A 144179-nucleotide genomic window follows, 5' to 3' on the forward strand; every position below is an offset into this window, starting at 1 on the left:
AGTGGGTGAGCAGAGGATTCTGAAGAGGAGAGAGTCCACACAAAGGGGTTCAGGAGATCTGAGGAGGAGCAAGCATCCACCAGTAGTGCAGTGGCGAGCACAAGCAGCGCAGCACTCCCAGAAGATAGGCAGGCATCCACCAGTAGCGCTACAAATCCTGGTGCCGTGGCGAGTACAAGCATGGCCGCATTCCCAGATGATAGGCCAGGCACTAGTAGCAGGGTTTCCCATCCACAACGAGGTAGGGTGCATACTAGCTTCCCAGATGTACTTTTGTATCCCACGCAGCTGCCTGAACCTACAATTCCCCCTTCTACAGCACAGCCAGGCCCTCAGATACAAGCAGAAAATGATACCCCAATTAGTTTTTTTCATTTATTTTTTACTAATGATCTGCAATTACATTGTGGAGCAGTGTAACCTGTATGCCGGCCAATATATAGCCAGCAATCCCAATTCGTCATATGCCCTCCCATTTGTGTGGAAACCCCTCACCGTAGAGCAATTACAAAATTTTCTTGGGCTTACTTTGAACATGGGACTGACAAAAAAAAAAAAATGAAGTCCATGCCTACTGGTCTATCCAACCTATGCATCATATGCCAGTCTATTCATCTTCTATGCCCAGAACACGCTATGAGAAGATAATGAGGTTTTTGCGTTTTAATAATAATACCCAGTGCCCTCCTCAAAATTATCCTGATTATGATAAGCTACTCAAAATTCAGCCACTAATCAACTTTTGTTGCTTTTCCTTCAAGGAAATATTTACCGACAAAAATATTTGTGTGGATGAATCCCTAGTCCACTTTACTGGAAGGCTTGGCATCAAACAGTACATCCCCAGTACTCTATTAGTTGGATTCAAGACAACACAGGGGTCTCATGTATATGAGGGGCTCCACAATAGATTTACTGAGTGGAGAAAACAAAGTTCTTGGTTTTCTCCGAGTTTTGTAATTCCCGGAAAAGGATCTGTTAGTCCGGAGGCTTCGGAGAGATTGGGTGGGAAGACACCCCTACCCCTGTGCCCAGGGCTTACCTGACCAAGGCCCCAATCCTGATATTTCTGCCTGCTGCTGACTTACTGCCATCTTGCCTCTGCCTACCGCATGAACTGACCACACCTCTGTGTTTACCCTTTGCTCAGCAGAATGTATTTTTGGGGTGTAATTCTTGGTATGTACATGCTATGCGTTAGAAGCCTGAAGGTGCTACTTGGATGTTGGGCCTCTGGATGTGGCCAGGTTGTGGAGAAGTCTTACACATGTGGTAGTGCCATACTCAGGAGTAGCAGAATTATTTTGGGGTGTAATTTTGGGTATCTACGTGCTATGTGTTAAAAATATCTTATAAATGGACAACTTTGTGTAAAAAAAAAAAAAAAAAAAAAAAAAATTTCATTTTCTTTCCATATTTTCCGAAAACTTGGGGAAAAAAATGACATGTTCAAAAGACTCGTTATGCCTCATAGAATATAAATTGGGGTGTTTGCTTTCCAAAATGGAGTCATTTTGTGGGTAATTCCATTGTCATGGTGCTCCAGGGCCACAAAAATGTGATAGTCAGGAAATGAGATGTGTAATTTATGCCTCCAGAACGCCTGTAGGTACTACTTGGATGTTGGGCCTCTGTATGTGGCCAGGCTGTGGAAAAGTTTTACACATTTGGTATCCCCATACTCAGGAGGGGCAGCAGAATGTGTTTTGGGGTGAAGCTGCAAGTATGCATATGTGAGAGGAATAATCTGTTAATATAACAATTGTGTGAAAAAACAAGTTTTATTTACTTTCTTTTCCAAAGAATTGTGGGGAAAAAATTACAGGTTCAAAAAAACTCACCATGCATATTACTAAATACCTACTTTCCAAAAAGGGGTAATTTGGGGGGTATTTGCACTGTCCTGGCTTGTTAGTGTCTCACGAAATGAGTTAGGCCATCAGTACATCAGGTTTGATCAGGCGTGTTCAACTTTCAATGATTGGTACCATAGCTTGTAGACTCTATAACTTTCACACAGACCAAATTATACACACCGATTCTGATTATTTTTACCAAAGCAATGTAGCAGTATACATTTTGGCCCAAATTTATGAAGAAAAATTACTTATTTGCAAAATTTTATAACAGAAACAAAGAAAAATGCATTTTTTTTCAAATTTTTCGGTCTTTTTAAATTTATAGCGCAAAAAAAAAAAAAAAACAGTGTTAATTAAATACCACCAAAATAAAGCTCTATTTGTGTGAAAAAAAAGACAAAAATTTCATTTGGGTACAGTGTTGCATGACTGAGTAATTATTATTCAAAGTGTGAGAGCGCTGAAAGCTGAAAATTGGTCTTGGCAGGGAGGGGGTAAAAGTGCCCGGTATTGAGGTGGTTAAAGCTACAGCGAACCCTCCCTTGAAAGGCAACATACACTATATTGCCAACTATTGGAGATGCCTGCCTCATCACACACATGAACATTACTTGCATCCTAGTCTTAGTCCGTAGGGTTCAATATTGAGTTGGCCCCGCCCTTTGCAGCTATAACAGCTTCAACTATTTTGGGAAGGCCGTCCACAAGATTTAGGAGTGTGTCTCTGGTTCATGGACCTTGCTTTGTGCACTGGTGTGCAGTCATGTTGGAACAGGAAGGGGCTATCCCCAAACCCTTCCCACAAAGTTGAGAACATGAAATTGTCCAAAATGTCTTGGTATGCTGGCGCCTTAAGAGTTCCGTTCACTGAAACTAGGGGGCCAAGCCCAACCCCTGAAAAACAACCCCACACCATAACCCCCCCTCCACCAAACTTTACACTTGGCACAATGCAGTCAGGCAAGTACCATTTTCCTGGCAACCACCAAACCCAGACACGTCCATCGGATTGCCAGACAGTGAAGCGTGATTGGTCACTTCAGAGAACACATCTCCACTGCTCTAGAGTCCAGTGGCAGCGAGCTTTACACCACTGCATTTGACACTTTGCATTGCACTTGGTGATGTAAGGCTTGGATGCAGCTGCTCGGCCATGGAAACCCATTCCATGAAGCTCTCTACGCACTGTTGTTGTGCTAATCTGAAGGCCACATGAAGTTTGGAGGTCTTTAGCTATTGACTCTGCAGACAGTTGGCGACTTCTGCGCACTGTGCGCTTCAGCATGCGCTGACCCCGCTCTGTCATTTTACGTGGCCTACCACTTGGTGGCTGACTTGCTGTTGTTCCCAGTTGCTCCCACTAACAGTTGCCCGTAGAATATTTAGTAGCAAGGAAATGTCACGGATGGACTTATTGCACAGGTGACAACCTATCACGGGACCACGCTTGGAGTCACTGAGCTCCTGAGAGTGACCCATTCTTTCACAAGTGTTTGTAGAAGCAGTCTGCATGCCTAGGTGATGATTTTATACACCTGTGGTCATGGAGATGATTGGAACACCTGAATCCAATGATCTGGAGGGGTGTCCAAATACCTTTGGCAATATAGTGTATATTAAGGAAGCAGTCCTCCTGAAAACCCTTTCCTCTGGTATTCATGTTGTATCAATGGCTAGTAAGCTCTGTTGCAGACTCAGATATTAGGAGTTCTGACTTCCCTCTGACTTTAAAGATCTATATGCCCGTCAGCAAATCAGAAAATGTTGCAGACAGAGACAGCCAGGCAACTTGCAATCTCAAGAGAAAATATTGTTTTGTGTATCAGTGTTAATTTTGATGTCAAATTTCGTTTTAGTTTTTTTGACTAAAATGCCATTTTAGTTTTAGTCGTATTTTAGTCATTTGAATTGTTTTAGTTTTAGTCGAGTCCAGTACATTTTAGTCGACTAAAATCGAATGGGTTTAGTTAAATTGTGTGCATTATTTTAAGCATTTCTCTAGAATTTCCAAACACATTATATACTCTTGGAGTAAAAATCTAACATGTTATTATTTATGGTATTAAGGTTTGAACATGCAGTACAGACACAGATTTAGGCTGCAAGTGGGGATGGGGAAGTAAATGGGAGTGAGGGAGTGCACAGGATGGAGAACTGGACAGTGTGGGGGGCTGTTATTTTGCACGGTGCTAAGCACTGCTACCTTGTTGGGAGGGGATACACTCACCATGTCATATCCAGACCGACACAAATTCCATGGAGGAGTTCCTCTTCTGTGGATTGTTCTAGAACTCCCAGGCAGCAGGCAGACAGAGGGAGCCTGCATCTCTCAGCCAATACAGCTTGCCGATAAAATCAAGGGGTGGGGGCTTTAACAGACAGGTGGAGCTCCAAGGAAGTTGGATGTCAGGTGGGTAAATGTTCCTCTCTCCCCTGACGAAAATTATGATGAAAATATTTTCGTCAATGAAATTAACACTGCTGTGTGTCTAAGACCAATACTTTTTTTTAGCCTTGGATACAGTAGGGATGGCGTTAGAGCTGTCTCTCCCAACCAAGATTCCTCCAGAAGTTTCTTCAAGTATTGGCAAAATAATCCCTCGCCTGAAGGTGTTTGTATAGTTTTACCACCAATTTCACTTGGAGTTAATGTTAAAGCCTCCATAGAGGACTTGAACTTTGGCTGATTCCCACTGAATCTGATGAAATTTAAGCCATGGGTGGCCTTACAAGCACCAGCTGCCTTGAGGACAGTCAACAGCTGTAGACAAAAGTTGACAACTGTAGATCAAACAGTGACTGTATCCTATCAGATGTAGTCACTGTTTGGCAGTGCCATTACATTCAGGCACCACCTACTGGCAGTGGAGATTTCTCCATCAGTAGTTACAATTAATTAATTTTCTCTTGTTCATTCATGCATGGCCACCTTTGGAGGATTGTCCTCTACTGACCATCAGCAGAGGACACTTGTGTCAGTGATAATTAGGGCTTGTTCATACTAGCTCACACAGGAATAAATTATCTTTTTTCCTGTGTGGGCTGGTGTGTGTTAAAGAGGAACTTCAGTCTTCTGTAATGCTGGTCCTGCCCCCCGTCTTTGTTGCCGCCATCTTTGAAAATCTAGCATGTGCGCAGATGTGGCATTGGGCTCTGCCTGGCCTTGGCAGAGACGTACAGTACATTTGTGTATACACAAACACCCTGAGATCTGGGACCTCTATACCTATGGCATCTTCACATGTGCCCAGGGAAACCCCAGCACATGTGCAGGTGTGCTGCAGGTCTTTCTGCACACATGTGGAATCCAGTTGAGCCAGGGGCAGACTGACCATTTGGGAACTTGGGCACTGCCCGAGGGCCCGGGGTCAGTTGGGGGCCTCATGAGATGGCCCTGGTACCTTTCATAGGCTTTTTTGGGTGTGGTTTGAGTGTGGGTGCGGACACAGGGGCCCCATGATTCCCTATTGCCCATGAGTTGTCAGTCCGCCCGTGGGCTGAGCACATGTGCCATCAAAGGCACCAGGGAGCGCAAGGTCATTTTCACCTAGGTGATAAAGGAGGAAGTAATGCTTTAGTAACAAACACTTTAAGAAAAACTTTTTTTTACTCTAAAAAAGGGGAGGAGGAGCCAGGTACAAACTACTTGTGCTATTGGATGAAGGTCTGCTTTAACCACTTCAATACTGGCCTCTTTTATCCCCCTTCCTGCCTAGGCCAATTTTCAGCTTTCAGAGCTATCGCATTTTGAATGACAATTGACCGGTCATGCAACAGTGTACCCCAATGAAATTTCTATCATTTTTTTTCACACAAATAGAGCTTTCTTTTGGTGGTATTTAATCGCCACTGGGTTTTTTATTTTTTGCTAAATAAAAGAAAAAAGATCGAAATTGGTTTTTTTCTGTTTTAAAATTTTGCAAATAAATTGTTCATAAATTTAGGCCAAAATGTATTGCGCAACATTTCTTTGGTGAAACTAGCCCAAATTAGTGTTTGTTATTTAGTCTGTAGGAAAGTTATAGAGTCCACAAACTGTGGGATATATCTGAAAATCAATCAATCCTGATGTCAGGACAGTAAAAATACCCCACAAATGACCCCTTTTTGGAAAGTAGACAGTCTGAGGTATTTAGTAAGGCTTCATGTACACAAGCCTAACCTGACCATCGGCCACGGGAAAACACAAATCGCGGCAAAACGTGTCAACTGCGGTACTGTGGTTTTGCCGCGTTTTGCATTTTCCATCGGTCGACAGTCAAAACATTCCTATCCTAATGTGATTCTTCCACATTCAGGAGAGGGAGGTTTAACCTCACCTAAACGCAGCAGCTCCTAAACTCTGCTAAAAGCCTATGTGTACGTGGACACATAGACTTTTATGGAGTTGAGTTTAGGAGCTTTGACAAAAAAATGCCAAAAGCTCCTAAACTTGAGTTTAGGAGCTGCTCGTGTACATGAAGCCTAATAGGCATGGTGAATTTTTCGAAGTTGTAATTTTTTGTGATAATTTTTTTGAAAATTAAGATTTTTTTTCACAATTTTTTTTTACGTGCTGCCACCTGTGCAGTACAGCATCATCATATAACTGGTGTGGCTGTGATCAGGGACAGTGACTGGTGATAGTACGAAAAAAATCTTTTTTTTTCAAATTGTTTTTTATTTACAATATTTTTTTTTTTTACCCTTTCCAGAGCAATATAACGTTACCATAGTAACATTATACTGCTCTGAGGAAGTGATGTTTTTTTTTTTTTACACTTTATGCTTGCTTATAGCAGTGAATTTCACTGCTATAAGCAAACATTTCACTGAATGAAATCAATTTATTCAGTGTGTTACGATGAGCTGTGATTGGCCACAGCTAATCACATGGTGCTGATGGGCTGTGATTGGCCCTGCCTGTAGCATGTGATCACTGTGACCAATCGCAGTGAGCAACACAATTGTACACAATAAATTATTATTATTATACAGTATTTATAAAGCACCAATAGTTCGCTCAGCGCTGTACATTACAAAGGGGGACAGAACATGTGACAGAACAATACCAATACAATGCAAAACATGAGGGGATCGAGGGCCCTGCTCTTTCAAGCTTACAATCTAGGAGAATGGCATGAATTGAAGCCATTCATTGTTTACAATTGTCAAGTGATCTGCTATGATTGGTCACAGCAATTACATGGTGTCAGCAGCGGGCTGATACACTGATCAGTCATCAGCTGTGGACAGTTTGGTGACAGATCACACCCGCAGCGTGGCCGTACAGTTGTTCACAAGGCTCGTTCCTGGAAGTCCTCAAATGATGTCCACATGGAGTGACGAAAGTCCCACCTGGCCGGTAATTTGCTATAAAGCCAGGAAAGCAGTTTTTACAATGCAAGGTACTTCAAATTTAGTGAAGTGTCACAAATTGACTTTCTATTAATTTCTATGCAATGCAGCTCTGCTGCATAGAACTGCATGGTCAGGCAGGGCTCAGGTGCGGAAACATGTAGAAGTGCTGCAATTTTTTGTACCGCACTGCTCTACACCCAAGGGCTCTGTTTTGAGCAGGGCACATAGAGAACAATAGTTTTCTGTGTGCCCATGCAGAGCCTCTGGAGGGGATTTCCCCTCACTTTAGAGAGATTTACTCTCACATCCGGTTGTGTCTCTAGAACAAGACGCAAAGGGAATTCTACCCAACTGGACCTAACCAACGAAAAAAAAAAATTGTAAAAGCTGTTTCTCCTATCTCCCCTCTGTTTTAGTACTGCAGCTTCTGTCAGACACTTACTCCAGTATTGGATGTCTGTGTGCTCACTGCCTGCTTTGGTTCCATCCTCTCACCTTACATCATTTTTTTATCTTTCAAGCCTGCATTGTGCAAAATCTAAATACTAACGTGAACCACAAAACTGTACTAAGGTACGTCACTGGTCCCTTCCTGAAAAGGAAGGACCTCTCTGACCCCCCGGGGCGCAAGAGTCCTTACTGGGGGCAAGGCACTTTGGTCCACTTCCCTCTAATTGAGTTAGGAGAAAAGTGTCACCAGCACACCACATTAAGTACAGCTTATGGGGCATGCAGGTCCATCACCAGTTGACAGAGCCAGATGCATGACACAAATGATTTTTAAAGTTGTTAGGATGGCATTGTGACCACCACTGTAAGGATGTTATTCTTTCTATGGACCACCAATGTAAGGGGCAATTTAATCTTAGCAGGGTTTCCCTGGAACATGGCAATTACTGTAATGGCTCCTCTGGGGTAAAAAAGGTTGAGAAGGGCTGATCTGCATGGTGTACCGGTGACACTTTGCTTCGTATTGGACTTTTTGATGGCATCATGTGTCATTTTGCCACCATAGCACATACCATTACAAAAGGAATCACAGGTGTTTGCTGAACAAGGCAATGATGGTCTGAGCGGAGCTGTGACTGTCCACATCTACAGTGTGAAAAATAATTATTTGATCCCCTACAGATTTTGTAAGTTTGTCCACTCTTACAAAGAAATGAAGAGTCTATCATAGGTGTATTTTAAATGATAGAGACAGAATATCAACCAAAAATCTAGAAAGAACACAATACAAATGTTATAAATTGAGTTGAAGTTCAGTGAGTAAAAGAAGTATTTGATCTCCAAGCAAAACATGACATAGGTGTCCGTTTATGACACAGAGAAGAGCTGCGACTCAGAGGATCGCAGCTATTCTCTGTTCATTCACAATTTATGACACTCAGGAGATCAGCGGGGAACATGTTCAGCTCTTCACTGGAGATCTGTGTTCTTCCTCCAGATTCTCCAGCCCAGAGCTGGAGAATCGGAGGAACCGCAAACTAAGCAGCGATAATTTACCTCTGTTTAGTAAACTGATCTCTTACTGTAATCTCACGAGAGAAGTAAAAGCAGCCGTTTTCCAGCGTTTGTAGACCATTCTCCCTTCGTTCGGAGAACTGATCTACACCACTTCATAAAAGGCATTCACAGGAGAACTGTGTTCTCCGAGAATTCCGGAGTACTGTGTTCTCCGAGAATTCCGGAGAACTGAGCAGCGATCATTTACCGCTGGTTCATAAACGGACACCTTAGTACTTGGTGGAGAAACCCTTGTTGGCAAGCACAAAGGTAAGACGTTTCTTGTAGTTGGTTACCAGGTTCACACACATCTCAGGAGGGATTTTGGTCCACTCTTCTTTACAGATCTTCTTTAAATTCCTAAGGTTTCTTGGCTGTTGCTTGCAACTCGAAGTTTCAGCTCCCTCCATAAATTTTCTATAGGATTAAGGTCTGGAGACTGGCTAGGCCACTCCAGGACCTTAATGTGCATCTTCTTGAGCCAGTCCTTTGTTGCTTTGGCTGTATTTTTAGGTTATTGTCATGCAGGAAGACCCTTCCACAACCCATCTTCAGTGTTCTGGCTGAGGGAAGAAGGTTCTCATCCAAGATTTTACAATACATGGCCCAGTCCATTGGCTCCTCAATGCAGCAGTAGGCATGTACCTTTAGCAGAAAAACAGCCCCAAAGCATAATGTGTCCACCTCCATGCTTGACTGTAGGGATGGTGTTCTTAGGGGCATAGAGAGCATTTTACGCAAAGATCTCAATTATGGTCTCATCTGACCACAGTACTTTCTCCCAGTCCTCCTCTGAATTATTTAGATGTTCATTGGCAAACTTCAGACAGGCCTGTACATGTGCTTTCTTGAGGAGAGGAACCTTGCAGGATTTCAATCCATGGCAGCATATTGTGTTACCAATGGTTTGTTTGGTGACTGTGTCCCAACTGCCTTGAGATCATTCACAAGCTCCTCCCGTGTAGTTCTGGGCTGATCTCTCATTTTTCTAATGATTATCCTTACCCCATGAGGCAAAATCTTGCATGGAGCTCCAGACTGAGGGCAATTGATAGTTTTGTATTTCTTCCATTTTCGAACAATCGCTCCAACAGTTGTCTCCTTCTCACCAAGCTTCTTGCTGATGGCCTTGTAGCCTATTCCAACTTTGTGAAGGTCTACAATCCTGTCCCTGACATCTGTTGACAGCTCTTTGGTCTTGCACATGATGGTGAGGTTTGAATGGAAGAAATATTCTGTGGACAGGTGTATTCTGAAATATTCTGTGGACAGCACCTTTTTAAAGTGACCACATGAGCACATAGCCAGTATGTGGGATTATTGTTTGTTGTTGGTGGATCAAATATTTATTTTACTCACTGAACTGCAACTCAATTTATAACATTTGTATTGTGTGTTTTTTTTCTGGATTTTTGGTTGATCTTCTGTCTCTATCATTTAAAATACACCTATGATAAAACCTATAGACCCTTCATTTCTTTGTAAGTGGGCAAACTTACAAAATCTGCAGGGGATCAAATTAATATTTTGTGCCACTGTATCCAGAGAACCAGCGAACTCCTAAGAACAGTGCCTTGGCCCTGGATGTTGACCAACCACATCCAGAACTGATCATCTCTTCCAAACTGCAGGGGATTGCTGAATGTCCAAATACATGCAAACATTGTCCGATGCTCCTCTGTCTGCTATTGCTTTGTACTGCGGTTGCAGCTGTTCACACACATCTGTAATACCTCCTGCTCAGGAAATTCCTTTGGGCTGTAATCCCAGTTGTGAAAGTGGCCTAAGGCCCCTTTAGACCTGTATGTTCCGATACATTTACTCATGTTGCGTTAAAGGGTTAGTTCACCTTTACCAAAAAACTGCCTATGCAGTTAAGGGGCTTCTATATATAAAACAAACTGTGCAGCTTTGATTAAAGTTTGATTATGCTCTTGGTGTAGCCCATTTATGTACCTCCCATCCTGCCTTGTTGATAGGGCGTTGCTATGAGGCCCCCAGCTATTACTGTTCACCTTCACAGGAGTGAGCTCTGTAATGTAATCTAATTATACCTATTGTTAGATACAAAACAAAACTAAGACAAGAAGGAAGTAAGGGGAAAAGGAACCGCCACTAAACGCTGGTTTACACAAATGCGATGTCATGTGATTTAACAGTTCAAAATTGCATGACAAGTCACACTGACTTTGAAAAAGGTTCATGCATGAATTGTCTGCAATTTCATTGCAGCTCGGATTGACTTCTGTTAAATGAAGTTTCAAGCCAGAATGAAAGAGAGAATTCAAATCGCACTGATCTGCAGTTTTGAATTCGCACTGAAGTAGTGCGATTTCAAAGCCGCCCTAGTGTGATCCAGGGCTAAGGCAAGGTTCACACCTGTAAAAGAGCAAAAAAGGGCGCACTCTCCTCGTGCATTACCGTGGTGAAAAATAATTTATTGAGAATGACAAAAGTGTATACTCACAAACCAAGAGTCATAAATAAAAGCAAGGAACCAATGTGACAGTCCCAGCAAGTGGTCTAGCGACAGGGTGTGCCAACGCGTTTCAGGAGACAAGCTCCTTTCCTCAGAGCTTTCGGGAGAGCTCATCTCCTGAAACTCGTTAGCATACCACCACTTTCTGGGACTGTCACATTGGCTCCTTCCTTTTATTTATGACTCTTGGTTTGTGAGTATACACTTTTGTCATTCTCAATAAATTATTTTTTATCATGGCAATGCACAAGGAGAGTGCGCTATTTTTTGCTCTTTTCCAGTACCATCAAGATTTCCAGATCTTTAGAGGGCTGCACCTCAGCGACTGACCATTACCGTGTCCCAGGGATGTTTATGGACCTGAGTGCTGGTTTTGCTTTTTCTTCTAAAGTTCCCACCTGTGCAGGTGATTGATGTTACGGGACCTGTACTTGTTCCCACAGGTACAACCACCTGCACAGTGAAACGCAGGGGATGCGAGTGGGTGCCACACTGGAAATTGCACCCTCACTGGAAACTGCACCATACTTGCAGTTCCCGTGCGGGCTGCGATTGCAAAAATGGTGCAGGGACCTTTCCCCTGTGTTTCAGGAGGCACGGAAGCCCATTCAAATTAATGGGCTGCCATGTCCATTAAAAACACGGCTTTAAGAGCCGCACATATGTTACCCTTGGCTAAGAGTCCAAGGAGGGGTTGCTGTCTCGGAAAGGCATAGTGAGGCAGCCCCTTCAAAAAGATAGACAATGCCCATAAAATTAGACTTTACTTTTAACTGGCTATGTTATCCTTGAAGGTGTGATACTCCAATGACTTAGAAGACAATGCTAGAAAGGAATTTTCCAATGCTGTACAGGTACCTTCAACAAAGGCCTGCCATTTGTTACTGAAGCATTGAGATGACGAGTTGTGTCCAAGTCCAGCTTTTCTCTCTATATTAAGCCCGGTTCACATATATGCGGCCGTGCATGGGCACAAGAGCCCATCATTTGAATGGACTCCCGTGCTCCGTGACACGCAGGGAAGAAGTCCCTGCACTTTTTTGGAAAACGCAGCCCACACGTGAACCTCGGTTTCCAGTGCGGGTGGCGTACCATTAGAACTAATGGCATCCACCGCAGGTCCGCAGTCCTCTGTGCAAGTGGTCAGCGGCACTACCCGCACAGATGTGAACCTAGCCTAAGAGTGTCAGATACTTTTTAACCACTTGAGCTCCAGAAGGTTTTGCCCCCTTCATGACCAGGCCATTTTTTGCTATACAGCACAAAGCTACTTTAACTGGTATTTATGCGGTCATACAACACTGTACCCAAACAAAATTTATATAGTTTTTTTTCCACACAAATAGAACTTTCTTTTGGAGGTATTTGATCATCACTGGGTTTTTATTTTTTGAGATATAACTTAAAAAAGACCTAACATTTTGAAAAGAAAAACCCAATATTTTCTACTTTTTGATATAAAACATATAAAAAAAATTGAAAAAATCAAATTTCTTAATAAATTTTGGCCAAAATGGACTGACAACTCATGGGGCCCCCGGGCAATAAGGGATCATGGAGCCCCTGTGTCCTTGCCCAAACTCAAAAAAGCCTATGAAAAAGGTACCAGGGGTATCTCATGGGGCCTCCTACTGACCCCGGGCCCTCGGGCAGTGCCCAAGTTTCCAAACGGTCAGTCCGCCCCTGGTCCATATATATATGGACACTGGCACAGTTTTAGTCTTTTTTCAGGTATTTACCAAAACATATTCAAGCTATAGTTATACAATGGATATGGGCTGAAAGTGCACACTCTCAGGTTTAATTTGAGGGTATGTACATCCAAATTGGAGGAAGGGTTTAGGAATTACAGCTCTTAAGAGTAGCCATCCCCCCTTTTTCAAGGGACCAAAAGTAATGGATAATTGAATCAAGAGCTGTTTCGTGGCCAGGTGTGGGCTACTCCTTCATTATTTCTTCATCAATTAAGCAGGTGAAAGGTCTGGAGCTGATTCTAAGTGTGGTATTTGTATTTGGAATCTATTGCTGTGAACCTACATCATGCATTCAAAGGAGCAGTCCATGCAAGTGAAACAAGCCATTGTAAGGTTTCAAAAACAGAACAAATCCATCAGAGAGGGGGTCAGGGTTTGGGAGCATGCACGTGCCCAAAACCAAGGAATAGGCAGCAACGTACGGGTACACCACTTTGCCTACAGCAGCTGTCCATCCACAGCACATTGTAGGCAGCCATTAAGTGGTTAATACCATCAACCATGGGTGCTGTGGTAGAGAGACACATTTTCAAAGATTTCTCTTCTCGCTACCAAGAGACAGATGTAGAGGCTACGGTCATTGCATATTCTGCTGGGATCTGATGGTGGGATCACTCTTGGAGATGGGTGCGTGCTTGTCGCTTCCAAATATAAGAAGCGGGTCTCATCATTTTGTAGCGTGAAACCTATAGCTCCAAAACGCTCAGGAAGAAAAAAAAAATCAATTCATCTCTATGGTGGTGGCTCATACCTCCTCTCCAAAACACCTGAAGCGCAGAAAAGATCCGAAACTACTTTTGTAGCTTGATTTGGGCAGATTGGTGGATTTTGTGAACAATATGAGGGGCGTACAAGTCAAACTGGGACTTTTAATTTTCCAGGTATGAAAAGGGATGCTAGCATGGCGGTACTACACGTAGTAGTAAGTGGCAAGTGTGTCCTATTACTGATAGGCAGCGCACATGTCGTGGGCCAGTTCAGAGATTGTTAATCAAAATGGCAGACAACAGTGTTAGTGCGTGCATGGAACAGTGTGTGGTGATGAATTTCTTGTGAAGGAAGGCGTAAAACCCGCGGATATCTACAGAAGACGTTAAGCACCATACAGTGATGAGACACTCAGCCCCAGTATGACATTTGAATGATGTGAACGTTCAAAGATGGCCATATGTCCATCAGCGATGATCCAGCCATGGTGGTTCCCAGCCCACAGCAGTCATTCCTGTGAACATTCAGCGAGTGGAACACTTGAATCATGTGGTGATGAAGTTTCTTGTGAGCGAAGGCGTAAAACCAGTGGATATCTACAGATGTCAAGCACAGTACGGTGATGGGACACTCAGCCGCAGTAAGACATTTGAATGGTGTGAACGTTCAACGATGGCGTATGTCCATCAGTGACGATCCCGGCCATGGTGGTTCCCAGCCCACAGCAGTCATTTCTGTGAACATTCAGTGAGTGGAACGCCTGAACCACGTGGTGATGAAGTGTCTTCTCAATGAAGGCGTAAAACCCGTGGATATCTACAGATGTCAAGCAAGTATGGTGATGAGACACTCAGCTATAGTAAGATATTTGAATGGTGTGAACATTCAAAGACGGCTGTATGTCTATCAGTGGCGATCCCGGCCATGGTGGTTCCCAGCCCACAGCAGTCATTCCTGTGAACATTCAACGAGTGGAACACCTGAACCATGTGGTGATGAAGTTTCTTGTGAACGAAGGCGTAAAACACGCGGATTTCTACAGAAGACGTCAAGCACCGTACGGTGATGAGACACTCAACTATAGTAAGACATTTGAATGGTGTGAACTTTCAAAGATGACCGTATGTCCAACAGTGATGATCACGGCCATGGTAGTTCCCAGCCCACAGTAGTCATTCCTGTGAACATTCAGCGTGTGGAACGCCTGATCCTGGATAATCAACGCGTAACCTGTCGTGAAATTGCACGAGACGAATCCTTCTGTGGGAACGATGAACACGATGATGAAGAGTAGCCAGCTGTCCCAGGATGGTTCAAGCCTACTGACAAATCTCTCCATGTCGAAACTTTCCAGACATCAGTTAAACACTAGGATAAGTGTATGAATGTAGCAGGGGAGTATGTCTGAATGTAAATGCAGTTTCCACTCCTTGAAATGTGTTCTTTTATTATATAACCTCAAAGGTCCAGGTTTGACTTGAACGCCCCTCATAGAATTGCACTGGTGTGCAATACACACAGGATTTTAAGCTAGGTCCAAACAGCAACATCTGAAACACAAATGCTGTAACAAAACGTGTACAAAAATGCGCAAAAGTGCAACACTCAGGTGTGAATGCAGCTTTACAGCTAAGATGTTGCTTAGCAACATCCTGGGAGTTTTCCAGTCAGGCTTCATGAGGTACATAAATGGCCTACACCTATAACAAGGGCGTTAATCAGCTGTAGTCAGTGCCGCAGGGTTTGTTGTTATCTGCAGGCGCCCCTTATCTGTATAGGCAGGTTTTTTTTTTGCAAGGGCGAGCCTGTTGGAATGAACGCACAGATTGGACCGCACTTCGGACACGCACCATCACCTCACACTATTGCTGCGTGTTGTGGTGAATGGCAACACATGCGCCTCAGAGGTGCTGTTGAACATGAACAGCAATAAGCGGGCGCATGGGACATGCAACCTGCTGCCGCCGAAACATACTGACACCTGTAACTATGGTGATGTGAATGAGTCCCAAGAAGTGTGAACTCACCCCCATCCCTGAGCCCACACTGGTCCCCTATGGTGGACATTCATGTATTGGAAAGAGCTGGGACTTGTAGTTCTCCATTCATGACAAATGTGTGACCTAGTAATGAGGGACTGAGGGGGCACAGTTGAGGCTCCTCGATATTAGAGCCCCCCTCATGTATTATTTCCTATCAGAATGTTCTAGAACCCCCCCCTCATGTGTACACTGACAAGGTGCTCCACCGAAAAATCACTTTCGTCACACTCCAGTTCTCGGTGGAGTCCCCCCCATGGCCGGGCACAGCCCCCCCGGAAATACCGGGTGATAATTCGGACGATGTCGGGGTATTTTTCGCCCTTTCCCCGTGGTATCGCACGGTGGGCGGGGCCACGTTACAGACATTTTACCACAGATTCCATTTCCCCGCCCACAATTACCGCCAAAAAAAAAAAAAGAAAAAAAAAATCCGATCGTGGCAGAGCCGGGGAGTGCGGGGCTCATCCATCCCGCCTGTCCGGGACACGGCCCGGGAGAGCCAGCGGGGGGCCGGGGTGTTCGGGGCTCGTTTCGACGGGCAGAGGCGGCGGCTGCTACTGGCGGCCAGGGGCCCCTCCTCTGTCGGCCTGTGTCTGGGGAAAGATGGCGGCCGGGCTGGAGGAGGCCGGGGCCCACAGCTGAGGAGAGGCCGGAGGAGGTAAGGAGGCACCCCGCCCCCCCCCGGGCACCGCCACCCCGGAGGGGGCTAGAGAGGGGGAGGGGAGCAGGCCGCACACCCCCACCCCACCCCTACCTACCTCCCTTCCTACCCCTCCCCGGAGGGTACACTACACTCACCGGACTGACCCCTCCACCCTGTGTACTGATCCTGGGTGACACCATGCCCAGCCTGCACCTCCCTTGACTCCTCGTGTGTTGGTGTCACCCAACCTAGGACTCCTTCCTCTACAGATCCTCTCCTTCACAATGCTCATCTCTATCCAGCCTGGGGCTCCTCTCCACTGCTCATCTATCACTCTATCCAGCCTGGAGCTCCTCTCCACTGCTCATCTATCACTCTATCCAGCCTGGAGCTCCTCTCCACTGCTCATCTATCACTCTATCCAGCCTGGGGCTCCTCTCCACTGCTCATCTATCACTCTATCCAGCCTGGGGCTCCTCTCCACTGCTCATCTATCACTCTATCCAGCCTGGAGCTCCTCTCCTCCACACTGCTCATCTATCACTCTATCCAGCCTGGAGCTCCTCTCCTCCACAATGCTCATCTATCACTATATCCAGCCTGGGGCTCCTCTCCACTGCTCATCTATCACTATATCCAGCCTGGGGCTCCTCTCCACTGCTCATCTATCACTCTATCCAGCCTGGGGCTCCTCTCCACTGCTCATCTATCACTATATCCAGCCTGGGGCTCCTCTCCACTGCTCATCTATCACTCTATCCAGCCTGGGGCTCCTCTCCACTGCTCATCTATCACTCTATCCAGTCTGGGGCTCCTCTCCACTGCTCATCTATCACTCTATCCAGTCTGGGGCTCCTCTCCACTGCTCATCTATCACTCTATCCAGCCTGGGGCTCCTCTCCACTGCTCATCTATCACTCTATCCAGCCTGGGGCTCCTCTCCACTGCTCATCTATCACTCTATCCAGTCTGGGGCTCCTCTCCACTGCTCATCTATCACTCTATCCAGCCTGGAGCTCCTCTCCTCCACACTGCTCATCTATCACTATATCCAGCCTGGGGCTCCTCTCCACTGCTCATCTATCACTCTATCCAGCCTGAGGCTCCTCTCTCTTCCACACTGCTCATCTCCACCCAACCTGGGGCTCCTCTCCTTCACACTGCTCATCTATCACTCTATAAAGCCTGGAGCTCCTCTCCACTCCACTGCTCATGTATCACTCTATCCAGCCTGCGGCTCCTCTCCTCCACACTGCTCATCTCTACCCAACCTGGGGCTCCTCTCCTCCACACTGCTCATCTATCACTCTATCCAGCCTGGAGCTCCTCTCCTCCACACTGCTCATCTATCACTCTATCCAGCCTGGAGCTCCTCTCCTCCACACTGCTCATCTATCACTCTATCCAGCCTGGAGCTCCTCTCCTCCACACTGCTCATCTATCACTCTATCCAACCTTGAGCTCCTCTCCTCCACACTGCTCATCTATCACTCTATCCAGCCTGGAGCTCCTCTCCTCCACACTGCTCATCTATCACCCTATCCAGCCTGAAGCTCCTCTCCACTGCTCATCTATCACTCTATCCAGCATGGGGCTCCTCTCCTCCACACTGCTCATCTCTACCCAACCTGGGGCTCCTCTCCTCCACACTGCTCATCTATCACTCTATCCAACCTTGAGCTCCTCTCCTCCACACTGCTCATCTATCACTCTATCCAGCCTGGAGCTCCTCTCCTCCACACTGCTCATCTATCACTCTATCCAGCCTGGAGCTCCTCTCCTCCACACTGCTCATCTATCACTCTATCCAGCCTGGAGCTCCTCTCCTCCACACTGCTCATCTATCACTCTATCCAGCCTGGAGCTCCTCTCCTCCACACTGCTCATCTATCACTCTATCCAACCTTGAGCTCCTCTCCTCCACACTGCTCATCTATCACTCTATCCAGCCTGGAGCTCCTCTCCTCCACACTGCTCATCTATCACCCTATCCAGCCTGAAGCTCCTCTCCACTGCTCATCTATCACTCTATCCAGCATGGGGCTCCTCTCCTCCACACTGCTCATCTCTACCCAACCTGGGGCTCCTCTCCTCCACACTGCTCATCTATCACTCTATCCAACCTTGAGCTCCTCTCCTCCACACTGCTCATCTATCACTCTATCCAGCCTGGAGCTCCTCTCCTCCACACTGCTCATCTATCACCCTATCCAGCCTGAAGCTCCTCTCCACTGCTCATCTATCACTCTATCCAGCATGGGGCTCCTCTCCTCCACACTGTTCATCTCTACCTAACCTGGAGCTCCTCTCTTCCCCACTGCTCATCTATCACTATATCCAGCTTGGAGCTCCTCTCCTCCACAATGCTCATCTCTACCCAACCTGGGGCTCCTTTCCTCTCCTCCACACTGCTCATCTATCAATCTATCCAGCCTGGGTCTCCTCTGCTCCGCACTGCTCATCTATCACTCTATCCAGCCTGGGGCTCCTCTCCTCCGCACTGCTCATCTATCACTCTATCCAGCCTGGAGCTCCTCTTCTCTCCACTGCTCATCTATCACTCTATCCAGCCTGGGGCTCCTCTCCTCCACCCTGCTCATCTCTACCCAGCCTGGAGGTCCTCTCCTCCACACTGCTCATCTATCACTCTTTCGAGCCTGGGGCTCCTCTCCTCAACACTGCTCATCTATCACTCTGTCCAGCCTGGGGCTCCTCTCCTCCACACTGCTCATCTATATCCAGCCTGGGGCTCCTTCATATACACCGCACTGAGCTCCTCTTCTCTCCTCACCCTCCTCTATATCACATCTCATCTCTGACCATACACTGATTATCACTCTATCCAGCCTGGGGCTTCTCTCCCCCACACTGCTCATCTATCACTGTCCAGCCTGGGGCTTCTCTCCTCCACACTGCTCATCTATCACTCTGTCCAGCCTGGGGCTTCTCTCCTCCACACTGCTCATCTATCACTCTGTCCAGCCTGGGGCTTCTCTCCGCCACACTGCTCATCTATATACAGCTTGGAGCTCCTCTCTTCCACACTGCTCATCTATCACTCTGTCCAGCCCTTGGGCTCCTTTCCTACACACTGCTCACCTCTCCTCAGCCTGGAGATCCTTCCTGTACACCGCACTTAGCTACTCTCCTCTCCCCACCCTCCTCTGTCACCTCTCATCTCTGGCCATACACTGCTCATCTATCCAGCCTGGAGCTCTTCTCCTACACACTGCTCATCTATATACAGCTTGGAGCTCTTTCCTGTACACCACACTGAGATCCTCTCCCTCCTCTATCACCTCTTATCTCTGGCCATACACTGATCATCTATCACTCTATCCAGCCTGAAGCTCCTCTCCTACACACTGCTCATCTCTACCCAACCTTGGGCTCCTCTCCTCCATACTGCTCATCTATCACTCTGTCCAGCCTGGGGCTCCTCTCCTCCATACTGCTCATCAATACCCAGCCTGGGACTCCTTCCAGTACACCGCACGGAGCTCCTCTCCCTACCCTCCTCTATATTACCTCTCATCTCTGGCCATACACTGCTCATCTATCACTCTATCCAACCTGGAGCTCCTATCCTCCACACTGCTGATCTCTACCTAGCCTGAGGCTCCTTCCTGTACAGATGATGATCCTCTGCACTGTTCATCCTCTCTCCTGTACTCTGCCCATCTATTACTATATCCAGCCTGGAGCTCCTCACCTGTACACTGCTCATCTATCACTCTATGCAGCCTGGAGCTCCTCTCCTACATACTGCTTATCTCTACCCAGCCTGGAGCTCCTTCCTGTACAGATCATTTCCTCTACACTGCTCATCTATCACTATATCCAGCCTGGAGCTTCTCTCCTCCACACTGCTCATCTATCACTATATCCAGCCTGGAGCTTCTCTCCTCCACACTGCTCATCTATCACTATATCCAGCCTGGAGCTTCTCTCCTCCACACTGCTCATCTATTACTATATCCAGCTTGGAGCTCCTCTCCTGCTCACTGCTCATCTATCACTATATCCAGCTTGGAGCTCCTCTCCTGCACACTGCTCATCTATCACTATATCCAGCTTGGAGCTCCTCTCCTGCACACTGCTCATCTATCACTATATCCAGCTTGGAGCTCCTCTCCTGCACACTGCTCATCTATCACTATATCCAGCTTGGAGCTCCTCTCCTGCACACTGCTCATCTATCACTATATCCAGCTTGGAGCTCCTCTCCTGCACACTGCTCATCTCTACACAGCCTGGAGCTCCTTCCTGTACACTGCACTGAGCTTCTCTCCACTCCCTACCCTCTTCTATATCACCTCTCACCTCTGGTCATACACTGATCTCCTCTCTTCCACACTGCTCATCTATTACTATATCCAACCTGGAGCTCCTCTCTACACTGCTTTTCGATTGCTATATCCAGCTTGGAGATGCTCTCCTACACACTGCTCATCCCTACCCAGCCTGGGGCTCCTTCCTGTACACCACACTGAGCTCCTCTCCCCACCCTCTTCTATATCACCTCTCTATCTCCTCTCATCTCTGTCCATACACAGATCATCTCCTCTATACTACTCATTGCTACCCAGCCTGGGGCTCCTTCCTGTACAGATCATCTCCTCTCCTCCATACTGCTCATCTATTACTATATCCAGCCTGGAGCTCCGTCCTGTACACCGTACTGAACTCCTCTCCCCGCCTCATCTATATCACCTCTCATCTCTATCACCTCTCATCTCTATCCATACACTGCTCATCTCCTCTCCTATGCACTGCAAACCTCTCACCTCTACACTGCTCATCTCCTCTCCTATACGCTGCTCATCTATCACTATATCCAGCTTGGAGCTCCTCCCCTACACACTGCTCATCTCTACCCAGCCTAGAACTCCTTTCAGTACAGATACTCTCCTACACACTGCTCATCTATTACTACACCCTGTTCCAAATTATTATGCAAATCATATTTTTCTCATTTACCTAAATAATTGATGTAAATAACAGTCAGCATAATTCTCATGTTATCAACTATTAAGAGTACAATTCACATTTTATTGAACAAACCTCCTAATGATAACAGGATTTTTGTTAAACATAAAACACTTCCAATGCACTGTTCCAAATTATTCCGCACAGTAAGTTTCAAAACACTTTATAGGTTGTAAAGAACTGAAAATTGTCATTTGTTGTGTTTGCAGCATATTTACTGAAATCAAAAGCTATTTCAATCAAACTTTTAACAACATTTTAACTTTTTAAACATTTGAACAGGTCACGTTACATTGTAACATAGGACCCCTTATTTGATAGCAGATCACATGTCTTGCATCCATTCAACTTGTGAGTTTTTGGACAGTTTCTGCTTGAATTTGTTTGCAAGATGTCAGAATAGCCTCCCAGAGCTGCTGTTTGGATGTAAACTGCCTCCCACCCTCATAGATCTTTTGCTTGAGGATGCTCCAAAGGTTCTCAATAGGATTGAGGTCAGGGGAGGATGGAGGCCACACCATGACTTTCTCTCCTTTTATCCCCATAGCAGCCATTGATGCAGAGGTATTCTTTGCAGCATGAGATGGTGCATTGTCATGCATGAAGATGATTTTATTACGGAAAGCATAGTTCTTCCTTCTGTACCAGGGAAGAAAGTGGTCAGTCATAAACTCCACATACTTTGCAGAGGTCATCTTTACACCTTCGGGGCCCCTAAAGGGGCCAACCAGCTCTGTTCCCATGATTCCTGCCCAAAACATGACTCCACCACCGCCTTGCTGACTTTGCAGCCTTGTTGGAACAGGGTGGCCATCCACCAACCATCCACTACTCCATCCATCTGGATCATCCAGGGTTGCACGGCACTCATCAGTGAACAGGACTGTTTGAAAATTAGTCTTCATGTATTTTTCTGCCCAATGCAGCCGTTTCTCCTTGTGAGCATTGGTTAGTGGTGGCCGAATAGAAGGTTTATGCACAGTTGCAAGACTCTGGAGGACTCTACACCTTGATGTCCGTGGGACTCCAGAGGCACCAGCAGCTTCAAATATCTGTTTGCTGCTATGTAATGGGATTTTAGCAGCTGCTCTCTTGATCCGATGCATGGATCTGGCAGAAATCTTCCTCAATGTGCCTTTATCTGCACAAACCCGTCTGTGCTCTGAATCAGCCACAAATCTCTTAATAGTGCGATGATCACGCTTAAGTTTTCGTGAAATATCTAATGTTTTCACACCTCGTCCAAGGCATTGAACTATTTCACTCTTTTCGGCAGCAGAGAGATCCTTTTTCTTCCCCATATTGCTTGAAAATGGTGCTCTGCTTAATAATGTGGAACACCCTCCTTTAGTAGTTTTTCCTTAAATTGGGCTCACCGACCAATCTAATTATCACAGGTGTCCCAGATTGTTTTCAGTGATCAAAAGAGCCCTGACACACAATGCCATCCAAGAGTTACACTGAAAACCAAAATATTTCATCTTTGTGACACTTAAATAGAATTTGCATAATAATTTGGAACGCGGTGTATATCCAGCCTGGAGCTCTTCTCCTATCTACTGCTTATCGCTGCAACCTGGATCTCCTCCCATCTCTACCCGGCCTTGGGCTCCTTCCTATACTGATCATTTCGTCTCCTCTCCACTGCCTATCTATTACTATATCCAGCCTGGCGCTCTTCCCCTACACACTGGCTATCTCTACCCAGCCTGGGGATTTTTGTTGTACAGATCCTCTCCACTACCAACCTGTCTTCTCTGCACTGTGCATCTATTGCTATATCCAGCTTGGAGCTCCTCTCCTATACACTGCTCAACTCTACCCAGCCTGGAGCTCCTTCCTATACAGATCATCTTCTGCCCTCCCCACTGCTGATCTGCAACCTGCATCTCCTCTCATCTCTGCAAACTTTTCACCTCTACACTATTTTTCTCCTACACACTACTCATCTACTGCTATGTCCAGCCTAGAGCTCCTCTCCTATACACTGCTCATCTGTCTGTACCCAGCCTGTGTGTACCTACAACCAGCCTGTATCTCTTTCCTGTCCAGATCATCTCTTCTGTCCTCCCCATAACTCACCTTTGCAAACCTGTCACCTCTACACTGCTCATCTACTGCTTTATCCAGCCTGGAGCTCCTCTCCTTCACACTGCCCATCTGTGCAACCTGCATCTCCTCTGATCTGTACAGATATCTTTATCTATACACCACTCATCTATTACTATATCTAGCCTGGAGCTCCTTCCTGTACATACCAACACTGTGCTCCCTATATCTCTTCTCATCTGTGCAAACTTCTCTTCCCTCTGCCTACACCCAGCCTGGCACTCCTCTCCTCTCCTACACACTGCTCATCTGGGCAACCATTATTTCCCCTCATCTGTCCAGACTTGTGTCCTCTCCCCCTATACACTGCTCATCTATATCCAGCCTGGAGCTCCTTCCTGTATACACCAACAGTATGCTCCTCTCCTCCCCACCACTCTTCTGTCACCTCTCATCTGTTCAAACTTTTCTCCCCTCTACCTATACACTGATTTAGAATACTTTATTAATCCCAAAGGGAAATTACTATTCCTGATGTGTTAGTATACACCCAGGCTGGAGCTCCTACATACTACTCCTCTGTGCAACTAGCTAGCCTTGTGTTCCCTCCACCTACACACTGCACATCTGTTCTATCCGGCCTGGAGCTCCTCTCCTACACAATGCAGCCTGTCTGTATGTGTACACACCAAGTGTGCCTCCTCTACCTTCCCACTGCTGCTCTATATGTCCTCTCATCTGTCCCATCCCGTGTCCCCTCCACCTACACACTGCACGTCTGTTCCCTCCGGCCTGGAGCTCCTCTCCTACACAATGCAGCCTGTCTGTATGTGTACACACCAAGTGTGCCTCCTCTACCTTCCCACTGCTCCTCTATATGTCCTCTCTGTCCCATCCCGAGTCCCCTCCACCTACACACTGCACGTCTGTTCCCTCCGGCCTGGAGCTCCTCTCCTACACAATGCAGCCTGTCTGTATGTGTACACACCAAGTGTGCCTCCTCTACCTTCCAACTGCTCCTCTATATGTCCTCTCATCTGTCCCATCCCGTGTTCCCTCCGGCCTGGAGCTCCTCTCCTACACAATGCAGCCTGTCTGTATGTGTACACACCAAGTGTGCCTCCTCTACCTTCCCACTGCTCCTCTATATGTCCTCTCTGTCCCATCCCGAGTCCCCTCCACCTACACACTGCACGTCTGTTCCCTCCGGCCTGGAGCTCCTCTCCTACACAATGCAGCCTGTCTGTATGTGTACACACCAAGTGTGCCTCCTCTACCTTCCCACTGCTGCTCTATATGTCCTCTCATCTGTCCCATCCCGTGTCCCCTCCACCTACACACTGCACGTCTGTTCCCTCCGGCCTGGAGCTCCTCTCCTACACAATGCAGCTTGTCTGTATGTGTACACACCAAGTGTGCCTCCTCTACCTTCCCACTGCTCCTCTATATGTCCTCTCTGTCCCATCCCGAGTCCCCTCCACCTACAGACTGCACATCTGTTCTATCCGTTCTATCCGGCCTGGAGCTCCTCTCCTACACAATGCAGCCTGTCTGTATGTGTACACACCAAGTGTGCCTCCTCTACCTTCCCACTGCTCCTCTATATGTCCTCTCATCTATCCCATTCCATGTCCCCTCCACCTACATACTTCTCCACTGTTAGTATACTCCCAGCCTGGAACTCCTCCTTGTCTCCTTCCCACTACTCATCTGTGCAACCTCTATTTCTTCTCATCTGTCCAAACCTGTGTCCTCTCCCCCTATACACTGACCATCTATCCATATCACCTTCTTCCTACAGCTGACCTGTGTGGCCTGTATCACCTGTGATCTGTCCCTCCTGCCTACACACTGCTCATCTGTCTGTATCCTGTGTGGTTATATCCAGTCTGGAGCTGCTTCCTGTATTCATCTGTGATCAACAGTGTCTTCTCTCCTTCCTACTTCTGATCATTGCAACCCCTACCAGCTCTGGTCTCTTGTCCTCTCTACCTACACACTGCTCACTTGTCTGTATCCTGCCCACTTGTATGTTCATATCGAGTCCGGAGTTCCTTTCCCACGACACATCTGTTCAACCTTTATCACCTCTGGTCTGCCCAAACCTGAGTTCTCTTTTTATGCCCCGTTCACCTATATCTTGCCTAGAGCTCCCTCTCACTACTTCTGATCAGTGAGTCCTGTATCGCCTCTTACATTGTGCCTTCTCCCCACTTATCTGTGTGAACTTTTATTTTCTCTGATCTCTCCAAACCTGTGTTGCCTTTGCTTTTATACACTGTTTATATATATATCCTGCATAGAGCTCCTTTTTTGTATTTTCTCTTATTCATACTACTGGTCAACCTGATCTTTTTCACCTCTGATTTGTCCCACCTCATGTCCCCCTTCCTTATACACTGCTCATCTGATTTTATCCTGCCAGCCTGGAGCTCCCTTCTCTACAAATCAACAGTGTGCCCTTCTTTTTTTTTCCCACTACTCCTCTATATCTTTCCTGATCTGTCTAAACCTGTTAGCCCTCTGCCTACACACTGCTTGTCTGTCCATGTACTCCCAGCCTGGAACTCCTTCCTATCTCCCTTCCCACTACTCATTTGTGCAACTTTTCCTCTGATCTGTGCAAACTTGTCATCTCCCCCTATACACTGATCATCTATAATCCTGCCAAGAGCTCCTTCCTGTATGCATTGCTCATCTGTGGCCAACAGTGTCTTCTCTCCTTCCTACTGCTGATCAGTGTGACCTTTCACACCTCAGCTCCAAACTTGTGTCCTCTGTGCGCACACTCCTCTATCCAGCCTGTACCTCCTTCCTGTACACAACAGTGTCACCCCCCCCCCCCCCCAATCCACCACCACCTACACTTCATAACTTCATATATCCATATCTTGCCTAGAATTCCTTCCTTTTGTACACTTACCATCTGCCTGTATCCTGCCAGTCTGTATACAGTGCCTTGAAAAAGTATTAATACCCCTTGAAATTATACACATTTTGTCAAGTTACAACCAAAAATTGGGATTTTGTGTGATAGACCAACACAAAGTGGCACATAATTGTGAAGTGGAAGGAAAATGATAAATGGTTTTCAAAATGTTTTACAAATATCTGAAAAGTGTGGCGTGCATTTGTATTCAGCACTCTTTACTCTGATACACCTAACTAAAATCTAGTGGAACCAATTGCCTTCAGAAGTCACCTAATCAGTAAATAGAGTCCACCTGTGTGTAATCTAATTTCAGTATAAATACAGCTGTTCTCTGAAGCCCCCAGAGGTTTGTTAGAGAATGTTAGTGAACAAACAGCATCAACAAGGACAAGGAACAAACCAGACAGGTCAGGGATAAAGTTGTGGAGAAGTTTAAAGCAGCGTTCGGTTATAAAAATAAAATATCCCAAGCTTTGTACCTGTCATGGAGCACTGTTCAATCAGTCATTTCGAAAACGGAAAGAGTATGGCACAACTGCAAACCTACCAAGACATGGCCGTCCACCTAAACTGACAGGCTGGGCAAGGAGAGCATTAATCAGAGAAGCAGCCAATAGGCCCATGGTAACTCTGGAGGAGCTGCAGAGATCCACAGCTCAGGTGGGAGAATCTCTCCACAGGACAACTATTAGTCATGCACTCCACAAATCTGGCCTTTATTGCAGAATAGCAAGAAGAAAGCCGTTGTTGGAAGAAAGCCATAAGAAGTCCCGTTTGCAGTTTGTGAGAAGCCATGTGGGGACACAGCAAACGTGGAAGAAGGTGCTTGGTCAGATGAGACCAAAATTGAACTTTTTGTTCTAAAAGCAGAATTTATGTATAGCAGAAAACTAACATTGTACATCACCCTGAACACACCATCCCTACCGTGAAACGTGGTGGCAGCATCATGTTGTGGGTATAATTTTACAAGTATCCTCCTGCGCTCAATATAGACACGATCCCTACCTTAACAGCTGCTGTCACTCTACCTTAACCATTAAGTAGCCAAATATATACAAAAAATAGTGAAGCGCTTAATAAATAAACATATAAACTACATATATTAAGGTGCCATCAGTGAATAAAGTGCTAAACGTTAATATTCCTTGTAAACGCTGGAATATTATCAACCAATATTAATTTAGAAGTAATATTAAACCAACCAAACTGAACTCCTAATTTATCAGTGATAAACACAACAGTGACAATTGATGATATAACTCCACAGAGATATCCTTATTCTCCTTCACTAATTAAATAAAAAGTGCAATAATTGAAGTGAATAAGTGTATCCAAAAAAACTTTTTTTTTTAAAAGTGCATATACAAATCATATATATATGTATAGAGCATACATCATATATATATAAATAAATAAATAAATATATAAAGTCCATGCAAGTGTAACTTGTGATAGAACGGTGATCTCCACTTCTAGTGCTCAAACACAAATCCTCAAATGGCAGCAGTGCCTGCTCACCTCCCCGCACTGACCCTCAAGGGGCCAAAAGGCTACTGATCTCCTCTATGGCAAACTTTCTCCTCCTCCTCTCGGTAGCTCAGCAGGTGATCCCAAAGTCTCCACTTCTCCTCCACTCATATATCATATAGGGCAAAAAACAGAACTTCCCATAGTGTAATACTGTTTATTGTAAGCCACTTCTCATTACATAGCGGTTATACTCACATTGGATTTCCTGTTACAAAAGCCTTCCACCTCATCCTATAGGTGTATCTTATGAACACAGGGGGAAACCAATATGGCCGCTCCGTTCGGACATGCGTCCCACGTGACCGGAAGTGACGTAGTTCCAAAACCGGATATGGCGTACCGACGCGTTGCGTCACGTGCGTCGTGACTTCATCAGGGTTGATCACTGATAAATTAGGAGTTCAGTTTGGTTGGTTTAATATTACTTCTAAATTAATATTGGTTGATAATATTCCAGCGTTTACAAGGAATATTAACGTTTAGCACTTTATTCACTGATGGCACCTTAATATATGTAGTTTATATGTTTATTTATTAAGCGCTTCACTATTTTTTGTATATACATGTTGTGGGTATGCTTTTCTTCAGCAGGGACAGGGAAGCTGGTCAGAGTTAATGGGAAGATGGATGGAGCCAAATACAGGGCAATCGTAGAAGAAAACCTGTTAGAGTCTGCAAAAGACTTGAGACCGGGGCGGAGGTTCACCTTCCAGCAGGACAATGACCTGAAACTTCCAGCCAGAGCTACAATGGAATGGTTTAGAGCAGTGGTCTCCAAACTGCAGCCCTGAGGCTGGATGTGGCCCTTTGCTCGCCTTTTATCTGGCCCTTGAGGCATTATTCCTGCCACTAACACCAGCAATGGGGCACTATTCCTTTCACTCACACCAACAATGGGACATAATTCCTTCCACTGACACCAACTATTAATCCCCCTAATACCAAAGATTGGGCATTGTTTACTCTCACTGGGCACAATCTGGACCCCCTAAAGTTTAAAGGACAGTAAACTGGCCCTTTCTTTAGAAAGTTTGGAGACCCCTGTTTGGAGACCCCTGGTTTAGATCAAAGCATATTCATGTGTTAGAATGGCCCAGTCAAAGTCCAGGCCTAAATCCAATTGAGAATCTGTGGCAAGACTTGAAAATTGCCGTTCACAGACGCCCTCCATCCAATCTGACAGAGCGCGAGCTATTTTGAAAAGAATGGGCAAACATTTCACTCTAGATGTGCAAAGCTGGTAGAGACATCCCCAAAAAGACTTGCAGCTGGAATTGCAGCGAAACGGAGTCCTACAAAGTATTGACTCCGGGGTCTGAATACAAATGCACACCACACTTTTCACAGATTTATTTGTACAAAATGTTGAAATCCATTTATCATTTTCCTTCCACTTCACAATTATGTGCCACTTTGTGTTGGTCTATCACATGAAATCCCAATATAATAAATTTACATTTTTGGTTGTAACATGACAAAATGTGGAAAATACTTTCAAGGCACTGTATTGAACCTGGGGCTCCTTCCTCTACACCCAACAGGGTCTCCTCCCCTTCCCACTACTGACCTGTGCAACCATTTACCACCATTCACCGCTAACTGTAACAAATCTCTATTCCTTCTACCTATACACTGCGTATCTGTTGGTGTACAACCCGCCTGGTCCTTCCTGTACACAACAATGGTGCTCTTCTCCACTGATCTATCACCTCTAATCCGTCCGTACCTGTGTCCCCTCTACGTTTACACTGCTCGTCTGCCGGTGTCCTGCCCAGTCTGGAGCTTTTCCCTGTACACTCTTCATCTGTCTTCTTCCTCTACATACTGCTCATCTGCGACCAACAGTGGCTCTCTCCTTTCTTCTAGTCATTGTTACCTATATCCCCTCTGATCTGTCCCCCTTCCTTACACACTGCTCATCTGTCTGTATCCTTCCAACCTGGAGCTCCTCTCCCCACCCAGTGCTCACCTATGGCCAACAGTGTGACTCCTCTCCATTCCTGCCGCTAATCTGTGCAGTCCCTTTCCTCACAATGATCTATAGGTGTGTATACAGTCTCTATACCTTTCTGAATCTGCACATTCCGGTCTGTATCTCCTGTGTATACATACCGCTGATCTGTCCAAACTGAATCTCTGCTATAAACGCGCACCTACCTGCTTGTCACATTTCCCTTCTTACTGCTCTTTTGTCCAAGCTGCATCTCATCTCTCTTCCATGTAATCAAACTGTATCTGTATCCTGACCTCACTGTTAAGCCTCCAGTATACACCAACCAATGTTTCTTTTCTGAAAATACTGCTGTGTCTGTTCAAACGCTCTCCCTTCCAACTACTGATCTATCCTAACCTAGCTCCTCTCCCTACCCACTGCTCACCTCTACTGCCTGCATCTCCTCATTACCCACTACTGCTTTGTCCAATGTTTTCTAATCTATCCAGCCTTGTGTCCCCTCTCCCTACACCCTACACATCTGTTTGTACCTTGCCAGTCTGTTTTCCTGTATCCATCCTGGAGCACCTCTGCTTGCTCTCTTCCCTCTGTGGACCTGTATCACCTCCATGTACACTGTGCTGATTTGAACTGTCCACCCTACATCTCCTCTTGCTTCCCTGCTGCTGACCTACCCAGTGCTCATCTCCTCTTCTACCCTACTGCTAACCTGCCCACTGCTCATCTCCTCTCCATCCCTACTACTAACCTGCCCAGTGCTCATCTCCTTCCCTACTGCTAACCTGCCCATTGCTCATCTCCTTTCCTACTGCTAATCTGCCCAGTCCTCATCTCCTTCCCTGCTGCTAACCTACCCAGTGCTCATCTCCTCTTCTACCCTACTGCTAACCTGCCCATTGCTCATCTCCTCTCCATCCCTACTGCTAACCTGCCCAGTGCTGATCTCATCTCCTTCTTTACTGCTAACCTGTCCAGTCCTCATCTCATCTCCTTCCCTACTGCTAACCTGCCCATTGCTCATCTCCTCTCCATCCCTACTGCTAACCTGCCCAGTGCTGATCTCATCTCCTTCTTTACTGCTAACCTGTCCAGTCCTCATCTCATCTCCTTCCCTACTGCTAACCTGCCCAGTGCTCATCTCCTTCCCTACTGCTAACCTGCCCAGTGCTCATCTCATCTCCTTCCCTACTGCTAACCTGCCCAGTGCTCATCTCATCTCCTTCCCTACTGCTAACCTGCCCAGTGCTCATCTCATCTCCTTCCCTACTGCTAACCTGCCCAGTGCTCATCTCATCTCCTTCCCTACTGCTAACCTGCCCAGTGCTCATCTCATCTCCTTCCCTACTGCTAACCTGCCCAGTGCTCTTCTCATCTCCTTCCCTACTGCTAACCTGCCCAGTCCTCATCTCATCTCCTTCCCTACTGCTAACCTGCCCATATCTCATCTCCTTCCCTACTGCTAACCTGCCCATATCTCATCTCCTTCCCTACTGCTAACCTGCCCAGTCCTCATCTCCTTCCCTACTGCTAACCTGCCCAGTCCTCATCTCCTCTCCTTCCCTACTGCTAACCTGCCCAGTGCTCTTCTCCTCTCCTTCCCTACTGCTAACCTGCCCAGTGCTCTTCTCCTCTCCTTCCCTACTGCTAACCTGCCCATATCTCATCTCCTTCCCTGCTGCTAACCTGCCCAGTCCTCTTCTCATCTCCTTCCCTACTGCTAACCAACGACCCTAGTACTGCCAGGTGGAAGTGCTAACCATTTAGCCACTGTGCTGCCTCTATGGCATTGTTTACTTCCACCATTGCCAGGGCATTTTCTACTCCCGCTGGCCACAGTCCGGCCCCCCTAGTATTTGAAGGGCAGTAAACTGGCCCTTTGTTTTGACCGTTTGGAGACCCCCTGTTCTAGGGGAATTGTATAGTCATTCAAGGTTACGTCGATCAGCTCTTATTTTATCACAAGGTTTGGCCTTGAGTAATTTAGGTATTAAGCTGATAAATGTGGGTTTCCTGCAAAACAAAGAGGTTTACCATGTCTTTTCCTTCTTACTTGTAATATTTAAAGGTACAATAGGTGGATGATATTTATTTGTCAGAGTTTACAGAACCTAGAATATGAGTTGTGTTCTCCATGGTTATGGTTCACCTTGTTTCACATTATTTGTGACCATGAAATTATTGGCTGCAATGTCCGCTTTGGTTGTAACGGTTCGGAGTTTTCTGCCCTGTAGACTGTTCTCAGCAGTGTAGCTTGTACTATGTGCTCTTTTTAAAGGCTGAGTTCGCCTTTGCAGAAAAAAATAATACATGCACATATTTTTGAAGTAGTCTTTCCTTCAGTAGTCTGGGAAGCACTGCACCCACGAAAAGTAGATCACAGGTGCAATGTAAGCTGAAGACATGTCCTCTGGCTTTCAGCCCATATTTTTGTACAGACTTTTTGTTTGAAAGCCAGAGGATATGTCAGTGGACTATGTCAGTACTCATCAGCCCCTCTGCAACCCATCGATACTGCAGGGCCATCTGCTGCAATGGAAGAAGGTACTTATACAGTGCCTTGAAAAAATATTCATACCCCTTAAACTTTTCCACATTTCTATTTGTAAACATATTTTTCACATATTTATTTGTAAAATCTGTTTGAAAACCATTTATCATTTTCCTTCCACTTCACAATTATGTGCCACTTTGTGTTGGTCTATCACATAAAATCCCAATAAAATACATTTAGGTTTTTGGTTGTAACATGACAAAATGTCGAAAATTTTAAGGGGTATGAATACTTTTTCAAGGCACTGTAGCTTTTTCATTCACAGGAATCTACTCTGCCTATACAGCCTTGCTGTTTATGAAACGTGAAACTGGAGAGGAAAACTGTCACGGGGAGGGAAGATCAGAGGGAGGGAAGACGAGCTGGAACTTTTTTTTTTTTTAAATCTATAATCCCTTTGCACACATGCCTGGAAATACGGCTTATCAATGGTGGGTGCTGTAGCGGCTACCAGCTGGGACTGGAAACATCAACAATGTTCGTATTCGCCAGCTTACCATGGATCTCCAATATGGTCCAAAAAGGTTTTTATTGCAAAAAGATCACATCACAAAACAACATGCAATGTTTCCCGAGCCACGCAGGACCCCTTCATCAGGCATGTGATCAGGGTGCAACAATGACTATACAGAATATATATACATAAACCACCATTTAAAACCAAGAACGTATCGCCCCCCCCATCATCTGACATCTCATGGCGTCACAATTCCTTCAAAATAAACAAAATATGGTTATAAAGAGTCTCAGTGCTGTGTGTATAAACCTCCATGTGCCAAAAATGACCTTATGCCAAGTGCAGCAGTTGTGGTACTAATATATGTTGCCGATCGGGCACACTAGCCAGATGTGCCCGATTGAGGATTGTTAGCAGGACTCAGTGTTGCCATTGCTAAACAATGGAGGGCGGCCACCAATCCAGGTATGCCTTGCGTGGCGCATAAGCACACGGCTATTTAACGGTAGGACATAGGCCGCTGTCATCATGGAAACACATGACGTGGGTTTGCTTGTCTGGCCAGGGGCAGGCTAAGCTCCAGAGAAGGAGCTGAATAGATGCCAGGAACAGTGCAGAAAAAAAAAGTGAAAATAAAATGGAAAATGAAAGCATTACCAAGTCCAAGAATTGGAAAACGGAAAAAAGGGGAAAGAAAAGAAAACAGAAAAAAAAGGGGGGGCAGGAAAAAATAAAAGGAAGAGATCAAAACAAGAATAATGAAAATAAAATATAAAAAATAATATAAAATATAATACAATAGGAGAAAATGATAAAAGGAAATAATAAATCGCAAACCAAGATACAGTGTGAAAAAGGTATGGAAAAAAAAATAAAGTTGGGGGAGCTGGGGGGGAAAATGCAGGGGAGAAGCAGAAAAAAAGGGGGGATTTGGTAGTATGGGTGAAGAAAAAAGGGGGGAGAGAATGGGGTAGAGGAGAGACTGGGGGGGAGAAAAAATGAAAGAAGGGGGGGGAGAGCAGAATAGAAGGGAGGGAGGGGGAAGAAACCTGCTTGCCCCTAAGGACTAAAAGCATTACATAACACTTCATCAGAATTTAGCTCAGTGGAACAACGTATGCGGCTACATCAAGTGAAATTATCGTCGCCCTGCTCAGGGAACGTGATTTATTAAAAAGGAGTGGAGTTGGGGCTGCGTAGTCAGGCCAATATTCATATAGTGGGCAAAGAGAGGAAAGAAAGGAAAAGAGAAATAAGGCAGACATAGTGAAAAAATAGTATTGACTACAAAACCTAAAACATATCCGACCTTGCATGTCTGTGTCAAAGGAAAACTGGTATCAGGGAGAAATTGAAAAAGTAATGTATATTATCTACTGTCAAGAAAACCTGTAAATGACAGATTGTTGTTAAGACCACCGGGTTGTACTGTGTCCAGCGTGTATATCCAGTAGGCCTCACAGCGATGGAGTAATCGTTTGCGATCACCTCCCCTGACGGGCTGTTTGGCATGTTCGATCACCATCCCCTGTAGCTCATGCATTTTTGGTGTGTAGATGTCACAAATGCACAGCTACAGGCTTACTAAGATCAATCTGTTCGCCCATCTCTGTTTTGCCAAGGCGGTCCTATTATTGCATCTGTGCTTTTGAAACCATTTCTTAAACGGACCTATTGTCTTGCCAGTGTAGGTCAATGCACAAGGGCATTTAAGAATGTAAATACAGAAATCAGTCTTGCAATTAAAATAGTCCTGTATTCGATATTGGTTACCCCCGTGTGGGTGTGAAAAAAACTTGCCACAAATGAGTGAGTTGCATACATTGCCACTGAAACATTTGTAGCAACCCTTCCTGTATGAACTGATCCCTAAGGCTACTTTCACATTGCTCTGCCGCAAAAAGGTGTTTTTTACTGCGCTTTCCGAGCATTTTTAAAGGACATGTGACTTAAAAAATGCTTCTCAGGGGTGTTTTTGAAGTGCTTTTCAGGCCTTTTCCATTGATTTCACTGGGAAGAGGCGTTTTTGGGGTGTTTTTTTTTTTTTTTTCCAATTCCCCAAACGTGCCAGAAAGATGCTGCAAGCAGGAGTTTTTACACCGCACAGCAAGCGCAATGCCTCAGTGTGAAAACATACATAGATGTTCACATACATAGAGAAGTGTTTTTCTTGAGCTTTTCAGGCGCTTTTTCTTACCGCAAAAATGCTTAAAAAATGCTTAAAAAACCCCTCAGTGTGAAAGTAGCCTTTAGGCCTACTTTCACACTGATCCGCCACAAAAAACACATAGGCGCTTTTGCCGCACTTTCTGAGCATTTTTTAAGGACATGTGCCTTAAAAACTGCACCAAAAACGCTTCTTGGGTGTTTTTGAGGCACTTTTTAGGCTTTTTCCATTGATTTCAATTGGATGTGTTTTTTGGGGTGTTTTTTATTTTTTTTTAGCTCCCCAAACATGCCACAAAGATGCTGCAAGCAGGAGTTTTTACACTGCACCGCAAGCGCAACGCCTCAGTGTGAAAACATACATAGATATACATTCACATACATAGGGAAGCGTTTTTCTTGAGTTTTTCAGGCACTTTTTTTAACGCAGAAAGGCCTCAGTGTGAAAGTAGCCTTAGTGTCTTGCCACGCTTGTATGCCATCATGGGTTTCACCTTAATACTAGGTGCTAAAGTGCCATCTGCCTGTAAAATGTTGAAATTCCGTTCTACCGCCTGTTTAATCCCAACAGAATCCCGGTTAAACGTATGGACAAACAATAGGCGATCGATCGGAATACTTCTAGATAGTTAAAGCTTTGCCTAGAGCACGATTTAGCACCTGAGCAGGGTATCCCCGATCTAAAGACTTGGTACATTATCTCAAGTTGTTGCCTATCATCAGTGTTTGAGTAAATATGTGTAACCCTGGTAAATTGCGAAATGGGCAAGTTCCTGCGTAGATGAGCAGGATGTGCACTATGAAAGTGGAGTAATGTGTTTCTATCCCTGGGTTTAGTACAAAGGGATGTAACAATGGTACCGTGGGTGTTGGGGATCAGTACATCAAGAAAAGCGATCTGGCATGCTGAAATTTCAGAGTTAAACTCTATCCTTGGAAACGCATCATTCTGGAAGTCAACAAATATTATGACTGCCAGACCTTTATAAGAAAGATGTTATCTATATACCTCATCCAGCCCTTCACATGCTCAGTGAACAAAGTGGATGGGTATATGTGACATTCCTCCAAGAAACCTACAAACAGGTTTGTAAATGAGGGCGCCGCTGAGCTACCCATGGCAGTACCTCAGATTTGTGTGCATGTCTTGCCCTCAAATTTGAAATGATTATTCATTCACAGGAATCTGCTCTGCCTACACAGCCTTGCTGTTTATGAAACGTGAAACTGGGTGCAGGGAGAGTAACCCCCATCCACTATCAAAGGGAGGGGGGGAATCAGAGGGAGGGCAGACAGGAGCTGGAACATGTTACATGTTCCAAAGGTGAACTTATCCTTTAAAGTATTAGTAGTAAAGGTGAAGCATTTTTTTTTCTCACTTCAGAGGGTTAGTTCACCTTTTCCAAAAATTTGCCTATGCATGTAAGGGATGTCTGTAAATTATAACACATTGTGCAGCTCTGGCTAAAGTGGAATAATGCCATTCCTGAAGTTGTAGAGACATCACAGAAGCGAGCTCTTTCTTTGATTCAAACCCCATGCATGCGCTCTCTCTCCCGTATCACAGGCAGTCTGAGCTCAGCAGTGTTGCAGTGGAGAAGAGAGCGGACTGCGCATTGACAGGGGTTTGAGAGTCACATTTTGTGATGGTGGGGGTCAGCAATACTGTAGCAGCAACTTTGGGAATACCAGGTAAACTCCGGACACGAACTTGAGGAAAACAAACATTTTATTTACCAGCTGGGACTTAGCTAGACCGTATCTGTAAAGCTAAGTGGCTTGAAAAACATCTCACAGGGTATACATATTAACAGATTTCATCACAATGCATATTTTTCCTCTTTCACTTTCTGTACATTCAAAAGGCTTTCTAAACTGCGCAAAATATAGCCTTGAATACCAGTTCCAGGCTGGAACACATTACTTCACAGAAAATAAGGGAGGGGGGAAGTGAGCTGGTGACCTTGCTTTTGCAAATAGAAGCTGCTAAAATAGTTCGTTTTTAAAGGGAAACTCTGCAATATCTGGATGCTGCTACAGTACCAGCTGGGAGTGTCTTAGGAACAAATCAGGACAAGGGGACACCATCTGTAACATAACCGATCCAAACTGCGCTTGACTACTTCCCTTAGAATACCGCTTCCCCGTCCGAACACCGACAACAGACACCACAGCCGACCATACAAGACTAGACGACACCAGTCTTGAAGTAAACCAGGAGGTAGACTAGTTTATTTTAACACAGATACAAGATATATACACTCACGGGACAATCCCCCCTCCCTGCATAATGACACAGGGTGGGGCAATACATTTAGTAACAAGAGACACACAGGTATTCAAACTTCCCACCAGCAGACAGTCCCATCAGGAGAGAGGGCTGCTGGAGACACCCCCACCCCCACCCTATTCACTAAGCTAATACACATAAACACACATCCCATAATAGTTTTCTCCCAAGCCAGACACACAATAGAACAATGGGATGCAGTCACATAACCTCAAACAATCAACAACCCCCCCCACCCCAATATTAGGACCGATCACCCTGTACCCCTAACAAGCACAGGGTGACTTACACATAAGAGGGATATGGGGAGCTGAAACAGGGGTCTCCCCAGCTCTCCATAGTGAGCTGGTTTCCATGGGCTCCCCACCCAAAGTAACTCCCGTCACACCAACTATAAAAATTTTTTGGTCAGGCTTCAGGGGGTACATAATTGGCCTACAGATATATCAAGGGCATTATCCAACTTTTTGTCAGAGCTGTACAGTTTGCTTTTATCTACAGGCACCCTTTACCTGCGTAGGCAGCTGTTTGGTAAAGGTGAACTATCCTTTTAATGCATTCTGGAAGAATTCCTCTCTTATAGAAATGCTCTTCTCCCGTTGCCCAGCCCAAGAAATAGACTCCAGAATCTTGATACATGTGCAAAAGCACCTGTAATAGGCCTGAAAAAAACCCCCCAAAAACGTTCAAAATCACGAGGAGTACGCTCTGCTTGGGTGTGAATGCGGGCTAAACTGTTGCTTTGAAGAAGTGTATGTGCTGCCTGTTCAGTGACTTCTGGCTGCAGAAACTTCCCTCTGATAGTTTTGTTGGCTGCGCCAGAAGGCCTCATTCTGCATGTGACACATTTCCATGGAAACCATGCTGGTTCTTTTCATCAAGTTTGGTCCCTTTTGCTGCAAATGCAGAAATATTTGTATTTGTCTGTTAACAATATGGAAATGATTCCTTGTAATTAGAAATGAATTTCTGGCACTATTCATCTGGTCCATTTCACTGCGCAGTAGCTACCAATTTTTACTTTATATAACCACTTCAGCTCCAGGCTTTTTCTGGCACTTTTGTTTACATATAACAATCAGGTTTTTTATTTTGCTAGAAAATTATTTTAAACCCCAAGACATATACATTTTTAAAACCGAGGCCCTAGAGAATAGATTGGTGGGTTTTTGCAATTTTTTTTTATCTCACTTGGAATTTGTGCAGCGGGTTTTCAAATGCATTTTGTGGGGAAAAAATACACCTTTTTTGAAGTTCAATGCAAAAAAACACAATACATAACTCACATTTTTGTAAAATCTAAAGGATGATGTTACGTCGAATAAATAGATACCAAACATGCCACGCTTTAAACTTGTGCACGCACGTGCAACAGTGACAAGCGGTATAAATTTTACTATCCATGGGTGATTAAAAGCCTTTACAAGTTACCACTTTAGATTTAAAGTGGATGGCTGGTGCTAAATTTACTGCCCATGGTCTGATGCGTGCTGGGGGCACTTTGATTTAAAAAAATGTTTTTTTTTTACACTATCACTTTAAAAAAAATTTTTTTTTTTTTTTTTTTTTAATCACTTTTATTGCTGTCAGAATGTAAACATTCCTTGTGGCAGGTACTCTTTATGGTGTAAATCCATCCTTTGCCCACAGCCCTGGTTCACATATATGCGGTTGTGCGGGTCGCGTTTTGCACGACATGAGAGCCCATTCATTTGAATGGACTCCCGTGACACACAGGCAAGAAGTCCCTGCACTTCTTCTGCAAACGCAGCCCGCACGGGAACCTCGGTTCACAGTACGGTTGCGTTTTCCAGTGTGGGCGGCGTGCCATTAGAACTAATGGCACCTGACCGTGGGTCCGCATTCCTCTGTGCACGGATTTTTGTGCAGATCCGCAGCGGCACCACCCGCACATACGTGAACCTAGCCTTAAAAGCATTCAATCACACCAAGATTATTTGCGTTGGTTGTTTCTGAGTACATTGGAAGTAATGTCGGGTTATCGCTTCCGGATTACTATTTACCCTTTGAGGGCCAAGGGACGTATTTGTCCCATATTTGTAATTGCGTGTATCATCTGATTAAGAACTTAAAACTCTTCTTTTTTTTGGTTTGAGTCAAAATATTAGTTCTTATCAACAAACAACAAATGGATCTAGCTTTTTGCCAATTATTTCATGAAATGGCTTAGTTACAGCAACTGAAGTGTACGAACTTTAAAAACAAAAAGATTGATTCTTTTGGCATTCCAAAACCTTACGGTCCTCAAAGGGTTAACCTGATCCGTTGTTTGTTCGGCTTTGTGACTAGCCAGCGACAGTGCCGGATAGTCAATATGGACTTGCAGTGGGACAGGAGATCCTGTTGAAGCCATGGGAGGAAGGGGGGACTGCCCCTCCTGCTCCTTGTAATAGTGATTGAGCAGCTAGTTAGCTGCTGCGATTACCATTATAAGAAAGCCAACCGTCGGCTGTCAATAATGCTACCAGATGATGTCTGCAGTGTATGCGCATGGGAGTCATGCGCCCCAGCATGCAGTCACTGCAGATCAGTACACATTCTATAGAAGATTGCTAAAAGGTTGTGAAGTTTGATTTTATGTTAGAAGAGATATAGCATGTCCCCTGCAAAAAAAAAGTTGCCTGCTTACAATTATTTTTCTTTTGCTTTAACCTTCATTCCATTCAGTAACCAACATTAAAGTTGATTAGTGTAATCAAGTATACTGACCACTCATGACAACACGCTGTGTAAAGCCTAGTACACACGATCAGAACATCATATGAAACGTCACTTTCAAAGCAATCGTACGATAATCTGATCATTGGTACACACAGGGATGTTATTATTATTATACAGGATTTATACAGCGCCAACGGTTTGCTCAGCGCTTTATGATATAACGGGAGGCAATACAGCAACAATACAGTTCAATACAAGAGGGATTTGAGGGCCCTGATCCTTGGAGTCTACAATCTAGGAGGGAGGGGTGAATGGTACAATCAGTAATAACTGTGGGGGATGGAGTGGTTGGAAGAGTAGAGGATTCCAGTATTAGCAGAGGGCGGGATAGGCTTCCCTGAAGAGATAGGTTTTCAGTGATCGCCTAAAAGTAAGAAGAGTAGGCGATAGTCTGATAGATTCGGGTAGGGAGTTCCATAGAATGGGTGACGCCCTGGAAAAGTCTTGGAGACGAGCATGGGAGGAGGAGATAAGGGAGCTAGAGAGTAGAAAGTCTTGCGAGGAGCGGAGAGTACGGTTTGGATGATATTTAGAGATAAGATCGGTTATGTAATTTGGGGCAGAGTTATGAATGGCTTTATATGTTATTGTTAATATTTTGAATTTTATCCATTGGGTAATTGGAAGCCAGTGGAGGGATTGGCAGAGGGGGGTGGCAGATACAGAATGGTTAGTAAGGTGGATGAGTCTGGCAGCAGCGTTCATGATATACTGGAGGGGGAATAGCCTGCGATGAGGTAGGCCAATGAGGAGGGAGTTACAATAGTCGAGGCGTGATATAACAAGGGAGTGGATAAGTTGCTTAGTGGTTTCCGGGGTTAGGAACGGTCGTATCTTGGAGATGTTGCGGAGGTGAAGTCTACATGTTTTCGTCAGCGATTGGATCTGGGGCTGGAAGGACAGATGGGAGTCTAGGATTACACCTAGTACCCTGGCATGAGGGGATGGACTGATGTTCAATATATATCGCCAGACATCCCAGACATGTAGTTCCAGGCTCCAGGAACGTAGTTTTTTTTTACCTTTAGCCCTGCAGCGGGCAAGCAGCAAGTCTCATCTGTCAGATGGAAGCATTTGGGCAGCAGCACTGCCACCCAATTGCTTCCACACAGCCTAAAGTGCCAAACTCCTTTCAAGTCCCCCCCACCCCCACATATACGTATGTATAAACGTGAAAGCACACGCTGTGGTGCCTACACATGAAAACGTAGATTGCGATACACATGTTATATATAGCCGCACACGCCAGAATGAGAGCACCAGAACTCCTCCTTAACTCTAAACTAATGATCTATAAAGGCCTTTAAAAGCGTCACCTATAGAAAATAAAGGGTACTAAAGTTTTTTGCTGCTTCACGAGCGCACGCAAATTTAAGGTTTGACATATTGGATATCTATTTACTCTATGCAACCTCGTCTTTTATATTTTACAAAAAATTTGATAATTTATTGCTATTCGTGCCCTGAAATTAACAATTGTATTTTTTACTGAAATTTTGCATTTCCTAGACCTTTGTGATTAATATCATGCGACATAAAACATTGGAACTACCGCTATTTTATTCTCTAGGGAGTCTGATTTCAGAAAATATTTAATGTTTGAGGATTCTGTGTCATCTTCAGGCCTAAAATGATTTTTTAAACGTGTGAAAAAAATGCAAAAACAGCTCTGGCAGCAAAAGGGATAAAGGATCCCCTTTCCTGATGATCACCCAGTCGGTGCTCATTATACTGCAAGGTCTCTCCCCTCCCTGCTAGTCCCCGGGGGCATTGCTGGAGACAGGCAGGGAGGGGAGGAGGAGATAAACAGCACATTGTTAAAAATATTAAATGTTTAATTCACCATAAAGCCTCTTGTTTTTAAAAGCCCCAGACACTTAAAGCAGATTTAAATATGGTTTTGGTTAAAAAAAACAAAACAATTTTTAGAAGGACAAGTAGATTGTCATGACGGACAAGTAGATTGGGGCCCCTATTTAAAGACAAGTAGTTTTTTTTCAAAAATGTCCACACCCCTGTACACAGCTTTTGTCTTAAATTATTCGAAAGGACACGCACGAAACTTCTTCTTGTACGATACCAGATCATACAATTTCCATATAATCAGTACAGTTTTCATGCGAGAATACAATACAGTACGTTACATCACGTTCAAATTTTTATTTGGTCATACAAGAATTTTCAGAACTTTAGTAACCTCTTAACTTTTGATATGAGACTACAGCCGTGGCCAAAAGTTTTGAGAATTGCACAAATATTAATTTTCACAAAGTCTGCTACTGCAGTGTTTTTAGTTCCATTTTGTCACACGTTTCTGTGGTATACTGAAGTATAATTACAAGCTTTTGATGTGTCAAAGGCTTTTATTGACAATTGCTTTAAGTTTATGCAAAGAATCGATATTTGCAGTGTTGACCCTTCTTTTGCAAGACTCCTGCAATTTGCCCTGGCAAGCTGTCAATCAACTTCTGGGCCACATCCTGACTGATGGCAGCCCATTCTTGTATAATCAATGCTTGGAGTTTTTCAGAATTTGTTGAAGGAGGGGGGTTGTTCATCTGCCTCTTGAGGATTGACCACAAGTTTGACCCCATGGGATTAAGGTAACCTTATGGCAAGGTGCTCCATCATGCTGGAAAAGGCATTGCTCGTCACCAAACTGTTCCTGGATGGTTGGGGGAAGTTGCTCTCAGACGTTGTTTATGTACCATTCTTTATTCATGGCTGTGTTCTTAGGCAGAATTGTGAGTGAGCCCATTCCCTTGGCTGAGAAGCAACCCCACACATGAATGGTCTCAGGATTCTTTACTGTTGGCATGACACAGGACTGATGGTAGCACTCACCTTTTTCTTCTCCAGACAAGGTTTTTCCAGATGCCCCAAACAATCGGAAATGGGATTCATCAGAAAAAATGACTACCCCAGTCATCAGCACACCAATGCCTGTACCTTTTGCAGAATATCAGTCTGTCCCTGATGTTTTTCCTGGAGAGAAGTGGCTTCTTTGCTGCTTTCTCTGACACCAGGTCATCCTCCAAAAGTCTTCGCCTCACTATGCATGCAGATGTACTCACACCTGCCTGCTGCCATTCCTAAGCAAGCTCTGCACTGGTGGTGCCCTAATCCCACAGCTAAATCAACTTTAGGAGACGGTCCTGGCGCTTGCTGGATGTTCTTGGGTGCCCTGAAGCCTTCTTCACAACAATTGAACCTCTCTCCTTGGAGTTCTTGATGATCCAATAAATGGTTGATTTAGGTGCAATCGTAGTAGCAGTAATATCCTTACCTGTGAATCTCTTTTTGTGCAAAGCAATGATGACTGCACACATTTCCTTGCAGGTACATTAATATTTGTGTCATTCTCAAATTTTTGGCCAGGGCTGTAGCATGCAAAAAAAATGGGGCTTACAGAGTAGAAGTCTGTCAGGCTGTCATGTCACTGTGGGGCTGGGGAAGGAAAGTAAGCTGAACTAGTGGAATGAAGATGCTTCCTGATGTAAAATGTCTCCACAGTGTCATCAGCTGTGTGTGTGTGTGTGTGTGTGTGTATATATACAGTGGGGCAAAAAAGTATTTAGTCAGCCACCAATTGTGCAAGTTCTCCCACTTAAAAAGATGAGAGAGGCCTGTAATTGGCATCATAGGTAGACCTCAACTATGAGAGACAAAATGAGAAAAAAAATCCAGACAATCACATTGGCTGATTTGGAAAGAATTTATTTGCAAATTATGGTGGAAAATAAGTATTTGGTCACCTACAAACAAGCAAGATTTCTGGCTCTCACAGACCTGTACCTTCTTCTTTAAGAGGCTCCTCTGTCCTGCACTCATTACCTGTATCAATGGCACCTGTTTGAACTTGTTATCAGTATCAAAGACACCTGTCCACAATCTCAAACAGTCACACTCCAAACTCCACTATGGTGAAGACCAGAGAGCTGTCGAAGGACACCAGAAACAAAATTTTAGACCTGCACCAGGCTGGGAAGACTGAATCTGCAATAGGCAAGCAGCTTGGTGTGAACAAATCAACTGTGGAAGCAATAATTAGAAAATGGAAGACATACAAGACCACTGATAATCTCCCTCGATCTGGGGCTCCACGCAAGATCTCACCCCGTGGGGTCAAAATGATCACAAGAACAGTGAGCAAAAATGCTGGGTCTTCCAACATGACAATGATCCCAAACATGGCACCCGGGCAACGAAGGAGTGGCTTCGTAAGAAGCATTTCAAGGTCCTGGAGTGGCCTAGCCAGTCTCCAGATCTCAACCCCATAGAAAACCTTTGGAGGGATTTGAAAGTCCGTGTTGCCCAGCGACAGCCCCAAAACATCACTGCTCTAGAGGAGATCTGCATGGAGGAATGGGCCAACATACCAGCAACAGTGTGTGCCAACCTTGTGAAGACTTACAGGAAACGTTTGACCTCATCATTGCCAACAAAGGATATATAACAAAGTATTGAGATGACCTTTGGATATTGACCAAATACTTATTTTCCACCATAATTTGCAAATAAATTCTTTCCAAATCAGCCAATGTGATTGTATGGATTTTTTTTCTCATTTTGTCTCTCATAGTTGAGGTCTACCTATGATGCCAATTACAGGCCTCTCTCATCTTTTTAAGTGGGAGAACTTGCACAATTGGTGGCTGACTAAATACTCTTTTGCCCCACTGTGTGTGTGTGTACAGTTGCAAGAAAAAGTATGTGAACCCCTTGGGATTACGTGGAGTTTTGCATGAATTGGGCATAAAATGTGCTCTGAACGTCATCTAAGTCACAACAATAGAAGAACACAGTCTGCTGAACATAATACTACACAAACATTAGATGTTGCCATGGTTTAATTGCACATAACATGTAAACATTCACAGTGCAGGGAGGAAAAAGTATGTGAAGCCCTAGCTTAATGACTTCTCCCAGAGCTAATTGGAGCCAGGAGTGAGCCAACCTTGACTCCAATCAGTGCGATGATATTGGATGTGTTGCTGACAGCTGTCCTGCCCTTAAAAAACACACACCTGTTTTGGGTTTACTGGTTTCAAGAAGCACTGTCTGATGTGAACCATGCCTCGCAGAAAAGAGCTATCAGAAGACCTACGATCAAGAATTGTTGACTTGCATGAAGCTGGAAAGGGTTACAAAAGTATCTTCAAAAGCTTTGATGTTCATGTGTCCACGGTAAGACAGACTGTCTACAAATGGAGAAAGTTTAGCACTGTTGCTACTCTCCCTAGGCGTGGTCGTCCTGTAAAAATGACTGCAAGAGCACAGCGCAGAATGCTGCATGAGGTAAAGAAGAATCCCAGAGTGTCAGCTAAAGACCTACAGAAATCTCTGGCACATGCTAACATTTTTGTTGACACATCTACAATAAGGAAAACATGAAACAAGAATGGAGTACATGGGAGGACACCACGGAGGAAGCCATTGCTGTCCAAAAAGAAGATTGCAGCACGTTTGAAGTTTGCAAAAGAGCACCTGGATGTTCCACAGCACTACTGGCAGAATATACTGTGGACAGATGACACCAAGATTGAGTTGTTTGGGAAGAACACACAACACTATGTGTGGAGAAAAAAAGGCCCAGCACACCAACACCAAAACCTCATCCCTACTGTGAAACATGGCGGAGGGAGCATGATGGTTTGGGGCTGCTTTGCTGCCTCAGGGTCTGGACGGATTGTTGTCATTGATGGGAAAATGAATTCCAGAGTTTATCAAGACATTTTGCAGGAAAACGTACGACCATCTGTCCGCCAACTGAAGCTCCGCAGAGGATGGGTGATGCAACAGGACAATGATGACCCAAAGCATACAAGTCATTCAACAAAACAATGGCTGCAACAGCACAGAATACGCCTTCTGGAGTGGCCCAGTCAGAGTCCTGACCTCAACCCCATTGAAATGCTGTGGCATGACCTTAAGAGAGCGATTCACACCAGACATCCCAAGAATATTGCTACACTGAAACAGTTTTGTGGAGAGGAGTGGTCCAAAATGACTCCAGATCGTTGTGCAGGTCTGATCTGCAACTACAGGAAACGTTTGGTTGAGGTTATTGCTGCCAAAGGAGGGTCAACCAGTTATTAAGTCCAAAGGTTCACATACTTTTTCCTCCCTGCACTGTGAATGTTTACATGTTATGTGCAATTAAACCATGGCAACATCTAATGTTTGTGTAGTATTATGTTCAGCAGACTGTGTTCTTCTATTGTTGTGATTTAGATGATGTTCAGAGCACATTTTATGCCCAATTCATGCAAAACTCCACGTAATCCCAAGGGGGTCACATACTTTTTCTTGCAACTGTATATATGTATGTGTGTGTATATATATATATATATATATACACACACACACACTCACACACACTATATTGCCAAAAGTATTGGTCGGCCTGCCTTTACACGCACATGAACTTGAATGCATCCCAGTCTTAGTCTGTAGGGTTCAATATTGAGTTGGCCCACCCTTTGCAGCTATAACAGCTTCAACTGTTCTGGGAAGGCTGTCCACAAGATTTAGGAGGGTGTCTATGGGAAGGTTTGACCATTCTTCCAGAAGTTGTGAAGTCAGGTACTGATGTCGGACGAGAAGGCCTGGCACGCAGTCTCCGCTCTAAGTCATCCCAATGTGTTCTATCGGGTTGAGGTCAGGACTCTGTGCAGGCCAGTCAAGTTCCTCCACCCCAAACTCCTTCATCCATGTCTTTATGGACCTTGCTTTGTGCACTGGTGTGCAGTCATGTTGGAACAGGAAGGGGCCATCCCCAAACTGCCTGCCTAGGTGCTTAATTTTATACACCTGTGGCCATGGAGGTGATTGGAACAGCTATGTGTATGTCCAAAAGTTACTTTTGGCAATATAATGTGTGTATGTATATATGTGTATAATAAATATATATACATACACTACTGTATATTGCCAAGAGTAACTTTGCCAAACGAAACAATTCAAATGAATTTGATGTGCAAGTGCAAATTTAAGGAACTGCAACCATTTTCATATACAGTCCGTCCATTTTCAGGGGCTCAAATGTAGTTGGACAAATGAATATAATCAGAAATAAAATGTTAATTTGTAATATTTTCTTGAGAATCCTTTACTGTCAATGACTGTCTGAAGTCTGGAACCCATGGACATTACCAAAGACTGGGTTTCCTCCTTTCTGATGCTTTGCCAGGCTCTAACTGCAGCTGTCTTCAGTTGTTCTTTGTGGGTCTTTCTGCCTTTAGTTTTCCCTTCAGAAAGTGAAATGCATGCTCAATTGGGTTGAGATTAGGTGATTGACTTGGCCATTGCAGAATATTCCACTTTTCCCTCAAAAGCTCCTGGGTTGCTTTTGCAGTGTGTTTTGGATCATTGTCCATCTGTACTGTGAAGCACCGTCCAATCAACTTTGCTGCATTTGGCTGAATCTGGGCTGACAGTATATCTCTAAACACTGCAGAATTCATACGGCTTCTTCTGTCTTCTGTCACATCATCAATAAACACCAATGACCCAGTGCCACTGGAAGCCATGCATGCCCATGCCATCACACTGCCTCCACCATGTTTTACAGATGACATTGTGTGCTTTGGATCATGAGCTGTTCCAAGCCTTATCCACACTTTTTTTTTCTTCCCGTCATTCTGGTAAAGATTAATCTTAGTTTCATCCGTCCAAAGAATGCTTTTCCAGAACTGGTCTGGCTTTTGTAGATGTGTTTTGGCAAAGTTTAATCTGGGTTTTCTATTCTTCAGGCTTATGAATGCTTTGCACCTTGTGGTGGACTCTCTGTATTTGCTCTTGTGAAGTCTTCTCTTGATTGTAGACTTTTGCAATGATACGCCCACCTCCTGGAGAGTGTCCTTCACTTGTCTGGATGTTGTGAATGGGTTTTTCTTTACCACAGAGAGGATCCTGCGATCATCCACCACTGTTGTCTTCCATTCCTTTTTTTGTTGCTGAGCTCACCAGTGCGTTCTTCTTTCCTCAGAATGTACCAAACTGTTGATTTGGCCACTCTTTTGAACGCATGTTGTAGGTTCACAGCAATAGATTCCAAATGCAAATACCACACTTAGAATCAACTCCAGACCTTTTACCTGCTTAATTGATGAAGAAATAACAAAGGAGTAGCCCACACCTGGCCATGAAACAGCTTTTGATTCAATTGTACAATTACTTTTGGTCCCTTTAAAAAGGGGAATGACTACTCTTAAGAGCTGTAATTCCTAAACCCTTCCTCCAATTTGTATGTTGTAATTTTTTTATTGTGGGCTAAAGCCCAATTTTACACATACAAATAAGGGTGTAAATGCACCCATTGCAACATATACGTATACATAATAGGAAACAAAAAGTAATAACCAATTCAGACATAAGACTATGGCTAAATGGCAGGTAGCAGTAATTTAATGTAGTGATTAACAAAGTTTCAAGACAATCCAACTAATTTGCTATAAGAGGATTGATCCCAAATCTCCCAGACAGCTGTAAATTGGCCAGGGTAATCACCCGCTAAATAGATATTAGGAATGTTTTTTTTTTTTTAAAAAAAAGGGGTTTTATGGTGACTTAAACGTTTAATATTATCTCCTCCCCTCCCTGCCTGTCTCCAGCACCGCACTTGGGGACTAGCAGTGAGCAGAAAGACACCACACAGTGTAATGAGCACTGAGTGGGTGCTTGTCAGGAAAGAGGAGTGTCCGGCTTATCCTTTATCCCTTTCGCTGCCAAAGCCGCTTTTGCGTTTTTTGCACAAGATTTAAAAAATTATAATTTTAGGCCTGAAGATTACACAAAACCCCCAAACATGATATATTTTCTGAGACCCTAGAGAATAAAATAGTGGTAGTTCCAATTTTTTCTGTCGCATGATATTACCGCAAAATTTCAGTAAAAAATACAAGTTAGTTAATCTTAAGGCACAAAAATACATTACCCAATTTTTTTGTAAACTGTAAAAGATGAGGTTACAGCGAGTAAATAGATATCCAACATGTCAAACGTTAAATTTGCATGCGCTCGTGAAATGGCGACAAACTTCAGTACCCTTATTTTCTATAGTTGACGCTTTTAAAGCCCCTTCTAGGTCATCAGTATAGTGTACGGAGGAGGTCTGCACGGCGATATGTAACAGGTATTGCAAAGGACATTTTCATGCGTAGGCGTCCCAGCGTGTGCTTTTAGGTTTGTACGTGGGGGGGCTGAATTTTTTTGGGGGGCATGTTATGTGCTTGGGTGTAACTTTCATTTTTTTACAATTTTAAAAAATAAACTTTTTTTTTAATTCAATTTTGTTTTATCACATAGGGGACAATGTCCCCTATGTGATGATTTTTTAGTGACCGGTTCTATTTATTGAGACATTCGAGGTCTAAAATCTCCCTTGAATGTAATGCAGCGCACATCGCACTGCATTACATTCTTTCCCAGCCTCAATTGCCAGGAACCTTTCACCGGGGACCGGAAGTGACATCATAATGTTACTTCCGGGTCAGGACAAAAAGAGGAGAGGAGCGAAAGTGTTTGCTCTCCTCTTTCCCCTCTAGCCGCTGGCAATGAGCCAGTCCCGGGCCTGCAGATGGGCAAACAGAGCCTGGGAGACAGCGGGTGGGGGGGAGCTTCACACAGAGGGGGCGAAGAGGCTGGCACTGTGTGGAAGCATTCGGACAGCAGCGCTGCTGTCCGAATGCTTCCACATGACAGGTAAAAAAAACTACCTGCCCGGCGCCTGGAACTACATGTCCCGGGTGTCGGGCGATAGGAATTCAACATCCCTGTACATGTAGGAGAGAAATGTCAGATTAGGCTTGGTAAGCAAATGGTTAAATAATCAGTCCTCCCAAAGTGTTTCCTGGATGCTGGAGATTTATATCCCCTAGAAGGCTCATAAGAATGCTGGTAATGAACAACTCAGGTCTGCACACCTCACAGCCATTAAAAGGGAATCCCAGTCTACTTTTTTTAATCTCAATAAGGTAAATGTAAAATAAATTACAAATAAAAAGTAAGCCAAAGGGTGGTGCGGAGCAGAAGCAAGAACTATTGTGAGGAGACCCTTCTGCTTGAGCCTCAGGAGGTATAAGGAGTCCCATGGGTAACTCGGCCAACCAGATGCTATTTTTAGCTGAAATACCACATTTGGATGGATGATCCTTTTGTAGCTTTCCAACCTATTTGACTGAATGTTCAGATGGTTACCTACATTGAATAAATTGTTTCTTTTGTTTTATCATGTTTTGCAGGTGTCCATTATGAACATGACTTAATAACAACATGCTACAGCATTGATCAAATGCTTCAAAGAAACAAGATTTGAGAAACGTTGGGACTTCAGAAAGGTGGTCACAGGCCTCTGTACCACCACAACTACGCAAGACTTTGTATTTGTATTTCACAACACAATGGCGAGTAAACGAAAATCAACAACTCCTTGCATGGTGCTTGCAAGCGAGCACGATCCTGATGTAGAAATGAATTCCGACGCTGAGGAAGGTCCACCGTTGGTAACAAGCATGGAGAATCCTGCTCCAGAAAGCGCTGTGCCTGAGGGGGTGACAAAGGATGGAGATGCACTTGAACCTAATGATTCAGACAATCAGCCAAGTAAAATAGTTGAAGGTGGTTATGAATGTAAATATTGTTCATTTCAAACTCCGGACTTAAATATGTTTACCTTTCATGTAGATTCTGAGCATCCCAACGTTGTACTAAATTCTTCCTATTTTTGTGTGGAGTGTAATTTTCTCACTAAACGGTATGATTCGCTTTCAGAGCACAACACGAAGCACCATCCCGGGGAGGAGAACTTTAAGTTAACCATGGTTAAACGCAACAACCAGACCATTTTCGAACAGACTGTTAACGATCTGACCTTTGATGGCAGTTTTGTCCAAGAGGAGAACCAGGAACAGCCAGAGTCTAACTCTTCTGCGATTTCAATCAGTAAAACTCCAATAATGAAAATAATGAAGGAAAAATCTGAGAAGAAAAGAATCACTGTACCACAGAATGCAGGAGAAGATGGAGTAGAGGAGAAAGAAAATATAGAAAGTGATCCAAAGGTGAAACCAACAGAAGAGCCCAAGACTGTTCCAGTTGTAACAGAACCTGTAAAAACAAATGCTACAATTATTACCCGCACCCAGGAGTTACCAAATCCAGTTGTAGCGCCTGCTACTGTACTTCAGCCTGGGCTGGCACAGGTTATCACAACTGTTCAAGCGCAGCAAAATATCCTTTCAAAAGTCTTAATACCTGTCAACAGCATTCCAACATACAATGCAGCATTAGACAGCAATTCTCTTCTGCTAACTAACTACAACAAGTTTCCATACCCAACTGTTTCGGAGATATCCTTTCTTGCTGCTCAAACTAAATGCACAGAGGAGCAAATTAAAATCTGGTTCTCAGCCCAGCGACTAAAACATGGTGTTAGTTGGACACCAGAAGAAGTAGAAGATGCACGAAGGAAGCAGTTTAATGGCACGGTGCATACCGTCCCTCAGACAATAACTGTGATTCCTGCACATATTTCAGCAGCCACTAATGGCCTGCCTTCTATTCTGCAAACGTGCCAAATAGTTGGACAGCCTAGCCTTGTTCTCACCCAAGTTGCAGGAACAAATGCACTACCAGTGACTACTCCAATAGCACTGACCGTGGCTGGTGTCCCGAGTAATGCACATCTCCATGCAAGCCAAATTCCGCAGGTACATCCTGTCACTGAAACAAAAAGAATTGCTGCCATCCCAAGTCCACATCTCCCAAAGCAAGAGCCCACCTTGATAGCCGATATTTTCGGTTTGCGTGCAAAGAAGACAAAAGAACAGTTAAACGCTCTAAAAATGAGCTATCTGAGGAACCAATATCCTCACAATAGTGAAATTGAACGACTTATTAGATTAACAGGCTTAACTAAAGGAGAAATTAAAAAATGGTTTAGTGACACTCGGTATAACCAAAGAAATTCCAAAGGCAGTCATGGTATGCATTTCAGCAGTGACCCTAGTGGTACCATCATTATTGACTCTAGCGATGAAATAAGCGAATCCCCAACCTCTGGAGTAATAACTTCTCCGCGTAGGCAAAGTTGGAACCCATTCCCAGATTTTACTCCCCAGAAATTCAAAGAAAAGACTGCGGAACAACTGCAGGCTCTTGAAGAAAGTTTCCTTGGCAGCTCAGTGCCATCAGATGAGGAGTTGGGTAAGTTAAGAGTTGTCACTAAACTTACGAAGCGAGAAATTGATGCCTGGTTTGCAGAAAAAAGGAAATCGATGGGAATAAAAGAGGATCCCGGTGTCTTCAATGAGGGTCTAAACCAGGAAATAAAAGAAGAATTGGATGAGGCTTTGGTTGCAGCAAAAATGGCGAAAAAGACTCCTGATCAGTTGACACTGCTTAAAAATGCCTTTATTCGTACACAATGGCCAAATCCAGCAGAATATGACCAGCTGGTACAAGAAACTGGACTGGCTAGAAGTGACATTATTGGGTGGTTTGGAGATACCAGGTATGCTGCTAAAAATAATCATCTGAAGTGGTTCTATGAGTATCAAATGTCCAAAACGACCAGTTCAACAGTTATGAATGGGCAAAGTAATACACGTAGAAGGGGGAGAGGCAGACCCAGGGGTAGAGGACGCGGCAGGCCTAGAGGTCGGCCAAAAGGACGGAGGACGAACAGCTGGGAGAGGCCACCTCCACCAGTGAAGCATAAGACTGGAAGAGCACTGCTGAAAGACTACTATTTAATGAATAAATATCTCAATGAGGAGGACTTGGACGAATTGGTTTCCAAATCTCAGATGGGTTACGAGCAGGTGAGGGAGTGGTTTGCCGAGCGGATGCAAAGAGAAGATGCAGGTTTGGATCCCTTTGTAGACGATGATGAAGATGATGAAAACCTGTTAGATGAGTTGGATGATGAAGAAGAAATTGAATCTGATGACAGCGACACTTGGGAGCCCCCAAAACATGTCAAGCGCAGGCTTTCAAAATTGGAGGAGAATTGACAAGTAAGTAAATGCCTATAAAATTCTTACTAGCGGTGACCAGGACCAATAGAGCAGTGAATCTCCCTAATGGAGACACAGACAACCGTAAACTTGACAGGGTTTTTTTTTTTTATAACCCTTCATGACTTTATTCAAAACAAAGAAAATCTTAGCTTTAGATGCTTTCATATTACCATATGAATTAAGCCGATTAGCCTCTTCAAACAATCAGTTTCACTTAAGCCAGCTATAGATGGTTCAAATCTCAGCCGGTTTAGCAGAGACCGGCCTGGATTCGATCCATCTATGGGCACGCTGCTTGTACATCGATTGATTTGGGTACAACCAGCATGTCGGATTTTTAGCATGCTATTATTGCCAGTGGCTGTAGCCTCTAGCAGTAATTATTGTGTTTTTTTGTTTTGTTTTTTCCCTGCAACTCGTGGAATATGAAACGTTGGGTTTACATATACTTTAACTCTTGGACACTGAAAATCCAAAATCTTTTATTCCAGTGTTTCTGGTTTACCTTGGCTTCGTCATTCACCATTCTTCTCTAATAATGCATCAGGAGGCATTAAACCCCTTTGTGAAGGTCATAGCAGATGTGCAGACTTCAGCACCTTATTTTTTGATATTTACTGTCAGGTGGCCGTAAGCAGCAGTTGTGGGTCTTGGGGAAGTTTTCATGGAGGTTGTGGACTGTTCATATGCCTTACAGCCCACTTCGTGTCATGTGCATGAGCCCTAAAATCATAACTTTTCCACCTCCGTTTCACCTGTTGCCCCTGTTAAGGGGAGATTTCAGAGTTCATCGTAGACTTTTTCATTTATATTATCTCAAATGTTGCAGTAAAAGCGAGACTGTGGTGAGTAGGAAATGATGAAAACCAATATATTTTTATATTTCCCCTAGGTTAACCACTGCACTGAGGTGAATGCCTGGGTGCTCACCCACAAAGAAATCCATAGAAATCCAAAACGGGTATAGAGGCGTTCAGGATCTTGTAGTGGAGATAAAGCAACAGTGGTATATTGTCAATAAATGCTGCTGCCTTGATTTATTTTTGCTGCAAAACCTGTCAGTGTCTCTATACTAGTTTTGGAGATTTCGCTCTCGTTTCTCTCTTGCTTTCTCTCTTGCTCCTCTTTCTGCTTCTCTTTCTCTCTCTCGCTTCTCTTTCTCCCTCTCTCGCTTCTCTTTCTCCCTCTCTCGCTTCTCTTTCTCCCTCTCTCGCTTCTCTTTCTCCCTCTCTCGCTTCTCTTTCTCCCTCTCTCGCTTCTCTTTCTCCCTCTCTCGCTTCTCTTTCTCCCTCTCTCGCTTCTCTTTCTCCCTCTCTCGCTTCTCTTTCTCCCTCTCTCGCTTCTCTTTCTCCCTCTCTCGCTTCTCTTTCTCCCTCTCTCGCTTCTCTTTCTCCCTCTCTCGCTTCTCTTTCTCCCTCTCTCGCTTCTCTTTCTCCCTCTCTCGCTTCTCTTTCTCCCTCTCTCGCTTCTCTTTCTCCCTCTCTCGCTTCTCTTTTTCTCTTTCCTCTCGCTTCTCTTTCTCCCTCCTCTCGCTCTCTCTTGCTCGCACTCTCTTGCTCTCTCTTGCTCGCTCTCTCTCGCTCGCACTCTCTCGCGCTCTCGCTCGCACTCTCTCGCTCTCTCTCGCTCGCACTCTCTCGCTCGCACTCTCTCTTGCTCGGTCTCTCTCTTGCTCCTCTTTCTGCTTCTCTCTCTCGCTTCTCTTTCTCTCTCTCGCTGTCTCTCTCTCTCGTTCTCTCGCTGTCTCTCTCTCTTGCTCCTTTTTCTCTCTCGCTGTCTCTCTCTCTCGTTCTCTCGCTGTCTCTCTCTCTCGTTCTCTCGCTGTCTCTCTCTCTCGTTCTCTCGCTGTCTCTCTCTCTCGTTCTCTCGCTGTCTCTCTCTCTCGTTCTCTCGCTGTCTCTCTCTCTCGTTCTCTCGCTGTCTCTCTCGTTCTCTCGCTGTCTCTCTCTCTCGTTCTCTCGCTGTCTCTCTCTCTCGTTCTCTCGCTGTCTGTCTCTCTCGTTCTCTCGCTGTCTGTCTCTCTCGTTCTCTCGCTGTCTGTCTCTCTCGTTCTCTCGCTGTCTGTCTCTCTCGTTCTCTCGCTGTCTGTCTCTCTCGTTCTCTCGCTGTCTGTCTCTCTCGTTCTCTCGCTGTCTGTCTCTCTCGTTCTCTCGCTGTCTCGCGCTCGTTCTCTCGCTGTCTCGCGCTCGTTCTCTCGCTGTCTCGCGCTCGTTCTCTCGCTGTCTCGTTCTCTCGCTGTCTCGCTCGTTCTCTCGCTCGTTCACTCTCTCGCTCTCTCGTTCTCTCGCTGTCTGTCTCGCTCGTTCTCTCGCTGTCTCTCTCGTTGTCTCGCTCTCGTTCTCTCGCTGTCTCGCTCTCTCTCTCGTTCTCTTGCTGTCTCGCTCTTTCGCCCGCGCTCTTTTTCTCGCGCTCTCGTTCTCTCCTGCTCTTTTTCTCGTGCTCTCTCTCTTTCTCTCGCGCTCACTCTCATTTTCTTGCTCTCTCAAACTCAAATAAGCTTTATTGGCAGGACCAAATACATTTTAGCATTGCCAAATCTTTCTCTCTCTTTCTCACGCTCTTCCCCCCCCCCCCCCCCTCTCTTTAGCACTCTAGCTGTCTCTCTATCTCTCTTTTGATTGAAGACTGGGCTGCACTTTTTAAAAATGGTGCACATCAAGTTCAACTTTGATTAGGTATCCTAGTTTTGAAAAGCTAAAGGAACAAGACTGTGTATTTTGCAGGTAAGTTGCTGCAGAGCTTAGTAAATGTGGGGGGGTTGCTCTGCTGACTTCCATCATCCAATCACGTGCAAGCAAAACTGCAGTGTGTGGTTTTTATTCCTTGCATGTGATTAGGTATTCTTTGCAAAGTGAAGCATCACCTTATTTAATAAGCTCTCAACCATCTGCACTTGCAGAGAGCACAGTGTATTTGCCTTCAGTGAATCAACCCCGTTTTATTCTAGTTTTGCAAATTGAAGGCAGAGGGCTACCTGACTGAACTTAAAGTAGAACTAAAGGCAAAAGGAGGGGTTTTTTTTAGATATTTAGGGAGGATTCACTGCCTGTCCCATTACCAAAACTGGAAGTGAGAGGAAATACCTCCAAAGTGCAGGAAATCCTTGGCTGTCACCAAAACTAGTGTCCGTATTGGAAGATATCCCCTGTTATCACTGAAAGTTAAAAAATAAATAAAAAATAAACAGAACTAATAGAGAGGGAAAATCTCCTTAATTGGGATACAAACTGCAATAAAAACCTGACGGGTTCTAATCCCTCTCCACTTTATCCAAAACTAAAGTTTTGCTTTTAGTTATACATTAAATAATACCTGACTTCAACTGAACAGGTTCACTGTATTGTGCAGAGAAGCATATAATAGCTTTTCACTCTTCCACTGCTCTTTTCAAGTGCTAGGAAAGAAATGAAAGCCCCGTGTAAGTTGTTGGAGTTGTAGTTTATGTTGATTATCCATTTGGCATCGCTGATTGTCCACATCACATGCTGTGAATGATCCTTGAATCATTATTATACTTTGAACTATCCAGCATTTCCTTCAACTTTCTACACTGAACTGGGATGCAGGGGAGAAAAGGAAAGGTTAAGTATATGCTGCTGGGAATGGGGGGATTGAAGGAAGCCAGTTGCTTTACCTCTGAATGAGCTTTGTTTTAAATTGAATAAATAGCAAATTGTGATCCATATTCTTTCTTCTTCCTTTTTTTTTTTTTTCTTTTAATAGGCTGGAGAATAGACCAGAAGAAAAGGCATGGACATCCAGTTTTGCTGTGAAAGTCCTGGGAATCCTCTCTTCTGAAAACTACAGAGTACAGTAACAGAAGAAGCACGATGGTCTCTGCAGGGAAGGAGCAGCAAATTTGCATGCTGTGCCAAAGTAGCCACACTGCAGACAGGACTATGCTGTAAATATAACTTGAGAGATGTGGGCAGCACACAACTTGTACAATTCAGATTTTAATACATTTTTACTGACGTAATTATTCATTTTTTTTCCTTTCTCCTTTTTTTTGTGCATTCTTAGACCTTATTTTGTTTGAGGCAGAGAGGTCTATAATAACAAACAACGGTGACCACTAGTTCTATTTTTCCTTTTTTTGTTACATATGCCTATCATAACTCTGTTTTAGTCATATAAATCTAGATTTTGCTGCCCGTGTTCTTTGACATGTAATGAGCTTTTTAGCTTGGAGCGACCAAACATTTTTTGCCTGTTAAAAAAAAAAAAAAAAAGAGCTATGCCACATGGAACAGTGTCCATTGACTTGCTCTGTAATAAGTATGTGCAGCTTTACATAAACATGTTGCATTTTATATTTTAAATGTTATACTGTACATCCTAAATACCCCCACCACTACTACCAAACCCCCATGGGCTCGTTCACAGTAGAGCTACACTAGATGCATTTTTCTGCACTTTACAGTTCAACTCCAAATTGCGTTTTTATTTAGACTCGAGAGGATTTCATGTCTGTGCTGCTGCCAGATTAGAGAAAAGTCTGCCTATTTACAGTGGATCTAAGCTCTAATTGGAGTACGTTTTCTAAAGCTCTGTGCATTTTAAACTGCCCTGTTTTTTTTCCCCCATAAAATTCTCACATTTCATCTTTTTTTTTTTTTTTTCAATCATCTGAGTGCTGCAGATTTTATCCAGTCCTTCTCAGCCATATCTACATGAGTTCCAGCATAGACTCTCACTGTTGCTCTTTACTGGCTTCCTGATAGTGACAACGGTGGACCTTGCCTGCCCGATGTGTGTCTGCACAGCCCCTTGCAGTCTCCACCAGGGAGTGCATGCGATGATGATGACACAGGAGTGCAATTGACAGATGACTGTGTAGGATCAAGCATTTGAAATATGTGATACTGACATTTTTGATGCCTAGTAAAAAATAATGTGAACCTGTGTTCACTTGAGTCCTACTAAATGTCATTTAATTTTTCATTGAATACGAATTGAGCACAGATTCCCCTTGTTTGCTAATGTTTACTTTGCTAAAGTCAGCCATGCATGAATCGAAATTCGGCTGGTTCAGCAGGGACTGTCTGAATTTTGATCCGGATATGGCCAGGGAGTTTGTACAGAAGTCAATCTACTGAACGATTAGTGCCACCAGCTATAGCTGGCAACACTAATCATTGTTTTCTGCTGGCAGGGAAGGCTCCCTGACTGCAGAACACAATAGCGCTGCGGGAGGGACTCCCCATCAACCCTGACTGAGTTGATTGGGGGACTCAAGCAATTTTCTTCCACTCATGGTTGAAGGAAAGAAAATTGCAGAATCTATGGCCTGCTCAAAGACAACCATAGATGGCTCAAATCCTGGCGGATTCAGCAAGGACCATCTATGGGCAGGCTGGTTGTATTGAAGTCGATCCATCAATTGACTTCAGTACAACCGGCCTGTCAGATTTTATGCATGCGATCACTGCTGGAGGCTATAGCCATCAGCGGTGATCATTGTGTTCTACAGACAAGGAAGACTCCCTGCCATAAAACACAATAGCGCTGTGGGAGGGATTCACCCACCAACACTGTGTTGATGAGGGATTCAAGCAATTTTCTGCGGTGGAAGAGAAAAAAAATTGTATGGTCTATGGCTTGCTTTAGGGTTTGATCTCCGCTTACTACAAGTGAGTGACTCTTTATCACGCTTATCTGGTAGATAAGTACATTGGTCCCCATTTACAATGAAAAAGGGTCTGTCAAAAATGTCATTACGTTTGTAGGAACGGCACTAACCTTCCACCTCAACATCTTAGAATACATGTGAATGGACTCCATAGACATGAGTAGGCCGTGTAATAGGATCATCTGTATTTAGCTCTTTCCAGGTTCACCTTTTACATACAAAGTTGGTAAGACTCATCTGCTAAGCACCTCTGTGGCTAAGGCTGATCATGGAGGATTTGTTTTTTTGTTTTTGGGGTTTTTTTTTTTTTTCTTCAATTGGCTGTCAGCAACTCCACTGTTAGAATACACTAATCAGTGCTGCAGCTGCTGATCAAATGAAAGTTTTCCAACATTCCCATTTATTCAACTTCTATTGAGCAGGAACAGCCATTGATAGATCGGAATTTGGCCAGTACAGCAGGGACCAACCAAATTTCGATTCATCTATGGCCAGCTTAAAGAATAAGTTCATTCTAGTGAACATGTTACATGTTACACTAGTATGTAGGGTATAACATGTTCAGCATCCACCACCTCACCCCCTGATCTCCTCCCTCCCTGTGGTAGTGGGCGACGGACCTTCTCCCTTCACATGCTGTCACAAATTGAACACCATGCTGGTGAGCACTCCCATAGTGCATTGATCTTCTTGAGCTTCAGTGACTGCCCTGCCATACCTCCACATACTGATAGTCTGCAGGAGCATGACACTGCACCCACGATCTTCTGATCACTGGGGCAATGCTTTGCAGACTTCTAAGGAAATAAATAAATGCACACTTTTTTTTTTTTTTTTTACCTGCAAAAAATGTTGCATTATTAATATATATATAATTTTACATTAAAAAAAAACCTTATCCTTTAACTCTGATCTTTTACCATCTTGTGACACAGCCGGGCCCTGCAAACAAGTATGAAACCTTTTACGCATGTTACACCTGTGTGCTTTTGCACAGATGTTAATGCATTTAGAAATAAATCTAATGTGAACGAGTCCTAAACAGTTCAGATTCACACATCCCCTTTTTTTTTTTTTTTTTTTGAGAAAACTCACATTTTGTATATTTTATTGCCTGCTGGGTTGCCAAGTGTAATTGTTTGCAGAAGAGCAGAATTTTTGTTGTGATTTTTCTTATATGGCTTTGCAAATTGGCATCACTGAATGGAAGTTTGCAGCAGCCAGTGACCGGCGTTTTACTTGTACCTTCGTTCAATTTTGTGCTCTTAGTTTGAAATTGTAATGTTAAGTATCCAGTTTTTTGCACAACTTCTAAACTCCGTACTAAAAATATTTTTGTTTCACTCATTCATCTTGGTTACAAAATAGCCGTATGTGAACCTGTAACATAGACGTGTGTCTAATTTACTACACTACTAGTTCAGTTTACTCAAACCTTAAGATTTCCCTTTTCTAAAAGGATGATGCTGTAAAAGAGATTTTGGTTCACCTAATTCTTAATTACTTAAAGGGACCCTGGCATGTTTCTAAAGATATAAAAAAAGTTAGTTGTCTACATTACACACCTTGCAACCACAGGAAAAAAACCACCTCATCTATGGCTGGCTTTAGTCCTTCAGAATTCTGTACTTCCAGAAGTGTCAGATGCCTGTAGTTCCTTCTGCCGACACCTATGTCACTACAGTATTTAGTAGTGATCTAAGGGAAGGAGGATAGAACTATAGAACGAAGGGGAGAACACAGGCATCCAATATTTTTGGAAGTGTTGAATACCACCAAGGCTTTCGTGGAGGCTGCGATTCCGGAGTCTAGGCAAGCTAGGATGCGCGAGCTGCTGGAGTATACTGTATAGATGACAGTCTTCCTATCTTGCAGGGTATTGGTGTTTTTATTTATATCTTACCTTACAGAGTCTCTTTAAATAAAGAGTTGCTGATAAGGCTCCTGCAGTCAGTTAAATGTAGTAAATACAATCCAGAGAACATTACCACCATGCTAAAGTCAGTCCATCAATCATGTGCATTTTAAATAATCTCATCAAACTTCTGGGTAGGACTGCAGCCTCTTGTGCCATGACTACTCACTATGCAAACTGTATGTGGTCAAAGGTGCAGTAGCATCACAGACGTTAGGGTGTGAAGCAGTGACAGCATACTGGCCTGTGTTTTAATGGCTAGCATTCATTTGAGCGGTTAGAATCAGGGTAGTAGCAAATGATAAAAGCTTCACTTCGTTGGTAGGTCTGCCTGGTGCAAGAGATGCCAAGTGAGTTGAATTTAAATGCCATCAACCCTCCTCCATGAAAGCCTATATTTACTCCAAATGAATAAACTGCTCCTAATGGTAGCTGCCTTTTTATAATTCCTCCATGGTGTTAATTAAAACCTAACTCCACCTTTAAAGCGGTTCTTCAGCAACTTTTGGAAAAATCAAGAAAATGAAGTTACAAAAATTGTATCTGCTGACTTTTAATAAACAGACACTCACCTGTCCCAGGATCCATTGGTTTCCTCAACCGGGCAGGATTCTTCACCGGTCTTTGGTCCATAGTGTCTGCGTATTAACTGTGGACAGCTAGCGGTGACTGTGCCCATTACACATGCGTGAGCCGTGTTGCACTTTGTGAATGGTCCCACAGCTTTCTGGGACCTGTGAGATGTCCCAGAAGGTTGCAGGGAAAGAGGAGGGGCGATCCGAGCAGTAGAGGGGGCTGGTACCCAGACAGGTGAAGTTCCACATTAGCCTACGTTCACACTACAGCAGTGCGGTAAATCCCATGTGATTCGCACAGGAACTGCACCGCATTCCTGTACAAATCACTAGCGATTTGTATGCGGTGCGATTAGAGCCATACATTTTGTATGGCTCTATTCGCACCGCACCAAAAAAACGTGCAGGACCCTTTTTTGATCTGCACTAGAATTGGATCGCCTAGGTATTCACACCTATGCGATCAGATTCTGCACATCACACTTTGTTTTGCGGACGAATGTTGGGGTGTTATTAACATACACACCGGCATCAGTTCACATGAACAAGGTGCGATTGTGATGCAGTGCAGAATTCGCATTGAAAACACTGCGAATTTCACACTGCATCAGTGTGAACCAGGGCTCAATGTCCCTTGTAAATATTTTTTTTTGGGCCAAGCTGGCCCAAATGAACTATTTACTGCACTACCAGGTGTGCTTGCTGCAATGTAGCCTTATCTACATACAGTATACAGAGCTGTGTTATGGTAGTGGGCCAAAAACTTCCCTTCCTGTTCCCGGTGCACACCCAGCAAGCGTACCTGTTAATGCAGCAAATGGTTTGTTTGGGCCAGCTTGGCCGAATAAAGTACTAAAAGTGATATTAAACATGGAATTTGGATAAGAAAAAAAAATCACATTGGCACTTTATTCTTTGATAAAACAGAACAACAGATGTCTTCAGCATGACTGATTCCCCTTTCTCCTCGTCTAATTGGTAGCGCATTCATTAGCATATGTAACCATTAGTGTGCCGGGAAGTGCCAGTGAGATTGTATCCCCATGTCTGACTGTTCTGCCATTCATGTTTACTATGAGAGTGTATACACTGCCTACACGTTGCCAGATCTTAGATCAGAGTTGCTTGCAGTGTCTAGGCAAGGATTTAGTTGTCCTCAGAAATGAAGGAGAGGGCCTATCTAGATAGGCTAGATTACATAAAACTCAAATTAGGAGACATGAAATGGTCTTTCTAACTATGGATGTGTTTCCTGGACAGCACTGGCACCTGGTCTAGCTTGAGGTTGCTCCTGAATGAATTTGTAATTTGGTGTACCGGCTTCTTTATTCAGATCTTTTACCAGTGATGTAGATTCATGGCACACCATGGAGGATTGTCGCTGATGGACAGTACTTGCATAGTATGATTTTAGAGTTAAACACTGACTGCATATCAGCATATCTGAGATTGTGGCTGGTGAATAAAGAATACTTATTTAGGGGACTATGTAAGTTTTGATGATTTGTCAGGGTGACAGTTTTTGGTAATGATGGGTTTAGGGGGACAGTTTTTGATAAGGATGGGGTCAGGGGGACAGTTTTTGGTACGGGGTGAAGTCAGGGGGACAGTTTTTCTTAAGGATGGAGATCAGGGGGACAGTTTTTGGTACGGGGTGAAGTCAGGGGGACAGTTTTTCTTAAGGATGGGGATCAGGGGGACAGTTTTTGATAAAGATGGGGTCAGGAGGACAGTTTTTGGTAAGGATGGGGATCAGGGGGACAGTTTTTGGTAAGGATGGGGTCAGGGGGACAGTGTTTGGTAAAGGGTGAAGTCAGGGGGACAATTGGGTAAGGATGGGGTCAGCGGGATGTTTTCCTCATGCAAATTCTGTATGGTGTTTACAATGACAACAGCAGTAGTGAGATACTGTTCATAATATATATATATATATATATATATATATATATATATATATATAAAATAGTTTTCTGCTATGCTAACCTGACAGCAGGATTCTCCAGGTCCACCATCCCCATCATGGTACACTTACATATAGAAGGAGATCAGCTAACAGTGATCAAGGAACTCTGAATTTGCTGGTCAGTCCTGGCTCATGAATATATTCCTCTGTTCTTGCCCTATGCAATGAATCCAAATGTTTTCTTTTTGAAGCTTCAGAAATTGCTTCATGCAATGAATATTGCACAATGGATGTTCATATAGGAAGTGCCTGTGCAGTCTACAGGAGCCTCTTTGATGGCAGAAGGTTCTAAAGTGACAAATGATATCAGCTGGCTGTCCAAAGCTTGCCAACACATTTTTTGTACTTTTTTTTTATTGTTAACATGCGTTGTCTATCCAAAACTGTTTTTTTTTTGTTTTGTTTTGTTTTTTTTATTTGATTTGAATAGAGTTGGGAAGTATAAGGATCCCTGTCAGGTTTTTACTGCGATCTTCGCTTGTCCCCGTGACAACCAGTTTTCCTGATAGGTAATATGCAGCCAGGAGAGGAAAAATAAAACTTGCTGGGGTTCTTGCCTTCCCCTTACTCTACTTACAGCAATTTATTTCTCTCTGTTGCTGTTCGTTACTCCCTGTCTGATGGAAAACATGGTCAGGGTGACCGTAAGCGAGGGGATAGTACACTGTAAAAACCCCACAGGGGCTTTACTTCTTCCCTACACAAAACAAAAAGAAAATGTCTGGACTTGCTAAATCAAACTCATTGGTATGGGCTGGTTATAAAAACGTGAGCAGAGGGGAAATAGTCTGCCCATAGCAGTGAATGAGATGGTGAGCTTTCTCTCCGAAGTGTATAAGAAGACTGCTGGAGCTGGGTGACCAAATAAATTAGTCCATTGCTCTCCCTTTATAAGACCTCTGCCCAGTTTTATATGGAGTTGTGGAGTAACCCTAGGTTCACATCTGTGTGGGTGGTGCCGCTGCGGATCCGCACAAAAATCCGTGCAGCCGCACCAACCACACAGAGGAATGCGGACCCGCGGGCGGGTACCATTCGTTCTAATGGTACACCACCTGCACTGGAAAACGCAGCCATACTGGGAACCGAGGTTCCTGTGCGGGCTGTGTTTTCAAAAGAAGTGCAGGGACTTCTTCTCTGCATGTCACGGGCACGGGAGTCCATTCAAATGAATGGGCTCTCGTGCCCATGCAAAACGCGGCCTGCAGGAGCGCGGAGATGTGAACCGGGGGTAAGGCAGGATTTAATCCCCTGCCTGATATTTAAAGCTGAATTCCAGGTATACACATTTTTGCATAATTACATTGGTCCAGCTTAGATCAATTTAAGTAAGCGTGTGTCATCAAAATAACTCACCTTGTCCAATCAGAGAACTCTTTGTATTCCTTGAGTGCTCCCTAAATGGCATCAGTGCCAAGCGAGCGACCTCCTGTGTTCACTAATCAGCAGAGCAGCCACTTGCTACCGGATGTGGACACTAGCAGCAATCACTGCAGTAGCGTTGTCTAGTACAATGATTTCCAGCTTCCACGGGGTACCAGGTATGACACATGCAGACTTACATTGGACCATGCAAAAATATCCATACCCAAACTTCAGCCTTTATGCCATGCTAGAATTGTCTGGAATCTCTGCCCATTTCTATATAGAGAGCACTAGGGTGCTGGTGGAATGTATGGTGCATGAACTCCAGTGGGGAACATAAGGCTGGAGTCATCGCAGAGCCTTGCCAGGGTCACCAACAGCAGCAGTAAAGCTCATGCAGGAGTCCAAGCCTTGCCTTATTCTAACCTGAAGTTGCCGTATAAAAAAATAAAAAAAAAACTAATTTAATTTGTAATGTTACAAATGCTACAGCTAACGGTACATGTCCCACTTTTCTATTCTGATCAGTGCATTATCAAGGTGACAGGTTGGGGATTCCACAGAAAAGAAAAATGGGGGAATACATTTTTGGTATTCGATTTAAGAAAAAAAAAATGCATTTATGCAAAACGTGTTTGTTTGGAAAATTTATATAGTGATGTTTTGTTTTGCTTTCTTCATAATTGCAAAGCCATTTCACTGTTTTTGTCACACTTTTCTTCAGAGAAGAAGTAAATGAATATACTTTGTTTAACCTCTTTTGTCCCGGTTCCATTTATTTGCCTGAATTTTCTTTTATTCTTTAGAGGTTAGTCTGTGAAGGAACAGCTATGGACTTATGGAACAGGATGATGTTGAGCTGTCAGCTATGAGACACAACCTGATGCCATTGCGCTGTAAAGTATTTGTAAAGTTTATTTTTTTAATGAGAAACATGTTTTTGTTTTTTTTATTTAAATATTTATTGATTTTTAAATAGATAAATTATACAAACATACTCTTTTAAAAACATTGACATATTTTAAAAACGTTATACTTACCTGTTCGGTGAAGTAGAATTGCATAGAGTGGCCCTGGTCCTGCTTTTATGGGGTTCCCCCTCCAGTGCTTCTGGCTCCTCCTCTTCTTGGTGTGCCACCATTGGAAGCCGCTTCGTATGGTGGCACACCTGCAGGCTCTATCTTGAGCCAGGGTGCCTGTGTCCAAATAGCCTGGCCCAGCCCTGCCCTGCCCCTCTCCTTCGTCACAGGACTTCACAATGGCTCTCCCTGCCTCAGCAAAGCCTGTGAAAAATGGAAGAACCACAACGAGCAGGTACCTTACTGTCTCGATTGTGATTGAGGATTCAGGTAAGTATGGGGGGGGGGAGGGGATGGCTGAAGGGGCAATGTTACTACCTAAACATTTTTTACTTTAATGTAGGGAATGCATTAAAGAACTAAAGGGTTTTGTTTTGTTTTTTTCATTTTGGACAGAGTAAGCAAAGGTTATAACCCCTGTAAGGTTTGTTTTTGCCATCTGTCCCTTTTAGGAGATTTCCCATCACTTCCTGTCCCATAGTCAAACCGAAAGTGAGTGAAATTCCCTCTAAAGCTTGGGAATCCCTTGTTACCAGAGCTAGTGTCCTCATTGGAAGATATGCCCACTATTCCTGTTCTGAGGACAACCCAAAATTAGGGATTTTTGTTTACTTTCACTTTCCGCGATAATGGAAAACAGGACAAATAGAGAAAGGGTGAATCTCTCTTAATGGGGACACAGACGGCAATTAAAACCTGTTCTAATCACTCTACACTCTGCCAAAACAATAAAAAAAAAGATTTGTCTTTGAAAATACTTTAAGTGGTTCCAGAGGCTGAGATTAAAAAAAACTGTTCAGCTCCCCCCCCCCTTCCCATATTTACCTGAGCACGATCTTGATCCTGATTGTATACAAGAACAGTGACTTTCTCCACTCGCTCCCTCCTCACATGCTCATAGCAGAAGAAGCCATTGGCCTCCACTGCTATCAATCACAGCAAGTGAGGAGAGGACACGGGGAGCACAGCTCAGGAACAAGCACGCAGCAGTGCCTCCATAGCAGGTGGCTTGCAGTGGGGACATTTTGCGGGGGAAGGAGCACCAACAGGGACCTCCAAAGAGGTGGATCAGGGCTGCTCTATGCAAAACCATTGCAAAGAGCAGGTACTGCAAGTATAACACATTTTGTTATTTAAAAACAATAAAAACTATTTCTGAGCTTACAATCACTTTTAGCATGGGTTCACACTTGTGCGGTTCGGCATATCGCATGTGATTCGCACAGGAACCGTGCCGCATTCCTGTGCAAATCACATGCGAATTCTGTGCGGTGCAATTTGAGCCATACATTCTGTATGGCTCAGATCGCACCGCATCCGCACCAAAAAGGTTCAGGACCCTTTTTTTGGTCCGCACTAGAATCGGATCTCCTAGGTATTCACACCCATGCGATCTGATTCTGCACACTGCAACGCGTTTGCAGACCGATTTTGGGGTGTTGATAATATACACACCAGCAGCCGTTCGCATGAACAGGATGCAATTGTGATGCGGTGCAGAATTTGCACAGAAAGCGATGAGAATTCCGCACCGCATCAGTGAACCCAGGTTCAAGGGAAAAAAAATGTTTAGACTTTAGAACCACTTTAAAGTGTCACTTTCACATGGGGCATTCTGTTGCTATGAAATCCCGCCATCGGCACACTGAGGTCTTCCAAGTCCTGTCCCTGGCAACATATACACCTTACTTCCCAGGATCCATGCCAGCAGTGAGATGGCCCCTGCACAGAGCCCTCTTTCCAATTTATCCTGGAGACTGGATTATATTAAGAGCATTTTCCACCCTGTTCCTTCTGGATGGCGGGTTGCAGCTGTTCTCATTGGCTAGTGCAGGATTTCAGTCATTCTGGCATAGGATCTGTTTGCAATTCAGGCTGGGTTCACATACATGCGGTGCGGTATATTGCATGTGATTCGCACAGGAACCACACCACATTCCTGTGCATATCACATGCGATTTGTGTGATTGGAGACATACATTTAGTATGGCTCTAATCGCACCAAAAACACGCAGGACCCTTTTTTGGATCCGCACAACAATTGGATCGCATGGGTATTCACACCTATGCAATCTGATTCTGCACATCGCACCTCGCTTTGCGTAGCGCTTTCGGGGTGTTAAGATACCGCAGCGGTTCGCATGAATGGGGTGCAATTCTGATGCTGTGCGGATTTCACACTGAAAATGCTACAAATTCCGCACCGCATCAGTGTGAACCCAGGCTCAAGGAAGACTGAAAGCAAGCAGGTAGGTTTATTTTACTGCAGACAAAAAGCTGCATGTACCTTTTGCAGTAGAGAGCCTGGCTTCTCACAGTCTTCAGGTAAAGAGCTAAATGCACAGTAAATATATTTACATTGTTTTACTTTGTTATTCTGTTTATCCAGTCATGATTTGCACAGCTTTGCTTGTCTTTAACCCCTTCACGCCGGCACCTCCCGGCCCTTTAAGGGTTTCAGAAGCCGGGAGGCGGGGTTTAGGGTCATGTGACAGCTTTATGCAGGCCATAGACGGTTCGTTTATTGGCCAATTTTTTTCGGTCCACAAAACGAAACATCGGTTGTTCTGTTGCCACCAATGATTCACAAATTTTCCAGCATGACCGATAAAAGAAATGAGGAACCGCGAAAATCAGTCAATGCCATTGCCCCACTAACAGTGCAAATTGGCCGATTATTGTTTCGGACGAACAATCGGTCAATAAATTAACTGTCTATAGCCTGCATTATGCAGGCCATAGACTGGTCGAAAATCGTCCGATTATTCGGCCGAAAAAAAAAATCGGCCAATTTTCGCACAGTGGGTTAATTGGTTGGCCATTTTTCAGGGTTTTGGCACATTTTTTTTATTGGTAAAGTTGGAAAAATTTTTGCCGATCGGCCGATTTTGATGGGCAAATCAGCCAATCGTTTTACCGATTTAAAAAATCTGCACATGAGCTGTGACCTAAAAGAAGAAGAATTCCAGTCCGCTATAATATTTGACATGAAAAAGTATTGCGGGTTGCAACAATGTATCTTTTTGTAGTCGAATAAAAACCTCTGTATCCGAAATGGATATAAATGGATACGTTGTTGCAAACGCAATACTTTTTCATGTCAAATATAATAGCGGAGCTCTCTGCAAGGGACAGAAGTAATTAAATGCCGGCCGTAGACAGGATGAAAATCGGCCGATGTGTTTTTTTTTTTTTTGTTTTTTTTTTTGTTTTGTTTTTGTTTTGTTTTTTTACCATTGATCGTAACGTCGGCCTATTGAACGACCGATTTTTCGTTTTTTTTTTTTTTTTTTTTTTAAAACGGCCGGTTTTCGACCCGTCTATGGCCTACATTAGAGTCACTTGCGATTAGGGGCAGACTGAATACTTGCAGGAGTCTAAGCAGGGCTTATACAAACGCCTGTGGACAGGAAGCCCTATACAAAGCTGAAAGCTCCTGCAGCTGTTTGCATGTAATTTGAATACGCCCTAATTACCTGTGGATGGTTTACTCTACCTTGTATGCACACTACATCCATGGCAAATCATCCACAGGTACTTGCTGCATTTCTAATTACATGCAAATGCCAGCTGTGCACATAAATCCTGCTAAGGCTGGCCATACACTAAACAAATTTCTTACTTTCTTATTTCAACTATGTAGTGCAAGGGCCTGCCTAATTGGATACAATTAAAAGTGTTTGTGATGGAGGGTAGGCAGGACAGAACATACAGAGTAGATGGCAAACGCAAAAGCTTTATTGAGACAAAAAGATGACAGTCACTCAATGGAGAGATTTGCAGGGAGGGTGACCTCGCCAGTAAAGGGTAGCTAGGAGGGGCTAAAGCACTTAAAGTCCAGTACCGAGAGCAAGGAAAAAGTCTCTGTAGCAGACTGTAATCCAACAGGGGGGGTGGGGGGGTCATCACAGGAACAGTTCAGGTAAAACAGGGAGAGTGCATATACTCACGGATTCGACAGGATGCCTGGTCTCCCAGGGATAGAAAGTAGGACACAGGTACCTGTTGGGGTCCGGAATATGCGGGCGGTCTCTCCTTTTTAGGCTGAGGTCTCAGGCAGCGGGCAGGCAATCTCTCCCCTGGACTGGGGTCTCTGGCAGCTGGTGGGCAATCTCCCCTGGACTGGGGTCTCCGGCAGCTGGTGGACAATCTCCCCTGGACTGGGGTCTCCGGCAGCTGGTGGGCAATCTCCCCTGGACTGGGGTCTCCGGCAGCTGGTGGACAATCTCCCCTGGACTGGGGTCTCCGGCAGCTGGTGGACAATCTCCCCTGGACTGGGGTCTCCGGCAGCTGGTGGACAATCTCCCCTGGACTGGGGTCTCCGGCAGCTGGTGGACAATCTCCCCTGGACTGGGGTCTCCGGCAGCTGGTGGACAATCTCCCCTGGACTGGGGCCTCAGGCAGCTGGTGGGCAATCTCCCCTGGACTGGGGTCTTAGGCAGCGGGCAGGCAATCCCCCTAGGCTGGGGTCTCAAGCAGGCTTAGATACGGACCCCTTCTTAGCTGGGGCTCTGGGCAGAGTCTGGCCACGAAGGTCCCGCTGCTTCTTAAGCTGATGCAGGACGCTCCCTAATCGTCTTGGCAACTGGGGCAGGCTGGAGCTGGCATGCCTTGTTGCCCAGCAAAGAGGCACGCCCCCTGGACAGGGGCCGCGCTTTTCGTGTGCACGACCTTTGTCCAGGGACATCCGCAAGCACGGGAACTTCCCGTGCCCACGCTGTGGATGACAGGGCTGAGATGGCGTCAGTGAGACGCCGCAGCCCGGAACATCCCTGCAGGATGTTCGCACCTCATCTGCGGCAGGATGAGAGGTGGAGGGGGGTCAATGGGCAACAGGGAGAAAACAGGCATGGAGACAGGACACAGTGAGGGGGCCAGGATGACACTGGGGCCCCTGAAGACATCGAAAGGACCTGGTGCAGGAAATTATTTAATGCAATTTGGGGACATGTAGCAAGCTGGCAGGGAGGGGGAAACTACAGTAATTGAATTTGGGGGATGTTTGGTACAGGGAATTAATAAGAGGATTAAGCAAAATCAATAATTGGCAGGGCCCCTATACCGTGACAGTGTTGTTTAGGTTTGACCTCATTATCTAGTTTTTGGTAAATCTAGATAATTCTCTCTGTTGCCCATTGCTAAATTCTCAAGAATATTGTATAATGTATGGCCAGCTTAAAGCTGGCCGTGCATTATACAATAGCTTAAAGCTGGCCATACATTATACAATAGCTTAAAGCTGGCCATACATTATACAATAGCTTAAAGCTGGCTATACATGGGTCGAATTCTGAAATAATTTTCTTTCAAAAATATTTTCTAAGAATTGTTGTTCAAACTTCGCACCATTAGTGGGTCACAGAAACGGCCAATTTTCGTCTGACCATCGAATTTGAGTGATTGGGAATGTTGGAAATTTTTTGAAAATTGAATGAATTTCGAATCAATGATGGGAGAAACGTGCGGGAAATATAAACGAAAAAGCAATGAGCTGTGACCTGGAAAGAACAGAACATTCTTGGCCACGAAAATTATTTTCTGTAGCAATAGGAGGTGAAATTGATGGCTTGGTTGGTTGAATTTTGAAATCAATGGTGGCACCGTCTGATTACAAAACGCACCAAATTTCCGATTTTCTAAAGAAAATTTGTTTGGAATTTGACCCATATATGGCCTGCATTAAATTTCCGATTTTCTAAAGAAAATTTGTTCGGAATTTGACCCATATATGGCCTGCATTAAATTTCCGATTTTCTAAAGAAAATTTGTTCGGAATTTGACCCATATATGGCCTGCATTAGTCTCCTGAAGCAATTCATAGTCTGCCCCCAATCGCGGGTGTGAATAGGGACCATCGTTGCTGCACCTGAATATTGGCAAAACCATACCGTTCTTATGAAAACATCAACTTTTGTGGACTTTAAAAAGAGAAAGCTAGGCTTGGCTGTAAATATACAATTCCCTGCTAGAGGGAGTACTTACAACCCATAAAATATGGAACCGTGAGCAAAATAAAATGAGTCATGTCAAAAGTAAAAATACCAGAATTTCCATTCAAAAACATGAAAAACAAATTACAGCAAGAGGGGCAAGTAGATCTGCAATGTCAGTAAGACCCATTCAGTGCAATAGTGAGGACAGGATGTGACATAAAAGTCTTTTAACTGAAAAATAGTATACTAAAATCTGGTTATTACACCTCACCATTAATGGTGTGAACCTCCTGCGCTCCAAATACCCAAACAATATCTATCACAGAAAAGCTGCTACCATTAAATCATATACCAATGATCTCTATATACAGTTGTGTTCAAAATAATAGCAGTCAGACATCACTAACCGGATCAATCACTGTTTTTGGTAGAAATGATATTTCTACATGGCAAATAATTTACTAGCAGGTGTAGTAGAGTAATATAAATCCAACAGACCCAACAGTCATGACATGCATGCTGCTGATTCTGTGTAATTGAATCACTAATTGAAAGGGGCATGTTCAAAATAATAGCAGTGTGGTGTTCTATTAGTGAGGTCATTCATTCTTTGAAAAATACGTGGCAATTATTGCCCTTATTTAAGGAAGGAAGGCAGCAAATGTTGTACACGCCGGTTACAGTGCATTTCTCTCTGAAATTCTGAGGAAAATGGGTCGTTCCAGACATTGTTCAGAAGAACGGCGTACCTTGATTAAAAAGTTGATTGGAGAGGGGAAAACATAAAAAGAAGTGCAGAAAATGATACGCTGCTCAGCTAAAATAATTGCAAATGCTTTAAAATGGCAACCAAAACATGAAAGACGTGGAAGAAAGCGAAAAACTACCATTCAAATAAATAGAAGAATAGCCAAAATGGCAAGGACTCAGCCAACAATCAGCTCCAGGAAGATGAAAGAAGGTGTAAAGTTCCCTGTGAGGACTGTTACAATTAGAAGACACCTATGTGAAGCCAAGCTATCTGCAAGAAGCCCCCGCAAAGTCCCACTGTTGGAAAAAACACATGTGCTGAAGAGGTTACAATTTGCCAAAGAGCACATTGACTGGCCTAAAGAGAAATGGCGCAACATTTTGTGGACTGATGAAAGTAAGATTGTTCTTTTTGGGTCTAGTGGGCGGAGACAGTTTGTCAGACGACCCCCAAACACTGAATTCAAGCCACAGTACACTGTGAAGACAGTGAAGCATGGTGGTGCAAGCATCATGATATGGGGATGTTTCTCATACTACGGTGTTGGGCCTATTTATCGCATACCAGGGATCATGGATCAGTTTGAATACATCAGAATACTTGAAGAGGTCATGCTGCCTTATGCTGAAGAGGAAACGCTCTTGAAATGGGTGTTCCAACAAGACAACGACCCCAAACACACCAGTAAACGTGCAACATCTTGGTTCCAGACCAACAAGATTGACGTTATGGAGTGGCCAGCCCAATCCCCGGATGTTAATCCAATAGAAAACTTGTGGGGTGACATCAAAAATGCAGTTTCTGAGGCAAAACCAAGAAATAGAGAAGAACTGTGGAATGTCGTCCAATCATCCTGGGCTGGAATACCTGATCACAGGTGCCAGAAGTTGGGTGACTCCATGCAACACAGATGTACAGCAGTTCTCAGAAACAGTGCTTATACAACTAATTATTCATTAAGTGATTCAAAGGGAAGAAAAATCTTCAAACATTTTTCAGTTTATATAGTGAATGTTTGAGTTTGTAAAGAAGAATACAAACACTGCGATTTTTTTTGAACCGTCTAATATTCACTTTTCTTCAATTTGTTTACAGGAACCACACAAATTTGATATATTTTTCTTCATGTTTTGATTTGGAATAGAATGTGTCGTGTTCCCAATGCATTTGTGTGGATGGAAATAAAAGCTATTAGAAGGATTTTGAGCTTTATTCACTTTTTTCAACACACTGCTATTATTTTGAACACAACTGTAAGTACAAGCGTGGGAACGCGGCACCAATTTTGTTATAATTTTGATCCCATTCTATCCAGGTGTATAACCAGGTGTCAGCGGCAACCCATTCCTAGAACATTAGTTTATTCAGGGTAGCGCAGGTGGTTTTCCATTGTTTCTTATGAAACAGATATTCCTACCTAGGAAAACAGGACAAGAATATCAGAAGATGCATGAAGTAGGGACATCTGTGAACTGTAATTTCATGTGTTTACATCCAGCTACATGCATCAGCCAGAGCTTGGCTCTTTGAGGCTCCATGCACACCGGGCGCTTTAATAACGCTGATAGCATTAGCTGTGTAAAGTCAAATTAAAAACATGAGTTTTCTAGAGTTTTTGCATTAGCGTTTAGCCGCATTTGGCTGCGTTTTTCCACGGTTCATTTTTTAGCGTTTTATACTAAAAAACATATTTTTTTTTTATAAAAAAAGTCCAAAAACACTGATTTGTTTTACTACATTTTGCTGTGTTTTACTGCATTAGCGTGTTTTTACAGCTAACAAACTCCTAGAAACCCACTAGTTGTGGGGTTTTTTTCCTGCCAAAAAATGCTGATGAAAGCCTATGTGTGCATGGACACATAGGATAACTTGCTGGGGGGTTTACTGGCTGTAGAAAAAAACGCCAAAAATGTCCAGTGTGCATGAGGACTTATTGCTGAAGAATTATATCTGTAAATAAATTTGGTGATATTCACACAGTGGAGTGTTGCAGATCTCGTTCCCTAGTTAACAGAACCACATGCCGAAAAGTCACTCTTACCTGCCGTGTGTATGGAATGTGATTTCACAATGAACCTAAGGAATTCTAACAAGTGCCAACACTGTCCCCTATGACATGGAGCGTGTTCATTTCCCATGGACTGGCAGTGATAATCAGCCCCAATGACTTGAGCTTGCCAGGTTTTGACTTGCACAGTGTGTGGAGTTTGTTAAATCTGTGCCTTTTCCCACACTGAGCAGTTCCCTTTTATTTCTATATTAAAGCTGAACTCCGGGCAGACATAAAAGACTAGAAGAAGATGATCCGCAACTACATGCACCAAATATCTTCACATTTATTAACCACTTGCCCTCCTGAGGATTTCCCCCCCTTCCTGGCCAGGCCATTTTTTGTGATACAGTGCTGCGTTACTTTAACTGACAACTGCGCGGTCATGCAACGCTGCACCCAAATGAAATTTATGCCCTTTTTCCCCACAAATAGAGCTTTCTGTGGTAATTGATCGCCCGTGCGTTTTTAATTTTTTGTGCTATAAACAAAAAAAGACCAACAATTTTGAAAAAAAAAAACAATATTTGTGACTTTTTGCTATAAAACATGTCCAGTAAAAAATTTTTTTAAAGTCTGGGGGGAATTGACTGTCACTGCTAATAAAAAGCACTGACACTGTACTAATGGCACTGGGCAGGAAGGGGTTAACATCTGGGGCGATCAAAGGGTTAACTGCGTGCAGTTTTACAAGATGTGCTACGTGTGTTTTACTAGGGACACATGCTGCTGTGTATTTCTGTGCTGTGCAGAGAAATAAACAGCAGTATGTTACTGCTGGCAGAAGAGAGACCTGTGTTGTTTACACAGAGGTCTCTCCCCCATTGGTGATACTTTGCGATTACCAGCTGTCAGTGGGGAATCTCTGGCTGGGACCCGGTGATCAACAGCTGTAGCCGCCAATGGCAGCTTGGGTAAGGCGGCACGTGCGACCCCTACTCGGAAGAGCAAAAACTTGCATTTTGCGCAGCCCTGCCGCCCTGTAGCAGTAGTTCTGCTATAGGGTGGTAGGGAAGTGGTTAATACTCCATAAAAGACATTTGTGCTACAACAGATGTTAACGTGTTTCAGCCATGTCGGCCTTGTTCACAAGGTTTATGAACAAGGCCGACATGGCTGAAACGCGTTTACATCTGCTCTACCACAAATGTCTTTTTTGGCGTTTTTAATACATTTGAAGATATTTAAAGGGTAACTTCATTTTCGTGAGAAAAAAAAGAAATATAGCGTTTTACAATTGCAACTCAAGTCATATTCTGAGTGAATGTCATTAAGGGATAAGTTAACCTTTGGGAACATGTGACATGTTCCACACATTTTTAGGGTGGAACATGTCACATGTTCCCAATGCTGCAGCCGCTGCCTGCTCCTCCCTCTGACAGATAATGTGGGGAGAAGTCTGCCCGTACTATCTGTCAGATTTGAAAACAGACCTGCCAATTCTGATGTTCAATGGCAAATGCCAATCGAGCTCTATGGTGCCAAGCAGTGATCACAGGGCCCACTAGAGGACATCAGGTCCTGCTGATGGGTTAAGGACCTTCTACAGCCCTGTTGAGCTCTCCTAGAGTAACTGCCTGTCTCCTGGAATCTCCTCCATGCTCTTGAGACTGTGCTGGGAGACACAGCAAACCTTCTGGCAATGGTACGTATTGATGTGCCATCCTGGAGGCGGTGGACTGCCTGTGCAACCTCTGTAGGGTCCAGGTATCGCCTCATGCTACCATTAGTGACACTGACCCTAGCCAAATGCAAAACTAGTGAAAAACAGTCAGAAAAGATGAATGAGGAAATGTCAGTGGCCCTTACCTGTAAAACCATTCCTGTTTTGGGGGTCATATTGTTGCCCATCTAGTGTCCTGTTGTTAATTTTGTTAACACCAAGGCAACTGGAACTGATTAACAACCCCCTCTGCTACTTAACTGACCAGATCAATATCCCAGGAGTTTCATTGACTTGATTCTATACTCTGATTAAAAAGTGCTCCTTTAATTTTTTTGAGCAGTGTATATCATCTGCCTAAAGGCCTACTATCCCCCATAGGTATTCCTTTAAATTATTCAGATTTTTTAAATCTCAAGGCCAGCGGTTTTATTGCTACAGCAAAGATATGGGGAGATAATGGGCATCCTTCCCTTGTGCTTTATTTTGGGAGATAGTAATCCATTCATCAACAAATTTGAACACGGCTGGCTATGAGTTATAGTAGTCCACTTTCAAAATTTTTTGCTAAACCCAAAATGTTCCAGCGTTTTCTGTAAGAACAACCATTCGATAGAATTGAAGGCCCTAACTGTATCCAATGATGCAAGTGCACATGTCTCTGGCATACACTATATTGTCAAAAGTATTGGATGGCCTGCATTTACAAGCACATGACCTTTAATGGCCTCCCAGTCTTAGTCCGTAGGATTCAATATTGAGTTGGCCCCGCCCTTTGCAGCTATAACAGCTTCAACTCTTCGGGGAAGGCCGTCCACAAGATTTAGGAGGGTGTCTATGGGAAGGTTTGACCATTCTTCCAGAAGCACATTTGTGAGGTCAGGCACTGATGTCGGATGAGAAGGCCTGGATCGCAGTCTCCACTCTAATTCATCCCAAAGGTGTTCTATGGGGTTGCGGTCAGGACTCTGTGCAGGACAGTCAAGTTCTTCCACCCCAAACTCGCTCATCCATGTCTTTATGGACCTTGCTTTGTGCACTGGTGTGCAGTTATGTTGGAACATGAAGGGGCCTTACCCAAACTTTTCCCACTAAGTTGGGAGCATGAAATTGTCCAAAATGTCTTGGTATGCTGACGCCACGGGCGGACTGACAACTCACGGGGCCCCGGACAATAGGGGATCATGGGGCCCCTGTGTCCTTGCCCAAACTCAAAAAAGCCTATGAAAAAGGTACCAGGGGCATCTCATGGGGCCACCTACTGACCTCGGGCCCTCTGGTAGTGCCCGAGTTTCCAAATGGTCAGTCCGCCCCTGGCTGACGCCTTAAGAGTTCCCTTCACTGGAACTAAGAGGCCAAGCCAAACCCCTGAAAGACACTCCCACACCATAATTCCCCTCCACCAAACTTTACACTTGGCACAGTGCAGTCAGGCAAGTACCGTTCTCCTGGCAACCGCCAAACCCAGACACGTCCATCGGATTGCCAGACAGAGAAGTGTGATTCGTCATTCCAGACAACACGTCTCCACTGCTTTAGAGTCCAGTGCTTTACACACCGCATCCGATGCTGTGCATTGCACTTGATGATGGAAGGCTTGGATGCAGCTGCTTGGCTATGGAAACCCATTCCATGAAGCTCTCTATGCACTGTTGTTGTGCTAATCTGAAGGCCACACCAAGTTTGGAGGTCTTTAGCTATTGACTCTGCAGACAGTTGGTGACTTCTGCGCACTGTGCGCTTCAGCATGCACTGACCCCGCTCTGTCATGTTACGTGGCCTACCACTTGGTGGCTGAGTTGCTGTTGTTCCCAGTTGCTTCCACTTTGTATAATAATTTTGCACTTCCTCCTCTGTGATCTCTTTCTCCAGCAGTCTAGCTTGTTTCTCTGTCAATCTAAGGCATTCTATTTCTTTCATATATTGCTCCATTTCACTCTCTGTACAATTTAATCTTTTCATATACATGGAGACATAATAAGCTCGAAAGAGCAGGGCCCTCAATCCCCTCATGTTTTGCATTGTATTGGTATTGTTCTGTCACATGTTCTGTCCCCCTTTGTAGTGTACAGCGCTGAGCGAACTATTGGCGCTTTATAAATACTGTATAATAATAATATTCATAGAAACATTTGGGTGTCTCAGTAACCGTATACACCATCTCCCCTACTTTATTCCTCACCTTAGGAACAGCCAACGTAGCTGTTGTTTTTTTTTTTTTTAGCTATAAATGCTAGTAACCAATTAGCTTGACTCCCTTGTTCATATTTCTGGTAATTCTGAAAAAAAAATATTTTCCCATTAGCTTCCATTTGTATCTTATATTGCATATATTTCTCCCATCTTTCTTTGTTTCTTAATCTCTATAATCAGCCTCTGCTTGAGCACACTTTCCAACTCCTCTTCTTCCTATCTATTGGTTTTCTTAATATATTGTTGACTTCAGGGTTACACTTAAATATGCTTTTAATGTATCCCAGAGGGTCCCATCTATTGGAGATTCTCTGAAAATGTGCTGCACAAAATGACCACTAGAGGGAGTGCCCATGTAACTACACTGCTCAAAAAAATCAAAGCAACACTTGAAAACCCATCAGATCTCAATGGGGACAAATCTGCTGGATAGCTGTACTATGGAGTGGGTAATGTGTTAGGAATGTAAGGATGCCCCATCGTTTGATGGAAATGAAAATGATCAACCAACAGAACATTGAAAAAATTATGCAGCAGGCGAGTCCATTTTGGTGAAATGTCATTACAGCAACTCAAAATTGTCCTCAGTATTTTGTATGGCCCCCACGTTCTTGTATGCATGCCTGACAATGTCGGGGCATGCTCCTAATGAGACAATGAATGGTGTCCTGGGGTATTTCTTCCCAGATCTGGACCAGGGCATCAGTGAGCTTCTGGACAGTCTGAGGTGCAAGCTGGCGGCGTTGGATGGACCGAAACATGATAACCCAGAGGTGTTCTATTGGATTTAGTTCAGGTGAGTGTGGGGGCCATTCAATGCCATCAATTCCTTTATCCTCCAGGAACTGCCTGCATACTCTCGCCACATGAGGCTAGGCATTGTCATGCACCAGGAGGAACCCAGGACCCGCTGCACCAGCGTAGGGTCTGACAATGGGTCCAAGGATTTGATCCCGATACCTAAAGGTAGTCAGGGTGCCATTGTCTAGCTTATAAGAGGTCTATGCATCCCTCCATGGATATGCCTCCCCAGACCATCACTGACCCACCACCAAACGGTCATGCTGAACGATGTTAAAGGCAGCATAACGTTCTCAACAGCTTCTCTAGACCCTTTCACGTCTGTCACATGTGCTCAGGGTGAACCTGTTCTCACCTGTGAAAAGCACGGCACCAGTGGTGGACCTGCCAATTCTGGTGTTCAATGGCAAATGCGGATTGAGCACTATGGTGTCTGGCAGTAAGCACAGGGCCCACTAGATAACCTCAGGCCACCCTCATAAGGTCTGTTTCTGATTGTTCGGTCAGAGAGATTCACACCAGTGGCCTGCTGGAGGTCATTTTGTAGGGCTCTGGCAGTGCTCATCCTGTTCCTCCTTGCACAAAGAAGCAGATGCTTGTCCTGCTGATGGGTTAAGGACCTTCTACTGCCCTGTCCAGCTCTCCTACAGTAACTGCCTGTCTCCTGGAATCTCCTCTATGCTGTGCTGGGAGACACAGCAAACCTTCTGGCAATGGTACGTATCGATGTGCCATCCTGGAGGAGTTGGACTGCCTGTGACACTGACCCTAGCCAAATGCAAAACTAGTGAAAAACAGTCAGAAAAGATGAATAGGGAATAAAAATGTCAGTGGCCTCCACCTGTAAAGCCATTCCTGTTTTTGGGGTCGTCTCATTTTTGCCCATCTAGTGCACCTGGTGCTAATTTAATTAACACCAAAGCAGCTGAAACTGATTAACAGCCCCCTGTGCAACTTAACTGACCAGATCAATATTAAGTTGATGTTATACTCTGATTAAAAAGTGTTCCTTTAATTTTTTTGAGCAGTGTATATACACTATATTGCCAAAAGTATTGCCTTTACATGCACATGAACTTTAATGGTTTCCCAGTCTTAGTCTGTAGTGTTCAATATTGAGTTGGCCCACCATTTGCAGCTATAACAGCTTCAACTCTTCTGGGAAGGCCATCCACAAGGTTTAGGAGGGTGTCTATGGGAATGTTTGACCATTCTTCCAGAAGCACATTTGTGAGGTCAGGCACTGATGTCAGATGAGAAGGCCTGGCTTGCCGTCTCCGCTCTAATTCATCCCAAAGGTGTTCTATCGGGTTGAGGTCAGGACTCTGTGCAGGCCAGTCAAGTTCCTCCACCCTAAACTCACTTATCCGTGTCTTTATGGGCCTTGCTTTGTACACTGGTGCGCAGTCATGTTGGAACATGTTAGAGCCATCCCCAAATCGTTCCCACAAAGGTGAGAGCATGAAATTGTCCAAAATGTCTTGGTACACTGACGAATACCAAGTTATATGATTGGCACTGTTCCCCTTGAGAAAGTCACATGACGAGTGACGAAATGCGTCGGAGAGGAGCTTTGGATGACGTCACGACGCAATATGGAGCCGGCGATTACTACAGCGGAAGTGCACACTGACCCATATTCATTAATACCGGAAGACACACTGCTATTTAAGCCGGTGAGCATTACGGCACCTGCGGTTTGTTATTTTTCATATGGAAGGATGATTATATTGGAGGGCACACTGCTGCAGTGTTATTATAGCTAACTCCACACGGCACAGTTTCTCCAGATTGCAGAGCAATAATAGAGGCTTTATAAACTTGGTGCGGTCAGGCACCTTATACATGTGAGTGTTTGGATATATTTTTGGGTAATAAAATGTGCTTCTGGAAGAATGGTCAAACCTTCCCATAGACACCCTCCTAAACCTTGTGGACGGCCTTCCCAGAAGAGTTGAAGTTGCTATAGCTGCAAAGGGCGGGGCCAACTCAATATTGAACCCTACGGACTAAGACTGGGATGCCATTAAAGTTCATGTGTGTGCAAATACAGGCATCCCAATACTTTTGGCATTATAATGTACATAAAATGTGGTCTCAGGGCAAACGTGGGATGCTTTGTTTTACCTTGATGCGATCAATGCACAGCAAAAGCCATTACATGGTGCCTGCAACATTGCATGCAATGCCCCTTGAGCGTGTGTTTCGCTTAACTGGCTTATGGAAGAGTGGAGCGGAGTAAACTTCTTATGAACTCAGTTGATCAGTCTCAACCTGCCATGAATCCAAATTAAGAGAGTATTTTTTATTGTCATTTTTGAACGTGTAGTGACTTGGGGTAAACATAAGAAGGCATTGTTTTGCTAGAGACAGAAGGGAAACAGCATTTGGAGCCAGTTGCTAGGGTGGAAGGATCTATACCTTACCATACCTGGGGTGGTGACATGTTCAGTAATAGATTATATTACACAGGTAGAGCCTGTTACTTCTAATACGTGATGGTGTGTGCAATACCATCTGTACATACTGTATACAGCAACTGGTAACATGTCTGTATAAGCCCTCTATGTGATATAGGCTGAACTCACACCTTTGTTTTTTTTTTTTTTGCTTGATGAGTTTTCTATTGAAATCACATGCATTGTCATTTCAATACAACTACATTACAACTATGAACACATTAAAGCTGAACTTTACCCATAACAACTTGATAAAAAATAATGTTCTTTAGCAAAAAACATACATTTCACATGAATAATTATGCTACCAAAATTAGCGTGTGCTGTAAATTTCCTCCAGCATTGTTTTTGTTTATTCTTGCCAGAGATTGCCATTTTGCAGAAGCCCAGAGCCCTGAGCAGCAGTAAATCTTTAGGTTGTCTACAGATCGGCCTCTACAATTTCAGCACAGTGCTCACAAATAGACAGCAACTGCGCATGTGCAGAGCAGGGTGAGACAGTGTATTACTGGATTTTAAACAGTATAGGCACTTATTTTTAATGTTTTACATGGCTATACCTGTAAAAGGGGACTGAAGTGATCTAGCAGGACTTTTTTTTAGTAAAGTTCCTCTTAAATGTCCAGCCACATGTGTTTGGATACGCTCCACTTGATTTTAATGTAAAGTGTATTAGGAGGAAAAATGCATAGGTGTGAATCAGGCCTTACAGTGTTTATAAATGTTTTCAGGCAAGAGTCACAAAATTATTACCCAGGATTTCGGTATTGTTTAAAACTAGGCTAAATTTGAAAGATGTGTGAATTCTTGGTGAAAGTTGTGTGAAAAATGTTATAAACCCCAATTAAAAAAATTTGACAATAGACATAGCTAGGGCTGCCAATAAAATAGTACCACCTGTCTTCCTGCAGGGGGCTCGGGCACACAGGGAGGTCTGAACAGCAGGGGGAAATGGATGTAAGCAGGATGGGGAAGGGGGATCGGTACAGCCGGGAAGGAAGGGGTGGGGGTGTAACAGCAATTGCAGGAATGATGACGTGTGTGTCTCTCCCTGCAGCAACTGAAAGCAGGTTTCTCCCCCTCTCCCTCCTGCCAGCTTTCAGCTGCTGCAGGAAGAGACGCACAGGGCATCATTCCTGTAATTGCTCCCCCCCTCCCTCCACCGCGCCGATCCCTCTCCCTGTCCTGCCCACAACTGATTCCCCCTGCTGCAGGAAGAGACGCACAGGGCATCATTCCTGTAATTGCTCCCCCCTTCCCTCCACCGTGCCGATCCCTCTCCCTGTCCTGCCCACAACTGAATCCCCCTGCTGCAGGAAGAGACGCACAGGGCATCATTCCTGCAATTGCTCTCCCTCCACCACACTGATCCCCCTCCCTGTCCTGCCCACATCTGATTCCCCCTGCTGTGTGTGCCTCCCCCCCCCCCCCAAAATGCTTCAGTTTGTGAATGAACAGGAGCCTCTGTCTCCTGTTCATTCAACTTCAGTGCAGCTGAGGCTGCAGAGAAAGGAATTTAAGAATATGTGTCCTCAATTCCTTTCTCTGTCTCAGAGGTGAGATGTCAGGGGTCTGTTTAGACCCCTGCTATTTCACCCAAGCTCCCCAACAGCATTGTGAAAAATATTTTGAAATTTAAAAAATAATTGTAAAAAATATTTTAAAAACATTAAGGGCTCATCCACATGGTGTTTCTGGCCCATACAGTGTGAATGAGCAGTGTGTGCGGTTGTAGCCGTCTGTCACTCTATGAGGTTGCAGCAGCTGTATGAATACAGCCACAGGTCCGTGGATGAGTGTACATTCCTAGGTAGACTGCACTTGCATACAGACCACCCTATGTGCTTCCATGATTAAAAGAACTGAAATCCAATGAATGAAAGGGACAGTCAGGTTGTGGAGGAAAAGGCTAGATAATGTTGAATGTCCTCCAAGCTTCTCGAGAAAACCACCTGGTGGCTTCCATTGCTAGGCTGTCGGTGGCTTCTCAAGAATACCACTTAGTGCCCTCTGTTGCTAGGATGCAGGTGGCTTCTAAAGGAATCCACCTTCTGCTCTTTGTTGCTAGGATGTATATGGCCTCTCAAGAAAGCTGCCAGGGGTCCTCTATTGCTAGGATGCAGGTGGCTTCTAAAGGAATCCACCTTCTGCTCTCTGTTGCTAGGATGTCTATGGCCTCTCAAGGAAGCTGCCAGGGGTCCTCCATTGCTAGGATGCAGGTGGCTTCTCAACTATGCTGTTGTGTGCCCTTTATTGCTAGGATGCAGGCAGCTCAAGGAAGTTCCCTCCATTGCTAAGAAGCAGGTGACTTCTCAAGGATGCCACCTAGCACCCTCCATTGGTAGAATGCAGGTGGCTTCTCAATAAGGCCACCTCATGTCATCCATTGCTAGGGTACAAGTGGCCTCTCAAGGATGCAACCTAGCTACCTCCATTGCGAGCTCCTTCTGTTGCTAAAAAGAAGGCGACTATTTCTGCCTAGTATCCTCCGTTGCTAGGTCACAGGCAGGTTCTGCCTACTAGCATCCTTCAGTTGCTAGGATGCAGGCGACTTCTGCAGGAAGCTGCCCAACATCCTCCTGATGCTAGGACACAGACGGGTCATGTACCCCAATATTCTACATTTGCGTTTTATGTGTGTAAACATTAGCACAAACATTTTCATGTGTACAGGATAAAATATGCTCCATACCAGGACCTCAGGTGCAGATTTTTTTTTTTTTTTAAATGGATCTGAACCCATTGCACATTTACTGCAGCAGCTGCATCTACTGTATGTGTCCATAGAAAACCATGAAGAACACCACAATTTTCACAGCCGTATGTTTGAAGGAAAAGCTTGTAGCGGTACTACTGTGTTTATTTACTTGGGGAATGGAAACCTTCACTGTAACCCTCCCTCAATCATACACACCATCTTATTCAGACAGTTTCGACAGTAACCCCGGTCACATCAATTCATTATTTTCTGGAATTTCTCACTTTGGAACATGCACTGATGTGTATATATATATATAATAGAAAAAATGTAGTTTGAAGCCGTATAACCTTGACAACAACAATATGTTTTTTCTCTGTTTACGTAGGATTAATTCAGACAAGTGACAGGTAAGACCAGTGTAGTATCGTTGAACTGTCATTTAACCCTGTGGCTGCTGTATGTCCCAGTGTCATGTCCTCAGAAAGGAGGATCTGTGTTGTCAGGGGTTTAACAAAGAATCTCTGTAGCTCAACATGTTGTACTAACAGAGATCATTTATAAACCTAAAGCTGAACTCCGGGATAGCCAAATATTGGCTAAATACATTTGTCTTATGTATTTATGAGTCTTGGTGTGCTTTGTGTATTTCTTCCAGATCTGTGCAGTAATCCAGTGTGAAACTTTCCTTCCTGTAATAAAAAGACCGCTCACTGCTGCTCTCTCTCCTTGTGCAGGGTGACTGGTCTTGTCTCCATCCCCTACTGTACTGCCTGAAATGGGTGGATCTTCTGGAGCCCCTCCCATAGCTCTTCTCTATGCACATGCTATGTATGGCACAGTGATGATGACACTTTCTTTTACAAGGTAATATTTCAGTTTGTAAAAGGTATGTGGAGCACATAAAGTGGATTTATATCCTTTGTTGCTTTATAGCAGTGGTCTCCAAACTGTAGCCCGGGGATCAGATGCTGCCCCTTGCTTGCTTTTATCTGGCCCTTGGAGCACTAATATATCCACTGACACTAACAATGGGGCATAATTCCCTCCACTGACACCAATGAAAGGGCACAGCTCCTCCCAATGACACCAATGATGGGGCACAATTCTTCCCAATGACACCAATGATGGGGCACAATTCCTCCCAATGACACCAATGATGGGGCGCAATTTCTCCCAATGAAACCAACTGTGGGGCACAGTTCTATCCAATGACACCAACAATTGGGCCCAATTCCTCCCAATGACACTAATGATGGGGCACAATTCCTCCAAATGACACCAATGATGGGGCACAATTCCTCCCAATGACACCAACTATGGAACGTAATATTTCAGTTTGTAAAGGTATGTGGAGTACATAAAGTGGAATTATATCCTTTGTTGCTTTAGAGCAGTGGTCTCCAAACTGTGGCCTGGGGACCAGATGAGGCCCTTTGCTTGCTTTTATCTGGCCCTTGGAGCACTACTTCATCCACTGACACCAACAATGGGGCATAATTCCTTCCACTGACACCAATGAAAGGGCACAGTTCTATACAATGACACCAACAATTGGGACCAATTCCTCCCAATGACACCAATGATGGGGCGCAATTCCTCCCATTGACACCAATGATGGGGTATAATTTCTCCCAATGACACCAACAATGGGGCACAGTTCTATCCAATGAGTTTCTGTGTGTGTTTTTCCGGCAGAAAAAAACGCTACTGAACGCTACTAAAATGCTCCTAACTGCTTTTTTTCTAGCTTTCTTTTTTCCTTACGTGTACTGTAAAAACGCTAATAAAATGCTAACGCTATTAAAACACGCTATTTATTTATTTATTTCAGGTACTTATATAGCACCATCAATTTACGCAGTGCTTTACATATATATTGTACATTCACATCAGTCCCTATTACCAGCGTTTTTTATCCAACACTTTTTGTTTTTTATTCTTTGTTTAGTAGTCAAGGAATTCAACGATGCGATACAGAACATAACAGAAGAAACAATAAATGGCCCCATATGATAAACGGATCACTGGGTACTCTAGATCATGGCAGAATATCCATATATATATACAGTTGCAAGAAAAAGTATGTGAACCCCTTGGGATTACGTGGAGTTTTGCATGAATTGGGCATAAAATGTGCTCTGAACGTCATCTAAGTCACAACAATAGAAGGACACAGTCTGCTGAACATAATACTACACAAACATTAGATGTTGCCATGGTTTAATTGCACATAACATGTAAACATTCACAGTGCAGGGAGGAAAAAGTATGTGAACCTTTGGACTTAATACCTGGTTGACCCTCCTTTGGCAGCAATAACCTCAACCAAGCGTTTCCTGTAGTTGCAGATCAGACCTGCACAACGATCTGGAGTAATTTTGGACCACTCCTCTTCACAAAACTGTTTCAGTGTAGCAATATTCTTGGGATGTCTGGTATGAATCGCTCTCTTAAGGTCATGCCACAGCATTTCAATCGGGTTGAGGTCAGGACTCTGACTGGGCCACTCCAGAAGGCGTATTCTGTGCTGTTGCAGCCATTGTTTTGTTGAAATACTTGTATGCTTCGGGTCATTGTCCTGTTGCATCACCCATCCTCTGCGGAGCTTCAGTTGGCGGACAGATGGTCGTAAGTTTTCCTGCAAAATGTCTTGATAAACTCTGGAATTCATTTTCCCATCAATGACAACAATCCGTCCAGGCCCTGAGGCAGGAAAGCAGCCCCAAACCATGATGCTCCCTCCGCCATGTTTTACAGTGGGGATGAGGTTTTGATGTTGGTGTGCTGTGCCTTTTTTTTCTCCACACATAGTGTTGTGTGTTCTTCCCAAACAACTCAATCTTGGTTTCATCTGTCCACAGTATATTTTGCCAGTAGTGCTGTGGAACATCCAGGTGCTCTTTCGCAAACTTCAAACGTGCTGCAATATTCTTTTTGGACAGCAATGGCTTCCTCCGTGGTGTCCTCCCATGTACTCCGTTCTTGTTTAATGTTTTCCTTATTGTAGATGTGTCAACAAAAATGTTAGCATGTGCCAGAGATTTCTGTAGGTCTTTAGCTGACACTCTGGGAATCTTCTTTACCTCATGCAGCATTCTGCACTGTGCTCTTGCAGTCATTTTTACAGGACGACCACGCCTAGGGAGAGTAGCAACAGTGCTAAACTTTCTCCATTTGTAGACAGTCTGTCTTACCGTGGACACATGAACATCAAGGCTTTTGGAGATACTTTTGTAACCCTTTCCAGCTTCATGCAAGTCAACAATTCTTGAACGTAGGTCCTCTGGGAGCTCTTTTCTGCGAGGCATGGTTCACATCAGACAGTGCTTCTTGAAACCAGTAAACTCAAAACAGGTGTGTGTTTTTTAAGGGCAGGATAGCTGTCAGCAACACATCCAATATCATCACACTGATTGGAGTCAAGGTTGGGTCACTCCTGGCTCCAATTAGCTCTGAGAGAAGTCATTAAGCTAGGGCCTCACATACTTTTTCCTCCCTGCACTGTGAATATTTACATGTTATGTGCAATTAAACCATGGCAACATCTAATGTTTGTGTAGTATTATGTTCAGCAGACTGTGTTCTTCTATTGTTGTGACTTAGATGACGTTCAGAGCACATTTTATGCCCAATTCATGCAAAACTCCACGTAATCCCAAGGGGTTCACATACTTTTTCTTGCAACTGTATATAATTTTATTTTTTTTTTAGCTTTAACCACTAGCCTTCAGGGCACTTATACCTCCTTCCTGCCCAGGCCAATTTCCAGCTTTCAGTGCTGTTGCAATTTGAATGACAATTGCGCGGTCATGCAACACTGTACCCATATGAAATTTTTATAATTTTTTGTGACAGATAGAGCTTTATTTTGGTGGTATTTAATCACCTCTGGATTTTTTATTTTTTCTTAAACAAACCAAAAACCACTGAAAATTTTGAAAAAAAAAAATGTTTTTTCTTAGGTTTTGTTATAAAATTTTGTAAATAAGTGATTTTTCTCCTTCACTGATGTGCACTAATGAGGCTGCAGTGATGGGCACTGATAGGCTGCACTGATGGACACTGATAGGTGGCACTGATGAGGAGGCACTGGTAGGTGGCACTGATGAGCATTGACAGGCATCACTGATGGGCACTGAAAGGCAGCACTGATAGGCGGCACTGACTTGCACTGATAGGTGGCACTGATTGGCAGCACTGACTGGCATTGATAGGTGGCACTGACTGGCACTGAAAGGCAGCTCAGATGGGCACTGATATGTGGCATTGATGGGCACTGGCAGGTGGCATGAATGAGCACTGAGAGCTGGCGCTGATGGACACTGACAGGTGGCACTGCTGGGGCTACACAGATCATAAGGGCACACTGATCATTAGTGCTCTGATGATCTGTGTACATGTCCCCTCCGCGAAATGCCAATTACCGGCTCTCCTCTCCTCACGAGCTGTCAGCGTGACAGCTCGTGGGGAGAGAAATGCCGATAACCGGCATTTAACTGTTTACATGTGATCACCTGTGATTGGACACAGCTGATCACATGACCGAGCCGACATCTTCGTCTCTTACTGTGGATTGGTGATCCGCTGTGCTCCGGGAGCCGCACATGTGTAGTTAGAATGTGAGGACGTCATATGACGTCCTCCCAGAACGAGAGAACCACCTTGCGTCCGTCATATTACTATATGGCAAGCGGGAGGTGGTTAAAAAAAGAAAAAAATGATAGTGTGCATAGAGCCTAAATCTTAGCAGCACATGTCTTTTTCTGCACTTGGCAAATATCTAAAACCTCATTCAGATGGGCAGTGACACCTGTAGTCCATGAATGAGCGCCTTGTTTGAGGCTGCAAGGTACTGCGTGTTGGAACTCGTCCATGAACTCGTTCTAATTTGACAGCTGTGCACCCACATGGATGTCAGATTGGGATGAACACCGATACCCATGCAGCCACTGTGTCCCAATAAACATTCATGGACTGCCAGCACGCAGCACCTTGCAATCCAAGCCACATAAACCAAGTGGGTGTCAGCACCTGTCTGAATGAGCCCTAAAAGTCACTTTGTCATTTCAGTCCTGGCAGCAGTTTGGTGCAGAGCATAGAGCTGAACTGTGGAGGAGAAAGAGTTAAACAACATGCGTTCTATTTATTTATGAAAAAGTGTCATCACCCCGGCCAAGAATATGTCATCGATGTGACAGCTGGAACACATGTACTTATAGATTCTTTACATCTTAGTCCTCTGAAGTAAGATATTTAAACAACCTGTGTTGTTCCAGACCTGGAGTCTCTTGTATATGTATTGTTCATCACGTGTACAGGCCGAGCTCTGTTCCTGCCAATTCCTGTCAAGGGGGAAAACTGAGAATTTACCTAACCCCAAGAAAAAAAAAATATTTGTATTACAGCTTATCAGTCCTTAGATGTGGTAGCTGCATTATGCAGGCAGCACAGTAGCTAAATGGTTAGCACTTCTGCCTGGCAGTACTAGGGTCAACGGTTCAAATCCCAACCATGGCACCACCTGCCTGGAGTTTGCATGTTTTCTCTGTGCCTGCGTGGGTTTCCTCTGGGTACTCCCGGTTTCCTCCAAAGACATGCTGGTAGGTGAATTGGCTCCTGTCTAAATTGGCCCTAGTATATATATATAAAAATGCAGCGCTTGAAAAAAGTGATCATAAAACACAGTCCAGTGAGAAAAGGTGCTCCGTATATCCTAGTGCAAATGGTAAGGATTTACACTAACCAGATAGCGTAAAATTATACGCATGTGTATGTATATCCTGTGGAGTCCCCTTCTCCCCTCAGATCTGGTCAAGTGAATAGCCAGGAAAGGTAGATATCCTACGCCCTCTTGTGGTGAAACAGTGATCCAGCAGATCAGAACGATATCAAACGGAATAAACCTTCCCCCTTCACAGGAGTTGATAAGGAAATCCCTTGGGGCTGTGAAAGTTGAGGAAGCTCCTCACAGGGGACACAGGATAACACTCATAGTGTAGTAGGTAAGGTTTTTAATATGAAAAACATCAATGCACAATGAACATAGGGTATAGACAGGTGTGGATGAATACACTGACCCCTTGGTATTAAAGATGGCCGCCGGGCCTCCTCGTGGCACCGGCGGCTTAGTGTCAACGGCGTCCTAGGTCCAACTGACGCGTTTCGTGCGCACGCACTTCTTCAGAGGTGGAACAAGGACCGCCGTGACCGTCTCCTCTAACGTATATACCGTATCTGGCGCATGCGCACTAGAGCGGCGCCATCTTGCCGAAGTCCGGGCGTCCGCAATCAACCAGTGCGCATGCGCAGGTGCCATTTTACCATGGGCAGAAATAAAAGTCGGTATCTAGACAACGGCTCCTTACTAGTGGAGTCCGGGCGTCCGTATTGCGCAACCGCGCATGCGCGGGCACCATTTTGTCATATGCCAAAAGGCAGGATACCCAGCGCTGACAGAGACAAAAATGATAGTATCTAGGCGTCATATACGCTGTGGTAAAGCTGCATATTGGAAGGTATTGTGTGGGGAACCCCCTCAGGGGACATCCAAAGTGGAATAAAAAGAAGAATTAGACAAATTCCCATGGAATGTGAATTGGCAGGGACAAGGACTCATAAAATGAATAATAAACGAACAAGTGTCATAAATACGGAGCCAATAGATGCATAAGTCCCGTAAATACTCTAGTAATTAAAATATGAATTGTTATCCGGAAGGGGTATCACGCCCTGCACATAGGTAACAATCACATAAGGGGGGACGAAGCAACATGGTAAATTGGCATTATAAAACATATAAAATACCTATCACATAAGGTAAATAAACCAAAAAATATATATATATATAAAACACATGCCTATGTTCAGCAAACACAATAAAACAGATGTCATAGGCATGTGTCATAAAATACAACAACAAGAAACAAAGGGTGGATATGATCCAGTTCTAATAAGCATCCTCAATGGATGTGTGAATAGTGGGGTTGCACTTAATGTATGATAACCATACACATGTAGTAAAAAAGGAATTAAAAGTTAAAATAACATATACAGTAACCCCCCGTTGACACAAAAGGGTCAGCGTGGTTTCTAGTGTCAATAACATATGATAGGCCCTAGTGGGTTCAGCTGTTATCAATATAGCAATTGACGTCAAGCTCAACATTCAAGCCTGCGGGGTGCAAAGTATCCAATTCAAAAATATATTTGGTCTCCATCTGTGAGACCGCCCTGGTCTTAAAGGTTCCTCTCCAATGTGCGGTTACTATGTCGATGCCAACAAATCTAAGACTGGAGGGGTCTCTATGATGATGTTTCCTATAATGGAGGGACAGGGAGTGTTCCTTGTACCCCTTTTTGATGTTATTGACATGTTCACGGAGGCGATCTCTAAGCAACCAACCAGTCAATATACCTCCCTTGCTAACGCATCCACCTTTAATCCTCCACCACAGAGTAATTCTGCTGTTGGCTTATTTAAAGATCAGGTATTGAAAGACTTGAAAAATCTCCCGCCCAAGAGACTATATAAAGATCCTAAGACCAATGCAGCTATCAAATCTCTGTTGGATAAAAAAGACCTTGTAGTAAGACCAGCGGACAAGGGCGGAGGGGTTGTGATTCTGAATAAGAGTGATTATACAGCAGAAGTGTATAATATTCTTGGAGATGCGTCGACTTATCAATTGCTTCATACAGATCCCTTGCCCGGATACAAGCGCATCCTTAAGAACATTATTAAAAATGGATATGATAGTTCCATCATTAATAAGAAAGAGAAGGAATTTCTGTGCCCTAAGGCTCCCCGTCTTCCGGTTTTATATATCTTGCCTAAAGTCCATAAGAATCCATTAAAACCACCTGGAAGGCCGATAGTTAGCGGCATTGACTCACTCTGCTCAAGAATAGGCGCCTACATTGACCAGCATTTACAACCACTAGTACTCCATACTCCATCCTATTTAAAGGACACTAAGCATGTTCTCAATTCTATTAAAGATATCTGTATCCCTCCATCCGTTTTTTTGGTCACAGCGGATGTTGAGGCGTTGTATAGCAACATCAATCATAAAGATGGGATGATTGCCGCTAAACATTATCTCACACATGAGAGTCCGTTACTTTCCCCACATATTGATTTCATACTAGAACTTCTGGACTTTGCCATGTCAAAAAACTATATGTGGTTTGATAATAAGTACTATTTGCAGGTCAAAGGTGTTGCCATGGGGGCAAAGTTTGCCCCCAGCCTGGCAAACCTGTTTATGTCCTTTTGGGAGGAGGACAATATTTATGCTATGGACTGGCCCGAATTGCTTTTCTATAAGCGGTACATTGACGATATATTGTTATTTTGGCATGGTACGGAGCAGTCCCTCATCAATTTTTTCACCACCCTCAATAACAACACGGTTAACATTAAATTGTCATATAACTACAGCAACACAGAAATCGATTTCTTAGACCTCACTTTATTAAACCTAGAGGGGCATATTGCCACAAAATCCTTTTTCAAGCCCACCGATCGTAACAGCTTTATTCCTTTAGGAAGCTGCCACCATCCCAGTTGGTTGGCAGGAATACCGAAAGGACAATTCCTTAGGCTCAGGAGAAACTGCACCAGTATAGATACCTTTCATACGCAGGCTAGTATCCTCAAAGATAGATTCCTTGAAAAAGGCTATGATAAGGCGATGTTAGATGGCGCTATGGAATCAATAGCTAATACGGACAGACATGAATTATTGAGTATTCAGACTAAACCATCAAAAAATTTGGTCTGTCCATTCATTACTACTTTCTCTGCCCAGTATAGATCCATAAAACATATTATCACTAAAAATTGGGGGATCTTGAAGGCTGATTCCACTCTCTCTAAGATACTCCCGGATAAACCTGAAGTTATTTTCCGCAGGTCATCTACTCTGAGGGACAAAATAGCCCCTAATGTGGTCTCTCTGCCCACACCACCTCCCTCTCTGTTTAGCCACACTGGTTTCTATCCATGCAATAAATGCATCGCTTGTAAGTGTAATGGGGTGAGGAAGAGAAAGATAGACACGTTTGCCTCCAACCAGACTAAGAAATCCTTCAATATTGATAAATTCATTTGTTGCAACAGTAGGTATGTTGTATACTTATTAGAATGCCCCTGCTTCAAGCAATACATTGGGAGGACAACTAGGCGGCTTAGGGACCGCCTCCGTGAACATGTCAATAACATCAAAAAGGGGTACAAGGAACACTCCCTGTCCCTCCATTATAGGAAACATCATCATAGAGACCCCTCCAGTCTTAGATTTGTTGGCATCGACATAGTAACCGCACATTGGAGAGGAACCTTTAAGACCAGGGCGGTCTCACAGATGGAGACCAAATATATTTTTGAATTGGATACTTTGCACCCCGCAGGCTTGAATGTTGAGCTTGACGTCAATTGCTATATTGATAACAGCTGAACCCACTAGGGCCTATCATATGTTATTGACACTAGAAACCACGCTGACCCTTTTGTGTCAACGGGGGGTTACTGTATATGTTATTTTAACTTTTAATTCCTTTTTTACTACATGTGTATGGTTATCATACATTAAGTGCAACCCCACTATTCACACATCCATTGAGGATGCTTATTAGAACTGGATCATATCCACCCTTTGTTTCTTGTTGTTGTATTTTATGACACATGCCTATGACATCTGTTTTATTGTGTTTGCTGAACATAGGCATGTGTTTTATATATATATATATTTTTTGGTTTATTTACCTTATGTGATAGGTATTTTATATGTTTTATAATGCCAATTTACCATGTTGCTTCGTCCCCCCTTATGTGATTGTTACCTATGTGCAGGGCGTGATACCCCTTCCGGATAACAATTCATATTTTAATTACTAGAGTATTTACGGGACTTATGCATCTATTGGCTCCGTATTTATGACACTTGTTCGTTTATTATTCATTTTATGAGTCCTTGTCCCTGCCAATTCACATTCCATGGGAATTTGTCTAATTCTTCTTTTTATTCCACTTTGGATGTCCCCTGAGGGGGTTCCCCACACAATACCTTCCAATATGCAGCTTTACCACAGCGTATATGACGCCTAGATACTATCATTTTTGTCTCTGTCAGCGCTGGGTATCCTGCCTTTTGGCATATGACAAAATGGTGCCCGCGCATGCGCGGTTGCGCAATACGGACGCCCGGACTCCACTAGTAAGGAGCCGTTGTCTAGATACCGACTTTTATTTCTGCCCATGGTAAAATGGCACCTGCGCATGCGCACTGGTTGATTGCGGACGCCCGGACTTCGGCAAGATGGCGCCGCTCTAGTGCGCATGCGCCAGATACGGTATATACGTTAGAGGAGACGGTCACGGCGGTCCTTGTTCCACCTCTGAAGAAGTGCGTGCGCACGAAACGCGTCAGTTGGACCTAGGACGCCGTTGACACTAAGCCGCCGGTGCCACGAGGAGGCCCGGCGGCCATCTTTAATACCAAGGGGTCAGTGTATTCATCCACACCTGTCTATACCCTATGTTCATTGTGCATTGATGTTTTTCATATTAAAAACCTTACCTACTACACTATGAGTGTTATCCTGTGTCCCCTGTGAGGAGCTTCCTCAACTTTCACAGCCCCAAGGGATTTCCTTATCAACTCCTGTGAAGGGGGAAGGTTTATTCCGTTTGATATCGTTCTGATCTGCTGGATCACTGTTTCACCACAAGAGGGCGTAGGATATCTACCTTTCCTGGCTATTCACTTGACCAGATCTGAGGGGAGAAGGGGACTCCACAGGATATACATACACATGCGTATAATTTTACGCTATCTGGTTAGTGTAAATCCTTACCATTTGCACTAGGATATACGGAGCACCTTTTCTCACTGGACTGTGTTTTATGATCACTTTTTTCAAGCGCTGCATTTTTATATATATGAATTGTGGGACTTTATATGCGTTTTTCCTGTATGTTCAGCTGCTGCCAATATTGATGAGCGCTTACTGTATATTTTATTTTATATCTGCTTGTGGCCCTAGTATATGTCTGTATGAATGTGAGTTAGGGACCTTAGATTGTACGCCCCTTGAGGGTTAGGGACTGATGTGAATGTACAATATATATGTAAAGCACGGCGTAAATTGATGGCGCTATATAAGTACCTGAAATAAATAAATACTTGGGTCGTATTCTGAACCAATTTTTTTTAGAAAATCGGATATTTTGTGTGTTTTGTAACCCTTTAATTTCACTTTGTGTTGCTACAGAAAAGAATTTTTCTTGGCCAAGTCACAGCACATGCTCATTTAATTTTCAATTACATTTCTCGTATGATACTCCCATCATTGATTAGAAATTCATTCGTTTTTAAAAACATTTCCAACATGCCCGATCACTCAAATTCGATGGTCACTTAAAAATCGGCTGTTGCTGTGGCCCACTAATGGTGCAAAATTCTAACAAAAATTCTTAGAAAAGATTTTTGAAAGAAAATTCTTTGGAAATTCAACCCATGTATGGCCGGCTTTAGTTTTCTTTTTTTTTTTATTAGTTACATATTTACATAATTAGTCTGGCTGAAAAAAGACAAAAATCTATCCAGTTCAACCATAGAAAAAAACAAAAAAAGTTATAATCCTATACCCACAGTTGATCCAGAGAAAGGCAAAGCATGATCCAATTTGCTCCTGCAGGGAAAAAATTCCTTCCTGATCTCCCGAGATGCAATTGGATATTCCCTGAATCATCATTACCTATAAATGTTATATCCAGTTATATTCTGTGTATCCAAGAAAGAATCCAGGACTTTTTTAAAGCAATCCACTGAGTTGGCCAGAACCAACTCTTGAGGGAGTCTATTCCACATTTTCACAGCTCTTACTGTGAAGAAACCTTTCCATGTTTGGAGATTACATTTCTTTTCCTCCAGACGTAAAGAGTGCCCCCTTGTCCTCTGTGATGACCTCAGGGTGAATAGCTCTACACCGAGTTCACTATATGAACCACTGATGTATTTATACATGGAGATCATATCCCCCCTTAATCTCCTCTTCTCAAAAGAGAATACAGATGGGAACAAAGGGCAGAGTGGGCTACTGAGATGTTGAAGGGAGCCAGACCTTATCGTACTTCCAGGGGCAGCCTCGATTAAGATAGGTCAACTTGTACAGCAGTAAGGCAGCATCGATCATGGTCTCCCAGGATGACACAGCTGGAGGAGAAGCTGAGGCCCATTTACGCAAGATTTCCTTCTTGGCATAATATAACAAATAGGAGATTAGTATTTTTGCATGAAGTGGTCGTTGATCATCCTTGTGAATACCTAAAAGAGTTAGTTCTGGGGTCACTGGAAGGTTTAGTTGGAGGCGAGAATTGAGAAGATCAAACACCTCCACCCAAAACCTGGAGACTATGGGGCACTCCCAAAACATGCGTACCGGTGTGTAATAAACCCTATGAAGGAATTTCGTCAGTATCAATTCATCCCTAGAGAAAATTACCAACTTAGGACAAGCCTCCAGACAGTCATCCTAATACTATTGGTCAAGGGCTGGAATGTCAGCCTTCCAGAGATCCCACAACCACGTCACCTTTCAGAGAATCAACACGTAAGTGAGCTGCATAGAGAGCAGAGAGGCTTATTCAAGTCATCTTGATCTAACAATTCCTCAAGCGGGTCGGCTCTGGGGACAGGCACTTGAGGAAACTGCAACCGGGAAGCATGGCGCAATTGAAAGTATTGAAAGAGCATCTAGCCAGAAAGTTGGGAAAAGGGTAGCAAGGAACCATCTGCCATAATATCGCTTAATGTCTTAATTCCATATCTGGCCCATACCTGAGGATCGGGGATAGAACAAAAATGATGCAAAGTAGGGTTCCTCCATAGGTGCTGCGCGGGTGACGAATGATTTAACCTATATCTAGCCGCCCCCTATACCCGGAGTGTGGCATTGGTAGAAACAGGAAGCATAACATACATAGACCCTTTCCTAGATTGTAAGCTCGAAAGAGAAGGGCCCTCGATCCCCTCATGTTTTGCATTGTAATGTTATTGTTCTGTCACTTGTTCTCTCCCCCTTTGTAATGTACAGCGCTGAGCGAACTATTGGCGCTTTATAAATACTGTATAATAATAATAATAACAATAGACCCTGTGTTCTCTGTATACCAGATTTTGAAGCTCCGAAAGAGAGCCCAGGAACGCAACTTGAAGACAGACCACAATGTTGGAACAGGAGCCAACAGATCACCAGGCAATACATTTTAATGTAGAAAAGACATAGTATGTCTCTTCTGCATTAAAAAAATTAAAGTTTTACTATAAATATGACTTTTTTTTACCCAGAAAGGGGATCTGTACTAAAAGAAGATTTATAGGCTTCCATTGCTAACCATCTGCTGAGAATGCTAATTGCCTAGCTCTGGCTTCAGAATGTTTGAGTCAGTAAAGAAGCTTACGGTTTCGTGTCCAGATACTGGGTCAGTGAATGGAAAACTACAATGTAGAAAAACCGAAGTGTCCTATTAAACCGCACACTTAAGCCCCTCTGACAAGGGCCGGAATCTGCATGGATCCACTTGCTTAGCGGGGGATCTGACCTCTGATCCCCCTCTGAGCAAATAAAAGTTAAATTACAGCAGCTCCTGGGTAGCACTACATAATAAAATCCACAAAATACAGACTGTGAAAATTGTAGTGTCCCCTTACACTAGTCATCAATAGAAAAGTGCCGCCTTACATGGGTGGTCAGTGCAGAAATATCCTTTACATTCATGGTCAATGCAGAAGTGACCCCTTACATTGGTTGTCAGTAAGAAATTGCCCCATTGGTGATCTTTATAGGCAGGAGATCAATTTACCATTTGCTCAGGGCACCCCTAGCAACCTCTGGAGGAACTCTAGTCGAGAAAGCCTAAAGTACGCATTGGTTATAACCCCTGTCAGGCTCTTTCACCATATGTATCCTATGTTGGAGAGTTCCCTTCACTTCCTGCCCCATAAGCACAAAGGGAAGTGGGAAGAAGTCTCTCCAAAGAGAAGAAAATCCTCTTTCGATAGTCTTCGTTGCAGCATTGTCCACCTTTCCCTCTCTTTCTGCTATGGTGGCTATGGTGGCAACTCGAAATTTTGGATTATGCCTCACTTTTTTAGTCCAGATAACAATGCTTACCAGGATGAACAAAATGGGGAAATATACCCAGTGGGGACACAGACAGCAGGAGAAATAAAAGATGGTTTGCAAGATTTAACCTGAGCATACATCAAGGGTTCTCTAGCTGTTAAAATGTTTATTAGTCTTCCTCAGAAGCTTGTTTTGGCAGCAAAGTAAATTGCTTCAAAAAAGGCTTAGATGTGTTTCAAGTCTCAAAATATTACATGATTAAGGCCCCCTGAGGGCTGAAACATGTAAGATGACTGCTTTCTGGATTTTATACCCTTGTCTATACTAAATAAGTGGACTTTATGCCACGAAGCACCCAAGTTACAGACTGCATCTGTTTCACATTCAATAAGCTTTTATTAAGTTTTTTTTTTTCGGAAATACAATGCATAACCTGTACAAGTTTATAAACACAACCAATGCATCAGAATGACACCAAGAAGATATCCAGCAAATGTTAAGGGAAAGAGGAGAAAACTGGAATTGAGAATAATAGGTATTCTAATTTGCATTCAAATATACCAATAAAAGTGAATGTTGCACATAAAAAAGTGAGCTGAGCATCAGAAGTAAGCTACAAGACACTCATAGGTGGAAGACATTAGTCAGGTCCGCCTTACCAAAAAAGAAGGCAAGGAAAATATGATTGGAGGCCTCCACAGTGAGGAGTCCTGGAAAAGTAGAAGAACGAAAGATGGGGGAAAGAAAAGAGAGAGAAACAGGCTGCCAAGAACACCCTAGCTAGAGCCCTAGGGCATCGGGGGCCTACAGCAGTGGGTAGTTTGCTGTCGACATGGACAGGTGGGCATGTTGTATCAATATTTTAAAAACATTTTTGTGTATCAAGGAGAATACTGGTAAGCTTTTTGTCTATTCAGCGACAAACCTCCATGCTGTTTCTAAGCTCTTGCAATAGTTTTTTTAAGTCACCAGTAAAACCTACATTGCCAATAAAAAGTTGAGGCCTTGTGAGACCTGGGGGCTTCAAGTGTAGTAGGATATGCCAATGGCCTCTAGGGAAGGGACATGTGTTTGAAGACTTTCATCCAGAACCTGGAGTCCACCATGTGTGAAGCAGGTACCCTGGGACCGATTGCATCTGTTTCAAATGAAATATAAATACCTGCAAATATTTACAACGGACAAGATAATGATGGTTCAATGAGTTATCCAGTTGCCTTTGGAATCAGGATTAGAGCCCCATTTTATAAAGGGTTTTCCATTTTTCTCTGAGTCAATTTTGTATTTAGGATTCCAAAGGTGTTTTTTTTAACCTGGCCAATAATGAAACTACAGCTATGTAAGAACATACAAACTCTGTTCTTTTAGCGTTCCTGTAGGTAGGTAAACCCATTTAGCCACCACTGTGTGTGTGGCCATGGGGTTAGGTAAGCAATATCAGACAGTATGAAGGTACCAAAGAACACAATCCATCTATATATCCTTGTTTTCCTTGACTGAAGTATTGCTGACACGCGGCTGCCATGAAACCTCATCATAACCCATGAACCTTTACCTTAATAAAAAATGATAAAATCAAACACTTAACTTGGATTTCAAATGGCCATAGCAGCCCATTTATTAACAAAACCATAAATTAACATAAATTCTTACAACAAACTTTTCAGCAATAAAATAAATTTTGACCCTCTCCTTTTTGTCTCAGGTTCATGAAGGCCCCCTTTTTACTACCGCATTGGCTGCATCATCTACCACATTCCTATTCAGACCCCAAGCTGCAGTTACACTGGCTCAGGGAAAAATTGTTAACCCAGAAAAAATGAGGAAGGGTTGTAACAGCGCAAACACTGCAAAGTCCTGGGAAATGGTGGTATGGGGTGATCGTGGTATTAGTGGCTACTGTATGAAGAGCGTAGGATTCCGTGTGGCACTGAGGGCAAGGCTTCCAAATAAGCTGTAGCAACTTCTGTAGATGAGAAAAGGAGAGAAGCGCCTCTAAGCGCAATAAGTCTTTTTATTCAAGTCTAAATGTAGAAACACTCACATGTGTGAAGCAATCATAAGCTTAAAAACTGTGGTTAACAATTGTTAACGGTGGGGTGGTAACCCAGGTGAAGAGCCGTCATCTTACTGCGATGTGGGGAGGTCAGCTCTCGGCTGGAACAGGTTGGTGGCTGGAGGGGAACAGCGGTGAGGCCGGCCGGCGTGCACATCATCCCTCAGAGCCGGATGGAACGCACGCTGGAATGTAGCGGCGGCTTGCCCGTGATGACGTCAGATCCCAGGGTGCAGAAACACTAAATGTAGAACGCGTCGCAGTGCACCCTGGGATCTGACGTCATCACGGCCATGCCACCGCTACGTTCCAGCGTGCGTTCCATCCGGCTCTGAGGGAGGACGTGCACGCCGGCCGGCCTCACCGCTGTTCCCCTCCAGCCACCACGCTGTTCCAGCCGAGAGCTGACCTCCCCACATTGCAGTAAGATGACGGCTCTTCACCCGGTTTTTAAGCTTATGATTACTTCACACATGTGAGTGTTTCTACATTTAGACTTGAATAAAAAGACTTCTTGCACTTAGAAGCGCTTCTCTCCTTTTCTCACAAATTGTTGACCCTTCTGACAACCGATGTAGCCCGATGACCGATAGCCCCAATTGCTGTCACTTCAATAGGTAAGGTATACCCATACCAAGATGAGCCCTACCCATTGCACTCCACATACTGGTTTTACCATGCTGGCCTACATGAATGTGAGACCCCTGCACCTGCTGACAACAAAAAACCCAACCCCACCTAAAAAACCCCGCCCTACAACACCATGAACTGGTACTCGGAGAAAAAACCTAACCCCACCAGGAACCCAAAGCTCCCATACCAAACTGCCGAACCAATGACAATGGCAAAATGGGAGGGTAAGTTTCTTCTCCTCAGACCAAGCTCCCACTGACCCTGAAGGAACTCCTCCCTTCCACTAAGCCACATCTGCCACTCCCAACCGCACCCAGACCCACCTTCTCGACCACCAATAAGGTAAGTATTACCATCCCCTTTTAAATTAATCAATTAGCACATCTTTCTCTAGCCTCCCCAGCCAACTCAGTCATGCAGGCCCTACACTTATACTGCGCATTCAGTTCCTGGCCCTTTCTTTTTTTTTTCACAATTATGTGAACCACCATCAATTTCTCTTAATGCCTCTATAGTATTCTTTAACAGATATAATTACTTTTTAATTAATAGCAATCAAAATACCTTGTGATGAAATCTGTTTCTTATTAATACGCAAATAAACAAATACTGCTAATTAGATGTAGTTCCTGGCTTGATTTATAACACATCCTTTACGTGCAGCCATGCAGGTGTGCCGAGGAAAAACATCTATTATATAAATTTATTGCTATTTTATGTATTGCTCCACCTTGTTCATGTAGCTGCAGGTGTCACAGTTTACAAATGTATGTTCACTACCAAGGGAAAGCTCTCAATGAAGGCACACAGAGATGATGGAACTTCATTTGGATCATATCTTCTTGGATTGCCTAAAGTTCCCTGGTGTATTTTCCCTTTGACTACTAAGGATGTATCTGGTCTGCTGAAGTCATGGCAATCAAAGGGTTAAAACGAGTTCTCACAGCATAAAAATTGCACAATGTATCTGTAATTCTGTTTGAATGGCTAGAAAACCACCCAACCTTTTTACACTGCTTGGAATATGGATGTACAAGGGGCAGACTGACCATTTGGAAACTCGGGCACTGCCTGAGGGCCCGGGGTCAGTAGGGGTCCCCATGAGATGCCCCTGGTACCTTTTTTCATAGGTTTTTTGAGTTTGGGCAAGGACACAGGGGCCCCATGATCCCCTATTGCCCGGGGGCCCCATGAGTTGTCAGTCCGCCCCTGGGATGTACAGCACAATATGTAGGTTGGAGTATTGTAATCTGTAAAACATACTGCGTCTTGTTCAAAGTGAAGCAATGTAAAACATAGTTCATACAGAGAAATGCAAAATGAAGCCGTGTGGAGAAGAGAGTGTAAATCATACCCACATGGAAGAAAAATATATTTGAATATATTTTAAAAATATTCTTCCCAAATATATTGCCTTATATTTGAAATGCTACAATTTTGGCCATATTCAATATATTTCAAAATATATTTCAATAAATAAATAAATATACATAGTTACATAGTTAGTCTGGCTGAAAAAAGACAAAAGTCCATCCAGTTCAACCCTATATATATATATATATACTGCATGTTGAAATGCGTTTTTATTACATAATATACGAAAAATATTTTTAAAAATACATTTCAAATATACTGTATGTCTTTAAAAATACAAATCTACATTTTTAGAATGCATTTACAAATATATATAAAAAAAAATTTAAAATGACTTTTCTATATGTTAAAAACAAATCTGAAGAATATATTTTAAAAATACATATTTTTAAAAATATATTCTTCAGATTCATCATAAGTGAAAAAAATTATTGCCAGCACACTATGGAGCTTCAAGATAACATCCAAATGTTTATTAAAGCGATCATATCACAGCAGTAAGGTGAAACGATTCATAGCCATGCCCCAAACCTGACAAGGGGGTCCTGTGTGGCTACCAAATTTTGCACCTTATTGCTGTGATGTGATCCTCTTAACCACTTGACTCCCTTCATGAGCAAAGCATTTTGTTTTTGCTATTCAGCACTGCACTGCTTTAACTGGCAATTGTTCGGTTATGCAACACAGCAAATTAAATTTATATAATTTTTTTAACAAAAATAGAGCTTTTGTGGTGGTATTTGATCACCTTTGATTTGTTTTGTTTTTTTAATCTTTTATTATATAAACGAAACAGATCAAAAATTTTGAAAAAAACAGCAACAATATATTCTACTTTCAGTTATAAAATGTATATAAACAAATTTAAAAAATCTGTTTTTTAAATAAATTTAGGCCAAAATGTATTTACTGCATGTCTTTGGTGAAAAAAAAAAACAATATGTGTATATTATTTGGATTGTGTGAAAGTTATAGTGCCTACAAACTATAGTATATATATTTGAAAATTGATCAACCTTGATGTACTGATGAGGCCCTACAAATACCCCCCCCCAAAAAAAAGACTTAATTTTGGAAAGTTTGAGGTATTTTGTAGGAGGCATAGCAAGTTTTTTCACGATTTCTTTTACATACTGTCACCAGCACAGTACAGCATCACCATATGCTTGGTGTGGCAGGGATCAGGGACAATGACTGTTGACAGTCTGTTAAAAAAAAAAAAAAAAACTAAACAAAAGTTTTTAAGTAATTTTTATTCAGTGTTTCTGCCCATTTTTTCAACAGTTTTTCAGTTTCATTTTTCTTTTTTTAATTTTCTTTTCTTTTTTTTTACTCTTTTTTTCTATATACTTCCATCAGAGTAGTTCAGTGTCACCATAGTAACACTGTACTTCTTCTACATATCACTGTATAGAAATCACAGTTGTTGTGAATGAGATTAATTTATACCAGCTTTGTTGACATTGTGACCATGTGATCCCCAGGCCGCTCAAAACGGCCGGATACCGGGAGCCTTAATCCACTGCGTCTTGTCTATATACCCATTGCACACTTTCTTGGAAACAGGGCTCATCGGTAATGGGTGCTGCAGTGACTGCCAGCTAGATCATGGACTCATCACCAATCAATGCACATGTTCGCCAACACACCATGGATCATCAAATGTTGTCCAAAACATTTACTGCAAAAAGATTGCATCACAAAGGACAATGTGCAACGTTTCAGAGCCATGCAGGACCCATTGGCCAATGGAGGACATTTGATGACCTATGGTGTGCTGGAAAATATTTGCCTTGATCGGTGGACACAGTGGGATTGGTACACTATGTACCCCTAACCCGGAGCAGGCTGGATGACGTACACATACATGATCCCACCTGCACATCCGCAGTACATGTACTATGGGCGGGCGGCAAGTAGTTAATAAATGTTTGTGTGTTATCTTGAAGATCCATGGGGTGAAGGTGATATATGCTTTGACTTACGATGATCTCCAGCTGGTAGTTGCTACAGAACCCACTTAGTCCTTTCCTTTTCCAGGAACATTGCTAGTTGCACTGGTGTTGCACAGTTCATCTTACCCTAGGTTCACATCTGTGCGGGTGGTGCCGCTGTGGATCCGCACGAAAATCCGTGCAGCCGCACCACCCACAGAGAGAATTGCAGACCCGCAGGTGGGTGCCACTAGTTCTAAGGGCATGCCGCCTGCACTGGGAAACGCAATCGTACGGGGAACTGAGGTTCCCGTGTCGACTGCGTTTTCCAAAGTAGTGCACGGACTTCTTTCCCTGCGTATAATGGGCACGGGAGTCCATTCAAATGAATGGTCTCTTGTGCCCGTGCAAAACGCGGCCCACACAGCCGCATAGGTGTGAAACTAGGGTTACAGCTGTCAGCGCAGTGAATTATGTTTCAGGTTGGTTTTTAAGGGCTTGTTTGTGGAAGTTGAAGTTCGGGAAGGGGAGGGGGCAGTAAAAACACATATACTCTATATGTCACTGAGTGCCAAAGGTCCAAAACCAATTTTGCAGCAGGAAATATAACTGCCCCCCTGGGCGGAAGTACAGCCACTATCAAATCAGTGCAATATCAATCCTCAAAATCCATATAAGACATTCAATCTTCTTATGCTCTCACCAGATTCCTCTGATAATCATGCATTGTATACAAATAAATCTTCCCCTCCTCCACTCTTCTTCTGTCTGCTCTCCTCCTTGTGCTTCCAAATAAAGGAAAACAAATATAGTGTAGTATGTCCTCAATGTATAAAACGTGCTCTATCTCTCAGAATATAGTATATTCCAAATATTGTGCTCTTCGCCAATCACCATTAATAATATATACTCTTACCCTCCTCCATAAATTTCATACGAAACATCAATGTAAGTGTCTTCTCCATTACTCCACCATGTATCAGTAACCAGGGGTGTATTTACCACAAGGCAAACAAGGCATTTGCCTAGGGCGGCATTTTTCGGGGGGGACAGCACTGCCCCTTGGAAGAAGGGACAGAAGAAGGGATACACACGGCATGGGGACCTGGTGGGTTCCGAGAGATGCTGTGGGTTTCATGATGGTGTTTGCACTGTCTGAGTCTTTATTCCTGGGGATGTCCGGAGCTGTGAAGGTGTCTTTTTCTCTATCTCGCCATGGGGGATGGTGGCTGGTGTATGGGGGGAAGTGGTAGTGGAAGGCACGGGTGGAGAGCAGGGGTGTTCTTGGTCAATGTCAGGTTCTTTCTGCGTTGGGGATGCCAATTTTTGTGTTGCTTAGGGCAGCACAAAACCTAGATACCTCACTGTCAGTAACCATCAACCTTACATATCACGCCACCAATAGTGCTCCACCATTCTCCTTCAGGTCATGCACCTTACCCTCTCTGTATTGCATATGTGCCTTCTTAATCATTTCCATTCTTCGGTGAAGTTCTCCATTCTACTTTCTTGTAATTTCTGTGCTCACAACATGTGTATTAAAAAAATAAATATCCATAGTACAGCAGTACAATAAAAACTCTCCTTTATTGAAGAGGGCAGCTCAGTGGCTAAATGGTTAGCACTTCCGCCTGGCAGTACCAGGGTTGTTGGTTCAAATCCCAACCACAGCACCTCCTGCCTGGAGTTTGCATGTTCTCCCTGTGCCTGTGTGGGTTTTCTACGGGTACTCCTGTTTCTTCCCACACTCCAAAGACATGCTGGTAGGTGAATTGGATTCTGTCTAAATTGGCCCTAGTATGTGTATGTATGAATGTGAGTTAAGGACCTTAGATTGTACGCTCCTCGGGGGCAGGGACTGATGGGAATGTACAATATATATGTAGAAGCGCTGCATACATTGACGGCGCTATATAAGTACCTGAAATAAATAAATTGAAGAGTATATACTTACATGACTTCCGATATTGGCGTTTCATCACATAGACTTCCTTATAGGCAGTGAACATCAGACACGGCTAGATCATCGCTTTATATAGAGTTCAGTACTGCCCATACAGGAGACCTCGTCGGCCATTTTACTAATTGGAACCTATTACACAAATTAACCCCGCTTGGCATTCCATATCCATGATGCTTAACAAATAAAATGACAACAATAATGCCTAATACAGTAATAAACCATTTATAATAAACACCTAAAATATATCAATGATCGGTATTGCCACTCTGGCTCCCGTACAGGAGGTCTATGAAACAACGTCACCAGTTAGGACTGCGATATCTTTACTGCAATACCCTCAGCACCGTATATTCTGTAGGGGAGCCAGAGCGGCAATACCGATCATGGATATATTTTAGGTGTTTATTATAAATGGTTTATTATTAGGCATTATATTTGTTTTCCTTTATTTGAGAGCACAAGAAGAAGAGTAGACACAAGAAGAGTGGAGGAGAGTTTATTTGTATATAACACTTGATTATCAGAGGAATCTGGTGAGAGCATAAGAAGATTGAATATCTTATATGGATTTTGAGAACTGATATTGCGCTGATTTGCTATTGACAGTAAAAACACGCGGTCGAGCTTTGTTTTTACCTCTTCCCAAGCGCGCACACACCCCTCCCCCCTTCCTTAAGCTGTGGACCGGGTTGTACATATGCCATGGCCTCAATGGTTTGCTTTGTGGCCGCAGCAAAAATGATCCTGCCAGTCGTGTTTGGCAGACAGTAGTCTAGTAAAGACCTTCCGATCCAATGCAGAAGCTTTGCATATGATCATAAGATCTCAATACTAAGCAGAACTCATAACTGCCCTTTACCTAACCCCTATATAACCCACTTGCAGCTCTTGGGCCATGTATGCATGTTGCTCCTCATCCTATGATGTAAGCCAGGTTGGGGCTTGGGGTTGCCATGCAGAAGGTATGTCAGTATTTGCCTGGATGTACCATATACAGTATCTTACAGCAGTGAGCACACCCCTCACATTTTTGTAAATATTTTATTCTATCTTTTCATGTGACAACACTGAAGAAATGACACTTTGCTACAATGTAAAGTAGTGAGTGTGCAGCTTGCATAACAGTGTAAATTTACTGTCCCCTCAAAATAACTCAACACACAGCCATTAATGTCTAAACCGCTGACAACAAAAGTGAGTACACCCCTAAGTGACAATGTCAGGGATGCCCGTGTGACCAGAAGTGTGTGGACTGACACAGGGAAACATAGGCTTCAGATATAGTAAATAATATAATTTATTGAGACTAACAATACAAATATAAACGCAGTGCACCAAACCCCAAGCTAACACAAATACATACAACAAGGTGAAACAAACCCAAACCTAAACTGATATAGATACACAGGTACATACACATATAGAGCACATCGTAGTCAGGCAGGCCGGGTCGAAAACTATCGGGCAGGTAGGTACAGGAGGAGCAGGCGGAGAGAATGGTCAGGGTCACAAGCCAGGGATCAAACAGGAGAAGTCAGCAGAGGTCAGGATCAGGCAGGGTCGGCAACAAGTCAGGCAGAAACAGGAACAGGAATGCAGGTTACAAGATACAGGGGCCCATGGAAAAACACACACCAAGGCACAGACTGCAGGTCTGGCCATCCCTTAAATACACCACCTGCAATCAGCCCCAGGTGATGGCTAATTGCCGAAGTGAACCTCTGGTTGTTGAGAGCACCCGCTGGCCAGCCCTGGTACTGCAGCCCACAAGGCAGGTGAGTCCCACCACTATTGGCAAGTCCATTCCTGACAGTACCCCCCCCTCAGGACGCTCCAAACAGTCCTAGCTGGGCAAAATGTTCCACCGCCCGGGTCCGGTGACTGGCAGGATATCAAAGACTGGCACATCGGGCTGGGCACCGGACGGAGGCACTTCGAGCTGGGCACCGGACGGAGGCACTTCGAGCTGGGCACCGGACGGAGGCACTTCGAGCTGGGCACCGGAAGGAGGCACTTCGGGCTGGACACCGGACGGAGGCACTTCTGGCTGGACACCGGACGGAGGCACTTCGGGCTGGACACCGAACGGTGGCACTTCGGGCTGGGCACCGGACGGAGGCACATCAGGCTAGACGCCAGATCACCAGGCGGAGCAGCGGGCACCGGGCCACCAGGCGGAGCAGCGGGCACCGGGCCACCAGGCGGAGCAGCGGGCACCAGGCCACCAGGCAGGGCGGCAGGCATCGGGCCACCAGGCGGAGCGGCAGGCAACGGGCCCCCAGGCAGGGCGGCGTGCACCGGGCCCCCAGGCGGAGCGGCGGGCACCAGGCCCCCAGGCGGGGCGGCGGGCACCGGGTCGTCTGGCAAGACTGCAGGCACCGAGTCGTCTGGCAAGACTGCGGGCACCGAGTCGTCTGGCAAGACTGCGGGCACCGAGTCATCTGGTGGAACAGCAGGCATTGAGTCGTCTGGCAAGACTGCGGGCACCGAGGCGTCTGGCAAGACTGCGGGCACCGAGTCATCTGGCAAGACTGCGGGCACCGAGTCGTCTGGCAAGACCGCGGGCTCCGAGTCAACTGGCGGAACAGCGGGCACCGAGTCGTCTGGCAAGACTGCGGGCACAGAGTCGACTGGTAAGACAGCGGGCACCAAGTCATCTGGCGGAACAGCGGGCATCGAGTCGTCTGGCAAGACTGCGGGCACCGAGTCATCTGGCAAGACTGCGGGCACCGAGTCAACTGGCGGAACAGCGGGCATCAAGTCGTCTGGCAAGACTGCGGGCACCGAGTCGTCTGGCAAGACTGCGGGCATCGAGTCGTCTGGCAAGACTGCGGGCACCGAGTCGTCTGGCAAGACTGTGGGCACCGAGTCGTCTGGCAAGACCGCGGGCTCCGAGTCGTCTGGCAAGACCGCGGGCACCGAGTCGTCTGGCAAGACCGCGGGCTCCGAGTCCACTGGCGGAACAGCGGGCATCGAGTCGTCTGGCAAGACTGCGGGCACCGAGTCGTCTGGCAAGACTGCGGGCACAGAGTCGACTGGCAAGACAGCGGGCACCAAGTCATCTGGCGGAACAGCGGGCATCGAGTCGTCTGGCAAGACTGCGGGCACCGAGTCATCTGGCAAGACTGCGGGCACCGAGTCACCTGGCATAATAGGATCATCAGGCTGGATCAGTTCATCAGGCTGGGTAGAGACATCAGGCTGGGTAGAGACATCAGACTGGGTAGAGACATCAGGCTGGGTAGAGACATCAGGCTGGGTAGAGACATTAGGCTGGGTAGAGACATCAGGCTGAATTGTGGGTGCCGAGGCACCAGGCTGAACCATGGAAGGCGGGTTCTCAGACGGCAGGCTGACCGATTTGGATACTGGCAGGATGGTACTGGTTGGAAAGAATTTTCGCTTTTTTCTGGTTTTAGTTACTGGAGCACTGTAAGTAAACGCAGGTCTGTAAACGAATGGAGCAGCTGAAGACAGAGAAGAGCTGGAGGATGGAACAGAGGAGGGAGCAGTTGCTACAGAGGACTTCTTTACAGGGTTAAAGAAAGGATAGGTGCAGCAAGTGGGAGCAGGGGACTGGTATGTGGTAGTTAGCAGAGTATACTGGGCCGTCACTGGGGGTGCTTTCGGGGATGCAGGAAGAGTGCCTTGAGCAGAGGAATGATGTTGCAAACCGACTGAGGCTGGGTGCAACAAGTCTGACCATGTCTGCAGTATGGGTTGAACAAAGCTCCGCTTACACAAAGCCTGTCTGGTCAAAGACTGCACTGCATTTATACAATCTCTTAGTACCTGTTGTGAACATGCAGAATAACGCTCCAGAAAGTAATCCACATCATCCTCTAATAACCATACCAGAGACTCTACCTGGTCGGCACTAAATGGCGGCAAAAATTCATCCCTGCATTCGGGGGTACTAGATGAAACCAACTCAGCACAAACCTGAATCAATGGCTGCACCTCAGAGAATTCTGTGCCCTGATCTACTAGGCAATGAGCGATCCTTATACACTCTAGTAGTTGATCCCTGGGATACTCCTTCAGAGTCTGATAAGCATAATCCCTGTCATCAAACACTAGCAGAGATAAATACACCACCTCATCAAGATCCATCCTTCCCAGCAACAATAAGCCAAGATGGCTTCCCTGTGCAGCCACTTCTGGTCAGGATTGGCCTTGGTGTAATGTCAGGGATGCCGGTGTGACCAGAAGTGTGTGGACTGACACAGGGAAACGTAGGCTTCAGATATAGTAAATAATATAATTTATTGAGACTAACAATACAAATATAAACGCAGTGCACCAAACCCCAAGCTAACACAAATACATACAACAAGGTGAAACAAACCCAAACCTAAACTGATATAGATACACAGGTACATACACAAATAGAGCACAACGTAATCAGGCAGGCCGGGTCGATAACTATCGGGCAGGTAGGTACAGGAGGAGCAGGCGGAGAGAATGGTCAGGGTCACAAGCCAGGGATCAAACAGGAGAAGTCAGCAGAGGTCAGGATCAGGCAGGGTCGGCAACAAGTCAGGCAGAAACAGGAACAGGAATGCAGGTTACAAGATACAGGGGCCCATGGAAAAACACACACCAAGGCACAGACTGCAGGTCTGGCCATCCCTTAAATACACCACCTGCAATCAGCCCCAGGTGATGGCTAATTGCCGAAGTGAACCTCTGGTTGTTGAGAGCACCCACTGGCCAGCCCTGGTACTGCAGCCCACAAGGCAGGTGAGTCCCACCACTATTGGCAAGTCCATTCCTGACAGACAATGTCCAAATTGGGCCCAATTAGCCATTTCCCCTCCTCGGTGTCATGTGACTACTTAATGTTACAAGGTCTCAGGTGTGAATGGGGGGCAGGTGTGTTCAATTTGGTGTTATCGCTCTCACTCTCTCATACTGGTCACTGGAAGTTCAACATGGAACCTCACGGCAAAGAACTCTCTGAGGATCTGAAAAAAAGAATTGTTGCTCTACATAAAGATGGCCTAGGCTATAAGAATATTGCCAAGACCCTGAAACTGAGCTGCAGCACAGTGGCCAAGACTATACAGCATTTTAACAGGACAGGTTCCACTCAGAACAGGCCTCGCCATGGTCCACCAAAGAAGTTGAGTGCACGTGCTCGGCATCACATCCAGAGGTTGTCTTTGGGAAATAGACGTAGGAGTGCTGCCAGCATTGCTGCAGAGGTTGAAGGGGTGGGGGGTCAGCCTGTTAGTGCTCAGACCATACACTGCACACTGCATCAAATTGGTCTGCATGGCTGTCGTCCCAGAAGGAAGCCTCTTCTAAAGATGATGCACAAGAAAGCCCGCAAACAGTTTGCTGAAGACAAGCAGACTAAGGACATGGATTACTGGAATCATGTCCTGTGGTCTGATGAGACAAAGATAAACTGATTTGGTTCAGATGGTGTCAAGCGTGTCTGGCGGCAACCAGGTGAGGAGTACAAAGACAAGTATGTCTTGCCTACAGTCAAGCATGGTGGTGGGAGTGTTATAGTCTGCATGAGTGCTGCTGGCACTGGGGAGCTACAGTTCATTGAGGGAACCATGAATGCCAACATGTACTGTGACATACTGAAGCAGAGCATGATCCCCTCCCTTCAGAGACTGGGCCGCAGGACAGTATTCCAACATGATAACGACCCCAAACACACCTCCAAGATGACCTCTGCCTTGCTAAAGAAGCTGAGGGTAAAGGTGATGTACTGGCCAAGCATGTCTCCAGACCTAAACCCTATTGAGCATCTGTGGGGCATCCTTAAATGGAAGGTGGAGGAGCGCAAGGTCTCTAACATCCACCAGCTCTGTGATGTCGTCATGGAGGAGTAGAAGAGAACTCCAGTGGCAACCTGTGAAGCTCTGGTGAACTCCATACCCAAGAGGGATAAGGCAGTGCTGGAAAATAATGGTGGCCACACAAAATATTGACACTTTGGGCCCAAATTGGACATTTTCACTTCCAGTGACCAGTATTAGATAGTGAGAGCGATAACACCAAATTTAACACAACTGCTCCCCATTCACACCTGAGACTTTATAACACTAATGGGTCACATGACACTGGGGAGGTAAAATGGCTAATTGGGCCCAATTTGGACATTGTCACTTAGGGGTGTACTCACTTTTGTTGCCAGCGGTTTAGTCATTAATGGCTGTGTGTTGAGTTATTTTGAGGGGACAGCAAATGTACATGTTATACAAGCTGTACACTCACTATGTCACATTGTAGCAAAGTGTCATTCCTTCAGTGTTGTCACATGAAAAGATAGAATAAAATATTTACAAAAATGTGAGGGGTGTGCTCACTTCTGGGAGATACTGTATTGTGATCATCTTAGTTGTCATTGAAGTGACAGTTTTCTTGCCAGATATGTTGAAACATACAGTGGTGACAAGTTGGCTTGAGAACCATGTTATGACATCTGCTCAGTATTCCTTTGTGTTGGTGCTCTGCAGTAACCTGTACACATAGCTTCACTTTCATCTACAATGTAATGTGGAAGATCAGGTTCTCTCAGGGCTCAGGTCACTGCGTGGATGATAAACATGACACTCCTTGTAAGTGACAATGGGACCCCATTATAGTACCATTACCATCATAGCCTGACAATGACCTTTTCAACTGGCAGCAACCTTTGTGATAGGTCCGTGTGAACATACTGTACAGTGGGGCTCAAAACTCCATGTAGCCACACTTTTTTTGTCATTGCGAAAGCTGTGCAAATGTCACAATGTTTTGTACTGTGGACCGTACCAAAAACTCTAAATAAAGGCAGGTAACATTTAGAACAAAAACTCTTAGTTCTCTACCAAGCATTCTTCTTGGCATCCTATGCAGGTGGCTTTTGCTTCTAAAGAGTCCACAAGAAAAAACACAGTTTTTCCCAATTCAAATAAACTTAAACAAGACTGAATAGAAACTATTTTTCATTTTGGATAATGCAGGAGAGGGTTATAACCCCATTACCTGTATAAAAGGTGCAGATTTAAAAATACTGAAAATGACTTTTGAAGTTAAAGCTTCTATGTGAGTCTAGCAACTGGGTTTACATCGACTTTTCATTAGCACTTGATGTATGTGTCTTCTAGAAGAGAAGGTTAGAGAAGAAGTTTGGGGAATATAGAAAAATGTATGTGTAGCACTTACCCCTGAAGGAGCTGCTGTGGTTTTGCCCAGGTCTTCCATATATATATATATATATATATATATATATATATATATATATATATATATATATATATATATAGTGGCAGTGCGGTATCCTGCCACGGTGGAAATCACAGTGGTGACCCAGGATTCTCAACCATACAGGTTGAGGGGCTCCAGGCAGTTCTCATAGTGCAGAGGAAACGGGTTTATTGGTTTCCTCTTTGGTTTGTAAAGCCTGTTTTGGGACCTGTAGCCTGGAGATTTCTAAGACATTTGGAAGGGATGAAATCTCTAGTCCTGTGCCCATGTTTTGAGAGCAGCCAGCGTGCTGATTGCACAGGTGTGTGCAGGCCTTTTTGTGGAGGCCATGCCATGATTCTGGACTCCACCCCGGCAGATAGGAGTCAGGAGTGCTCCACCCCGGCAGACGGGAGGTCTCTGCCTTGGAGTCAGGTGGGCTTAACCAAGGAGAGGTGAAAGCCAGACTAGCTGTGTGCTAGAGGTTTGCTGTGTGCACAAAACAACCTTTTGGAAGGAGTCTGCAGGAAACAGACATAAAGCGGTATACCTGAGAGAGCCAGAAGGCTGACATTTGTTACATTTGGGTGATGGTGGATACCCCTGCGTGGAAAGCATTTTGGTTATTGAACTCTTTCCTTTAAATAAAATTGGGCAAAAAGGTCCTTAAAAAGAAGCGAGTTGCTGTGTGCTTTGAAGAAGTTCTACCATTTTGAAGCTAGTTCCCACAATATATATATATATATATATATATATATATATATGCCCTGCAGCCATGCACAAGGTATTTCCCACAGCCAGGTGCACATACACTTCCGCTCTTTGTCTCCAATAATCAGTTTAGGAAATGTTGTTTTTCTTGTTTCATTGGATAACTTGGACAGGGATAGGGAATTTAGCAGGGTACTTCAAGAATAGAACTAATTACAGTGAGGGCACTATCTGATCTCTTAGTCAAGCTCTTTGTGAAGCCCTTGCTGGAGCAGATAAAAGTCCCTTGCAGCAAAGAGTAACCGGACAGAGCTCTTCAGGACACCAGCCAGTATCCCCTTTGTTTCAGACTCACACTGACTATAAAGCACTGGAGGGGTAGCAAAGCACCCAAAGTCCCCAAAATCCCTCAGTGTCTGTACTCATAAGGCCCAAGGACGGAATGGCAATGCCCTCCAGTGATACCAGACAGATCTCTGGCAGACAGCTCCCCTCAGTCAGCTTTCTGAAGAATCATGGTCACTCTTTCTCTTACTTCAGGCCCTAAAGTCGTCCACCTGAGACTGCATGGCAGCAGGAGCCAGGGGAGGCAGAGTGCCCTTCCCTGGCTTGGTGCAATCCTCTCCAGGAAAGACTTGGAAACCAGTATGCTCGAAGCATAAATACCTTCTCCCAGCATTCCTCATGGCAGCATTCCCTGTGATTGGCTGGAGTGGCACCTATACAACCAGAATATTCCTAGGTTGCTTGAATGCAGAGGAAAACAGAGGCATTACTAGCAGCACTTGAACACACTGAGCAGCCACTACTAAATAATTGCAGCTCTCTGTTAAGCAGAAAACCTAATTCGATTTTCCTAGTAGTTCTGTTAATCAGAGGAACCAGCTATAATCTACTTATCCTGTTATCCTAGCACCTATCTAGGAGGGTGCTACATACACTATATTACCAAAAGTATTGCGCCAGCCCTCCAAATCACTGTATTCAGGTGTTCCAATCACCTCCATGGCATGTATATAAAATCATCACCTAGGCATGCAGACCGCTTCTACAAACATTTGTGAAAGAATGGGTCGCTCTCAGGAGCTCAGTGACTCCAAGCGTGGTCCCGTGATAGATTGTCACCTGTGCAATAAGTCCATCCGTGACATTTCCTGGCTACTAAATATTCCACGGTCAGCTGTTAGTGGGATTATAACAAAGTGGAAGCAACTGGGAACAACAGCAACTCAGCCACCAAGTGGTAGGCCACTTAAAATGACAGAGGAGCGGGGTCAGCACATGCTGAAGCGCACAGTGCGCAGAAGTCACCAACTGTCTGCAGAGTCAATAGCTAAAGACCTCCAAATTTCATATGGCCTTCAGATTAGCACAACAACAGTGCCTAGACAGCTTCATGGAATGGGTTTCCATGGCCGAGCAGCTGCATCCAAGCCTTACATCACCAAGTGCAATGCAAAGCGTCAGATGCAGTGGTGTAAAGCATGCCACCACTGGACTCTAGAGCAGTGGAGATGTGTTCTCTGTAGTGAAGAATCACGCTTCTCTGTCTGGAAATCCGATGGATGTGTCTGGGTTTGGTGGTTGCCAGGAGAACGGTACTTGCCTGACTGCATTGTGCCAAGTGTAAAGTTTGGTGGGCGGGGGATTATGGTGTGGGGTTGTTTTTCAGGGGTTTGGCTTGTCCCCCTAGTTCCAGTGAAGGGGACTCTTAAGGCGTCAGCATACCAAGACATTTTGGACAATTTCATGCTCCCAACTTTGTGGAAAGAGTTTGGGGATGGCCCCTTCCTGTTCCAACACGACTGCACACCAGTGTGCAAAGCAAGGTCCATAAAGACATGGATAAGCGAGTTTGGGGTGGAGGAACTTGACTGGCCTGTACAGAGTCCTGATCTCAACCCCATAGAAAGACTTTGGGATGAATTAAAGCGGAGACTGTGAGCCAAACCTTTACAATGCACTTCTGGAAGATTGCCCAAACATTCCCATAGACACACCTTGTGGACAGCCTTACCAGGAGAGTTGAAGCTCTTATAGCAGCAAAGGGCAGGGCCAACTCAATATTGAACCCTATGGACTAAGACTGGGAGGCCATTAGCCACTTGCCCTTCAGAAGATTTACCCCCCCCCCCCTTTTCCTGACCAGGCAATTTTTTGCGATACGGCATTGTGTTACCTTAACTGACAATTGCGCGGTCATGCAACGCTGTACATAAATAACATTTATGTAATTTTTTCCCCACAAATAGCTTTCTTTCGGTGGTATTTGATCACCTCTGCGGTTTTTTATTTTTTGCACTATAAACAAAAAAAGACTGACAATTTTGAAAAAAAAACAATACTGTTTAAAATAACATTGCGTCATAAATTTAGGCCAAAATTTATTCTGCTATGTGTCTTTGCTAATAAAAAAAACAAAATCCCAGTAAGTGTACAATAATTGGTTTACGTGAAAGTTATAGCATCTACAAATGGTGGTATATATACTGTATGTTTTTTTTTTAATACTAGTAATGGCGGTGATCAGTGACTTATAGCGGGACTGCGGCGGGCATTCTGACACTGGGGGGGAACTGACTAACTGCCACTGACATCCTCAGTGACACTAATACAGTGATCAGTGCTAATAAAAAGCACTGACACTGTACTAATGACACTGGGCAGGAAGGGGTTAACATCTGGGGTGATCAAAGGGTTAACTGTGTGTTAGGGAGTGATTTTATTGTGTACTGTGCTGTTTTACTAAGACCTGCTGCTTTCTATCTCTCTGCTGTGCAGAGAGATAGAAAGCAGCGTGTCCATGCTTGTAGGAGAGAGATCTGTGTTGTTTCCACGCAAATCTCTCCACTCGCAGCTTCGCCGACAATAACCGAAGCCAAAAAATGCCATCTGGGACAAGGTGATTGACATCCTCAGGAGCCAATAGCAGCGCAAGCAGGGCGGCGGGCACACACCCTACCCAAAAATGCAAAATCATATTTATGTGATTTTGCCCAGCGAAGCCTCTCTGTAACAATACATCTGCTATGGGGTGGTGGGCAAGTGGTTAAAGTTCATGTGCGTGTAAAGGCAGGCATCCCAATACTTTTGGCAATATAGTGTAAATATATTCACTTCTATGCTGCAGCATCAGTGTGACCCTCCAGCTGTCCCACATCAACTCTAAGATTGAGTGATCACATGGTCGCTGGTGTATATTCACAATGCTCCTGCTAAGCAAGTCAGCATCTAAATTGAAAAAAGCACCAAATCAAAACAAATACCTCAAAAGGAACAAACAACCCACTGCCAAATGTGGGGCTTCATCAGGGGTTAGCCAATGTGCAAATTGTGTTCTTGAATACCACATCATATACAGTATGCTGCAGCAGTGGCATGTGAACAGCCTCCTCTGGCTGTATTTTACACTTTAGGGGACTTGTGTGAAAGAAGTTGTTCATCTCATTAGACACCAAATCAAAACAGATACCCCAAAAGGAACAAATAACCCAACATGTTTCACTGCCAAGATTGGGGCTTCATCAGGGATTAGCCAATGTGCAAATTGTGTTCTTGAATACCGCATCATATACAGTATGCTGCAGCAGTGGCATGTGAACTGCCTCCTCTGGCTGTACTTTACACTTTAGGGGACTTGTGTGAAAGAAATTGTTCATCTCATTAGACACCAAATCAAAACAAATACCCCAAAAGGAACAAATAACCCAACATGTTTCACTGCCAAGATTGGGGCTTCATCAGGGATTAGCCAATGTGCAAATTGTGTTCTTTAATATCTCATCATATATGATGAAAAATCCTCCTGCGCTTAAATGGAGTCCTGCCCTCAAAGCTGCTGACACTAACCTTATACCCAATAAGTAAACAGAACAATTAAATAACCAGTGTAGCGCTAACAAAACTAAATATAGGTGAATAAATAATTAAATCCATAAATAAACTTAATACATGCTGAACAATCCCCTTTTAATACACACCGGGGAAATAAACATAAATAAATCAATGAATAGTGTCATACGTGAATTCCCTCTCATAGGGAATAATCAGTGCATATAGTGAAATAAAAAACCATAATTCAATACAGTGAAAAAACACACAATAGTGCACATCAACTGTGAGCTAGTAATTAGTTCAAAAAATTCCAAAGTCCACGATGCTTATAGTGATCCTCCCACTTCACTCTCATGCAAAAAACGTGCTGTGTACGTAATTCACAAGTGCCAATCCTCCTATATCCGAAGTGCCCCCTCACCTCCTTACTTAGACCCCAGCAGGGCCAGCTCGCTTTAGGGATCAACCGATCCTGTAAGAACAGACTCCTCTCAGGATTCCCCACACTGATGGTGAGCGTCTCCAGTCTTCACCAAACTAGCAGCCAGCTCCTCCCAGGGTCATAATAAAATACAAGAAGAGACCCTCCATAGTGTAACCAGTTTAATTGAATAAGTGTTTAGTTAAAAAGTAATACACTCACATATAAAACATCACATCTCCAGCTTTTTACCACATGCTATGGGTGTACTGCATGGGTATATACAAAAAGGTGATCCAATATGGCCCCCACGCCAGAAATGACGTCACCACGTTGCCGGAAGTTCCTCCCCGCGTACCTATATAAGCTGCTGCAGTGGCATGTGAACTGCCTCCTCTGGCTGTACTTTAATTTTTAGGGTGTGGAAAAGGCTGTTCACCTTGTGAGGCTGGAGATAATGGCAAACTGCAAAGATCTTTCTACATGCTGTCCGTAAATTCAGAAGGTGTGTCACCACTTGCAATGGTATATGACTATATAGCGGTGTGAAATTCTCATTGTATCTGAAATGACTTCCTTTAGACCAGATAACAGTCATACTAAGATATTGGTTTACGGTGCATTGTTTCCTGTCATTTAATGCTCTTATGTCATAAAAAGGTTATATTTTCTAAGAGAAACTTACTACCTGGAGGAAAGCGTTTACCTGATTGCATTCTCATGGCACGTTTTATTCCACAAGAAAGCTGAGCTGACCATTCAACATACTTTACAGTTAAAAAAATGAAAGGCTTTCAGTAAATTATAGCTACTGGCTACAGATAAAAGTAGTTCTTATTCCATACACCGTTCCTGGCTCTGTTGTGATGGTTTTGGAACAGCGTTCCTTTTTTTAAACAGTAGGACATGTGGGAAAGCAGACCATGCTGATGTCGAGGACCTTATGTAGCTCAAAGTTCTACTTCTTATATTGCTGCTTTACCAGTGATTCCCTCTCCATACCTTTTTTTCTATAGAATCTCATTTCTGCCTTTGTTGAGTTGTAATCCATAGGGGCCTCCATAGCTCACAGTCCTCCTGGAGGGCACAAGTAGTCAAAGCTTGAAGTTTCCAGTATTGGCCCTGGCCTCAACTCAACTTCCTAATGATCTGAAGGAGCTTGCTGTTTCGGTATAGAAGTACAGTGGCTAACTGGAGACATCATTTTCTCCATAGAGAGTTCCAACAGCAAATCCGAGAATACTTTAATTTCTACTACTGAGCAGGGGTGGACTGACCATTTGGAAACTCGGGCACTGCTCGAGGGCCCGGGGTCAGTAGGTGGCCCCATGAGATGCCCCTGGTCCCTTTTTCATAGACTTTTTTGAGTTTGGGCAAGGACACAGGGGCTTATGATCCCCTATTGCCCAGGGGCCCCATGAGTTGTCTGTCCGCCCCTGCTACTGAGCCTTGATGCATGTAAATCTGAGTGATACATTTGTCCCTTCCTTTCTGCTGCAGATTAGCTCTGCTGTGCAACCTCGTCCCTACATTTTGTAGCCAATGTTAAAGGACTAACTGAAAATGTAATTTATCAACCAAATAGAAGTCTTGAATTTGCTTCAAGAGAAAGTGTAGAAATTCAACCTCATCTCTCTCATCATAGTTGGGTAATAGCAAACTTCCCAACTTTCTGGGAAAAGAGAGAGGGATACTTCTGAGAACAATGTATGCAAGCAAAGTATGTACCCTATGGCATGCACCCTGTCCTCATGACCCACGGTTTTGCTAAATTTCTCCTGAGGTCTCTTCCCCACATGGAAGAAAAATATATTTGAAATATATTTTTTAAATATTTTTCCCACATATATTGACATATATTTGAAATACTATAATTTTGGCCGTATTCAATATATTTCAAAATATATTTCAATAAATATATATATATACTGCAAGTTGAAATGCGTTTTTTATATATTACAAAATATATGAAAAATATTTTTAAAAAATATATACTTTTTAAAATATATTCTTCAGATTTTTTTTAACACATAAAAAAGTCAGTTTAACATATATTTTTACATGTATTTGTAAATGCATTCCAAACATGTAGATTAAATGTATTTTTAAAGACATACAGTATATTTGGAAATGTATTTTTAAAAATATTTTTCATATATTTTATAATATAAATGCATTTCAACATACAGTGTATATATATATATATATATATATATATATACTGAGCCAAGCCTTGCTCAATCAAGGGAGCTAAGCCTTGGGAGGTAAGAGTGCTGAAATGTTTGATATTTCAGCAGACCCTTTCTCAGGGCAGGTTCACACCAGATGCAGCCCAGTGCTTTTTTTTCTGCAGCAAAAATGCATGCACAGAGTTTTCTATGTATTCCAATGACCCTAGTTCACACCAGTGCAGTCAGTTCCAGTCAGTGTCTGGTACAGGAAAAAACAGAGACCATGCTGCATTTTTTCTGCACAGAAGTGTACTGGAACATAGTAAAACGTATCAAAAACGCAACCGGCGAAAAAGTGTGGTCTGAACTGTGAGCAAAAACTCATCCAGAATCCATCTGGAGTGCGTTTTTGTGGTGTGAACTGGCCCTCAAAGCGTTTTTTTAGGTGTATCAATATTTCTCGTTTTACACTCCAACAATCAACATAGTATGAAATACTTAAATAAGAGGAGGCTGGGGTGCCCTCAGGTGAAGGGTGACTCCCAATACATACACTAGTGCCACATCCTAATTTTTGCTGGTCAAAAGAAACAAGTATAATACAAATGGACTTTAGAGGCACAAAGGCTAAATACACGTATTAATAAAATCAGTATTGCTTTATTTGACATTACGTCACATATAGACCATAGTGTTATAACACTTGTTTAGTAATATCCCCGCAACGAATGTCCCAAAGCCCACCATGCAAAGAAGGAGCACAACCAGTGATGAGGCATGGAAAAACCACCAGGATGGTCCTATAGGGGGGTGAGGGACATTCTGACGCTGGAGAGTTTTCCCAACATTTTTTGGGAGAAAAGTCGCTTCTTCAGGGGCTATTTGTATATCTAAAAGAAATACATAGACTTAGACAACAAAACAAAAACAAAAAATCATATAGACATGATACAAAGCTCATAAAGCACATAATCCACTTACATAAAATCTCATTATGCACCAGACAGTCATGAGCCCTCCAGTCAGTGAGAGCAGGCCTCCTCTGAGTACCCAATGGGGCAGAAACCACCCAAGGAGCCAAGTATGGGGGCGCAAATATTATGAAATAGAATGAAATCATGATTTGATAGCTATCAAATATTGATACTGATTGATGCCCATTTTCCTTAGGAGATATAATGTGCCCAATGGCAGACTCAGGCCAAGTAGAGTCAGACTATTTTACGAATTAACAGCTAATAGCAGGTGGTGGAGTAAGAGTCATCCCACTAATGAGATATACCGCCTTTCTCAACCAGGGTGCCTTCAGGCCTCTTCAGGGGTGCCTTGGCAAAGTGCCTAAAAACTGCCCAAAAATTGTATACAAGCCAGCAGGTGGATCAAGCCTGCCTTTTAGTTACACATAGGTTTTCATTGCGTACTTTTACAACCTTCCAGCATCCTAACAACCAATGACGTCATTAGTTAATAAGGAGGACATCAGGTGCCTGCACAGCATCCTTGTTTGCCTCTCTCCTCCCCCTCTTTATCAGCAGTGGGGTCACATTAGCAGAGTGAGGGAGAGAAACTGAAGGAGAAACATTGGAATACTAGTCGGCAAAGGAATATTTGCTTTGGAAGAGTAAATCAGCTCTAATGTTGGGCGTCCTACATGTGTGGATGTTGCTGCATTATGGAAAACTATTAGAATATTTTTTTACATTTTAGAACTGGGTGCCTTGAGATTGTGCAGAATTTTAAAGGGTGCCTTGACTGAAAAAAGGTTGAGAAACACTGGGATATTCAACATTCAATTAGCCATTTACTTTATTTATTAAAAGTCCTTGCTCTGGAGGTTTTACTAACCCCAACTATAGATTGTTACAGATTGCTGTAGGCTCCGTGCGTCCACATTGCATTAATATTTGATATAATGTGACATCACAAGTGACACCAGAGCACTTCCTTATTTTATTTTTTTTATATTTTATTAGCTTTCAATATTTCCACTTAACATCAATAAATAATCATATTATTCAAATACAAAAAACATTTTCATTTAAACAAATCTCCCCCCCAAAAACCCCATTCCCCCCACCCATTCCCAACCTCCCCTTCCCCCCCTACGACCAAACCCCATCTTCCTCCATATTCTCTTCTTTTTAGCACCCAGTTCCTCTTTATTTCCAGAATGCTTTCAGGACTTCCTTCCCCTTTTTCCTAATCTACCTATCTCTTTTTTCTTTCTTAATTTCCTCTTCCCTCTTTATCTCTTCCATTATATAAATTTCTATACACCTCCCATTTTTCCTGAAATCTCACCATTTTATCCTCCTCCATATGGCGAAGTTCCTCCATCTTATACACACAATCTACTCTACTTATCCAGTCCTTTATTTTTGGTACTTTTTGTTTTTGCCAAAATTTAGGTATGAGTCCCTTTGCCGCATTTATAAGATGAAATATTACCGTGTTTTTATATTTTTCTAGCGTGGTTTCTGTTTTATGGAATAAACATGTACCTGGATCTTTTGGGACACTAACCTCCGTGATCCCCTGTATATGTTGTATTATTTCACCCCAATACATCTGTATCTTAGGACACTCCCACCCAGGGGCGGACTGACCATTTGGAAACTCGAGGGCCCGGGGTCAGTAGGGGGCCCCATGAGATGCTCCTGGTACCTTTTTCATAGGCTTTTTTGAGTTTGGGCAAGGACACAGGGGCCCCATGATCCCCTATTGCCCGGGGGCCCCATGAGTTGTCAGTCCGCCCCTGCTCCCACCAAATATTTGCCATTGTGCCCTCACTCTCATATCCCCACCAACACAAGGGTGATTTATCTATTTGTTGCCTATGTGCCAGAGCACTTCCTTATAATACAGAGTCCAAAATAGAGTTGTTGTAGCTCTGTCCAGCGTTTTCCTGCAGCAACAGATGTCTATTATAATGATCTGTTGCTGGTTGATTCATGCTAGCAATAGATCACAATAGAAGTGATCTGTTGCTGTACAGCTGCATTGAGGCTCTAGAGCAGGTCTCCTCTGATCCCCCATGATGAAAAAAGAAGTGTAAAAAAATGTATATTAAGTCCGGATCAAATGGCCTTTTTACACAATGTGGAGGATTAACCCCGTAGGTTCCACAGTGAGTATAACAAGCATGCTTTACTGCATACACAGACTGATTATACTGTTGTGGGTTTAGTAACACTTTATTAAGTGTCGATAAACAACCACCAAAAGCCTATGTATCACAAAAAAATTCTACAGTATGTATTTAGAAGATCTTCCACACTTTCTGAGGTCTTCCACCATGAACTAACTCCCCCGGTCTCATCTCCAAAACCCCACAGCTTCTGCACTAATGGCTCATAAAATATTCAAAGATCTCATAGTGTGATACTGTCAATCTTCCTTAATAAAAAATGATGAATTGGTCACATAACAGTAAAACCCTGCTGCTGTCACTGAATATGGACCCTTTTGGACATACTTGTTTTTGGTTGGTGACCACAGAGCTTACATATGCTATATGAGTTGGTCCATGGCTCTGTAATTCACTCTGATATTTTGTTTTGTAACAATGTTCCTTGAAATAGCTATAAATACGCCATAACAGTAAAACCCTGCTGCTGTGACTGAATATGGACCCTGCTCTCATTGAGGTCTAAATGTGAAAGTATCTCCACTCAGAGCCATCAGCCCAACATATGACCCAAGTTTCCCATGGCCCCAGCCATGTCTTCCCCTGATACATACTTGTTTTTGGTTGGTGACCGCAGAGCTTACATATGGTATATGAGTTGGCCCATGGCTCTGTAATTCACACTGATATTTTATGTTTTATATTATGTTTTGTAACAATGTTCCTTGAAATAGCTATAAATACGCCGATGGTTTGTTTGCACGCCCTTTGTTAGTGGAGTTTACATATTTTTGTGGCTACTGTACTGTATTCAGCTGACACTGATTGACAGTGGATTATTTTATTCTTAGCTTTGGCATTATAGAAACATTTGAGCGAAACTCAGATTACTTTCTTGTGACTTTTTTAAGAGCCCGCGTTTTCTTTGTTTTTCCTTTTGGTTGTGTTCAGTCTGTCAACAGAGTGAAATGATAAATCAGACTTTGTCTTCTTGTGTTGTCAAAGTCTCCATTATGTATAGTTAAAGAAAATAAACTTTCCAGCTGATTTATAAATTCTGGAATAAGCAGTAAGATCATGTTAAAGAGGCTTTGTCTCTGGCGGAAAGGGGGGAACTAAATCAGGGACATAGAGGAGCACAAACCCCCATCCTCCCTAAGGCTCCCTGATAGTGCTGAAGATTGCCTGCTCTTTACTGTCTTCTGTACTTTCCTATTGGCCCATTAGGCTGTCTATCATAATGATGAGCCAATACCAACATGTGTGTGGGGTGGCCTTTATTTATGGTTAACTTCTTCTTTTTCAGGTAGCAATGTTTGGGCCAGGACTTGGCTCCTTACGCCCAAGAGCTGCATACCACCACCCCCCTCCCTACTTACCAATGGCTCCGACATCTGGTGGAGGAGTATGGCAGAAGTAAGTATTAGTGGGTTGGGGGGGGTACCTACAAGAGCACTTGTCATCTGAATTAGGATTGATGGGTTTCAAATTGTTTCTGAGTATTATTATTTTAGGTATCATTCACACTGGTACATTGGATATTAATGCAGATCAAGTTGTCAGCAGGTGCTTCCAAAGCGGTAAACTTTTCTGCTGTGCTGACTCGTGTTCTGAAATTATCTGTGTATGTTCAACCAAAACTGTTACAATGCAGATGCGTGCACTGTGTCCTTAGGTTGACCTGCTAGTTTGGTGGATCTGAGAGGAAATGGTTAACTCTGCTGGTTGGGGTTTCCAGCTTTTTCTCGGCTATTTATCACCCTTTTCAGGTCATACCATATAAATAGGGGTTCTTCAGTACCCCAGGGGCCATCGGCTGAAAAGACTCCAATAATGTAGGCTGATAGTCTGCCAGACTGTGCCCCCATCTGGGGCTGGGAACCTGGAGTTTAGCTACCAATGATGGACTCGTGGCCTTACCAAACCATGAACTTTAAGCGAGTACTTGCCACCTCTGTGGATTTACTGCGTTAATGGGCTCTCTACTCTAAAAGACTGTTTTATGTACTTTGCTGCTATATCAGGTATGGCTACCTCATGGGCAATAGAGAACTCTGTACAGGAATATACAGTATGTGAAGTTGTAGTGAAGATCTGTTTCTGTATGACCTTGCACTGCTTCAGTAGAACTTTGTTGTTGCTTTAAATGCCTGGTCTGATATCTCCCAAGGGTTGCATGCCTGGTGCATCAAAGGAACAGGGCTTACATCCAGGTACTACAGGCTAGAGTAGATACATTGCATTTAGTTCAGCATGTAGGATGCTGACGAGCATAGGCTATATTGCCTTTGCTAGGGACAACTGTATTTGTATCTTTTGCTAAAGGTAGCCAACCAACCAGGAAACGGGTGACGTAAAGGGGTGGTACGCTTGGCCCCTTCACTAGCAGATGTCTCCACACATACTGGGACTGTTCTTACAGCACAGAGAGCATAGAGACTTGGCTGGGAGTCATGGGAGAGAGAAAATATCCTGCACCCAACTAGGTCATCCCTCATATTTATGGATTAAAAGTGAAGTGCAGTAGGCAGGAGAGGGAGTACTAGGCCTGGATCTAGAGGAGTGCTGGGGTGGACTGCCCCACCCTCCCAAAAAGTTTTGCACTACGCTCTTTCAGGTCTCGAGACAGGTACATCCACTGTCCCAGTCTGATCCCAAGCACAGGTTGATTTGCATTTGAATGACAGCCAGGTAACTAATTTTGTTTAAAAGTGTGTGGCAATAGCAGTTTACATTAATCTATTGTGAAAATGTCCCTTAAGGGATTAAGTGTTGTTGTTTTACCACCCCAAATAGTGTAATACTGTGCCACAACCTTGTGCATTGTGCACGGCTGCAAGGCGGTTGCAGCACAGCTTCATTCACTTTAATGGGACATGTTCAGCGGGGGGTTGTGCCCACGAAGAGTGACAGGGGGCATAATTCCTGCTGTGGCCATGAAGCAAAGCATTGCTGCTATGGCATGTGTACATCCCCTGGTTGTTGTCTTCCTAGCTAAAGGGGGAGCAGTTGAGTTGTGGTAAGAACATAACTCAATGGTTTTTTTTCATCCCACCTACCACAAATGTAAATGAGTGCCAATGGTGCTACTTGCAGTATAAAAAAGCATTTACAAAATTTTCCAGGGGTGATTGAAAAAACAGAAAACCTGGTACTCCTACTGGTATGGGAAGCCTCCATCCCATGTGTGATTTTATAGATTGACCATAATTCTTTTTTGAGGATAGTTAATGGATTAGGGGGATTAGTGGCTTTTCACCTGTTTTTGGTCTCAACAGCTGTGTTAAGAGCTACTACACCAAAAACTATCATGCCATGTAAATATATGTGTAAGAATCTCTAGGAGCCTTCTGGTCAGCATTCTTTTTATCTTGCCTCCAAGCCCAGCTTTCCCTTCACACTTGCAGTTTTACAGGCTCCTCTCCTGTACTGAAGTTGCTTACTCTGATTTCACTGCACACTGTGAGTTTCTCACAATGTGCATTAGATACTGCAGCAAGTTAGGTAGACACAGAGGAACCCTTGAAATAACTTTCCAGTCTTAGAGAACCCCTGATAAAAATTACTATACCTTCAACGCATGATACATTAGTGTGATGGTGGTCATTGGGAAGAATGCTCCTTACACTTGCGGTCATTGGGAAGAATGCTCCTTACACTTGCGGTCATTGGGAAGAATGCTCCTTACACTTGTGGACATTGGGAAGAATGCTCCCTACACTTGTGGACATTGGGAAGAATGCTCCATACACTTGTGGTCATTGGGAAGAATGCTCCTTACACTTGTGGTCATTGGGAAGAATGCTCCTTTCACTTGTGGTCATTGGGAAGAATGCTCCTTACACTTGTGGTCATTGGGAAGAATGCTCCTTACACTTGTGATCATTGGGAAGAATGCTCCTTACACTTGTGGTCATTGGGAAGAATGCTCCTTACACTTGTGGTCATTGCGAAGAATGCTCCATACACTTGTGATCATTGGGAAGAATGCTCCTTACACTTGTGATCATTGGGAAGAATGCTCCTTACACTTGTGGTCATTGGGAAGAATGCTCCTTACACTTGTGTTCATTGGGAAGAATGTTCCATACACTTGTGGTTATTGGGAAGAATGCTCCTTACACTTGTGGTCATTGGGAAGAATGCTCCTTACACTTGTGGTCATTGGGAAGAATGCTCCTTACACTTGTGGTCATTGGGAAGAATGCTCCCTACACTTGTGGTCATTGGGAAGAATGCTCCTTACACTTGTGATCATTGGGAAGAATGCTCCTTACATTTGTGGTCATTGGGAAGAATTACCCCTTTGCAGATAGCTAAAGAGATCATTGGTGTCAGTGGGAGCTTATCTGAGAGGCAGAAATTACTCAGTGCTCAAGGAACCGCTAGCAACCTCTGGAAGAACCTTAGTGTTTCATGGAACGCTCGTTAAGAAACCAGGTTGCAGCACTATGCAGAATTTCACAATATAATTCATGTTTTTACTTTTTTCCTTTAGAAATCCAGCTAAGCCCCGCAGCCAAAGGATTTAAAGCTAAATGGTTAAAAATGACAATGATAGGGTAAAGAGCCACCTGGATTATTGTTGTCATTACATTTCTAGCGTGAGAGATATAAGAAGATTAAAGTCATGTGAAGCCGTAGGCTCTACAGAATGTACCTGTGAACAAGACTCAGCATCTGAGCACAATGGTGCATAGCCACCCAGTGCACAAGCAACTTGCCTGTACAATAGGAAGCTTATTAAATTACAAAGAGATTTTACCATAATACCGTTTACTCTGTCCACCCACACCACGCTGTAGGCTTTGAGGACCTGCACTCCCACCAATCACTTAACACAGCAGCTGGAGCTGTTTACTAAACTTGTTAATTAACTGCATTGAACTACGCTGGAGATCCTCAAGGTCCATTCATGAAAGAGAGCACAAGGAGCTATGTGAGGGACGTGGGAGGTCTGACATCAGTTACTATAAACTACTCTGGAACACGTTTTTAGGTTTGTAAGAGTGCTGTTATGCTGAGCTTGGTATAGGCAATTGTAGACTACATTAACCTGTCCTTTACCAACCCACTGAAACCATCTGTGCCCCTTTTTAAAGGATCACACAGCCAACACCACTCCAGAATACGAAAGTGGCAGGCTCAGATGCCATCACTGCCACCAGAATATGAGAGTGGTAAGTTTAGTTCCCACTGCTGCCCCCACAATATGACAGTGGCAGGCTCCGATCCCATCACTGCCACCAGAATATGAAAGCGGTAGTCTCAGATCCCATAACTGCCACCAGAATATGACAGTGGAAGACTCGGATCCCACCGCTGCCACCAGAATATGACAGTGGAAGACTCAGATCCCACCGCTGCCTCCAGAATATAAAAGCGGCAGGCTCAGATCCCATCACTGCCGCCAGAATCCGAAAGCAGCAGGCTCAGATCCCATCACGTCTACCAAAATATGACAGTAGAAGGCTCAGATACCATCACCGCCACAAGAATATGGAAGCGGCAGGCTTAGATCCCATCACTGCCACCAAAATATGACAGTGGCAGGTCTCAGATACCATCACCACCACCAGAATATGAAAGCGGCAGAATCAGATCCCATCATTGCCACCAGAATATGAAAGCGGCAGGTTCAGACCTCACCCTGTGCATAGATATAGCAGCTCACTGGACAACAATCCAAACTCCAGCAGACACTGGGGTCGGTTAACTCAGCATTAACCCTTTACACACAAACTGTAACCTTCACCAATTATTGTAATGCAGTGGTTCTTAACCTGGGTTCGATCGAACCCCAGGGATTCGGTGAATCAGTCTCGCGGGTTCGGCGGAGGTGAAGACCCACACCCGACTCATATGGTTCGTGATGACATGCCCCGCTTGTCCATCATTGGCTGCAGGTGGTCACGCAACATCGCTTAGCCCAGTGGTCGGCAAGCCGCGGCTCGCGAGCCACATGCGGCTCTTTACCCGCTTTAATGCAGCTCTTGTGTGCCGGGCGCCCGCTCCATTCCCTCCTCTCGGGCGGCAGGGACTCTGCAGCGTGATCCAAAAAAAAAAACAGCCAGGGCAGCGCGCTCAAATGCAATGATTGGCCAGTCTCGCTGCCACTCACATCCTGATAGCCAGTGATTGGCTGTCATGATGTGTGTAGGCGGGGCAGCGTGACGAACGTGAGAGGAGCTAGGCTCCTCTCACAGTCCGCCCTGAAGACCGGAACGGCGCGGGAATACGGCGAGAGGGACGCGCGGAGCAAAGGTAAGTGAATTGACACAGGGGGGACTTGGCTTACTACTTGCTACTTACTTACTACTACTATATAAGGGATGAATTAATATGGGGGATGAATTACTATAGGGGGGATGAATTACTATATGGGGGATGAATTACTATGGGGGATGAATTACTATATGGGGGATGAATTACTATGGGGGATGAATTACTATATGGGGGATGTATTACTATGGGGGATGAATTACTATATGGGGGATGAATTACTATATGGGGGATGAATTACTATATGGGGGATGAATTACTATGGGGGATGAATTACTATATGGGGGATGAATTACTATATGGGGGATGAATTACTATATGGGGGATGTATTACTATGGGGGATGAATTACTATGGGGGATGAATTACTATATGGGGGATGAATTACTATGGGGGATGAATTACTATATGGGGGATGAATTACTATGGGGGATGAATTACTATGGGGGATGAATTACTATGGGGGATGAATTACTATATGGGGGATGAATTACTATGGGGGATGAATTACTATGGGGGATGAATTACTATATGGGGGATGAATTACTATGGGGGATGAATTACTATATGGGGGATGAATTACTATATGGGGGATGAATTACTATGAGGGATGAATTACTATGGGGGATGAATTACTATGGGAGATGAATTACTATATGGGGGATGAATTACTATGGGGGATGAATTACTATATGGGGGATGAATTACTATGGGGGATGAATTACTATGGGGGATGAATTACTATATGGGGGATGAATTACTATAGGGGGGATGAATTACTATGGGGGATGAATTACTATGGGGGATGAATTACTATATGGGGGATGAATTACTATATGGGGGATGAATTACTATGGGGGATGAATTACTATATGGGGGATGAATTACTATGGGGGATGAATTACTATGGGGGATGAATTACTATATGGGGGATTATTATTATTATTATTATTACTACGAGTTTATATAGCGCCAAAGGGTTTGCTCAGCGCTGTACAATAGGGGGGGACAATACATGGCACAGTACAACAAAGACAGACAGCGTACGAGGGGTAAGAGGGCCCTACTCTTACGAGCTTACAATCTAGGAGGATGAATTACTATGGGGGATGAATTACTATATGGGGGATGTATTACTATGGGGGATGAATTACTATATGGGGGATGAATTACTATGGGGGATGAATTACTATATGGGGGATGAATTACTATAGGGGGGATGAATTACTATGAGGGATGAATTACTATGGGGGATGAATTACTATATGGGGGATGAATTACTATGGGGGATGAATTACTATATGGGGGATGAATTACTATGGGGGATGAATTACTATATGGGGGATGAATTACTATGGGGGCTGAATTACTATATGGGGGATGAATTACTATAGGGGGGATGAATTACTATGGGGGATGAATTACTATATAGGGGATGAATTACTATATGGGGGATGAATTACTATGGGGGATGAATTACTATATGGGGGATGAATTTCTATAGGGTGGATGAATTACTATGGGGGATGAATTACTATATGGGGGATGAATTACTATGGGGGATGAATTACTATAAAACAGTGGTTCTTAACCTGGGTTCGATCGAACCCCAGGGGTTCAGCGAGTCAGTCTCGCGGGTTCGGCAGAGGTGAAGACCCACACCCGACTCATATGATTCGTGCAGTAAATATTCATTATTATGTTTTTGTTTTTGTGTGAAAATCATGTTTTAATGGTTTTGTTCTTTGTTCTTAACGGTTTTGTTCATTTTGTGCACCTATGTATAAATATATACCTATGTTTTGAATTTTAAAAATCATATTTTATTTTTCCAATTAAGAAGGGTTCGGTGAATGCGCATATGAAACTGGTGGGGTTCAGTACCTCCAACAAGGTTAAGAACCACTGTTGTAATGGAAACACACACTGTCAAGGCATCTGCTGTAGCAATTTTGACCTGTAAGAAATGTCTGTGACACAAGTTGCCATGCCAGACAGGAATGTAACGGAGTTGAAAGTATAGCAGCCCTCACAGAGATGATGATTCTTTCATTTCTGATTGCATTCAGATATTCTGCTTAATGATCTTTAAATACCATTTTAATAAAAGAAAAGAAAATGGTGCAAGAAAATATTTACAAAACAAATTACAAAACAGACAATAGGCAATATTAACGTAAACATGTTAAAAAAAGAGAGCAGTACCTAATAAAGTTTGCCTAGTCTTTGGTTCTGAGTGTGCAGAATAGTTTATTCTGATTGAGTTACCAGCTCTCATAAGTGACTCACTATTCCTTCATAGTTTTGATGGTAATTGAGCTGCAAGTGCCAATAGTCACAGCTTTTTGCTGCCCCTCTATAGAGTGTCACTGAGCCAACCCCCACTCAATCAAAAGAGCTAAAGGGTGTGATGCAAGAGTGGTGTCATGTTTCATTATACTTCAGCAGATTTTGCTGGTTTTTTGCCTTCCTCTGGATCAACTGTGAGTGTAGGATGAGAGGTTCCGTATTTTCCATCTCCTCGTGTGTCTAATAAACGCTCAAAGGGGTTCCAATCCTCTCTTGTTTTTAGAGGCTTTGGGAGCTCCCCTATAAAGTGACTCAATTGAAAATAACGTCACTCATCCATTCCCGTGAAAACTTCTCCCTTTTTTTTCAATTCCTTAAGTGAACCCATTTCCTCCCCCACCATTATATCCCTTAATTGTGCATCTCCTTTCCCCATACACTTCCCTGTGATACCTTCTTTACCCGGGGGGGGGGGGGAACTCTGTAGACCCTAAGGGCATTAACAATTAATTAAATTCCCATCTGTTTGTGTAAAACATCCCAAACTCTTAAATCATTTAATGTGAACAAACTTGTGCTATCTGCTAATCCTCGGTATTGTGAAGGTAACCATACAATTCTACTTAAATTGGTACTACTTAGTATATTTTCTATTTTAACCCAGCTTTTCCCTTTTGCAATATATGTCTAGTCAAAAATTCTCACCATTATTACTGAGTTATAATATCTTTTCAAATCTGGTACTCCCAGTCCACCTTTCTCTTTATTTCTACATAAAATTGCATGGCTTATTCTTGCTTTTTCATTCCTCCAAATAAATCTTATTAACATTTTTTTAATTGTTCTGAAATATACTTCTGGTAGTTTAATTGGTATTATTTGAAATGTTTATAACATTTTTGGAACGATTACCATTTTTATCAAATTTATACAACCTATCCATGACGGGGTTCCCCCTCCTAATTTCCTTAGTTCATCCTTGATCTCATTTAACAATGGGATATAATTTAATTTATATAAGTTCTTGAAGGATACAGTTAATTTTATTCCTAGATATTTTAATTCTTTTTCTCTCCAAACAAAGAGAAATTCCTCCTGTATTCTATTTTTCTCTCTATTATTGTTCATATTTAAAATCTCTGTTTTTGTTGGATTAATTTTTAAATTTGATCTCTCCCCAAACTCTTTCAGTGATTTCATTAAATTTGGCAATATTATCCTTGGGTTTCCAACATAAAATAGCATATCATCTGCATAAGCTGCCACCTTATGCTCTGTGTCTCCTATCCATATTCCCTTTATATCCATGTTTTTCCTTATTGTAGCCAATAGAGATTCTAATGACAAAACATATAGAAGTAGAGACAGAGGGCATCCCTGTCTTGTTCCATTTAGCATCCCAAAATATTCTGATAAATCCCCATTAACCATAATTGCTGCAGAGGGTTGACTATATAACTTCCTTATCCATTCTCTCATTCTATCTCCTATCCCCAATACTTCCAATGTATCCATCATATATCCCCAATCTACTCTATCAAATGCCTTTTCAGCGTCAATCAAGAGTACCACCGCGGAGGTTTTCTCTTTTTTGCTTTTTTGTATGAGAAACAGAGATCTCAATCCATTGTCTCTACCCTCTCTCCCTGGTACAAAGCCTACTTGATCTATGTGTATCCATTCCAGCATTAGGTCTTTCAACCTGTTTGCCAGAACTTTTGCGTATAATTTAGTATCTGTGTTCAATTAAGAAATCGGTCTATAACTTGAGCAGTGAGTAACATCCTTACCTTCTTTATGAATGAGAACTACATGTGCTTGTAGTGATTCCCTCCTCATTTCCATTTCTCCCCCAAAGCATTCATATATATCCTCAATTTAGGTACTAATAGTTCTTTATATTTTTTATAATACCTCACAGTATATCCATCTGGACCTGTACTTTTCCCAGCTGTAGTACTTTTTAGTGCTAGTTGTATTTCTTACTGCGTTATTTCTAATTTGAGGGATTTTAATTGTTCCTCGCTTATTTTCGGTAATCCTGCATTCTTTAAATATGTCCGTCTTTTTTCTATTTTTCCTACTCTATCTTTATTTGTAGAACTATGGGGAGTAATATTATATAGATTGTTATAGTATTCTTTAAACACTTTAGCAATATCTTTAGTTGAATACACTAATTCTCCTTTGGGGTCCATATTTTCTCTATATAGTTCCTAGATTTTTTTTTTTCTCTGAGCCCTCATTAAATACTTTCCTGGCCTGTCTCCCCATCTATATCTCTCACTTATCATTTTATTAAATACTCTTTTCTTATCTTCTTCCAGAAAATTATTTAATTCTTCTCTTTTATTTATTACCCTCTGCATAATCTCTTTTGTTATTGTATATTTATGTGTCTGCTCTAACTCACAGAGTTCCCCGAGAAGCTCATTCATTTTTTCTCTTCTTTCCCTCTTCTTCTTTGCTCCAATCGCTATTAGGATTCCTCTAATATAGGCCTTATGAGCCTCCCACACCGTTGCTACAGACACATCCCCTGAATCATTTTCTTCAAAAAATTGCTCTATTTCTTTTTTAATTCATTGATCCGTCTCTTGATCCAGGAGAAGTGTCTCATTTAACCTCCATACTTTTCCCCCATTCAGCTCCTTTCCCCATAATAATTGCATTGTGACGGGAGAATGGTCCAATATTGACATCACTTCTATTTTTACTTTAACCAGAGCCTCAATAAGTCAATGTTCCAGCAATATATAGTCCAATCTTGAATACATCTCGTGTGCATGGGAGTAAAACGTATAGTCTCTGTCCTTCATATGCCTAATTCTCCATATGTCTACAAGTTGGCATTGGAATATCATTTTTTTCAAGGATCTCAAAGACCTACTTTCCTCTCTCTGCACAGGAGACATCATATCTATCTGAGGATCCATACAAAGATTGAAATCTCCTGCCACAATTAAATTACCTTTTTTGAAATCCATTAATTTTTTCAGAGTATTTTTTAGGAATATCTCCGGTTTCTTATTCAGGCAATAAATATTTGCTAATGTACAATCTATTTCTTGTAGTTTTCCCTTCAGAAACAGAAATCTCCCTTCAGGATCTACCAATCTGTCTTCCAACTTAAACTTTATATTTTTCGCAAAACCTATTGCCACTCCCGTATGATACACATATGATAATATACTGTATACCCTATTCATATTTTGCTTAGGAGATCTAATGTGACCCATTCACCTGCTGGACATTGTAGCAAAGGCCTGTTTGGTATCTACCCAAATGGCATCATCTCATACATCTGTTTCATCGTTTTTTATGAGTATCACCAATTATGGAATAAAATGTAAAGTTGGGAATTGAGCTGTATGAAAGTGTACTTTCAGGTCAAATAGGATCAGACCTACAGATGTATTACTTCTACACAGTTTTACAATTACAAACATGCAGCTTAATGGACTTTTACAACAGCTTATTATGACCAGGATATACTGAGCCTGTTGAGGACTCTGGGTTAAGTACTGTTAATGAATTCTATTCAACATGAGCTGTTTTTTATAGTAATGGTGGGGGTAGGGCTGTGAAATTTGTCAGATCTCTGCCCAGACACTACAAACATAAGATTTAATTCTGACCACTTTTCTTGACATTTTGGAGAAATTAGGGTGGCAAAGGGTTTCCACATTCACCTCACTCAATTTGGGGTTCACCAGACCTCATTATCATCATCATAATTATTTAGTCACAATTTTGGGGCTATCACCTGATGACAAGTTCACTGCTGTGGTAGAGGAGGAAGAAATTATGTTCATCTGAAGCTGTAGTAGGCCAGAACACTGCGGGTTGATTCCTTTATTTCTGTGTCCATACTCCACATCTGAGTTGATATCTTTGAAGGTCTATGTATGGCTTTTTTTCAGATTTTGCTCCTATCCCCAGCAAAGTAGCAGAGTGTCAATTGAAGCTTCACTCCCTCAGCCTTGGATCAGCGGTGTGGTGTGTTAAAAAATGTCTTTGCCGCTGTCCAGGTTGTGTTCTCCTTGAGCCACTTGGTGATAAAATCCTTTTCCGATGTCTGCTAGAGAAGTGCAATAAAGCAGCACTGGGTAGATCACACACAGAATGAGATCTAGCAAAAGCATGCTTCCAACACTCAAAAAACAAAGGGAAGGCATGTGTAGTTTGGGGTATGTCCTAAAAGAGTCTACCATGTCATGGTGGACAAGCTAGTAATCTTATGGCTAAAAGTGAATTAATGAATGAGAGAGAACCTCTTTTATCTCAAGTACAGGAATATAAAACTCATATGAAACCATGGAATAATTCTTCAAGGGTCTACAATATGTCTACAGAGGACCTCATCCTAGGCAAGAATTAATAATCCTTGGTAATTACCACAGTAAGAACAGTAACAACTACAACTGACAAGAGGATATCCTCGAAAAACTGGCCATGTTCTTAGGTGTTGAACTGCAAAATGATTTAGGGTAGTATAGCCACTTGATGACCAGCAACGTACCTGTACATCGCTGGACTCCAAGTGGTTATACCAGGATGATGCTGCTGGATTGCTTTTTTAAGCAGCAGGAGGGGATATCCTCACACCTCCCGCCGTCTTCTGCATCTCTCTTGGACTCTCTTGTCCTACCAGGAGACCTGAGCAACCAGCTAGCGCTTCTGCCAGCTGATCATAATGGTAAGTGGTGACCAAAAAGGCTCCAATCATCTCTATGGTATAGGAAACTGGAAGCAATGATCATTCATCATTTCCAGTTTTGCCAGATGTAAATAGTGCCATTTTTCAATTGGGAAAGCATCTGATCACACCGATCTTGGTGTGCTCAGATACTTTTAAGGGCAGAGGAGACAAAAGTGATAAAAAAATTGAAAGTTACAGTGTAAAAAAATTGGAGAGCCACTGCCCCCCTGTGCTTGCGCGCAAAGGCGAACGCATGCATCGGTCCCACACGCAAACAGAGATGGTCCCACACATGTGAGGTATCACCATGAATGTCAGATCAAGTGCAATAATTCTAGCACCAGACCTCCTGTGTAAATATAAAATGATAGCCTCTAAAGGCCATTGCACAAGCGTGTACAATTTTAAAGTGTGACATATTTAGTATCTATTTACTCAGCTTAGTATCATCTTTTGCTTTTTACCAAACAATTGGGTATTATATTGTGCTGTGCAAATACCATGTGACATAGAAAATTGCAGCACCTACCATTTTATTCTCTAGGGTCTCTGCTTTAAAAAAAAAAATACAATGTTTGGGGGTTTTAAGTAATTTTCTAAGAAACAAATACTGATTTTTATATGTAAACAAAACATGGCTTGGTCTTCAAGTGGATGGCTTTTAAATAAGCTGAGGACCACAAAGGAGGAGTGAAAGGTTATAGTAAAATAAGTGTGATAGAAACTGAGGAGTATTCATCACATACCAACAGAAACACAAAATATTACCAGATATTAATATTTATAGATAATGACACCAGAGATTGTTGATCCAGAGAATATCTGATTACCTCCAGGTAATCAGAAAGGAAATGTTTTCTCCCCCGGTGATGCAAATTGGACCAAGCTTTAAAGGGTCCTGTGGATCAACGGTGGGTTCTACTTATTTATTGAACTAGATGAAATTGTGCCTTTTTCATCCTGACTAACTATCTTCACATTGACAGTGCAACCACATACCTTTGGAAAGAGTGGTGAAGAGTTAAGTTGACCAAAAAATAATAGATTTTTGAACAGACATTTGTATGAAAAACCTCAGCAAACTCAATGACTTGATGAATGTCATTCGAAAATAATTCAACATTTAGTTTGCTTCTGAACCAAAGCCACATTCAGTGTTAGAAATTCATTTGTTATGAGAAAAATTCCAAATTCCAATTTTCTTGTCACTGTGGTCCAAAACGAATATCGTTTAGGCCCACTAATGAATAGAAAATTGAAGTAACATTCCTAAAATGAAAAAAATGTTGGAAACAAATTGACTAGTGTATGGCCAGTTTTAGAGGCTCTGTAAAGTTTTATTCTCGTCTGTGAACCTGCTGGTAAGGCTTTCCCCCAAGTGTTTCAAGGACACAGATAGAAACCTGACAGGGCTCCTACCCCTTCCCCTCAAAGTGTTTTTGTTGCTGCCACATATGGGAAATTCGATTCATGTGGTTTAATTTTTATTTGACTAATTGGTAGTGTTCTTATCAAAATAATGGCTTGACTCTGGTTGTTATTTGTTATTGTAGCAAGTAAAGAAGTCCCCTTTCCTCTTTTCCTTTCCTTTTTTCCTTTTCTCTTTTCCTTCCCTTTTTTCCTTTTCCTTTCTTCTTTTCCTTTTTTCCTTTCCTTTCCTCTTTTCCTTCCCTTTTTTCCTTTTCCTTTCTTGTCCTTTCCTTTTTTCCTTTCCTTTCCTCTTTTCCTTTCTTTTTTTCCTTTCCTTTTTTCTTTTCTTTTTTCCTTTCCTTTCCTTTCCTTTTTTCCTTTCATTTTTCCTTTCCTTTTCCTTTTTTCCTTTCCTTTCTTTTCCTTTCCTTTCTTTTACTTTTTTTCTGTTCATTTTTTCTTTTTTTCTCTTTAACTTTCCTTTCCTTTCCTCTTTAAATTTCCTTTCCTTTCCTCTCCTTTCCTTTCCTCTTTAACTTTCCTTTCCTCTTTAACTTTCCTTTCCTCTTTAACTTTCCTTTCCTTTCCTTTCCTCTAACTTTCCTTTCCTCTTTAACTTTCCTTTCTTTTCCTCTTTAACTTTCCTTTCCTTTCCTCTTTAACTTTCCTTTCCTTTCCTCTCCTTTCCTTTCCTCTTTAACTTTCCTTTCCTCTTGAACTTTCCTTTCCTTTCCTCTTTAACTTTCCTTTCCTCTTTAACTTTCCTTTCTTTTCCTCTTTAACTTTCCTTTCCTTTCCTCTCCTTTCCTTTCCTCTTTAACTTTCCTTTCCTCTTTAACTTTCCTTTCTTTTCCTCTTTAACTTTCCTTTCCTTTCCTCTCCTTTCCTTTCCTCTTTAACTTTCCTTTCCTCTTTAACTTTCCTTTCCTTTTCTCTTTAACTTTCCTTTCCTTTTCTCTTTAATTTTCCTTTCCTATTATATTTCCTTTCGGGGGGATATCCATAGTTCAAAAATGTATTGCAAACATTCTCCAACACCATATATATGGCAAAATGAAAGTGACCACCACGTGATGGAATGTTTGAACTGTGCGGATATGTATTGTGCCACATTCTTGGCTATGCATTATGGTAACTGTTTGTGTGTCTATTCTACCTGTGTATACCTGTTTGCCTGAAGGTAATCTTGCATTTATAATTTTCTTTTGTGTCTAACTTAATGATGGAAATATTCATATGAAATACTGTATTATTTTAGTTCCAGTTGTGCAAACAGATGCTTCTAATTCTATTTTATGACTTTCAAACAACAACAATAATACAAATCCTTCTTTATTGTCTGCATGGGTTTCCAGGAACATAGCTCCACCAATTTATTATGTGTCCTGGAGGGCAGTGTATTTTATATAAAGTATTGTGTTTTGTGCCCTGCAGGTGGAGATTTGGGAATATTACACCAGAACTGAACTGCAACACGCAACCTAAGGAAATGGAAAGAAGCTAAAACTGAACAAGATCACAGCAAAATCTTCATACTTGGCTATTAGCCAGCTCAGATCACGAATATACATACAAAATGTGCGTTTTTATGAGACAATAAACCAGATCAGGTTGTTTAATTATAGGATGACTCACTAGAGAACAATGTGCGCAATTTAATCCTGAGCTCCTGGCAGATATTAAAGGATCACATTATCACAATTAATTTGGTTATATAATAATACAAATATTAAAAGTGTTATTAAAAGCAGCTGTTGTAAGTACCCAAAATATCTTCGTATTAGCTTCCTTTGCACCGCTGAAATAGGAGCGGGAGGGGCAGCACTGCAAGCCAATCCCCTGAACAGTAGCAGTGAGAGAAGGGGCAGAAAGTTAGTCAAGTGGGGCTTTAAACACCAAAAAATATTTCTGTGTCTTAGTTTAGTACTCAAAATTATTCTGTTGTAGTTTTTCAAAGATTTAAAAAATTATTTTCTTATAGCAAATATGTGTTTGATTTTTCTTGCTTAGTCAAAAAACCCCCCAAAATGTATCAAACCCAGAGCAGCCAGAATCTGCACAGCAACCAATCAGCTTCTTCAAAGCTTATCTGAATAAACTGAAGATAAAAGTTGCCATGCAAAACTGCCCCAGGTGCTGGCAGCTCCAGTTTTGATAAATTCCCGTCAATGAGTTTCAAGCTATGGAAAACACAATTACTGCTGGTAAATTGCAATGTGTTCATTTTTTTATCATGGATCTTTTGTGTCAATATCTTTTGCACATGAATTATTCATAGTCTATTGTTTGTGGTATGTTACATACTCCTGCTTCCTGCACTCACTACACTATATTGTAAGTCAGTTCCCCACGCCAGTGTCAGAATGCCCGCCGCAGTCCCGCTATAAGTCGCTGATCGCCGCCATTACTAGTAAAAGAAAAAGAAAAAATCCAGTATCTATACCTCCATTTATAAACTCTATAACTTTTTTGTAAACAAATTAATTTACACGTATTGGGATTTTTTTTAGCAAAGACATGGAGCAGAATACATTTTGGCCTAAATTTTTTGACGAAATTAGATTTTTTAATGGACATGTTTAATAGCAAAAAGTCCAAAATACAGGTTTTTTCCCCCAAAATTGTCACTTTGTTAGCGCAAAAAATAAAATACGCACATTTATTTATTTTATGTACTTATACAGCGCCGTCAATTTTACTCAGCGCTTTACATATATATATTGTACATTCACATCAGTACCTAACCCTCAAGGGGCATACAATCTAAGGTCCCTAACTCACATTCATACACATACTAGGGCCAATTTAGACAGGAGCCAATTCACCTACCAGCATGTCTTTGGAGTGTGGGACAAAACCAGAGCACCCAGAAGAAACCCACACAGACACAGGGAGAACATGCAAACTCCAGGCAGGAGGTGTTGTGGTTGGGATTCAAACCAACGACCCTAATACTGCCAGGTGGAAGTGCTAACCATTTAGCCACTGTGCTGCACATGCAATCAAATACCACCAAAAGAAAGCTCTATTCATGGAAAAAAGGATGTAAATTTCATTTGGATGCAGCGTTGAATGATCGCGCAATTGTCAGTTAAAGTAACGCAGCGCCACAACGCAAAAAATGGCCTGGCCAGGAAGGGGGGTAAAGTGGTTAAACATGTCCAGTAAAAAAATTTTAAAAATCAAATTTTGTCATAAATTTTGGGCAAAATGTATTCTGCTCCATATCTTTGCTAAAAAAAAATCCCAATACATGTAAATTAATTGGTTTACGTGAAAGTTATAGCGTCTACAAATGGCGGTATATATATTGGAATTTATTTTTTCTCTAGTAATGGCAGCTATTAATGACTTATAGCGGGACTGTGGCGGGCGTTCTGACCTGGGGGGGAACTGACTTGGTGAAACTGACATCCTCAGTGACACTAATACAGTGACCAGTGCTATTAAAAGCACTGGCACCGTACTAATGGCACTGGGCATGAAGGGGTTAACATCTGGGGCGATCAAAGGGTTAACTGTGTGCTCTTTCACTGTTGGCTGTGTGCGTGCTTCACTGTAAGCACACTGCTTTGTATAGCTGTGCTATGCAGAGCCATACAAAGCAGTGTGCTGACAGGAGAGATCTGTGTTGTTTATACACAGGTCTCTCCCCGTCGGAGATACTCGGCTATCATCGTGTGCCAGCGAGTAATCATCGGCCGGGACCCGGTGATAGACAGCCGTGGCCACAAATGGCAGCGTGGGTAAGGCCCTACCCGGAACTGCAAAATCACGTATATATACGTGATTTTGCACACCTGTGCTCTCCTGTAACGGTATTTCTGCTATAGGGCAGTGCCGGAAGCGGTTATAAACCTCTGCATTCAATTATTACTGGTTTGAGTAATAGTTTAAGATTTAAGCTGTGAAGGGCAGGTGCAGATTAGCACAGAGCCCACTCACACTCCTGTTGTAGATGATGCAAGTCTGAAAAGGAGGGTCGCACACCGCTGGTGTCATCCACAAGAAACGTTATTGGAGACTACTCAGAAAGAACATGGTTCTGCCACTGTCTCCAATAACGTTTCTTGTGGATGATACCAGCGGTGTGCGCCCATCCTTCAACTGCAATAGAATTGTATTTTTCTCATAATAATCATAAGCAGATGTCTAGAGCACCCCCTCCCCCACATCAGATGCTAAGAGTCCGCCATCCTTCCTTATATCCTTACATCACAGTGCACCCACTTTATCTTGTGCTGCTGCAGACGAAAAAGAAGAAGTTGGATGTGCAGCTGCAGGAGAGGGGTGAGGGCCATATGAAATGGCCTGGAGGGCCAGATTTGGCCTACTGTCCTTGTGTTTGACATGCGTTTTAGGCTGTACATTAAAGGTCATAGTCCTGACCCCTGCATTCTGCATTCTGTGCTGTACATTACATAGTCCTGACCCCTGCATTCTGCATTCTGTGCTGTACATTACATAGTCCTGACCCCTGCATTCTACATTCTGTGTTGTACATTACATAGTCCTGACCCCTGCATTCTACATTCTGTGCTGTATATTACATAGTCCTGACCCCTGAATTCTACATTCTGTGCTGTACATTACATAGTCCTGACCCCTGCATTCTACATTCTGTGCTGTATATTACATAGTCCTGACCCCTGCATTCTACATTCTGTGCTGTATATTACATAGTCCTGACCCCTGCATTCTACATTCTGTGCTGTTTTTTACATAGTCCTGACCCCTGCATTCTACATTCTGTGCTGTATATTACATAGTCCTGACCCCTGCATTCTACATTCTGTGCTGTATATTACATAGTCCTGACCCCTGCATTCTACATTCTGTGCTGTTTTTTACATAGTCCTGACCCCTGCATTCTACATTCTGTGCTGTATATTACATAGTCCTGACCCCTGCATTCTACGTTCGGTGCTGTATATAATATAGTCCTGACACCTGCATTCTACATTCTGTGCTGTATATTACATAGTCCTGACCCCTGCATTCTACATTCTGTGTTGTACATTACATAGTCCTGACCCCTGCATTCTACATTCTGTGCTGTATATTACATAGGCCTGACCCCTGAATTCTACATTCTGTGTGTACATCACATAGTCCTGACCCCTGCATTCTACATTCTGTGCTGTATATTACATAGTCCTGACCCCTGCATTCTACATTCTGTGTTGTACATTACATAGTCCTGACCCCTACATTCTACATTCTGTGCTGTACATTACATAGTCCTGACCCCTGCATTCTACATTCTGTGCTGTACATTACATAGTCCTGACCCCTTAATCCCACATGTTATGTTGTATTTTACATACTCCTGACCTTACTATTTTTATACTTTAAACTTTTCTTTTAACTTCTGTGAGTTCCCATTCCACAAAATGCCATGGTGCTTCAGCTAGTAACAAATAAAGTGCTCCTGTGGCCAGAAGGAGAAGGAGGAATAGAGCCCCATCAATGGTGTCAGCATGAGGAATAGTGCCCCATCATTAGTATTAGTGGCAGGGATAGTGCCCCATCATTGGTATCAGTGGGATGAATAGTGCCCCATCATTGGTATCAGTGGGAGGAATAGTGCCCCATTATTGGTGTCAGTGGGAGGAATAGTGCCCCATCATTGGTGTCAGTGGAGGAATAGTGCCCCATCATTGGTGTCAGTGGGAGCAATAGTGTCCCATCATTGGTGTCAGTGGGAGGAATAGTGCCCCATCATTTGTATCAGTGAGAGGAATAGTGTCCCATCATTGGTGTCAGTGGGAGGAATAGTGCCCCATCATTAGTATTAGTGGCAGGGATAGTGTCCCATCATTGGTGTCAGTGGGAGGAATAGTGCCCCATCATTGG

General features: G+C 43.5%; 1 protein-coding gene across 2 annotated transcripts; it reads left to right on the top strand.

The window, feature by feature from the left end:
• The first annotated feature begins 16099 nt into the window (after window positions 1-16099).
• Window positions 16100-65220, top strand: ZHX1 (zinc fingers and homeoboxes 1). Of its 2 annotated transcripts, XM_089677534.1 has the most exons (4): window positions 16100-16346; window positions 50239-50614; window positions 50768-53013; window positions 56740-65220. In XM_089677534.1, exons 2-3 carry the CDS (start codon window positions 50398-50400, stop codon window positions 53008-53010), a joined length of 2460 nt encoding a protein of 819 aa, XP_089533660.1. In that variant the 5' UTR covers window positions 16100-16346; window positions 50239-50397; the 3' UTR covers window positions 53011-53013; window positions 56740-65220. The 2 variants fall into 2 exon arrangements, with proteins under 2 accessions (XP_089533660.1, XP_089533659.1); XM_089677533.1 differs by having other exon boundaries at window positions 50239-53013.
• The last annotated feature ends 78959 nt before the right edge of the window (window positions 65221-144179 follow it).

This window comes from Staurois parvus, unplaced genomic scaffold (genome assembly GCF_062004578.1).
Source record: "Staurois parvus isolate SC_StPar_1 unplaced genomic scaffold, SC_StPar_1.0 ptg000187l, whole genome shotgun sequence".
Lineage (NCBI taxonomy): Eukaryota > Metazoa > Chordata > Amphibia > Anura > Ranidae > Staurois > Staurois parvus.

Bases quoted from the DNA above. Each gene is read 5' to 3' on its own strand.
- ZHX1 (XM_089677533.1), top strand. From the start codon at position 50,398: ATGGCGAGTAAACGAAAATCAACAACTCCTTGCATGGTGCTTGCAAGC.